At 41.8% G+C, this 121896-nt stretch overlaps 7 protein-coding genes across 11 annotated transcripts; 3 read left to right on the top strand and 4 right to left on the bottom strand.

Annotated features, from left to right (window-relative positions):
* Nucleotides 1-47064: 47064 nt before the first annotated feature.
* On the top strand, nucleotides 47065-53574 carry ccdc92 (coiled-coil domain containing 92). Its single transcript, XM_076104709.1, has 4 exons — nucleotides 47065-47188; nucleotides 49733-49905; nucleotides 50427-50468; nucleotides 51700-53574. The coding sequence occupies exons 2-4, from the start codon at nucleotides 49770-49772 to the stop codon at nucleotides 52506-52508; spliced, it is 987 nt and encodes a 328-aa protein (XP_075960824.1). The 5' UTR covers nucleotides 47065-47188; nucleotides 49733-49769; the 3' UTR covers nucleotides 52509-53574.
* A 1087-nt stretch (nucleotides 53575-54661) lies between these two features.
* On the bottom strand, nucleotides 54662-58053 carry chmp7 (charged multivesicular body protein 7). The gene is made up of 10 exons (XM_076104615.1): nucleotides 57508-58053; nucleotides 57247-57418; nucleotides 56763-56948; nucleotides 56500-56633; nucleotides 56331-56379; nucleotides 56106-56225; nucleotides 55910-56008; nucleotides 55748-55805; nucleotides 55436-55663; nucleotides 54662-55351 (listed from the first exon to the last, which is right to left on the bottom strand). The coding sequence occupies exons 1-10, from the start codon at nucleotides 57768-57770 to the stop codon at nucleotides 55296-55298; spliced, it is 1365 nt and encodes a 454-aa protein (XP_075960730.1). The 5' UTR covers nucleotides 57771-58053; the 3' UTR covers nucleotides 54662-55295.
* Nucleotides 58054-59565: 1512 nt separating this feature from the next.
* On the bottom strand, nucleotides 59566-65137 carry lgi3 (leucine-rich repeat LGI family, member 3). The gene is made up of 9 exons (XM_076104664.1): nucleotides 64935-65137; nucleotides 64013-64084; nucleotides 63275-63346; nucleotides 61939-62010; nucleotides 61667-61738; nucleotides 61028-61197; nucleotides 60772-60936; nucleotides 60585-60675; nucleotides 59566-60295 (listed from the first exon to the last, which is right to left on the bottom strand). Exons 1-9 carry the CDS (start codon nucleotides 65135-65137, stop codon nucleotides 59566-59568), a joined length of 1647 nt encoding a protein of 548 aa, XP_075960779.1.
* Nucleotides 65138-76022: 10885 nt separating this feature from the next.
* On the bottom strand, nucleotides 76023-96817 carry fgfr1a (fibroblast growth factor receptor 1a). Of its 4 annotated transcripts, none has more exons than XM_076104772.1 (17): nucleotides 96664-96817; nucleotides 91138-91383; nucleotides 90865-90954; nucleotides 89639-89811; nucleotides 87114-87237; nucleotides 85278-85468; nucleotides 84822-84972; nucleotides 80814-81004; nucleotides 80268-80413; nucleotides 79739-79860; nucleotides 79110-79220; nucleotides 78016-78206; nucleotides 77710-77832; nucleotides 77551-77621; nucleotides 77315-77452; nucleotides 76357-76462; nucleotides 76023-76266 (listed from the first exon to the last, which is right to left on the bottom strand). In XM_076104772.1, exons 1-17 carry the CDS (start codon nucleotides 96815-96817, stop codon nucleotides 76090-76092), a joined length of 2505 nt encoding a protein of 834 aa, XP_075960887.1. In that variant the 3' UTR covers nucleotides 76023-76089. The 4 variants fall into 4 exon arrangements, with proteins under 4 accessions (XP_075960887.1, XP_075960889.1, XP_075960888.1 ...); XM_076104774.1 differs by lacking the exon at nucleotides 84822-84972 and adding an exon at nucleotides 83940-84084 and having other exon boundaries at nucleotides 96664-96751; XM_076104773.1 differs by having other exon boundaries at nucleotides 91138-91386; nucleotides 96664-96751.
* Nucleotides 96818-111693: 14876 nt separating this feature from the next.
* Nucleotides 111694-114222, bottom strand: ankrd39 (ankyrin repeat domain 39). 2 transcript variants are annotated; one of them, XM_076104524.1, is made up of 4 exons: nucleotides 113968-114222; nucleotides 112897-113000; nucleotides 112614-112817; nucleotides 111694-112513 (listed from the first exon to the last, which is right to left on the bottom strand). In XM_076104524.1, the coding sequence occupies exons 1-4, from the start codon at nucleotides 114029-114031 to the stop codon at nucleotides 112367-112369; spliced, it is 519 nt and encodes a 172-aa protein (XP_075960639.1). In that variant the 5' UTR covers nucleotides 114032-114222; the 3' UTR covers nucleotides 111694-112366. The 2 variants fall into 2 exon arrangements, with proteins under 2 accessions (XP_075960639.1, XP_075960638.1); XM_076104523.1 differs by lacking the exon at nucleotides 113968-114222 and adding an exon at nucleotides 113185-113866.
* On the top strand, nucleotides 114008-118667 carry kctd9a (potassium channel tetramerization domain containing 9a). The gene is made up of 12 exons (XM_076104522.1): nucleotides 114008-114161; nucleotides 114354-114475; nucleotides 114554-114597; nucleotides 114702-114798; nucleotides 114934-114992; nucleotides 115078-115206; nucleotides 115311-115378; nucleotides 115465-115560; nucleotides 115649-115798; nucleotides 116203-116308; nucleotides 116395-116528; nucleotides 117087-118667. Exons 1-12 carry the CDS (start codon nucleotides 114114-114116, stop codon nucleotides 117201-117203), a joined length of 1170 nt encoding a protein of 389 aa, XP_075960637.1. The 5' UTR covers nucleotides 114008-114113; the 3' UTR covers nucleotides 117204-118667.
* Nucleotides 118668-118801: 134 nt separating this feature from the next.
* LOC142964367 (progonadoliberin-1-like) lies at nucleotides 118802-119605 on the top strand. Its single transcript, XM_076104662.1, has 4 exons — nucleotides 118802-118959; nucleotides 119040-119193; nucleotides 119308-119406; nucleotides 119521-119605. The coding sequence occupies exons 1-4, from the start codon at nucleotides 118868-118870 to the stop codon at nucleotides 119560-119562; spliced, it is 387 nt and encodes a 128-aa protein (XP_075960777.1). The 5' UTR covers nucleotides 118802-118867; the 3' UTR covers nucleotides 119563-119605.
* Nucleotides 119606-121896: the final 2291 nt, after the last annotated feature.

The raw sequence follows: 121896 nt of genomic DNA on the forward strand, positions 1-121896 counted from the left end.
ATTTATTGTCCAAACAAGGTGTACAGTGGTCACGGGGAGAACCAGGCTCAGCAGGGGAGCAAACAGCCATGTGAGCAAGTCGAGGAAGACAAGAAAGGTCACGGCAGGGGTAGAGGACTAAGAGATAAGAGCTGTTTATGTTTCTGGTCCCATTCATCTCCATTGAGAGGCATTCGTCTCTACACTTAGAGAGAGAAGGCCCTCCCCTTTGCCCTGCTCTCTGTGCCTTTAAAGCCTAAACAAGACCCACTCTCGGGTCCTGACAACAGCCCTGCCTGTTTGCTCAGCGTGTTTGCTCAGGACTGGGGTTTGGGTTTGAGTGTCAGCCTGTGCACAGGTAGTTCAAGGCACAAAGTCTAATGCAACAGTTTGAGATCAATGCCAAAATGACAGCAGCTCACCACAGTAACTTGATATATATTACCCTGCAATTAGACCAAAGTGATTCAGTTGTAGGAAGAAGAACAAACAAGCTGTGACTTCCTCTTCAGTGTCAGAGGGATTTATTCTTGACAATATTTTTTCACCATGGAGCTTCCTCTCTGCCCTGGGGCATACTTTAATCTCTCTCTGTTTGATACACCTATAGCTTCCATCTCCAAGTGATTTGTGCTTCACTCTAAATTCACAAATGTTGTCAGATTGAGAGCAGCTCTAATGCTCTGCCATCAGGGAAGGTTGTGTTTCCCATGGTGCTTTGTGTTTGCCTTCTTGCCTGCAGGGATATAATGACAAGCGTGGACCACCCATGTCTGCTTTGGCCTGAATGTTATTTGAGGAATTCCCCCAGTTTCTTTCTGTGTGTGTGTGTGTGTGTGTGTGTGTGTGTGTGTGTGTGTGTGTGTGTGTGTGTGTGTGTGAAAGCCCATAAGCCCTAGTTTTCATGCTTAAGCCAATGTGATGAACCCTTATTTTGAAAGGTTCACATAAAGACTTAAAGTGATTACACTGTAATAACTGATGACTGCCAATTTCCTTTTTCATTACACAAAAAGATGTGAACATTATTGTTAATATTATTGCTTCCGTATCCATTGACTGGGAGTGTTGATGACGAACAGTATTTGGGGCTTTTGTAAAAGTATTTTTAATCTTCTTAAAATATTTGATTAAATAAGCTGGGACTGTAATAGGTCCTTATTTGTGATTTTAATTACAGTAGAGTGTGTTGGAAATAATTAAAATGTCTATGCATCACTCATGCTAAGAGTTTGACCTGTTTATTCATTTGAGCATCTAAATAAAATATATAATCGCATAATTCAATTTTAGACTGTATATAAAAGCATGTATTAAGGGATAATACACATTTAAAAATAGTAAGACCATGTTGAGAGCTGTGTGGAGGCAATAGATGCTGCGTTGGAGAACCTTTACACATTTAGCTTTACAATCTGAGGATAATTTGTGATTTGTGATATTGGGCTCTAGAAATAAAATGTAATTGAAAAATTGGACTGAAATATCTTATATTGCCACTTGTAGCCACAGTGGAAGCTGTTCAGCAAAACACATAGTCTCTCTTTAACTGTTTAAACATACACAGGAGGAGTTATAGTTATGGATATTAAGAGACAGTCAAAATGCCCTTATACTGTATAATACATCATAGTGTGTTAAAACCCATGTATTGATTGTTTGTATACTACATACGAGTGCTAAATAAAGTAGGTTTATAAGAAAGCCGCTGCTGGCTTGAAATGGAATAACTAAAACAATATGATCTGTGTATTCAGAGTCTTGCCAAATTCTTCTCTCTACCTAGGTACAATGTTACATGCAGTATCGTAGATCTATAATCACTCTCAGTGCCTCTGTCAAAAGCAATCAACATTATTATGCCCCCTCATTCCATTCTCTCTTTCTGCAGAGTCTTGAAAGGTCATACTGAGCACCAGTCAGAGGAGGTGCTGAACAAGAGGCGGTGTCCAGGAGCTTCCCATTCCCCAGAGGTCAGAGGATCTGCCGTGGAGGACAGTCTGCACCCTGACGACGAAGCTCTTCCTGCCTCGGCTGCTTTCCAGAGGTACAAACTGCTGTCCATGTGTTTCTTTCTGCAGTGTCAACGCCCGCACATGTGTTTCCAACTTGCTGAGCATCCTGGGTGAGACGTTTAGAAAGCCTTTTGTGTGGGGAGGTTTACTCTTGATCTTGCATAAAAACTCAGGAGGCTGGATTTATGGGAAATGTGGTCTAAATAAAAACAAAAACATGCAACCAGAGAAAAACATGAGTAAATAGCCATGGTGCCAATAGGACTTTTGAATATCTACAAAAAATGAGAAGAATTTAAATTTCAGTTAGTCTTTCAGTCTATCTTAATGTTGAGTTGTCACAACACTGTTTTCCTACTTTCTCACACTTCTATCTCAGATTCTTTCTTCATCGTCATTAGTGAATCATTCACTTACTCACACACTTTCTGTCTGTCTCTGTCCACGCCAGCTCCACGCCCACACATATTTTTCCTTCAGTTTGACATTATCTTTAAAGTGTTTTTAGAAAAAAGCGTTTTTACTTTTACTTACTTAAATAGCGTACTATTTATCACAAGTATAGTGGCCTACTTTACTATATTTCAAGTGGCATCCGTTACAGAGTAAAAAAAACAAAAGTCAAATAAAAAAAGTCCTGATAAACTTTGTGTGAATGAACAGAAGACAGGAGATAAACAAGCAGCTGTAGAAGAGAAGAAGTTTGACGAGCTCACATCAAGCACAATCAAATTAAAGATCACATCGGGGGTGTAGTTATAATTAGTATGATTGCACCAAAGCATAATTAAAAAAATGTTGCATATTTCTTAATTAATGACTGATTTAATGAATCATCGGGCCTAGCACGCTCAGTGACACACCCACCATGTTTGGGGTCTGGCTAACATGCTAAATGCTAACATGCTCATGTGGATCCTCCAGCGGTGACTTCTGCGTTACAGAACTTTTACCTTCAGTGAGGTGTTTGAGGACCTTCTACTGTTTGAGAGTGTTCATCCCTGATGTGACGGTAGAGCCTCATTCAGCTCCAAACGTTTTGAATTTGAGGAGCGCAGTGGGACCAGCGAGGCCGAGTGAGGGGACTGGTTATACTGGGACACAGAGGCCGAGGCGACTGGTTTTTATTATGCCTTTAAGTTGAATCAGGAGCAGATTGCGGAGGACTTCACGATGCCGTTCAGAAAGGTGAGTGAAACAACACACTGCTGAACTCACCTGATGAGAACGTCAACAATGACTGTGTTGCCTAACAGTTTCAGGCGCCATTGTGTCCATAGCTCGTTTTATTTATTGTCGTTTATTGTTTAATTGTCTGATGTTTTGCTCTTTTCTGGTTCATTCTTGAGAGGCTACACTGGAAGGCAGTTGTGCGTTCATAATAATCAGTTGTATGCACATACTGCAGACTACAGACGTGTTGCTGATGTTGTTCCACTTGTGTATAAGTTGACTTTTGTAACACAGTAACATTTACTCACATCTTAACCTTCCTACTTTTTACATTTACTTAAAGTTACTGTGAGGAACTTTGAACTGGTTATGAAACAGCGTCAATACTGATTCCTCCATATGACCTATGACATAAGTAAACCAGACCATCAGCGAGAAGATTGGCTATTTGTATTTATTCTTAATGCTTGTCATTGCTACCAAAGGGTCAGATTCCGTGCAAAATCAGACAAACCATGCAGATTCACCAGAAACTCCTTCAGCTCAGACTCAAGCGGGGCCTCCTTCAGCGACCAGCCCACCGCTGACAGACACAGATCCGCCTTCGCTGCTGCCTTCACCCTGCAGTCGGAGCTCCGGCGGGAGGTGGAGAGCTCCGGGCTGCAGCGCCCAGTCATGACATGGGAAGTGGGGGCTATATAAGGTGATGGGCTTATGAGATAACACCGATGGGCATCTGACAGTGGGGCCGCAGGCACAGCTTTCAAAGCCCAGCTTTACAGTTGCACGTAAGACTGGAGGTGTCTGGAAAAGCCAAGTAACAACATGAAAGGAAAGCAAATTCCTCACATTTTTTCTCATTGTGATTTCATCTCAGGGATCCAAAGTACAAACCTCTTCACTCTGCCGGAGAGCTAAACGGTCGTCTTACCATCTCATCGAGAACCCCTTAATGTCGTTGATGGAAATCTTTTGAAAAGTCAAAGAGACAGAGTGTAACATGATTAGAGAATTGATCAGCGTTGAAAGTGCCTTAAAGCTCTTGCTGGTAGACGTGTGAATCAGACATGTCTGCTGTGACACACGCTGACAGAGGTTTTTGTTTTCTGCAGCCGCTGTCTGGCCTCAGGCCTTGAGGAGGATCCTCTCCGCAATACACTCATTCATGAGCACACACACACACACACACATCTCTGAGCTGTTGCCCAACACAGCTGTGGGTAAACAGGCTGTGTTTATATGTCTGTGTTTCAACTTGTACACACACACACACACCACACACACACATTAACACTAGGGATCATATTTAGAAAGGCAACGAACGAAGACAAATGGAGTGGGCGTATTTGCAGTGCCACACCAAATGTGCCTGCCACAACTTGTTGGACTGAATAAAATTGCACTCTTGCGCAACATAATAACCCGCACCTCTTTGCCACTGATCTCAGAGATGTACAGTAGCCTACTGTGGAAGTATGGCAAGCAATCGGTATTATACAATCTAATCAAAAAGACGCATATAGATTTTTTAAATATTCTTTATTAGAGGTGGAATATAAAGATTGGGAGTATTTATAGTGCCTCTCAGCGGCTCTCAATGTAGCGATGGCTGAGCCGGCGACTTTCAGCTAATGGCGCTAACAGCAATGATCGTGTAAACACAGACACAACAGAAAGTGCTGACAGAGCTAACTGTTTACCTGAGGGGCGGGTGCTATGCATCTGAAACGACACCATGGGTCAGGACGGCATTATCAGCTGCATTAGCTCAGTGCAGAGCAGGGGCCCATTAGCTTACCGGTGGCTATCTTTACATAGCAAATAGTTGTTTGCTGCTATATAAATGCTCTGAATGTCGTATATTAAACCTTTTAACGCTCACTGCTGAGAGATCTTTTATGATTTTAAATCATTTTATTTAAATTTTTGCCAAAAGAATCTTTGCTTGAATTTAGTTGACGATAGTGCAGGATGTTTCACAGTCAGCGCCCAGAACTACAGTACTTCTCATTACTCATATCAGTGTCTCATATCATGTTCTTTGAAAAAGGAACTATAGGCAATTCTTATAATTGCACACATCTGAATAAAAACAATTATGAGGAAAAGCAACGCAAACACCATCTTTGTGCAACTGTGTGTTTGTTGGAATTAAAGTGATATTACATTATGTCCATCTCTGACCTACACGGTTATTGCACCAAATAAATTACAACTGGTGTCGAGATTTTCAGTTGATACTGAAAAAAAAAAAGAAAAAAAAAAAGCTTTTTCTTTTTGGTAATTACAATTTTGACCAAATAAGTACCCACGTTAAAACAAGCACCATGGGTATACATGTGAACTTTCATCTGACTTTTGCATCATCCTGGTTTTGGTTGCTTAAGAACGGTAGGCGCGGCATTAGGGGAAGCCCCCCCCCCAAGCACCGTGGATGAAGAGATGAAAGTGGCACGGCTGGTGTTTTCCATGCGTTTTTTGACGCAACGTCTGAACGGCCCCTCAGCCTGGATGTATAACTCTGCAAAGATAAATGCACCTGTAGATCTATGCAGAGAAGGGTGTTATGGGTAATCGTAGCTCGCTAAGGGCATGCATAATACATTTGAATGTGTCGACATTCCCAGTGAAGCATGGTTCAGCCTTAAGACAGATCAATAAAAGTGTCTGTTTTCTTTGATGTCAGTAAAGGAGGGAGAGAAGTTGAGAGAGAGGGGAGTGGAAAGCACAGATGGATAGATGTGTTTAGAGTTCATAAAGTTTAGTTGGGAATCCATAATCCATGATATGTTGATTGTTTGTCCCACTAAACAACATAATCTCAACTCTCACAGAAACCACTTGGCACTGAATTATTCCTCACACTGAGTCACAGTTACTGAACATGGAGGTGTTGTGCTGCATGTAAAGGATATCTTGATGGTTAAAAGGGGCTGAGCTTTGTTGGGAGGAAGGACTGGATCTGGTGAAACTTATACAGCAGTTTGTCAGTGTGGCTGCTACGTTCCAGGATGTTATTTCTTAAAAGCACGTCAGTCATGTGCTGCCAGCCACAGCTACTGATTTTGACTGAGTAACCCATGTAGTCTGACTCACAGGGGAAACTACACATGTGTTGTCTTTAATCTGTTGGTGATACCAGATAGGTGGAGTTACGTCAGCAAGTATCAATACACAAAAATGTAAGTCATTGACGAGTATGCTAGATTGGCCCCTTTCTGCCACTTATTTCCAGTACACACACACACACACACACACAGTAGCAAAACATCTGGTACACAAATTTAAAAAAGCCAAGATTATTCTAGAAATATTCGTCAACCCTCATTGAAACTTGATCCTCTGATGTCCCGTCTAGACAAACCGCTGCAATTTGGTTTCCTTGAATGTATCCTGCAGTGATTGAGAGAGTAGGAGATGTTACTGTGGCCCTTTTTTTACACAGATTATGAGGGTTAAAACTTGAGCTTCAGTCTGGTTTTGGCAGCGAGTCTGTTCAGCTGTGTCGGGCTGGACGGAGATCACGTCCTAACCACTGTCCCTGACTGACCTGTGGGCGGCATTAACAGGCAGCCAACAGCAGCAGAACATACAGCAGCTGCCTCTTTATGCTGTCCGACGTGACCGGGTAGCTACAGCAGATCAGACAGCAGTTAGAAATCCGTTTCCTAATCAGCCCTTCACGGGGCATTTTCAACCACAATGGTAATATTTTCACATTGGCTGTAACCATTAGCCCTTGAGCATCCAAAGAGGAAAGTCATAATGAGATTTGTGCTTATGTAAGCCATGAAGAGCTTCAAATGTTGTGGCAAGTGCAGCTCCGCCGTTAAACCGGGGGCGCTATTTGAGCTGAAGAGGAGGGATTTGGAACGATGTGTTTCTATTTGCTGAGAGCCAAGTGATCCATTTTGCCCGATCCATTTTCACAGACTGCTTTTGTCCCTCACAAAGCCCAAAATACCGCAAAGAAAATGGGACGGGGTGGAGTTCAAACGAAGCTCAAGTTTTATGTTTAGTGGATTTATAAATGACTTTTTAAACGTCACTCTTTATGCGCTGCCCTGCTGTAAGAACTCGGTTAATGAATTTAATGTGCAGTTGTTGGCATTTTTCTTCTTTGACTGATAGTTGAAGTGATTTATGGCTGCAGTGGGAGCCTGGGTTGTTTTGTCACGTGGGTGTCTTATTATCATTTTAGTTCCCCTCATCTGTGTCATCACTGTATCAAACTGCATTTGCCATCTTGTTGAAATGTACTGTGCTCCTGATGAAATATTGCATTTCAGTTGTGTCTTGAAGATACTTCAACTCCAGCCCTCTAGGCTGCTGACTGACAGATTGAGAGTTATCATGGCACTTGAGGTCTGAGGTGATAGGTTTACGTAGTCAGCACATTCCCTTCTTCATGTTCATGTGACTATCCGGCATTTTTCTTGTGGAGAAATGTCTTTGTGTTTGAAATACTGACTTGAAGGCATTTCTGTGCACTATGCAGAGTATCATAAAGACAGAAAAGAGATAAAGTTTAGGGGACTGATTCAGACACACGATTTTTCGAATAGAATAGGAGTAGAACAGACATTCCCATTCAAATCAACGTAGGATGGTCAGAGCAGCTGGCATTTTTCTGTGTACTGGTGCAATTGCAACCATTGTAGCTAGCTAACTTCTGTATCTAAACCGTATTACGGCATGTCGCGGATTCACTGGCGTGAGGTTTTGCAGGAATGACTAAAACGAGAAGTGGAGTAGTAACGTTACAAAGCACAGTGTAAATGAGTAAAATTTGACAACCAAATGCTTCATCAACACTCTTGTTACAGCACAGAAAAGCACATTGCTATCTCCAGATGAGTGACAACTTTGTTCAGCTCATTTTCTGTATCCAGTGTAGCATTATAGCACGGTAGAATTAGCAAGTTAGCCAATTCCACCATGCTTTAATGCTGCACTGGTTACAGACAATTAACCGAACAGCGGGCTGGTGGCCAGCGGCAGCGCAGGGTCCAACTGTACATCTGCCTCACTCCCTCTCAGCTCTGGAGAAGGACAAGCTACCTGGCTCACTAAGACAGCCATCCATCTCCAGAGCGATGTCCACAGTCACCATTTTATTTTTTACTAATCAAACAACCACGGAAATCAGTTAAATGTCAGTTCTTCTCCTATTCTACGTCCATGGTCTGAGCTTTACTTTTGGTCCCTGTAAATCAACTTTTAAATTCTGAACCTGCAGGCTGCATTTAATCGCACTAAATCAGTAGTTCAGGCAACTGTAATATGCCGTGACAGTTATATTAACGCATATTTCACAGTATTTAGTCTGCCTGGTGTTTGTGCATAATACTTTTTAGAGCACTTCATTTGCATCCTCTGTGTAATTTGAAGTCCTTATAAACATTTTTGCAGACAGGAGTAAGGGAAATGGTGGCACTTACCTCCAGTGGTGGTCTCACCTCAGAGAACCTTATGTGTTGTTAGGTTTTAAACAACTGTGAACGTGTTGCGTGTCCCATTCACACTCTTATCTAAGCAACTTACCCATATAGTACTAATAATGAAAAATAAAATCCCGAATAATAAGGAATTTGCAATGCTAAATATTATGTCAAATCACTATTATTCATGGCAATGAGTCACTACAGTGTCTAAAACTGACATAGTATTCTACAGAAGGTTTTTTGTAGTATAAAAAATAAAGTTTAAAACCAGTAATTTGTGGTTTTATGTGTTATGTGCTGGGCTATAGAGAAGTGATTTTCCGGTAGTCTGGTTTAGACAGAGCCAGGCTAGCTCTTTCCAGTTTTTATGCTAAGCTAACCGTCTCCTGGCTTTTTTACCAAGCTTCAGAGACTGGCAAGGTTGTGTTTCGTTAGAGGTTAAATCACTTCTGCACAGCTCGGGTGTGGAGATGCATAAAGGTCAAAACTGTAAATTGGAGATAAAGGAACACAAAGCCATCAATGAGCCAAATGCTTCACAGGTATGTTCCCCTGCATTATTTAAAATCTAATTCACAGTTTGCATTTTAATTTGTTGGTATTTGCATTCAAAGGATGGACCGGCGAGACTTTTGCATTTTAGGCAGCACCCCCGCACACTAAAAAAGCCATGGCAGGAATCTGATGAGTCAAAAGATTTTTGATGGACGCATCCTTGCCCGTCTGCTCACTCATCACCGGGAGGCCATAAACATGATGAAGATTTACTACTGATGCTGCTGATGGATGTATTTAAAACCATCACTTTTCCACTGCCAAGTCACAACAAGCTCCTCCTTAATGTGGAGTTGAGTGAGGTGTATCTTGTCTGCAGTGATTTATCTGAACTGAGTTGAGAATGTGATAATTGACAAGGAGCCTAGCAGAGAGTAGAGATTGTCCTCTCGCTGTTTACATCTCTAAATTTAATTAATGATATTAAGCTGGCTCTCAAAACTAAATGTTCAAGATCAAGTCAGATTTTCTTTTGTTGAAGCCAAAACTGTAATCATAATTATCATATGATTCATATGAGCTGCGTAACTGTCGTGCAGTGTATAGAAACTGAGAACCTGTATTTCTTGACAGAGAGCAGTGCACTTCCTGGAGTCTTGTCGTCACTGTGAGGTTGCTGAGTCACTGCTCCAGCCAAGTCACCCAAATCATGCTCTGCAAATCCCCAACATGTCATTTTTACATTAAGCTATAGTTACGGATTTAACAAATGAGAGAAAATGTGTTATTTATTGAGCTTGAACAGAGGCAGGCTAGTTGTTTTCCCCTTTTTCCAGTCATTATGCTAAGCTAAGCTAACCAACTGCTGGATGTAGCTTCATATTTAGCATACAGACATAAGAGTGTATATCAACCTTCTCATCAAACTCTCATCATGAAAGCAAATAAGCGTGTTTCCCAAATGTCAAACTGGAAACATCATGGATTAGAAGTCAAAGTCCTGCTCAGGTAGAAAACAATTGCTGTAAAACATACTTTCATTTTTCGAGCAGCATTTAATTTCTTTTGCACTGACAAGAATGTTGCATCATATGGACATGTCATCTCTCATGTAGTTGGATTTTTGCATACATTTTGCAAAATGTATGCAAATGCATGTTTGTGTGTGTGTGCACTTACACATGCTAGCACAGGCATGCAGCAACTGGGAGTGTAGTGGCTGAGCAGGTCTATAATGTTTTTGGTGGGTGATCGACACACACACACACACACACACACCCCTGGCTGTGTTGGAAGGCATGCAGACTGTGACTCACATAACGAATGTGACACCTGTGCCATCCAGGCCGTCGCATGTCACTGAACCACACCCAGCTTGCGCAAAAACTCTGCTTCTGACTTCTCCTGTCTGCCCCTCGAGGCACAGAAACGCTTTTTAGGCTCACCAGGTTTTTTAGGAGCATTTAATGGCTGCAGCTGCGATGCCTACATTTCCATTGATTCATTTATCGATTTCCCCAGTCGTCGTGTTGAGCTAAATGGGGCCAGAGTTTTCAAGGCCGAATATTTCCTCAACATGTGTAGAAGTCCATTGATAGCATGTGGTTCCATTTAATGTAGACATATAAAACAACAAGCAGGAAGCATTAAAACCATGTGAGACTGGCTGTGCAGCTCTGCAAGGGACCCACTTCTCAATTCAGCCTGTGTACTCACAGCCCAATACAGGGACACAAACACACCACACACACACACACACACACACACACACACACACACACACACACACACACACATACCTGTTCAAGCAATTAGACACGCCTGTTCTCCATATTGGAATAATAAATACAGACCGAGGGGGACTGCAGCACTTTATCTAGTTAATGCTTCTCTTTCAGCCCTCTGTGCCTTATTAGAATAAACAGAAGTGGCTTGCAGGTTTTGGGAAAGTTGATGAGTGGCAAACGGACCTCATGTTCAAGCAGCATTCACATACATTTCTTCTGGTTTGTTTAAGCTTACAAGCAGCCCCAGTTTTTTGCCCTACAGAGTGGTGCAATCAGCGTGAGAACGCTTCGATAATAACCGAGGTGTGTATTTTAAGTAATGTGGTGCTCTTCTATGATTGACTAGACTCTATTTTAAATGTGCTGATACAATAAACCCCGCACATATGGTCCTCCGAGGTGGGGGAAACAAAAAAAGCTAATTTCAAATACTGTTTCACCCAGCTCTGCTAGTGTATATAATTCATTTGTGACACCTAATAGTGCAGAGCGCTCCATTGTAAACAGTCATAAAAAACCCAGGATTCAGTTGCAAAAGCACAAATAGCTGACTATTCATAGCACTAACAAGAGCAGCCAGGGACACCAGCATGTCTTGAAATGCACCGTCGCCACTCGTAGAGTTATGGCACGGCTTAGGCTAGAAATGATGGCTGGCTGAAGTGCTGGAGGTGTGAAGGAGTTCCCGTATAATTTCCCCTTTTCCTTATGTTTTGTCTCCTCCTCTCATTCAGCTATTTTCTTCTACAAAGAGGATCAGTCTTCTTTCTCTCTTTCCGTTCTCCCCTCACTTTGTAATCTACCCTCAGACCAACCTTTGCTCTGTTTATCTGTGCTGCAAACTCATGATGTTCCGGCAGGGAATTTGTATATCCAATTAATTCAGCTTGTGCCTGTTTGGTCAAATGATATGCCCTCACACAACCTTGTCACGTGAACCATGCTGCAGATTGGATTATGAAAGTGTCAAGTCTCTCCCTCATGGTCAAAAGCTATTTTCTAAGCAAGACATTAACTTGCCATTACCCCCCACAAACCAAAACGGAGGGGTGTGTAATTTAGCAGCGTACTGATTGATTGGTGTGTTTATTTTTTCGTTTGGCCTGACAGGAATTTCAGACTTCAACTTTCAAATTCCTTGCAGATGGCCAGCAGGCCCTTTGAAGCCCCACTGTAATTAACCTTTGGAGGAGAATAACAAACCGGTACATAGGGGCACTGTGGCCTGGCTAAGCTGCTTTGATGTGGTTCCTGTGTTTACTCTGCCATGCACTGGATGGGAGGTGAACTCCGCTGACATGTCCGGAGCTGCTGAGCGGCACGTCACACCCCGGGGGTCCGCCGACCTCCCGTCGCACCACCGGCAGCATGGAAGGAACTGTTATCGCCTTTCTGAAACATTGGCTACATCTACTTACACAGAGGAGCTTGGCCATCAGCCATAGTCTTAGTAGCGCATATCACTCTCGGCAATCGACTCCCCCTGTTGCCTCAACTGAACCAGTGGACATAATATTCCTGTTGAGCTTACATGACTGATGGAGTCAAAACATACAAACAGCTGCCAGCTTCACCTGTCTATTAAAATTCAGAAATATACTTGAGTACATGTATTATTACGAAAGTAAACCTGCATTCATTAAATTATTGGCCACTTAGGGACAAGCTGTAAAGACAACACTGACATACTATCACTTTATAAAGTTGATATCGAGAACACATTAGCAAACAGGTGCTTACTTACACAGCCAGCGGACACATAGCAACATTAGCAGTTATGTGGAGTTGTGTTTCTGGTACCCTGATGAATGTAAGTCGAGTATTGACTCTCTTTTAGCCACATGCTCACAAACATGCTTATAAATAACTTTGTCTGTCTGCCAAAGCAATGAGCTGAAAGACGCTAAAAAGCTGCAGGCAATTATTCTCTATGGGTTCAACCAACACACTTTTCACATTACATGTACATTACATTGTTTACTTAAAAATAAAGTTAAATGTGTTATTGCTGAACATATACTTAAGTTCTGTACAAAAAGAAGGAATACCCATTATATGGAATGTTTACAGGGTAATATTTACTTTTACTATTATCACTATGTATTGATCAAGGTGGAGCTAATTATAATTATTGTTTAGACTGATGGGAAGTTAAGTCCACATATCAAAGTATTATACTTAATAACATGATATTATGTCTTGCACTGTCACGATATCTCTGTTTATTGAGCAGCACTAGAATAAAGTAAAACAATACTTTAGGTGGCATGTTCACTGACTGAGTAATGTGCCTTAAAAAAAAATGTATTTGATACAGGTAACACCTTTTCAGCATCTGTCAGCATTCTCTTCATGCGGTACCTTCCCATGGGTTTCATTCATACGGCTACTGAGAGACAAACGTTTCTTTTCTTTCTGTTGCTAAGCACACAATGTGTCTCCTTACTTGATTGAAAACCCCAGAAGGCAGCCGTGTTTGACTCCATCAAACAGTTGGCTCTGGAGGCTATTTTGGCTCTTTCCTGCAGCACTGTGGTGGCTTTTAATTAGCTGGGGCTTTAGTGGGAGCTCCATCATCAACAGAGCGTGTCGAACGTATTGCTGTTTCTCTCCTCATTAGACCTGCAGTGCAGTTTTCCACTCGGCAGGCCCAATGGTGTAGCATATTGCAGACACTTTATACAAGGTCTTCATCCTTCGTACAGAGTGCCATTTTCTAACTGCTGTGGCATGAGACTAGTCAGTCATCTCTGTTCCCCTTGAAAATATGTCACACATTTGTGAGGAGTTAATGCTAAACAGACAGATATCTGGCTTTGCATTCTTTCCCCTATGCTGTTTTGCTTCTTGCACAACTCTGTGTGTTAAGTTGAGTAATATGTCAATGTCATTGAGCTGCTCACATTGTGCTCTCGTATTATCAAGTATTTACATTTCTTGTTGACTTACCTCCTACTACATTCTTTTTTTTTTATCACTTTTGGTTCACATAATGAATAATGTAAATAATGGGGGACATTTTTGTTCACCCACTTCTAAAGATCCTATTAGCCAGCAGCCTGAATTCTCACTCACAGTGCTACAGTAGGGTTTTTTCTTCCTTCAACATTGCTCCATGTGCATTTTAACAGGCCTGAGGAACAATGTTGGCCTTGTGAAGGCTTTCCATGCGTTTTCTGTTAAGCATGTGGCATTTCAGAGGAACAGATTCCTTTGAATGCTTCACAATGGCAATGGATTTTGTGTGTCAAAATGTGGGCAAAGTGGACTTGGGTTCATTTTCAGAAAAAAAATGAAGCAAACTCAATTCAAATTTACTTGTAGTCTGACATGTATGCACTTGGCTGCTTCCTTCTCCTCGCAGGAGTTATAAAGCTTGTGTGTGCATTGTGAGTGTGCAGTGGGAAGGTTTCCACTGGCCCTGAAGTGTTGGTGGTGGGTGGGAGGCGGTTCCAGAGCAGTGGTGTGGCTGGGAGCTGCGGAAAGATCGGTACTCCGTCCTATCTGCTGTGTATAGCTGAACATTCTGGCTCAATGGGCCATTTCAACACCTCGACACTCTATCCACACGGGACAGCAGAACTGTAGACCTCTCTCCTCTTTGTCACGCCATCTCTCTATACCTCTTTATCTCTGTCTAGACAGACAAATGTGCTTTTTGATTTCTTTCACACACTTCCTATTATACATTATTTTGAATAACCGCTAGATTATCCTTTATTCTATTTGGTCGGGAGTTTTTCTTTGCTCACATTCAATATTTATATCAACCGGTATATACTGTGTAATACCAGTGAGACACAAAGAGTATGAATGGGGTTTTTTAATGTGTTTTTAAAGGAAACCTGGTATCAAGACAAAGAAAATATATGATAATGAAGATGTGTTATGTAAATGCATATTACAGGCATAATATATGTATTTAAAATATTGTAAATTCTGCAAGAACTTGTCCAAGCTCAATATGCAACAGGTTCATTATCCAATGGTTTGTTAGTCTTGACTAAACAAAGCAGTCATAGCGACACTGCCACAAGGTCTCATTAACAGCTCAATTACAACAATCGACAAGAAAAGCAGCAATATTTAGGCTGCTATAATAAGTTTTACTTTAATGATGGATCAAATGACTAATGTACAGGGGTTTGATCATAGCGACAAACACACAGATGATTACCACCTGCCTGCAGTTTCCATTTTTTTTTTTTATGGCAATATGTCAGTGTTTGATTAACAGCTTGATGCACTACCGCCAGCCAAGAAGTCTGACACAATTCAGATTTGCTCAATTCAGGTCTGACCTCGTATACAGATAAAAAAATAATAATTCATGAGACCATAAGTATCTATTCAACCATGTTCATGAACATTACAGAAGGAGCAAAAGCAACTATAAAATGCTCAGGAAAGTCTTGCAGTGTGCAGTAAAAACGGTATATCAATGAGAGTCTCCATGAATACCAGGCTGCCTGGTCTATCATTTTTCTTTCAAGGTGATAATAATAATAATAAAAAAACATTAACTCACTCCCATTTTAATTTTTTAATTACTATGTGCTGAATACATAGCCTAAAGGAAAAGCAGCCACAGCCGTTAATCAAACTTCCTCAATATTGCTTGTTTTATTTTGGATGAATGCATCATTGGAGGGGTTTTCCATAATGTCAAAAAATACAATAGGACAATGTAATAAGTACCAAGCAATTACAATGCATTTATATAGTGTTTGTATGAGTCTTATCAGTGTACCTTTGCGCTGGGTGGGCGGCCATCTGCCCTGACCTTATAGGACGAAAGGGAGAGACATTTGCAAATAGCCTTTTCTGCCTCCTGTTTGAGTCTGGCACCTTCTTATTCTAGTCCACTATAATTGTTATCTCCACTATTTACTGCATTCCCTCCACTATCAGTAGGATTAGGAGCAGTGTGCTGTACCATATTCACAATATGATAAAGCAAATATCAAGTATTATCAGTTTTTTCTGAAACCTGAGTAAAAGGTGCACACGAGTACGAGCTGATGGAGGCCAAGAGAGAGAGAGGGGAAAGAAACAGAGAGGGAGTGCCCTTCTGCTTGCACTCCGCTCTTTTTATAACTCCCTGCGTGTTCACGGAGGCTGGCTCCAGCGTGACTGTCCAAAGCGTTCGGTTACCAAGAAGAATTTAATGTGTGCAAGCTTACATCAACGGCCACTGGCTGCAAGTAGTATATGACTTAGTGCAACCTGATGTGACAGCGTGTGTCACCTTTACTGGCAGCATGCTCGCAGAATTTACAGTTTTGGAGAACATACAGAAAAGCAGTTATGTAGGCTTCTGAAATGAGGTTTGAATCACTGTCAGTTATGTATGTATTTCTTCTTTGGTTACATGTGTATGATTGGAGTGTTTAGAGAGAAAGGAACACAGGTTTACAGTAGGCTGTACAGTTGGATACACTGCTACTCAACAGTGGTTCTTAAACCTTAAACACACTAAATAATGGCATGTAAAGTTGATAAGGCAAATGGGTTGGCAAACATCTACCGATTTACTCATCTAGCACGCAGCAACACTACCTTTTATTTTGAGTCATGTTTCCATGGTTCTTTTAGCTCTGTTTTTGTCTCCACCAAGCTTTTAAATGCTCACTATATTCACCAACTTTCTCTTTCTGCCGTTGGGTACTGAATATGTGACGTTCAGCCGGTTTATCTGAGCTTTATGACTGAAAACAGCCCGGTGTGGCTGGAAACTGAGCATTAAAGTTGTCGAGTTGAGTGATAATTATCCAGGATTTGTCATTAAAAGTGACACTTTTCACATTACACTTTATAAGTTGACTTATTTTTAGTATAATAAAATAGATTTATGCAACTTTAAGTGTACGTGGTCAAGAACAGTTTAAAGGGAAGATTCAAATAACAATAATAAAATGAAAATTCCAGTTTTAGTATTATTTTCATACTTTTGGCCATGTTACTTTTTGTAATAATCACTTTGTACTCACCAAGTTAATTCAGGACAGGTTTAAAATCAACCCTGAGTGTAAATTGTAAAATTATTACCTAACCTGTCCATTTTAAACTAAACTTTGACCTACCGTATTTAACTTAGTTGTGTGGGCCCACAGGTTTCCTGTGCAATCAGGGATTATTATTGGCATCTTAGATGTACAGAATTTCACTTTTGAATGCAAATAAAGTGGTTTCGATAATCTGATGATCTGACTTTTTGTGTTTCTCACCTGGTCAGACTTAGTTGTAGAAGTGCTGACTAGTTACTTCAGTTTTTATTTTTATAAGTACGGTTATATCATAGACTTAGAAACTGTCCCAAATCTCTTTTAATACCCAAGTTGTCAAAGAATTTTAGGGAAAGACGAGCGTGACCATCTGTGGCAGTATGACTCTGTTAAGGGCCACCATTTTGACTGGTGGAAGGCAGCGTAGGTGGTCTGAGCAGGGCTCAGGTTCTGTACTGCTACTGTCTTGCAAAGTCAGCAAACACCACTTTACCTACACACACCCACAATGACCATCAATCTCCTCATCTGAGGCTCCGACAACCAGGAAAAAAACCAACCAGTCGGCCCGTGTGCTGTCCTCGCTGCCACCTCATCCCTCTATTTACGCCTTTGTGCCTCTTCTTCTCCAGACTCCATTGCAACCATTCCTTTTCTCTCACTCACTGCTCCTCTAATTTGCCCCTGTGTGTATAACGGGAAACCATTCCATGGCTCCACTGAAACTGAATCCTCAGAATGGGAGTGAGAGAGCAAGCAGAGTGCTTGGGGGAGGTCACTCAGGTTTAATGGAGGTCACGCTGAAGCCCACCTAGCAATCCGGCCCCAACACTGATCAAACAGATGGAGATGTGCTTTGATCATGTGCCCTGAAGCGCTGCCCCATCCAATGTCCTCCAACAAGTTCTGAAGGTGCGTAAGCATCACAAGAGGGGGGTTGGGCCCGTTGCGAAAGCTTCGCCTTCGATCTTGACCTCCAGTCCCACCGCAGTCTTGTGACTGCAAGGCACGGGGATGGTGGTGGGCATTTGAGCCATGCCTGGAAGGTGACTCCTGGTGCCAGTGTTGGGTTTCAAACTCAACCTACAAAGTGAGAAGCAGAGGCCATGAACCGCCGCTGTCAGGGCAGTGAGTGAGATATAGGGGGGCGGGGGGGGGGGGGAAAGGAGGCGAGAGAGACGGTAAATGAGAGTGACAGAGAGAGATTGGAAAGAGAAGAGAGAGAGACTGAAAAACGCAAGCACCCCCGCCGCTTGCTATGCATGCTGGGCATGAATGTGTTTCACCACAGAGCTTGAGTCCTCACCACTACTGACAGCCCACAAACCCAAACACATTCATTGTTGGGACCATGGTGGTTTATGGCACTAAAACTTGAGATTTTATTTATTTCAATTTGGTACATAACTTGTAATTAAATATTGGCTCTGAGCAAACATGTTTACCGCACACGCTTGGGTTAGGCTGCTGTAGGCGTAAAGTCTTAATGCTTTGCACTTGGTTGTACAACTGGCACCTTTAACATCAGCAATTACACCATGCTACTTATGTTGGATAAAGTAGTTTCATTACAAAACTTTTGATAGAGGACAGACTCTGCTATAGTCGGGGGAACAGTGATGAAAACTATTTTTCTGTTGTTCTAGATTTATTGTCTACTTTACTGCAAAGCTGTGAGATCTGCTCTGTGTCATAAGAGATACTAGAGGTAATAGATCTGAGTCCTGACAGGTTGATGCAAACACTTGAGGTGAATCCACTCCCAGCCGCAAAGCAGGAATGATAGGAATGAACTTCTCACCCACATTCTCTATTGTCATCCTGGGAAGATGGCAGAGGAGCCATTTGTTTGAGAGAAAGGAAAACTTGTAGTTACAGACTTATGCTAATAGCTCTTTTTGTATAAAACCCTGTGTTGAATGAAGTGTGCTGAAATTAGAGTGTTTTGTTAGCATGCTAGCATGCTCACAATGACGATGCTAATATGCTGATGTTTAGCAAGTATAATGTGTACCTTGTTCACCATCTCAGCTTAGTGTGTTACCATGCTAACATTTGCTAATTTGCACTAATCACAAAGTACAGCTGAGGCTGATGGGAATGGCTTTAGTTTGGCAGATATTTGGTCATAAACAGAAAGGATCACCAGAGTTATTACAGTTCATCCTGAGGGCGGTATGAATGTGTGTACCACATTTCATGGCAATCCATCCGATATTTATTGAGACATTTCTCTCAAAATCACATTCACAGAAGTGTCATTCATTGTCTAGGAACCATAAACATTTGGATTGTGCCAAGTCATACCAGATATTCACCAAATATGGAAAAACTCTGACCTGCTTGGTGCTCTAGATGGAAAGTCAGGGAATCAACAAAGTTATTAGGATTCGTCCTCTGGGCATCAAACAAATGTCATGACAATCGATCTAATCGTTGTCAAGACATTTCACTAAATCCCCAAAAAGTCAAACTCATGGTAACACTAGTCAGCCAAAGTCAGTACCGTGAGTGTCTGTGCAACATTTCATGTCAATCCATCAGTCAACAGTTGTTTAGATACCAAAGTGGTGAATCGACCGACTGGTGTATGCGTGTGGCATCTGAATCATTTGTATTCTGCACGCTCTGTCTCACATTCAGACTAAGATACTATTTGAATTGTGTTTGCGCTAAACAGAAATTAACCACAGCTTCAGTGTCCACTTGCAGACACATTCTGCTCTAATGTGTCTAGACAGTGGAAAGTAGTAGATGTATTAGTCACATGTACCATTTATAAACAGCAAAGAGACAGAGACATGATAGCGTGATACAGCACTGTTGGGCTGTTGATGACAGATTATACGACAAGCCAATGTCTCTATGTCTCACATAGGGGCAATCCTGGCTCACCCTGTCACACTCCTCCCTTCATTCCCTTCTATATGTTTGTTGCTGGGCCTCCCCGGTAGTTGCCAGCCCAAGTGGGCTAAACTTAACTCCCAGCCTTCCATGAATTTTGGACATTTATTACCACACCCTTCCTTGCCAGTGCCGCCGCCTTCTTCTGTGTGTCTGTGCATGCCGCCAAACCAAAGCAGCAGTCAGCAGAGAGCCTGCTGGAAGGCACGAGAAGTACAAAAAATAGGAATGGAACATGTGCGTTGAATGTACAACACAAACATAATGCTAAGAGGGAGTCCATCTAAATATATCCTGGAACTGCACCGACTATAGGACCAGTGGCCCCGTCCAAAAATACATGTTATTGTTACGGGAGGAGACAGCAGGCTGCTGTGTGTGGGTGAGTGTTTGGGCGGGTGCGAGTGGGGATACAGTACGTGGTTTCTTCTAATCTATGAAAACAAGTTCAGCAGAGCCACCTGACTACCAAACTGTTTGCAATGAGAAAACAGGGAAACCTGCAGCTGACAGACCAGATAAATCACGGTGGATGAAATCTCTTGAAATATGAAACACTGTGTGATTATCCGTCCCTGTCTTTCAGTGTGTGTGCGTGTGTGCGTGTTAGAAAGACAAAGGCGAGAGTGGGAGTAAAAGTATGTTTACATATCCCAGAGTTCTTATCAACAGTGTCGACTGAGAGGGAAACTTAATCTCACCTTGACCTTGAACCTGCGTGGGACAGCCCTGTTGAAACACACACACCACCCTCCCTCAAAGTAGATTTGAAACATTGAATGTAAACATTGTTTATCTTTTTAAAAAGTTAAGAAAAAATGGAGGAGATTCCAATACAGTGCATACTTTGTTCACCAAATGTATCAAATCATTTCTGATGGGTCCAGATGACTATTTCACTATTCAACATTTTGATTTTTTTACATGATTTCAATGCACTTTGCATCAAACAAATTGCTCTCGTCTTAAAAACAAGGATCAAGATGTTGTAGTTATATGACTTGATTAGAGGGAGTTTGTATGAGTTTACTTTAAATTAAGATACATAGATCCTCTTTCATGCAGGAACTGGTGCGTCTTACATTTCTGGCAGCAGTATGTTTGCAATAAGTAGAACAATAAGAAGATGAAAGGAAAAGCACGACCTACAGAAACTCCAGCTTCATCAAGAGAACAAGAGTCTACAGCCATGCTTGTGGCTGTGAAGCAATCAACATGCTTTTATAGTTACGATGACAATGCTAATGTAGACGTTAAGCAGGCATATGCTAGTTAGCATTAAACAAAGGGCAGCTGAGGCTTTCGTTATTTGTGCAGGTACTTGGTCATACATCTTTATAGGACGGGGAAATTCTGATGCTATATGAAACATCAGGGGACCAACAAAGTTACGTTGAGCCAAGTGCATCTGATCCACAAACTGAAGCCTCCTCAACTAGCACACTATTACAATCTGCTTCTCCTAATGGAGCAGCACAGGCAGGTAATCAGACAGACGTCAGATGGCAGTTTTAGACCAAATTTGTCAGTGAAATATATTTTATTCCTTTACTAGAGAAAACATTGTTCCTCACATGTAGGCTACCACTCTACTATGAGGTGCATAAAACAGCTACATTGCTGTTAGAAGTGGGCAACAGTTTTACTCAAAGATATATTGCCTGAGTTGGTGGGCGCTATGAAATCAAGTGCCGATGACGGTCATGTAGGCAACCAAGACTTGGCGCTTTTCTGGGAATCTGAACCCTTTATTGAATTATGAGAAAAGCAACTGTGCTTCCAGTGAAGACGTCCTCATATTTCTCTGTCAACACCAGCTTGTCCGGTTTGACTGTGAGAGCGGATGTCCGGTGGGCCGGTCAGGCCGTGGTCATCCAGGGGCTCGGTTACTCGTCTTCCACTTCGAGCAGAAGCTGCGGTACCTGGGGGCTTCTGTAATGTTATTCTCTTGTAGTGGGAGAGTAAGTAATGGTCTGCAATACAGAGAAAGATTGAGAAAGCAGCAGCTGTGCAAACATGGATTCCAGCTTGTCTGGAGCAGATGGGTTGTGAGCGTTGGAGGTTCTGTGGAACAGGGAAACAGGCTTTCTCTTCGCTACCTGACGCTCCCTGGTCTTACGATGTGTTGCTCCAGACTTCACATCCGGATTTAATCTTGACTCTACGTTACGGTGAAAAGTAGACTTCCTCTTGCCATGGTCTGAGACCTGGTTGATGATTGTCTGGATGGGAAATCTCCAGGTTTTGCATGTTGTCCCATGTAACAGTTTCCTGTCTCATTTCTTCAAGAATGGCTGGTCATATCCACTGACCCAATTGGATCTGATTATTGCAGTATGAAGTAAGGAGACGGGAAAAGTTTGCATTGCGTTTTGATTTATTAAAACTACCTGTAATGTTTTTATATTGCTCAGGATGAGTCCAGGTGCAGTGAGAATCTTAAGAACCTCAAGGCTTTCGACGGCATCTTTTTACTCACTCTAATTGCCAGAATAACTGTGACCACCGTAGTGCACATTTTTCCTTTAATAATTTCCATGCGTCTTGCAGGAATTGAGAAAATTGCTGTCATAAGTGGTACACAGACATATGCTGTTCCCCCCATGTTAAAGTAAACAGAGGAAACTCACCCTCTTTTTGTTTACCCTGCTTTTCCAGCCGCCAAACAAATACAAAAAATGTGGTCTTAATCAAAACATTGTGAAAGTGCAAATGATTTTTGAACGCAGACTTCTTGTCTAACTTGAGAAGTCGTTTCATTTGAAACATGTGACAGTATAATGTATAGAATCTCTGTGTCCTTTAATTCCCCATCCCACAAAAACCTTTCTCTTTCTCTATTTTCCTTTCTCTCTCTGCCTCTCATCTGTGCAGCCTCTCATTTTCCTCCTGGGCCATGGCCATTAATTAGCACTCGCTTATAGGAAACAGATGACTTTTAATAAATTAGGGTCATGTTTTGAATTGCTTTAATACTTTCATTCCAGTTCCTTAGCAGCAACATGAAAGCATTCCTCTGCCAGTTCAACCCAACGGCCAGAATTCACAGAGATTTAAGAGTGACGGGACAGCTGTGGTAGAAGCTGTGGACACACACACGCACACACACACACAGACACACACACACACACACACACACACACACACACACACACACACACATACACACACAGGTCCCGAGTTATTCTTTGGGCCACCACAGCTCTCCATCTTTTAGTTTTTCCCAGGCGCAGTCCCTTGTTTTGATAGCCAGGCAGCCTGATTCATCAGCCACTACAGCCTCCATTTACAATAATCAGTGCCTCTATCTAGGGCAGTTCCTCATAACCGTTTCAGCACTCAAGATTAAGCCCAGCAGGCCGAGTTGCCGTATCTTACCTTACCTCAATTTCCCCTGGAGTCAACTCCTTCCAGACATTATGTGGTTTCATCTCAAGTTCTCCACTTCAGGGAGATTTTGCTGATTAGTGTCACAGAGCTCAGTGGATGAAATGGCAGAGAGTTCCAGGCCTTCAGCCCCCGTACAGCCATATCCTTATGGTCCTCCATCATTTACATCTATAGGATTTGTCATGCATGGCTTTCCCAGCTCTGGTCCTAACCAGGAGCTAAACAACTGCAACTCTAATCCTCCTTAAACCAGTCTCCCCCAATGTCCCACTGTGTGTTTGCTCACTTTCTTAAACCTTCATTAAACTGGAGTTGTGTGGCCTCCCCTGTGATTTTTTTTCTTTCTCTCTTTTGGCAAATTCAGAGGCACAAGCGTGAAACTCTGTGTAACATCTGAGTTGGACGACGGCCCAATCACCACTGATGGATTAATGTGCATAGATTTCCCCATTAATGCCAAAGAAAGACAAACAAACACAAATTAGTTCTCGAAAGAGACTGACCTGCAAACCACTGTTGCGTATTTTCAAACCACCTCATAAATCAACGTATTCCCTTCTCCTTTCCCACCTTATTCTCAACATTAATGGCAAATCTATTACTGCAACAACTGAGTCATTACCCCATTTATTTTATTTGCAATCCACTTGATTTTAGCAGGTCAAATTGCTCTATTAATGTCCAACTCTATTTTTGGCTGCTCACAGCGTAACTAGTCTGAGCATGGCTGGTGATCTGCTTCTGCACTATGTCGATTTCTGTCCTTTTGCATTTTTTTAAGAAGAAAAATTACCCTCATTTCAGAGAAACCAGGGGAGCTTGGTCCTCCGAGTGTTTCACCTCAAGTTTTTACTCCCCTTGGTCACTAACAACACCAACGGTTTTCTTCTCCTAATGAGACAGATCATTTCTTGGCTCATGCTGAATGTGGGTACTCTTTCTTACTGGCCACCTTTGGCTTCATGCTTTTGGCAATTTATAATACCAAGAACCAACTGCATATGCCATTGATATTTGACTTGGCTTACAAAGCATTATAGAAGTTGACAGTCTCTCCACAAAAAGGAGCTTTCACATGTTCCTGACTGAAAGTAGTGTATTTAATATTAATTTAAGGTTTATCTTAGATATTACCTCCTCTGCGGTGCAATTACACCAGTTGTTGCTGATGGCTTCAATGTTGTTTTTGGTGGATTCCATTGCCTGTTTAAGCTTCCATTGACAGAGTGGCCTTGTGGTAACAGAAAACTCACAGGTTAGATCCAACCAAGATACTCTGATTGTAAAATGTATCTTTATGCAGACGATACTGTTTTATACTGTGTTGCTGATTAGCCACAGAGAAACTACTACATGCTATTTCCAGATCCAGAGATCCAGATGACATTAATATGCACATATTTATACTCTTACTGGGTTTAAAGGTGCAGTGTGTAGGATTTGGCAGCATCTAGCATTGTGGTATCATCTGTTCTGTGCTACTGTATAAACATGGCGGCCGGCTTCGTCAAGAGGACTTGCTCCTGTTGTTAAGAAACACAACCAGCTTTCCTCTGATTGGATTTAATTTATTGACATGCAGCTGCTTCCGCTCTGATGGGCATTCATAAACAATGCCCATGTTTGTGAATTTCCTTCTTATATCTCATCCTTAGTGCTAGTTGCTGGTCTATAAACCATCACCAGTGATTTGTTGATTCTTTAGGACCTCCGAACCAGAAGTGATTCAGGAAAAGCTGCCTCAGGGAATAATCTGAAATACCACCTAAAAATGTAATGTGCCTGTTTGATTCTAAAGATGAATAAAACCATTTTGCTAATAAGAAGGCATTTAAATTGAGCTTAGATATGTTGACTCTGCCCTCCATTGCCGGTGGGAGCTGGCAGCTCCTCACTGCTTTCTCTATATCTGTAATAAGTATTTCTTGCTTCCCTCTGTGTGGACGAAGCACATTCCTGCAGCCTCCTGTTCCCTGCTGCTGTGGAGGAGAGGAACTTTAAATGCTCTGCATGGCATTTTACAAAGGAGGAACACACACTATTAGTCGTTAACTTCTCCTTTTATTGCTAAAGTAAAGTAGCCAGGAGAGAAAGGTGCCATGCAGGCTTTTTCACTGTCCGTGTCCGCCGACTATTTTACACATTTGGTAAAGCGCTTGAGAGAATTCAGGGCTGAACTTATACTTTTATGAGTATGATGGAGCAATGCTCACACAGTCACATACTTTATCTAATCAGGTCATTTCTATATTCTTTAGTTGAGGAAGTGAGTGATGGAAGAATAGATAACAAGGGCACAATTGGAGGAACGGGTGTAGCTCTGCACCAATCACACGATGCGGACTAACCCTCTCCTCACCCTAATGGTCATCCCCTTGCCTGTTGGCAGCCCCACACTCTACATTAAACAAATATACAACCCCGTCTGGTCCTGTTTTGCTTCCTCTCCCTCCCCTGCAACCTCCACCGGCCCGGATGCCCTTGACTTTGTTCCCAATGTCTTCGATGCTAATTCTGTGAGGTTAGGACAATAAACACCACACTGATGGGCCAAACCCAGAGGAGGCCACACTTCCTGTCTGCACGAGTTGGTCTCTGGGAGAAAGACCAGAGGATTGACACGAAAGAAGGTCAGGGAGACAGAAAGAGAAGTTAGATGAGGCAGAAAAATATGTGGAAAGAGAATGTGTGTGTGTGTGTGTGTGTGTGTGTGTGTGTGTGTGTGTGTGTGTGTGTGTGTGTGTGTGTGTGTGAGAGAGGAGAGGAATGCGATGCCTGACTGTGTATGTCTGTTGTCGGCGAGCACCTTTGTAAGGCTTTCTTATTTGCACCGGAACCGTCTGGTGAAGTTGCTATAAACAAACTTTCCCTTTTCATCTCTTTCAGTCTGCTGGACTTCCTAGAAACAACAACTGTTTCCATCCTTTTGCCTTGAACAGAGCCCAGGTCATTTTCAGCGTTTGTTATTGGTCAAACTGGGGCAGATTTGGCTACTGATGAATTTGTTGTTGCTCTTTCAGAGTACACAGCTAAATCCTATTACTGCCAGGAATTCTTACACAAATTCCCACGCATGAGACTTTTTATGCTTCATAAGTATCTTTAAATATTTTGAATTCAAGTGTGTACATGGGCTCCAGCTTATTTTTGGATGGATGCAGTTAACTTTGGTTTTTAAGACTTTGTGAGCTTGAGGAAAGCTCAAGCATGTTGCAGGCTGCAAGCTGCCTCTTTACTCTCCCTCTGTCTTTCTCACTGTCTTTGAGACATCTGGCTGCAAGCATCTTTAGGATTCCATCAATGCCACAGCAAGGGGGGAAACCCCACAGCTGAAAAAAGCAGCCTCAGCAGTTTGAGCCCGGGCCAGCTCATATCAACTCCAACAACCTCTCAGTCATTTTACAGAGCTCTCTGCGCTATAGATCTGGCCCTGCCAAGAGTAGGGAAGCCAAAGGAATGAGGGGTGAGGTGCAAGAGGGAGCTCATTTATGTCCTAGTATTAAAAACAGGGGGTCATTGCTATGTGGGAGAGGTTGTGTCTGTGTGTTTTGTGTCTTTGAATGGCAGCTAGGCAGTTCCAGCTGTTGTGCTTCATCTTGGCAATTAGCTGTAATCAACTCTCTGAGCTCTCTGGGTGTTCTAAGACGCTTTCACACGCTGGCACTCCACCGGATATCCCTCATCACCACATCCCAATCACACACACACACACACACACACACGCACACACACACACACACACACACACACACACACACATGCTCAAGCACACACACTGAGTTCTACCTGTAAACAAAAAGTAATAGTGCGAAGCTTCAACCCCCTGTAAAAGTGGAGAATGTACGAGAACATGGGTATTTGTGCACACGTGTGTGTGCGAGAGGGATGTGTGGTGGTTGTTTGTAGCCAGGTCTCCATGGGCCTCTCCAGCCCGTGGCTCTCAATCTGTTCAAGCCTCACCATGTGTTGCGCACATGTTCTCATCAGCCCTGTGAATCAGTCTTTGTGCAGAGCAGCATCCTTCACAGCAGTCACTGTATTTCCCCTCGTTATAAACACTGACCTGGTCCGCGAGTGAAAGGATCTTCTCCCCAATATGCTGGACAAAGCGGGTGCATATACCCATAGGGACCCCTATGCACATACACATTGTGGTGAAATGCCTGCATGCATACATGAAAATAATGTAAGTTCAGGCATTGACACAGAGAACAGGGGTTATCCTCTACCTTTTCTCGAACCACTGTGACCGATTCCTGTTAGCAACAGGGATTACCGGATCGTCCTGTGAGCTCACAGTGCCGCTTCTCATCCCCACAGTGTGTGGGCCAAGTTGGCCTGCAGAGGCACCGCAGGCAGGCAGGGCCGACTGCTGCTATGGGCAACAGCTGCCGGACAAAATGGAGTTGAAAATTCCACTCCCACTTCCCATAAACAGGACTGTGATATTATTTACATATTGTGATAAAAAAAAAAAATGCACCTTGTGTTTTCTATATGTATGCACAGAATGCCTTTACCTTCGTGATTGAACTTTAATTAACTCATAATTCATGCCATAAAAAACTCATGAGCGTGCATGTTGGTGGTCAGTAAACGTAATGAGACAAATAACTTGAAACATTCGTAATTCCAGAGATGGAACGATATAGGACTTTATCACGGATTGCAATAAAAAAAACTGAGAATGATTAAAAAATTTTCATGTAAGAAAAAACAGACACACAATGTTGCGATTTGTTTTTAATTATCCTTTATTTATGCAGAGGGACCTTGTGATTTATGATGACCTTTTTTAAGATTTTTTGTTTTTCTCTAAAAAGGATGTTCACTAAAAACAGATGTGTGTCCTTTCGGTGATGCAATAAAAACATTTGTGAAGGTAAAGTGATTCCATCATGTTTTAGTAAGAGTTTTTGATGATTATCTAGATAATATTGAGAACCGTAGTTATTTTCACTTGGATAATCATGTCATGGAATTTTAATATCGTCCCATACCTAAAGGATTCAGTTTGAGTTTTCCTCCACGTAAGCAGGTCAGAGGTCAGGGCTGGACACAAAGTATTTTTCTCAAAGACACCTCAGCAGGATGGGTACATGCTGACATAATTGCATGTACCTGGTCTCATTACTCATGCTGCTATGTAGTTACAGTAGCAGTTATAATGTTTTATTAAAATGTAACTGGCTGTATTGGTTACTGTTGGTCAGCGGTTGTCCTCCAACAACAAACGGCCTTCTTAACCTGAGCTCTTTGTCCCACGTCTCCAGCTGTCTCACTTTAAAACCCACTCACAGAGAGACAATCCCACAGATAGAGATCATATTCACACACTCGAATACTGCACACGCGGGAACACACACACACACGCACACACACAGACACACGTATACTTGACTCTCGACTTTGGCCAGCGTGAAGCTCAGCACATTCTTGTGGGGCATGTTGACACCCTGGCAGGATCTATGAGGAGGTTCTGGCATTAGGAGCATTTTGTTATTCCAACGTTTCTGCTCTTGAGGAGAGTAACTCCCCCATTTTCAAGCCACAGACCAAATAATAATGAAGCCAAGTATTTCAGTCGCACCACATGCAACATTAGTGGATTTTGGAACTGTTCTTGAATGGACGTATATCATTATTTTTCTGGCTCAGTCGAGTTTACTGCCTAATGTATTTTCATATATTTATGCTTATAGGTTTAACTGCAGTGCAGACTACTGAAGATGTTGAATATTCCCAGCATGAACTGGGCAAAAGGTAACATTTTGCACTCCTATATGACAACGCCTCATAATGGACAGTTTAAAAAGGATACAAATCAATGCAGCAGAACCAGAAATATCATCTTTTCTATTCTTGGTGAAAACCTGGTGCCTACTTTACTTACAATGTTTTGGTTTTCTACCCTCAACTTAGCGTTTTGGTTCACTCTCATCAGAGCAGTTTTCGACTGCAGCAGCAAAAAAGCTCTGATAAACAGACTCGACACTAACTGCTCAGCACCAAATGGCAGACAGACAAAGTTTGTGAAGCTGGTGAACATAGTGGAGCACAGACTCAGATATTTCCCTCAGGAGTTGGTAGAATTATATCTATTCTACGAGGATACTATATTAATAAATAAATAACATATTTGCTATTTCACTACCTCTACCATGAATGATTTAGCTTTTGTGCCTTTAAACTTTAAACCCATGTTTCCAGCAACCCAGTTTGACTCCTTTACAGTCTGTGTTTTTTCTCTTTTCCTGTGTTTCACTACATTTCCCGCTACGTGATGAACCTGACTAATTAGTGGCAGCTTGTTGTGACCCAGGTCTATAAATAGGATTCCTTGTGCCTCGAGCCTCCTTTTAGTCAGGCCCTCTTAGTGGTCTTAGAATGTCTTTACCAATGTGGGGCACAGGACGGCTAATGTCAAACACATGTGGAGAGGAAAAGGGTTTACAGCGAAGGCAAGCAAAGATGCTTCATCTTTTAAGTGATAATTACTTGATTCCTACTCTGCTTCTTTCAGCCTTAGCCTTTGATCTCCTGCAAGTCAGCCTGCAATACAAGCATAAAATTACAGGAGAGAGTAATGAGTTTAAAAGCCCCATACTTTACTGTTACATGTGTAATTAGGATACTCTCCCCCTCCCTTGTTCCCTGCTTTAGTCCTCCTTCTTTCCTCCTATTATCTGTCCTTTGACACTTTTTATTTCGCTCTCATTTGTTTGCTGCGTGTGTTTGTGTGTGCATGCATGCATGCCTCTTGACACATTTGCCACTGACTACGGCATGACTCAGATGCCAGTGGAACAGGGTGCGTCTCACAGTGCCAACTGCACATATTTTCGAAGTCAAGATTTGCAAGAGTCTTTCCCCCTCACTTGTAAACAGAACAAGGGTCTGTAGGAAGGAAACTGAACTCCACTTATGAGCATTGTAGAGCTATTAACAACATTGAATAGAGTATTGTACTTTATGAGTATCCTTGTGTCTTCCTTTAAATGCAGTAAGGCCAAAGCACAACATTTCTTTCCTAAATTAACGATCACCCTTATTTGTACTAGCTTTTTACGACGTTAACACAGTGTGCTCATCGAGTTCATGTTGAAATGTACTGAATTCAAGTCGGACCATTCACCGCTGCAGGGCTTAGTCTCTGGCCTTGTTTGCCTCCTCCCCCTGTCCTGCCTACCTCTCTCCATCCCCTGACCACTTCCTCCTGCCTTTGAAGCCAGGGCGCCCTTCTTTGCTGCTGCCAGACAGGATACCCCACATCCTGTGAGAGACAGGAAGGAGCCCTGTTCCTAGGCCCAGATACACAATCTGTGCTCCAGCAGCCTCAAGCAACCCCTTTACTTTGCTCACAGACTTGCAACAAAATGTTACTCTAGCTTGTTCAAATAGAAAAAACAGTGAACACATTCTTACCAAACTGAGGAAAAACTGCTTCATCCAAAGAAACATTAAAAGAAACAAAAAAAAAAAATTCTTGGAGGTGCACTTCAAATCTGTGAGGATCTCAACAGCTGACACCAATTTGCCTGAGCCTGTTTTGAACGAGCTCGCCCATGCTTCAGTGATCATTGGCCAGACCTCCATCTGATGCAGACCTAGTTGTGGTTTTAGTTGCTGCACTGATAAACCGCATACAGATCAGGAATTTGGTCACCAGTATTTTGAGAGCTTTCTTCGACTCATACAAATGCACAGTCAGGGTTTGTCAAAGGATCAGCTGGGATGAGGAGCGTCTGGCTGTTCAAATGTACTAATGGCGAGTGACGGCGCTCCATTCCAGCTGTTGGACTTGTGAAGTGAAAATTTGCATTTAACAAAAATGCATTATAGTGTATTTAGTACACCTCAAAGGTAGCTGTTAAAGGAGGGAAGAGTGTCGTTTTCCGTCCCACCACTGACCTCCCAGTAGGTTGACTCATGTCCCACGAAATGCAACGTCTGCTGTAAGTCAAAAAAAGGACCTGGGTTGTGTCAAGCTCAAGCTTTTATTTAAGGGAGACTTTATTTTTAATGTTGACATGTATTTAGATTTTTACTGCTAAATTTGATATACTGCAGCCTCACCCTTCACCACCGCCCAGTGTCGCAGGCACTCTGGGAAGTTGTCTGTTTAGTCCCCGATGTGGAACTGTGCCTGTTTTCCCATCCGCCTGCAGTATGAGGTCAAATGGACTTAGCCCGAGACCTAAGCCCCCACCAAACCTTCTCTAACGCTCATGTCACTGTTTTTTGGACAGGTATGTCAGCTTGTGAGAATATTCCCTTTCAGCGCCGTGAAAACAGGCGCACACCCAAAATGGTTGGCGTCATCCCAGAATGTAGAGAATCGCTTCACAGCTATTGCCGAAATGACTGTTCCCTGTCCAGCAGCCGCATGTTTAACTTCTGCCAGCAGCAATCCGCCTCCCTGCCCTGTCAGCTTTCAGGTGTGGCAACCCCTTCTTTGCCAGGCAGCCATCAAATGCAGTGCAGTAATTTAGACCATTAAGATGCAGTACGGAGGTCTGAGAGCTGCTGTACAGGAAGCTGCCAGGGAAACAGATTCGCACACCACTCCCAGCTTTAAATGGCCAAGATGGAGAGAGGAAATGGCAGTGAGGTGGACTGATGGGCTGGACTGGCCAACTCAACTTGATTCAGTTATCAGTACCTCAGGGGGTCACATCACATGCTTTGAATGCTTTTGTTTGCAAAGTATATCTACTTTTATATTTTTGGATGCTCTGTGCTCATCGTTCGGCCATGTTAGCCAATAGTGTCGGTCTTTGAGTGTCTTTTTTGCTGCCAGAAGTGGCTCTACGTGACTGAATGTGTGGCACAAGGCTCATACAGTTGACCCATGAGCTAAAGTTGTCTCTCTGCAGCAAACAGCAGTAAGATATGGACACAAATTCAAAAAGAAAGGAGAACAGCCAGAATATTTTATAGATTTATAGAGGGCTTTATATTTTTTTTATTTTTTGTTCTATGCTTGTTCATCCAACTTCTGCTTTTCTTTATGGGGTGCAGAACGCCTGTTGCACTGTGACACACACTTATTGATATGGTGATGACAACCTGTTTCAGAGTTGACTACATCTGTCATATCCATTCCCCACCTCATCTACTTAAATATATTTGCTGCACATGAAGACATATCTGCTGTCTTTGGCCGTATGGTGCAATGCTTGGCATGCAGTGATGCTAATGCGAGTCTGCTGTAATGGTGAGCTAGAGCCTGAATGTGTTTGTGAGCAGTGACAGGAGACATCTAGTGGCCTGTTTGGATTTTGGCACAGATAAATTAAGATTACTGTTTAATGTTGAAACAAACATATTCAAGCTGCAAATAAAATGTGCAATATTTGGAATTGGTTTTCTTTCTTTTCTCTTCTTGAATAAGCCAAAGATCCAGTAGGCAGGGAGGTTTAGTGTACACCTCACAGCAGAAGGTTTCTTCTCTCCAGCACCCTGCCAGGATATTACCATCTTGCCAATCAAAATCCATGTCCCTGCCCTGTTGACATTATAATATGTGAATGATAATGTTGCTGTTTTAAAATGTACCACTGTCTTCAGCCTCCTTGATGTTTGATAACTCCAACCGTAACTGTCAAGCTTGGAACAGAAAAGTGACATGCTATGGGAATGCTGCTTTGAAGAATGGGAGTCAGCGTGGGGACCACATGGGGACACGCTCGACTGTTGACGCTCCAGCTTTTAATGTGCTTGAATTGGCACACGAGTCAATGTAAGCCAACCCCGAAGTTCAGGATTAATTAAGCCCTTGCCAGACTATGGGCCCCACTCTCCTTTTCTCATCAGGCCCCCTCACCCTGATGGTTACCATGCGGATTGTTTCTGCCATCCATTACTCCGGCTGTGTTTTGACAAACTCCTTGCAGTTAAATGCTTGGTTAAAGGTGGTGGTGGGTCAGCAGCAGAGCCAAGGTGTTAATTATAATAGCATAGGACGCTTACAGTACAGGTCTTTCTGAAGTTTGTGTGCAAATTCCAAATGGTACATCCATATGTTAATACACAGGCTTTAGAAATCTATGAGTAGTTGTGTGATTTAGTTAATCAAAGAGCTCTTAAAGCCCTTAAATCTAAGTATGGCTTCTTCCGCGTTACAGAGGGCGGTTTGTTGCTCGGCCTCACGGTCTCTCAGCTCAGGACAGAGGCAGCAGTGCCGGCGTGGGTCAGTGCTCAGTCACACAGTGGCTGCAACACATACATCACGCGTGCACCTGTACAAACATACAGACGGAGGGAAAGCAGAGGAGAGCTTGAATGGCGTCAGCTTCCAAACATGAATTTTAACTCAAATAGTGGGCCACTTTTTATGCACGAAAAAGGATCTGTCTTTTGTGAGTTAGCTATGGATGCAAATTACACAAAGACGTATGCCATACACTACAAGTCAAGCCACTACAGGCTGACCTACTTATGAAATACATGACAGGATATGACTGCTATATGAGTAAAGCGTGTACATTTTGTAATTTGTTGGAGTTGAACTGCGGTAACTGCTGTCCTGTCCTGTCTGTCTCAGAACAAGGACCCTCGCCTGCACCAAAGCCAAGACCGTAGAGGCAATATATTTTACAGCCTTATTTTGCATCCAACAGTTTATGTTCTCAGCTATAGCTCTTTATAGTTCAGAGCCTATAGTTTTCTGTGACTCAGCATTCTTACGACTCGTATACAGATGAATGCAGACGAGCCGATGCCAAAGCCTGTGTGGTTTTGTGAGTGTATGTTTAGGCATGTCTGGAAGGAGCAGCGTGTTATTTTATGTCAATGGTCTCTGCGTTCTCGGATGCAGAACATATCTAAGAGCAGCAGACTTATATTACGGCTAATAAGAGATGGAAAGCTCTACTTCAATTTTATTCTAGCCAGAGAAAGAGTGGAGGAAAACTAATTATGGCAATTAAATACAAGTTCACTAAAAATAACCACTAACTTGCTTTGAAGTGATATCCACTTTTCTAAATCCTGTGTCCTAAATTATTACATAAGAATAAGAGTCAACAACCATGCTAGAGCCTCTGTAAGGCGCTGTTCTGGTACAGTGGTGCTCCAAGCTAAATGCTAACGTACTTACTAACATTTGCTAATTATCACTATTTACAAAGAGAATGTAATTACTTTTGCAAGTGTTTGATCATAAAACACAGAATATGGCACTGGATGAATAGTTATTACAATTCATCCTGAGGGGAACATGAATGTCTGAACCAAGTTTCATGGCAATCCATCCAATAGTTGTTGATGCATTTTACTCAAAACCACAAATGTCAACTTGCTGGAGGCAGAAGAGGAAAAGAAAGGGCATCACCAAAGTCGATGGCTTCATCTTAGGGACATCGTGAATGTCTGAGAAAACCTTTGTGGCAATACTTTGATCTGCTGGTGGCACAGACAGGTTTTCATGTCAATGTGGACCTTATTTTTCTTTGGCAAATAAGCACTTGTTTTGTCTATAAATTAGGGGTTCGAGTCTTCGTCTGTATCCTGTTTTTAAAGAGCCAATGTGGGAGGAAACCGAAGTCACTCTTTGGTAAGTCTAAGATTGTATGCCAGTGTCTTGATTGGCACTATTTAGTTGGGAATTTAACAACTTTACCTCAGTCTGTAAATGTTTTTACAAGTTCACTCACACTGTCTGAATGTTTGTGATCCCAAATATGAAAAGGTGGCTGCCTCACTGTCTCTCCCTCATGTCTGTTTTATTCTCACAGCATGGGCTGTCATGTATGACCTCAAGTAAACAACTTCTTCAAAGTTTTGCTATTTTAATGCATGACTAAATTGCTGCAGGCCTGTAAACTTTAACAGCTGTTTGGTTGCTCATTTGCACTTTCCTGTGTGGCTCATGTTTAGAGTGGAAAATGTCCCTGACAACTTGCCTGTTATGAATCTACTTGTTCCCATAAAACATTTTTTTTTCCAGTGCTTGAACGTATAGGCCAGTCTCGACATTTCCTCTCATTGAGGGAAACTTGTAAAGACAAATTCCTGTAAAGCGGTGGAGTAAAAGTGTTTACTGCTTGTTGATTAAGGAGCTTTTATTTAAAAAAAATAGAGATCATTATGTTGCATCAACAAATAAGACATGGGTTGCACCTATTAATACAGCACTAGTCCACTTTGCATGCTAATTAGGCAGCTCAAGCTGAGTGTGATATTCTTTGCAGGAGTTTTTAACTCTGAATCACAGCTTTTAAAGGATGAAAGTTCTATTATACAGTATTACCAGTTTACTCCTGAATAAGCAGAAAGAGTCTAAATTTGGGCTTATTCACCTGAGCAAACAGCTGCTGAATACACAGGTTGGTGTTGGATATTGGCTTCCCCTTCCTCAGTTTTAGAGTGAAAGGTAAATATTCCACTCTGGGATGTTGGCAGCACCTGAAACAGTCCAGAGCAGGCACCCTTCAGTCCTAGATCTGTTCACTGCAATGAGAAACTTACTAAATGTATACATCAAAATATACTGAAAGTGTCAGCTGCGCACACAAATCACATCACCCTCAAATCCACAGTTTATATAGATCTTAAATATGCTGTCATGTTGAAGCATTTATGCCTTCTTTATCAGTGTGTGTGTGTGTGTGTGTGTGTGTGTGTGTGTGTGTGTGTGTGTGTGTGTGTTTGTACATTTGTCCCCGTTGGCAGCCGCAGCCCTTCATTTTCAGTGCAGTAATAAGCGAGTGTACCTGCAGTATTCATCAGCACTGCGTCTGCACGGCTGCAGCAGATGTGTCCTCTCCGCCCATGGTGTTTCAGAGGAGACAGACTTACTGTGGGGAAGAGGGAAACTTGTCTGACGAGAAGAACATGAAGCCTCTCCTATTCAGAGACTTGAGAAGAGATACAGTCAACATAATACATCCGACATATATCCACTATTTAAAATCTAGTCGTGCTTGCCTGTGGAAAAGTACAACATATTGATGATACTGACATTTACAAGCTATTTTTATTAGACTGGTTGTTATATTAGACTTTTTTGTTTATGGATTTTGTTTATCACAGTCTACAAATGGAGTTTATATTAAAAGAGCAGATGTGTATTACAGTGGCATCACTGTGTGGAATTTTCTACTGAATGATTTATAAAGAGCTCTAGATATATTTTTCAGTTCAAGAAAATATATAAAGACAGAATAATTAGTGTCAGGTAATCTATTTTCTCAGTTGACAGTGAATTATTCTTTATGGCTCTTGATTCTTCTTGTCTCATGTTACTGTAAGTATTTGTTGTTAAGTAACAGACCATCTATTTCTACTGTTTGTATACTTTGTTTAGCGAGAGGCAGGCAAAAGAAGAGTCTTCTCCTCCATGGTCCTTTTTGGTCACGGTAAATAGAGTTGTGTTTTGATTGTGAATAGCTGCTTTTCTTTACACTTTTTTCTGGAATTCTGCATTACCATGAGAGGAACAAATAAAAAAGAAATAAAAGTACCGTAACATTTTGGTTCTTATCAATTCAGATCAGCCTTTGAAGCCTTCAGGGTTTTAAAAGCCTGTTTGTGCTACAGTTCAAAAGACTAGCCAGCCATTTTATTTTTCAGCATGGTCTGACCTGTCTCACTCACACACACACACACACACACACACACACACACACACGGAGGACAAAGTAGTAGGTAGATGTTCCAGACAAAGTTGTTTGCTTTATAGTCAAACTTGAGGCTTTGGACAGGTGTCTTGTCAGTTAAAGGAACAGTTTTATGAGAGGAGCCTCCATGAAGATGAATTAAACTAACAATATATCATATGTTAATTATTAAGCTTTCGAAGTGCTGGTAGCCTGGTCTTGTTATGTTTAGACTGAGCCAGACTAAATATTCTCCCTGCTTCCAGTCCCTTTGCTAAGCCAAGCTAACCATCTGCTTGCTCCAACCTCATAGATGATTGAAGGAGGCCTACATTAGATATTGGTTAAAGGTAACCAGTGAGAAGAAAGTGAAGGAAAAGTTTGATAGTTTTTAGAAATACACTTATTTGCATTCTTGCTGAGAGTTAAAAGAGGAGACTCTCATGTATGTTTCTGTTTGTTAAATATGAAACCAAAAGCCGGGCGACAATTAGCTTAGTGTAACTGCAGGGGACAACAGCTAATTAACACATAACAATTTGTTTAATCTGTACACAAAAAGAAATGCAAAAGTTTCATGCAGATTATTTTTTGTTGGCGAACTGCATGTATCAGCGGAGACCTATAGGTTTGGACAGAGCCAGGGTAGCTGTTTCCCATGGTTCCAGTCTTTATGCTAAGCTAAGCTATTTGCCTTCAGCTATTGGCATCAGCTCCATACTTAACACGCAGACATGAGAGTGGAAAGCGACAAGTATATTTGCCAAAATGTCAAATTATTCCTTTAGCATTGATTTCACACTATTGGCTGTTACTTCAGCTCTAATTAAGAGCCCTGTGAGGTTTGGTCTCTACATTGTGGGTGTGTAGTTTACACCTTCCCTGTCACGTCGTGGCCAGACTGTGGTTTCTGTTTATTATTGTATGAAAAACACAGGAATATATGTGGGCTGAATTAGAGAGGAGGAGGCCCTGCAGACCCACTCTGAGCCCACCGGCAAGAGAACCAACGGGGTCCACAGAAACCCTCCATTACACCACAGCTTTATTTTTAGCCAACATTCTTCAACTCAACAAAGAAGTCATTCAAGTTAATCCAGAGGCAAATATGTCATAGTGAGTTATAGACATTTACATTTATGCTACAATCTAACATTTGATGAAGACAGCGAATCCTCACGCAAACATTTGCTCATCGTCAGTGGGATTAGGAGGAGAGGGAGAGCACAGCCTCTTCATGAAGTATCAGCTGAAAGAAAAGAAACAATGACCCTGCTCATTGGATATGACCGCTCCACTACTTCAACGACATTCAAACATTCTTCAGTGGCATTAGAAAATATTTGGAGAGGGAGGGAGAAGGAGAGAAACCCAAGACATAAACATGTGGAGCTGGGAGAGCTAACAGGCTCAGGAGGACAACCTGCCAACGGGAGCTGTGGCTTCCAGGAATGTGCACAAACACACCGCCTCTCTGTTGCCCTCAGTGCCGAGTATCATCTGTGCTCCTATTTTCTCTTTCTGTCTGTCTCACCTGCAACTTGCAGACGTTTAAAAGTGGAAACTGATATTTAAGAAGCTATAAACTGCTGAATGCAAATATTTTGTGCCAGTATTTGCTACGGTTATTCTTTGCCACATTTTCTTGCCCAAAAAGTCTTAAAGGAATAGTTCAACATCTTGCGAAATATTCTGTATGTATTATGTAGAAAGTCATCTTGCAGTAACCTTCCTCAGGTCAAGGTTTTTAGAAGGGCTTGGGAAAAAATCATACATACTTTGACCAATATTCAAATGTTCAGATTTGAATACATAAGGAACGCCACTGAAGCTTCAGAATGATAGAAAATCCTACAATAATAATAAGCTAACCCACTGCTGACTGTAGCCTCATATATACTGGTCAGAGAAGAGCGTGTCATCTCATCTAACTCTCAACAAGAAAGTGAATGGTTTGAGTGTGTTTTTATCAAAATGTTGAGCTATTCCGTAAAGAAATCCTCTAGGATTGTATAGAGGGGTCTCTGACGTAGCATTTTGATCTACAGGAGATAATGCAACTCTCAAATAAACACCTTACAAATTATATTCTTTATAGATTCTCCTGAAATAAATATAATATATATCATAAAAGTACAAAATGTGCAAATCAAACTTTTGGTCTAGCCTTCCTCCCCTTGTCCATTTTATTAAGTACTTACCATTTCGGGGCAGAAGTGCGATGGCAGTATGTTGTTGTTCCTGCCTTGTTCACTTCACCTTGACAGCTCACCAGCTGCTCGCTCAGCAGTGAGTCAACAGCACAGACAGCAGCTCGTTTACACAACCCCCAATTCCAATTTTTCCCTCCATCAAGTTTGTGTAATTTATTTCATGCATGCCACTCTTGTCAGTATCATTTTCTTCATCACATGCCACAACATTAGACTCTTGGTCACAGTTAATGACAGATTTAGACGTTTGTGGAGTGATATATAGCCCTCTGCATAGTCCACAGTTGGTCTCACACTGCAGCTTCACACCATATGCCCTGTTGTCTTTGCACCATGTGTCTGCCTGACCTTTATGGAATTTCAATATGATACTGCACCAATGTCACCCAGGTAAATTATTGTGTTGCATTTGTTAAAGTACTGCAGGGTATTTAGAGGTGCAAGTCTGAACACTGTCTGATCATCTGATGTTGCTGTTATCAATGTGACTGTGGACGCTGCCAAGGACTTGATTCATTAAGAGCTTCGTTCCTCCAGGAGCAAAAACAAAACTGTCAAAAGAGATTTATGTCAAGGTTTGTTTATCAGAGATATTGCTCCAGGAACATTAAATGGTGTTTAAAAATTACAGCCTAGAAAAACAATAATGCATTTGTCACCAGATTTAAAATCACAGTGGTTTGATTGTTGAAAATGCACAAACAATTCTGAATGAAAAGGTTATGTTTTAATCCAGGTGGATACACACCCCATTCAAATTGTTGATTCTCTTTTGAGTAATGTAAACTCTAAGTGTTTCTGGCAAGGTGCCATTCAAGGAAATTCGTTTGAGTGAGTGGCAGATAAAGACTCTTTTCATTGCGTTCTCTGGGGCTCTGGAGCAGGCCTGTCATAGAGTTTCAAGGCAGAGCCCCTGCCTGAATGAAAATACAGCATGGAAAGAATTTCCTGAAATGAAACTCAATCACATTTGCCACTAAACAGCCGAATATGCACTGGAGGAATCATCAGCAAAGTCTTGGCTTGTCAAAGTAGTCCTTGAAAATTATAGAATAGTAGCCCAACAATCAAAGTTAGGAAAAAAAAAAATAGCTGCAGCTCCATGAAAGGGAAAGTTCAGTGGATGGAACAATAACAACATTATGTGTAATTCAAAAATTCAATGAATATTGGTTTTCCTCTACAATTAAATTTCTTCCATCAGAGACCTTTAAATGTTCTGACTTTGTCAGAGGAGTCTTTTCTCAGAGAAGGACGGACTGGCAGCCAAGGGCGACAGTGGCGTTACTGAAGATGGTGTGGCAGTGGAGGCCATAATCCGTGGCTTTCCTGTGCTGACTGGTCTCTCAGAGCCCAGCCGGTGTTGGGTTTCCATCCAAGCAGCTGGGCGAGGGTGTTTTGTGGTCCTCTTCAGTCCTCTTTGAAAGAGGATAGTCAAGTAGAGTCCCTCCATGAGGCCCTGAGGACCCTGCCACTGCAGCCACACTGAAGAGAGACGTTCCTGTTGCAGCCAGCATGAGCAGCTGGAAGGCTCTGGGAGACATTGGCAACAGGTGAACACAGCACCAGTGTGAAGGAGAATATCTGGCAAGAGAATTGGAAGGTCTTGAACCAATGTGGGAACTCAGGGTGTTGTCAATATGGGTGAAATGTGTTTTACTCAATTGGTGGGAAGAAATAAGAGAAAAAAAGCAAATGTTTTCAGTTCAGGGAGGTTCAGACAGGGCGGGGTGTGCGGAGCTTGTGAAACAGCTCTCCTGCTGGTAGAGATGCAAAGATAGGTGAAGCTTTTCACTTACACCCACAGAGGAAATGGACAACTTTAGGAAGGGCCTTGACAGTGTGTTGATTGGCCTTTTCGTCAATCTGACTGATCCAGTGTTTCTTAATTCAGGAAAGCCTCAGGGTTTAAATGGTTTCCTTGTATTTTGCCTGGCCACATAGATGGTGGAAAATAGCTCTGTAGTGGGTTTTTCTTGGCCCGGCAGCTCTGTTTTATTTGGAGTCCTGCACTAAAGGATGAGTCGCCCAGTTTGACTGGAGCGGGCCCAAGGCCTTTGGAGATCACACAGGCACTAAAATCCATATGCGAGATGTATAAACAGCGGCCAGTGTTTATTTACAGCATTTGAACCTTCAGCATTTACCCAATTCTTGCTAGCTCCACACTCTGGAAAGAAGAGCTGAAGTCTTACACACCTGTGTTTGGTAAGGGCATTGAGCACATACAGCAAACACAAACTGAAGTAGGTTTCAAAGGCATTTTTGTCAATGCAACTTAATTTTGGTATCCTGGTAAAAAATGTAATTCAGCAATATCTTCTTATTTTGCTGCAGATTTGGAGATTATATTTACTGGACAGATATGAGACTGGTATCACTCTTCTTATCTAACTTTCTGCAAGAAAGTGAATAAGTGCATGCCAAATTACTCTTGAGGTGTTTTGGGTGTTTAGTGGGTCCCTGGTGAGAATTTGGAGTGGGCAAGTTTAATCATGGGTGTTTTAGGGTTGCATTAGGCTCTGGTTTAGAGGCCTCCATCACTCACAGGGTTAAACTGCGGCTGCTCCGACCCCCAGCAGAAAACACTGCCAAATTCCATGACTCTCAGTTCACCTTCAAAGAGTTATGCAGCATATTCACACACACACACAACGGGATTCAATACATTACTCTGCGAAAGTTAAAGCGCCGTGTTTCACACGAGTCACAGACATATTGCACAGATCTCTTGTCTGTGTATAGATTCATCTTTGCAAGGACACAAGCAGCCACAAGGACATTTCAAGCAGACAAAGCATTAGCAAGTGTTTGAGAGCTTCTGTAACTTTTCATTGAACACCTTTATGTGAAAGTTAGGTAGTCTGCACAGACATTTTTTGACACTACTGGTGGCAAAACGTTTATGGATTATATTTCAGGAACATGCTGTCTCTGCTTTTGAACATCCAGTGCTCAACTATTCATTCTTTGAATACTCAACCAGTGGTTTGAAGATGGATACATATGGGCACATGAAATGTATAAGTCAGCAGAATTATCATCCTTATTGTGACTAGACACCAGGATGAAACTGAAAATTCTAGACTAGTCTCTTCTTTCTCTGGAAAAACAGAGATTGTTTGAGCTGTATCTCAGGGCAGTGATTATGGTCGCGCACTGTGGATGGCTGAGGTGGTCGAAATAGGAGCCTGGGGATTTTATGACTGCTCTGAATCCAGGAAAGGCATGTCTGCTTCTGCTTCTGCTTCTCTTGGTTGTCGACCAAACTGTGATAATCCAAGAAGAGAGTGTCCACCACAAACCACAAAAAGGCTTTACACATAACCTTACCACCCAAGTTAGCCCGAAGCATTAGTTTGTTCAGACTTACACTGTACTGAAGGTTATACAGAGGTATACTTCTGCTTCTACTCGAGGTACCTGAACATCCACCCAAACAGCTACCTTAACTAAAAGTGCAAATACAATCAAAGCTTGATCAAAAGATAAGTAGTTGGTGCTGTTTTTTTTTTAATTAGCAAAAAGTATATACAGTCAATCATGACACTGATTTCACAGCCTTTTAACATTTATTTCACACCTAAAGCATTTGCGTTTTATATTTATCTAACAGGACAAAGTATGTTAAAGGATAATGAGGCACCAGTGGGAGTACCTCAAGGATCTGTGTTAGGTCCCCTCCAATTAATTAGGCCTCTCACAACAGTGTCAAGGGATAGAGTTCCAAATGTATGCCAATGACACTGCTGTGTACACACAGATTAGAAACTTGTAGCAAAATGTAATGCAACCAAATTACTAAAAATGTTTTGATTGATTACAAGTCTTGCTTTTAATTTGTGCGTACATGCTGCGTGATGCATCCTGTTGGTTTAATGTGGTTCTGTCATTGTACAATTGTGATTGTGGTACAATACATCCAATGGAAACATTTATTACTACACTTAGTAACTGACATTAAACTCTAGTTGATATTATTTCTTTATTCTTGTGTTTTTCATTGTCACATGGCCAGACCAGGAAGTGGCTTTAAACAATCACCTCACAGACATTACATTAATTACCTTCTGAATTGAATAGAGTTTTATTTGACACTTGCATTTGCTTTACTTTAAATGCTCATGCATTCTCTAAACTATTATTTTAGATGGCAAAATAGCACAACTTTCAGAGAGAATACTTAAAGCCTATTCCCAAAATTGCTATCCTCTAAATATGTGCTCTGAACCTTCATGTTTTCTATTTCATCAGCTCATTTGAACTAAGTTATGTGTCTTTCACTATCCATCACAGCATGTCTTGTACCAGTGCGGGTGGAATGATTATACCATGATACACATTTTCTTCTGTGGCTGACTGTGCGGGCACCTTGAGTTACAGCCACTTCAAAGTCTGGTGTTAGTGGTCCATTAACCTCTAGTAATTAAAGTGTTACTTTAAATGGCAAGTAGCTCACTGCTCTCTCTCGACTGTGAACAAACTGTAAAAGAAATAAAAAGTAGCATAGAAAGCATGGTTTCCTGCAGTCCAGCCTCATTGCCAGAATAAAGGCAGAGATATTTTGGCAGTGGCATTGTAATGATTGGGCTTTTCCACGCCCTATGTAACATGTTGGCTGTAATTTCCACCCTGTGTTCACCTATGTTTTCTCAGCTCGTAAATTTGTCATGAATTAATTGGAAGGTACAAAACTGTGTCAGAGAAGCTGACTGCTGTTGTAATAACCTTTACTCTATGTGCTCATTTAACATATGCTGGCCCCCTTATTTTCAAATGGCCTCATATAAAGTCCATACTACAGATATGGAGTAAGGACTTGAAAGTACAAATACTTTCCATACCACACAAGCACGGAGCAAATCAAAATGGAAAAGTCTCTGGGTCCATTTACCATTTGACAAAGAGACGATTCAAATGTCTGTTAAAGACTCAACATCTCTCGAAAACATGAGGAGCAGCTTTACGAGAAAGACCGGACCCTTATGATTGTAAGTGGGGGTGATGAGGGTAGTATGTGCATGCATGTGCACCTACTGCCTGTACTATAAGGACACATGTGATGGCAAATTATCTAAAGAAATAATTCAGCCAAGTTTAAAATGTCACCCAATTGCATTTCACATTATGAAACTGTATATATTAAATCATAATCAGAAAGTTGAAATACATTAATGCCATCGCACTGTCAACAGCTTACTTTGAAGTTTTCCCATAAATGACAGTCGGTTCAACAGTCGGGCGATTATGACTTTCTTTGGACAGACAAATAAAAAAGGTCTTGGAAAATTAAATTAGCTTTTCAGAGTTTTAGAGGCATTATGCCTTGCCAACCACAATATAATAACCGTAAAACTATTACAACCTGAGAAGTGTTGGTATTGGCCGCTTGTCAGAGCAGGGGCAGTTAAACAGTGCCATTTGAGACTGGCTGCCATGTGCTTACATTTGTAATTCCATGAATTTGACAAGGACCTGCACTATCTGTTCACAATCCAACAACTATACCAATGAGACACATTCAAGAAAGGTATAAATTTGTTTTACTCTTACTGATGTATGACCGATGCCCAGAAGTTGTAACAAAAGCATAATAGTCCCCTCTTATTACTTTTCCAGCAGTATAACATATATGACGTTTTGGGCCCATGTCCAGCACCCTCGCCCCCGTCTGTATGGCATTACTTGGAACATTTTTGAGTGCATGGCTGTGTTTCAAAAGAATGTATTTCCTCACTTTCTTTATAAAAGACAGAATATCAAGCTACAGACATACTAAACTGTTGATTGATATTCTGTTTTTTATGAAGAAAGACAGGAAATACATTCACACTTGGCTGTAAATCTCAGACACATTAATGAGGCCTGCCAGATTGTCAGTCTTTACTTCTTATGCACATTACTATAGAACCTTTGCACTACCCTCATTTCCACCTCGCTTTTTTTTTGTATATCTCTTATTTCAAATATTTGGATTTTTCTTTATACATTTTCAGTGTGTGTAGCAGGGAGCAATCCTGTATTATATAATGACAGTAAAGCTGAACCTTGAGCCTTGTTAAAGGAAATGGACACCACAGGTGGGAGGGAGGATTTGGCCAGTTTGTATGAAGGACATTTCTCAGCTGGAGCCTTCCCAGCACCGGATCACCTATAGGCAAAGGCCAAAAAAACACAGCAGGTTTTATTCGGTTGGTTTCTAGGTTTCTCCTGTTGAGCTACTTTACAACCTGTTATGATATATGGAGATCTCTAGCAGTGTGAAAGTAAAACAAATCACCATAGGGGTCTCTGTTGGAGAATTATTTTTCACCTCACTTTTCTTGGGGCGAGGATAACTTACCTTCACCTCAACCAGGTGCTTTCTGCAGGCAGCTGGGAAGTGTGCCAGAAACACTAAAAATAAAGAAATGAGAAGAATTTAATCCCTATCACAAACATGCCTAAACCAGGGAGAGATTAAAGGCTGCTTCCGAAAAATAACATTTCTGGAGGTGGACAATAATTTCATTTATTCCATGAGATATTTTCTTTTTACACATGAGCCTCTTACTTAGGTTGAGAATGAAAACTGATGCTTTTGTTTTTGGTTTGTATCATTTTACTCAGTAGCTAGGTCACTGTGGAATGTCTCTTGCCAGAAATAATTTAAGGGGACATTATGAGTCGGTATGAAAAGGCTACTGTTTCCCAAATGTTCATACCTCAGACTGGGGAACTCAGAGTCAAGACTGCTGATATCACTTCAGATGAGTTAAAGTTAAATTATTCCTCCGGAAAAGTCCACGGTGAGCAGTAAATGGTACAATTTATTATTAATAAATTCTAACAAATTAAATTAAGTGTGTATACTGTAACAATCATACAGTACATACCATTTAAATACTGATATAAATTGATTATAGAAAACCTTTGTGTTAATTGATATAGTATTTGAATAGTAGTGCTGAAAAACATTCAAAAGAAAAGTTGTGATAACACACATTCATTCTCAAAAATATTATTATTTTTTTACATTTTACAGCCATAAGCCCACACAAACACTTGTTTGCAGTCTTGCATCTAACATAAACAATGCCGTTGCCAATTCTAATAGACACATACCAACTTGAATAGTCACATTGAGTGTGCATTATTTACCTGCCACCTAACCCCAAACTGCAGCAGAAGAATACCCGAAGGAGTCAAACAATTGTGTAGGCAAAAAGGCTTGAATGGCAAACTGCACCTTGAACTGATGGCTATTATTTAAATACAGACATTGATTTGTATGTTTTGCTCAATGTCTAATTGTTTTTACCAAAATAGCAAAGAATTATGTTAAGATCAGTCCCATGTTTGATATTCCTTAAAAATCTCTAATGACAAGAGACCTTTAAAGAATGGATAAGAATGCATTCATGAAGAATTAAAGTAATGAATACAATAAGACCAATCACTGTGAGATTTGCTAAAAATGAAATAGATGAAAAAAGGAGTAGCATGAGAGTGAGTGGTCACAGTGTGTTGTAGGATCCCTGATCTGCCATTGAAGGGCAACACTCCCCTCTGCTGTCCACCAGCTGTGCTCTGTCCAACTGCTTCACTTATTTTCATTAATTTACTTCATTCTGGCAGTTTGGCACAGGATGGACATTAAATCTGACACCTAAGTACAGCATAGTTAGCGTTACGACATCATCACGTATCTCACTAATTGCAGTGTTGCTATACTCCTGTTCTGCCACTAGGTGGCGTGAACGCATCACTGCTAACAGGTGACATATTCTGTTGCTATGGTGATGACGCCGGTGACTTAAAAACTGTAGCACGTCCCTGACAACAATTCATGTTATACAAGGTTAGTAACGTCTGTATTGCGGCTTATGTTTTACTTAAAAAAATAAATTAAAGTGTTAATTCTAACGGCTAATGTTGAATGACGTGATTAGAAATAACCGTGATTAAACGCCTTTGGGCCCTGGTTTTCTTTTCCCATGATGCATCGCTTTATTTTGTCTCGTAGCTCAGGGAGATGATTGACACCTCCTCCCCTCTCTCGCGACCAAAGGCGAGCCCCTGAAAGCATCACCGACATGCCCCACAAGGCAGGACGCTCTTAGCCGGTGAAGGCTGGTCCGTTCAACGACTATTTACAACCGTTTACATGATATTCGACGGCCGCGTATTTTCCAGCCATAAGGTATAAGCTCACTTTAATATATATTGTGTTGTTGTAGCTTCGTTAGCTGTCCAGCTAGGCTAGCATAATTAAAGCCCCACGCAACGTTACTTCCTCTGTGCGGGGAAATTGTTTAATTCAAAGACATTTTATTAGATTTCCTATATTTAATATCACGTAACCCAGTAGCATGTAGGATGTATTTATCAAATTGCCATTCCTCAAAGTAGGTTGACTTCATTGATATTGTAACCTATATAAAGGGTTAGTCAAGTCTGTTGTTATTCATCAGGGTGGCAGCTACTAATGTGTGCTCACTGTTACTAAATTACGGACTTTTATTGGAATTAAGTCCTGTTTTGGTGGATTCAACGTATGCCGAATTTTCCAGAACTCCACCACAATGCCATAACCAGTGTTTATACCCTTCGATTGGATCATTTCCTGTCGTGTATAGCAGGGTGTTACTTGGGTGACGGATTGTAAAAGGGAGTATGGTGCGTTCAATAGAGAATAGCACATATTGAGACTAGCTTGTTGTCGGTTCTGGAGACTGGACAGCTCCTCCCTGGACAGCTGCAGTACATAACATTATAGCTGCAAGGACAAGTCTTTGTCATGGCATCCTACAGTGCATCACTTCATAACACAACAAGGAAAGTGAAATGCGTTGCCAGTTTCCGGGTTTACGACCACCAACGTTTTGTTTGATACCGGTAAAGAAGGTTATATGCTGGATGACATCGCTGTCAGAAGCTCAAAAATAACATGTGTGTGTGTGTGTGTGTGAAGTAATGATCCTCTGGCAGCTACTGCCAGGACGAGCACCGCTCTGCTGTGAGATGTGGGTTTGGGGTGCTGTCCGCAATGCAGGTGCTGAAATTGAAAGTGCCTTGGATCGTAATCCCTGCCGGAAAACATGTCGCATAGGCTTTGTTTTTAATGGCTGAACTGGTTAAATTGTAGTTGTTTATCTGTTTTGCCATGTTTTATATTATTATTGAAGTGGCAGACGTTTAGATGTTAACGTTTTCTTAAACATAAACGTGTGCTAGGAGTAGGTTGATGTTAGTCTTAAATGCATTTACTTGCAAGAAAAATATTGAAGATATGCTAAGAAAAGCGATAGCTTCATGACAGGAAGACCAGTGACTGCTTAGCTCTTGTTTAGGCTAAAGATGGTAGCTAATGTTTCATGTTGCTGCAGTTCATTGATTATTTATGTTCTCTGTATAAGGAAATAAGTGGTTTGTGTATTAGGAAAAGAAAGACATGGGTCACACTGGTTTGACATTAATCTGTTAGATTTGCATTTACCCCCTTAATTGTTTCTGAACAAAGGGAAATCAACGTTATTGTCTGTGTCTAATTCACTAAAGTTGTATACTCCTTTGTACGCGTGTCACCTCCACGCTATGTCATGAGCCATTTGTGGTGAGGTCATGTCTGTGCAAATAGAAAGCTATCCAAGCTATTCTAGGAAAGAGCTGCGATGAGATAAATGCTTGCAGTGCAGGGTTTATCGGAAAGACGCCACATTGCTCATCAATAATAGATCATCTCTTCAGCTTTTAGGATGCATCATTGGTTCTATTTGTGATTACCAGTTTGTGTTTTGATTATCACATGCTTTCCTTTTCCTCTGTAAGCCATGAAAGAAAAATGCCACACAGAAGACTGTGAAGTGTGTCCAGCGAGGTGTCATGAGATATATTATTTATGTTAAGAGAGCTGATGATGTAAGAGTGAGAAGCTCTGGGATGTTTTATTGAAGCACACTTACGTATGCACGGAGAATGAGAAAAGGCTTTCTCCGCACTCAGAAGGGTTGTTGCAGGGATCAATGTGCTCTCAACTCTCCGCCCGGTACAGTTGTCTGGCAGATGATGAAGATGTTACTGAGTGATTGTATCTCTCACTCTGACTTGGCTCTGGAGACAAGGACATCGGGGGGGCGTGGAAGGTTGGGCCTCCTTGAGACTGTAAGCCTTCATGCCACACCCAGTGTCATTGTGTTCCACTTTGTTTTTGTTTTTGGTCTTTGTTGTTATTTTATACTGCTCACTCTCAGATCAATAGCTTCATGTCAGTGATTGGTTGATAATTACAGCACGCGAAAATGGAGTGCTCCTATTTCTGGATCAATTAGGATCAATTAGCCTTTTTCTGCTACAGTCTGAACGTAGCATCGACCCAGCTTTAGTAATGATGATAGCGTACACACCTTTTCTGCAAATTAACAAATGTGCATCCTCACCTTTTCCTCAGCATGTTTGCTAATTGCTCATTTTTACACTTGCTTGGTTAGTTGAAGTGCCAAATGGCCTCCATTGTGAATGTGTTTGATGGTATTATCCAATGGTAATGAAGTCGATATGTCATCTAAAGCAGATCTTGGCTGACAGAGCAAAGTGTGAGTACATCCCTAAACCCAGCTGTTGAAAGGCGAAAGGGTGAGAGCTACCGGCCTGTTTGCCAGATGGACTGACTTTACGTTTATCGTCTTCTCCTTCTCTCTCTTGTTCTCTGTCTCTCCTTGTTTTCTGTCCACCTGTGTGTCTGGAGGTCGCAAAGTCTGGTGTGTGTCTGAACACTATCAGCCATGGCATCAGCAAATGTTCCACTGGAAAATCAGCTGCACAGTGCACAGAAAAACCTGCTCTTCCTCCAGCAGGACCATGCCAGCACGTTGAAGGGGCTCCACACAGAGATTCGCAGATTACAACAGCAATGCACAGGTGAGCGCGACCACACGTAGCCACCTCTCTTCTCCTCATGCTGCGTAAAAACCAGCTCTTAGAACGTCTTAGAGGGAATATCTCAGCTGGGGCAGATCAGATGGAACACCTAAATGGATAGTTGAGATGCTGTGGGGCCACTATTAAACCTTTTAGAGAGAATATGATGACTTATGGGAAATGCACTCAAGCATCAGTGAGTACACTTTGCAATGCAAAAGCTGTATTGAGCATTATACCAGTAATAGATATACTCTTCCACAAAGGGAGGATATAAAGATGGACGCCTAGGTAAACAGCACACTGTATGCTTTGGCCCTGATTTCCCGTATCCTTGGCTAATCTGTCACTAAAGCTGACGTTGAACTCTCACTAATCTTGTTAAAGGAATACTTCGCCATAAGGAAACCACTGACACGTCTTCCCCAAACATGCAGTGGTGCTACTTAGTGTGTGTAATGTGAATGCTGTTTGATAGCTGTCCTTTTGCAACCTCATGTGACCCTCTCCTTTTTTCACAGATCTGACATATGAGCTCACTGTGAGAGGCTCTGATCCCTCAGGTAAGCCTCTATTGTCCTGTAAAGTACACACTCATCTGTTTTGCTACAGACGTTCAATGTCTTAGAAAGGCCTTAGAAAGTACTTGTAACAAGTCGTTTCCTCCTGGATTATTTATATCAAATCTATTTTTTGTTTCTTAACAAGTTATTTCAATTGTAAAAGTACAACAGCAGCAGCAGCAGACAAAACAGTCAAGGCTATGAATCTGTGTTTTCTGCTGACATAGAGGTCTGTGTCAGTGGACAGGTTTCCTGGTAACAAAGTCCCTCCCACGAAGCATTGCAGTGTGGGACTCCCTGCTGTTCATTAGAGCTCCCACTGCACAGTGACCCTCCCCCCACACGTTACCATGGCCATGTCATGGAGTCACAACACTGGTGCGATTCAGCCCCAGCTCCTCTGTCTGTATACTGACAGCAGAGTACAGTCAGGGAGGCCCCTGTTGGCTGCATGCAGCTTAATTTATTTACATGCCACTGATGACCCCACCGATGTGTGTAACTGAACAGGGAGCATGTTGCGTCTCACCAGGATCACTATGTTGCTTGCTTTTTAACATGGCTGGCCCAGATCTAAGCAATACCCTTAGGGCCTCCGGTTAGAGGCACTATCATGTTAGCGTGGGACATCTCAGAGATTGGAGTGCAGGAAATGAGATTATCTGTCACCGTGCTAATGCACAGCCTGCAACCTGCTTCGTGCAGCAGGCCTCAGCTGCTCCAACTGGGATGAAAAATGACCACCCCCCCCCCCCCTCCCTTAGAGGGATGGATAACATGTTTCTATGCATCCCTCTATTTGATAGGAGAATGGAATTAGGAAAATATAATGTAAACTAGACATCGAATACTGTACACACATTTACTGTATATACATAATGCACAGTTGTATTTTATTCCACGTTTTTTGCCCGTGTACAAACATGGCTGTATAGGCTGTTACTGGGTGGTCAGAGAAGAGCACTGCCATTGCCGTACACCAGAGTTGTAACGTGAGACTGGAGCTCCCTGCCCACTGCAGATTAGTCTCCATAGGATCAAACTCTGGTCTCTGTCAGCTGGCAGACTGTCTATAGGCAGTGTCTGCTCTTAATGTACTAATCATTGCTGCGGTCTGGGGAGATGAATGTCTCTGGCCTCTGTTTCTGTATTTCTTGTGTGCACACATGTGTACCTATGTTTGCTGTTTACTACACGTATGCATCTGTGTTTTTTTGTTGTGTGTGTTCAGACAGCAGTGAAGTCCGCTGCAGGGAGCTGCAAAGGAGATGTGAGGAGCTCGAGGCCCAGCTGAAGAAGAAGGAGGAGGAGAACACCGAGCTGCTCAGGGACCTTGAGCAGAAGAACGCCATGATCTCTGTCCTAGAAAACACCATTAAGGAGAGAGAGAAGAAGTACCTGGAGGAGCTCAAGATGAAGAGCCACAAGCTGGCTATTTTGTCCGGGGAGCTGGAGCAGAGAGCGAGCACTATTGCTTACCTAACTTCACAGCTTCACGCCACCAAGAAGAAGCTGTTAGCCGGCAGTTCGTCTGAGGCCAGCCCCAACGTTAGTCCGGTCACTTCATACAAGCCCACGCCTCCACCGGCCAAGGACAGGCAACCTGAAACCCCGCGGCGACGCATGAAGAAGAGTCTCTCCCAGCCTCTTCACCCAGAGTTGACTGAGGTGTATCGGCTTGGCCCGGACGGCCGGCGGTTGGTTCTGCGGGAGACGGTAGACGCCATGCCAGACCCCACGCCCTTCCTGCAGGCCGGGAGAGACTCTCCCGAACCGCAGGTAGTTCGAGAACGGCCTGCCGTCATCCCTCCTATTGCCTCCGAGCGCTCCCCTATCACTCCCCTGGGTGCTACGGCCAGCCCCCGACACAGCCCCGCTCGGGACCGTCAGTACAGGGCTCACGTGGGCGTGGCGCACCGCATCCCACATGGCACCCCTCCCGTGGCCCCACCGCAGGCAGAGCTGGAGACACTGGCAGTGGACCAGGTCAAGGAGGAGAAGGTTGTGCGGAAGCGCTCGGGAACCGACAGAACAGTTTAACACTGCAATGTTAACATGCACATACACACACACACGCACACGCACACACACACACATCTATTCTAAACACACTGCAAGAGCAGGAAGGAGCCTGATCCACTGTGTAGCCTGCTTTTTACGCAACACTGCAATATGAAAAAAGTAAAAGATTATAATTTTGTTCATGGTATTCCATAAAGACTTTTGTTTTTCTTAATATACATTAGAAAATGACTACTATAAAGCATGCCAAATGTTCCTTATTTTGCAACCAATGAGATCTTGTATAATACACATCTTGACTTTCGCTTCGACTTTCTCCTCATTCTGTCTCATGTGATGCATACAACCAATTCTCAGCCAAATATCTGCATCAGTGCCTGCTCGACCGGATCAACCACACACGAGCTGTGTCGTGTGTATTCATGGCTCATAGTTACCTTTACATATCTCTCTATCTGCTCCGTCTTCTCAACAACAGTCTGGACATATCAACAAACTGCTGCATAGGATAGAACTGAAATTATTAAACTAATACTCCCCGAATGTCTTTTATCTTCTTGTGATATCAGTATAATAACGTTACTGTATGTACGAGCTGCATAACGTGCAATTGAGAGATTTGCTGGTGAAGGGTGAACGAGCTGTAATTTCACCTTTCCTCTGTTGACTTGCAAAAACAGCAGTGGTGCACATGCAGTATGAACGGATGGTGACCGTATATTTGTGTGTGTGTGTGTGTATGAGCGAGAGAGTGTGTCTCTGAGAGAGACAATGAAGGCCATTGTGAGAATAAGTTTGGGCTTAAACAATATCCACTGATGCTATTTGTGATCCGAGGGCATTTTTTTGCAACACTGCTGTAATAGGATTTTGTGATATTATTAACTGTACTTTATAAAGGCTATACATTTGTAATGAATTGTTTTTTTTAATTTATTGTTTAATAGAGAGGACAAAAGCACCTCAGATGTTGACAGTAGTCACTGCACCACCAACATGACGGTAATTATAATCACTTAATAACCTGCTTTTCACATTAATATCACTTGTCCTTGAAGTATACGAATGAATCTATACAATAAAGCGATGCTTCTTTTTTTGCTTTGGTGACTTGGTTTCTGTTTGTACAGATATTTAAGGATAATACTGCTTTAAGTGTCTTAGTAAGGTGTTGGGGCCATTAAGAGCCTCCAGAACAATGTCACGTTCAAATATATTACAAGTCCACTGGAGAAATGAACACCATTCTTCCCTTTTATGTTTCGATGGTGGTTGCGGAAAGCACTTTCTAACATGTTTGTTCAAAATCAAGTTGTTGTAAATGTCATAGCATATGATTCACATCATGTTCATACTCGTTGAATCATTCAATGTCCTGTGAAACTGAAATTAGTTACTGGTACCAGGGTGTAAGTACAGGAACGATATATGTACAAGCCAAATCACTGAGCTGATGTCTTGTGAAAGCTGTATCTGTATAAAACAAAACCCATTCAGTATCATATTAAACATGACTGTCTGTCACAGCAACATCAGCTTAATGTCACTCTGACTCTGAAGTCTGCTGTTACTGAAAATGACACCAATCTCATTGGAAAAACCAGCCAGTCTGTTTCTACAAATGTGTTTGTACTTCAACTATTTGGCCACTAGGTGTCCTCCTTTATTCACAGTAAAAGCTTAGTGGAAAATAGGACACGCCATCAGTGGACACACCAACATTACAACACTTATTTTAGAGTGCTACGTTATTAAAACCTTTGGATTTAGTTTCCTGGACTGAAGATAAACTAGAAGCTGCTGATATTTCCATTGGTAATACATTTTTTTACCCTGACATTCAGGGTGCATCGTCTCCCAGTCGGCCTGGCTTTTTTTGTCCTATTTATGGGGTTTGTCATAATACGTCAGTTTAACCACTTTTGCAGTAAAATGTCTTATAGAAGAATCCATTTCATACGTTGTAGACCTTAGAGAAAATGAAAAACCTTGTGTTTTGTTGTACCTCCGTTAATAGTATAATAATATCTCAAGATAATAACTGCCTTCCCACTACAGTCCCTGGTGCTTGTACATCTATGTGAATCTCCACTGCATGTTGAAAATTGCATAGGCCCACAAGTCTCCTGAGGTGTAGTGCCACTCCTGGAATAAATACCACGACAGACAAGTGATTAAAATAAATTTTATTTTGGGAAACATATTTGGTTAAACTCACTTAAGGTAGGCGTCTCAGTCTTCACAGGTATGTTGCAGTGAGACCAAACAAACTTATTGATTAAATCATTTGGCATAATATTCACTTTACTTTCAAATTTACAGTTGAAAAGGCCACTTGATGCTCTTCAGAGGACAGTCAGTAAAGGACATTTAAAGACATCAATAAACACACACTACAAACAACAAATATACTTGTTCTCACACTTGGCAAAAATACAAGAAAAAATACAAATGCATTACTAGTCTCGCAGTTTAAGAGCATAATTTAAACCGTAAATATGTTCACTTTTGACTTGAGATCCTGACGGCAGAGCAGATCTTTCACGTTGAAAAGCATTTTAATTTAGAAAAGAAAAAAATATATTTTAAAAATCCTTTTTGGCATGCCTCCATGCTTATTTCTTATTAATGAAGGAAAGTGCCTTGTTTTTATTATAACATTGATTTTACATCTCTTACAATAATAAAGTAGCAATTGCTAATGTAATTCTTTAGTACTTTATTGTACTTCTATGAACTCTGGCTTGTTTGGATGTTTGAGAAACACAGTTTGATATGTTGATGTAGAGCTTTAAACCTGTGCCGTCACTGTGCAGGCTCTAATCTCTTGGCTGGCGATGTCATTTTCTTCTGTTGAAAGCCTGGACAGAGAGGTGACCATTTGTTACCAAAACATGTATATTACAGTCCAACAGAGGAAAAGTGAAAATCTAAAAAGTGCAAACCTGAATCTGTAAGGTGGTTTAACTCTTCCTCCAGCTGCTCATCGGTGATATCCAAGCGTCTGTAAGGCACCGCAGGCAGAGAACTGAGCAGGTCGGCACCTCGGAGGCTCGGCTCCCCGGGGATTCGCAAACCGTTTGTTGGAACTTCAGGATAACTTGAGATGGAATCCGGCTTTGACTCGTCCAACAAAGATTTCAGTTCCTCCTCCAGCTCATCCATGTCTTCATCTACAAAAACAAACACATGACAAACTTAGACCCTCCTTGATATTCATATACACAATGTATTTAAGACCCAACAGTACGTCATACCTGCGCTGGTCACGCCACTGGATATAGTTTGGTTCACCTCATCTTGAGTGTCACATAACTGGTTAAATCATAGGAAAGACACATTAAGATGTTTTAAGTGCAAGGTTTAATTAGAATGATAAAATATACAATTAACCATCTGTAAATATACATCTACTGTACCTCCTGTATTTGATCCACAAGACTCTCAGCACGTTCCACAGTCACGTCCTTCAGAGAGAGTCTCAGGGCGGACACTCCGGCCTGATATGCTTGCATAACCTACAAACATGATCAGCACACACTTACACTATTGACAACACACTCGGTTATAGATAACTACACAGAAAGAGAGCTCACGTTCACTCTGCCCTCTTACCGTCTTATCAGTCTGCGACTGGGCTATTCTGTCCAGGATTCCTCTGATGGACTCCAGGTTGGCAAACAAGCCGTCGGCTCTCTTTTCCACCCTCTTGCAGCCCCTTAAACACCTCAGCGCCTGTGGGATAGACAGTGAATATTACCACTGAAACCAGTGCTGTGAGGTTTGGTTTGCGCACAGTAAGATGTTTTTTTTTTGTTTCAGTTCAATGTTATTATGTACCTGTGATTTCTTCCCTTCCCGGAGAAGTGCCCTTGCTTCCTCTTTGCACCTGCAGATAATGCAAAGCGTCAGCAATAATCACATAAAAGTACCATCTTCTTTGACATCAACCGATCACTATCAATACTCATTCTGTTTCTACTTAAAGTTCATATTTGAGTTGATGTACTTGTCAGCATCAAGGCCCAGTTTCTCCACCCGCTCTCCCAGCAGCTTCTCACTGCGCTGCAGCTGGTAGATGCCCATATCCACATCGCTGACTGGGGAAAAATTATCTTGCCCAGCCTGACAAAACTTGACAATCTGTAAAGACACATTGAAGAGAGTTGAAAATGAAAACATTAAAACAGCAATCAGAGGATATCTCTTATCAGGCTTTGTCGTGAAAGATAACTGTCAAACGGTGCGTCTTTTGAATGAGAATGTGTTTACCTTCTCACCCTCGTGCAATGAAACCGTCACTTGCTTGTCCCTCTGTAGCTGCAGGAGCGCCATGCACAGGGTGCTCTCATCGGCACAGACGTCAGAGGAGAGAGTACAGAGCTCTGGAAATGACAGGATGGAGCGCCTTGCAGATCCACTGCTCCTGTACACCTTGAGTAATTCTGCTGCTTTCTCCTGGAAAACAAAGGAAAACCACAATAACGTTTAGTGTCAGCCCTGAACATCAGAGATTGGGAAAGAGAAACCATTCAGCACGGTTGCAAGTTGATCCGTCTTCAAAGTAACGTTATCTCTGGCGGTACGGTACTCCACACACTCGTTTGCATGTTGTACTGGACATTTGTTGTAAAAACTGAAGGGGGACGAATAAAGGTAATGCACAACATATTCCACCAATAAGTATAACACAACAAAACATGGTGTTTTACGTGATAATGTTGTATTGTAGAGCCTCATCAGGAGTTAAACAAACCTTCACTAGTTCAATGACAACGAAGGACTCCTCCAAAGGCACCTGGTTGCTTCCCAGAAGAGTTGAGAATGTCCATTTCAGAGGTTTTACCAGCAGCAGGCCGAGACCCCAGGACAGCCAGCCACAGTCCACATTGGCAGCAAACTCGGACTCCCTCTGGATCTTCCCACATCTGGCAGAAGTTAAAATACAAGACGATGTAACCAGACTGACCCACAGAGACAGTAACAGTCAGCGATGACATGACGCAGTAACAGTTACCTGGCCATGGACTGGATGACAGTCACCAAGCCCAGTGGTGACTTCTCTTTCCTTCTGAAGGTCTTGTTCAGCTCCTGCAGACTGACGTACACGGTGCCTCGGTCCCTGCAGCTTTTAATGACCAGAGCCGTCCAGAAGTCCATCTTACTGTCCCAGTCCGTCGTGTTTACATCTCGGTTCTCGTTGAAGTCCGAGAACATAAAATTCATCCGCTCGTCGTCCTCCCATTCAGCTGCCAACTTAATTTCTGTGGCGTTAGACATTTGAAATACCTAAACTTTAACTCAAGCTTTATCGACTTGCTTATGTTGTCAAGCAGACAGCTAACGCGTTAGCTAACGTTTAGCTTAGAGTCAAGTTAACGTTAGGTTAGCTAACAACAGCCACTAACTGCTCTCTTTCTGAGCAGAAACAAACACTTTAACGCTATGTGAGTTACAGTTTCCTCTGTTAAAGGAACACTTAGAGCATTAGCTCGCATACAGCTGCCAGCTATCGAAACCAACCCTCACTTCAACATGATGCATTGATATACGATATTCGGCTACATGTCAACAACGTATGGGCGCGCGCGTTTTATAATTCAGAACCGTGCGAAAAGGCGGTGATAACGTGTGCAAAGTAGACTATGGTATTACTCCACCCACGCAGACAGCCGGAGCAACAAAGCGAGCGCACTCATAACTCTGCTCACGAACATTCATTTTGCGCATTTTACGCGCATATCACGCGCATATCCCTGCAACGGGAGAGATATCTTCTTCCCAGGATATATGTGTGGTTTAAGTATTTTTAATTTGAGTTTGCAGTGAGTACAAAACTACTGAATGGCGTATTTTCATTATTTCTTTTATTTTCTACAGCCTGTAGTCTACAACTCAAAGGGCCTCATACGCCATTATCCAGATTTAACAGCTAACACAGTAGCTACCAATGTACTTTAAGACTCATTTGTAGGCCTACTGCAATACAAAATAAACTACTGATGGCTGCAGGAGTTGTGTTATGGGGTTATCACGGTTTTCGAGAAGCAAATTCTAACCACATAAGACAGGACAGAGAATCTTTTATGGGCTTCAAAACTGAATTTAATCATATAACCCCTTCCATGTGCAAATGTACACCTCGACAAATAAATACAGTTTGTAACTGTACATTAGAAAACAGGAAATTATTTGAAATTTTTCAGAACTTTAATATACATTCTCCAACATGTTGTACAACGCCATTGTTTATTTGTTAATCCCCACGTTTGCAATAGTGCCCCCAAATGTTCTCTCATTTCCTACGTCCCCCAAAAAAAATCCCAGTGTTGTGAACTGGGGAGACATTTTGGATAATAGCTTTAAAAACACTACATTCTAAAGAGCAATAGCAGGTCTTTCACATTTTCAGTTAATTCTTTGCGCCCCATGATTAGTTTGCTCATGCCTCAGACTGGCTCTGATCCTATGTTATTATTGCGGAATGAACATTAAATCCAAAACAAATTCAATGGTATCTCATATATAAAGATAGACATAATCAAGGATTTTTAAGTATTGAAATGGTAAGTATTGCTTGTTTTACATAGTTCTATCATATATATTGTACTGTGTCATGCAAAATGCTACACAGATAAACTACACTGTGTAATTTACAAAACCTTCATTGTTTTACAGTCAGTTACAATATCCAGTCTCATCCAGTGAATAATTCTGTCGATGCACATGCATATCATTTTCACATTGGTAAAATGCAGCATAGAATATAATAGTTTAGTCCTGCCAAACATTGCCTCGATTAATTTTTGGCAGAACAGAAGCAAATATGCGTCAGTGACACAACACTTACGTTGGCATGTTACTGATGCTGTGTATCATCACATTATTGCATTCAGATGTTAAGGGATAGTGCATAAAAATAGATTAATCATTTAATCAGTTGCCTTGCTTAAAACATTCAGGTGAAACAGCAGACCTTAAGTTACATGGCTTTAACATTTTGCAGTCTTTCCTTTATTTGGCACATGTTGATAAATGCTGAGAAACACCTCCTTTCGCTCTGGCTGTAGCATGTCTACTTGGCACTTAGATCCAGCAGCAGGTGCTGATAGGCCAGGGTGTTGCCTTTGAAGCTAGCAGCCAGCATTATGTCCTTGTTGTCTACAGATACCAAGCTGAACGCTCGCGGGGCTCTCATGTTGAGCTCCTGGAAGGGCTGAAAGCGTTGAGTGAGGTCATCCCACAGGTATACTCTGGAGAAGGAGAAATCACTTCCAAGAATTAGGTACTGGCGGAGGCCCACTGTGAAAGGATACACTGCCATTGAGCCTCGCGAAGGAAGAGTCTGGGTCTCTATGAACCGCTGTCCTTCCCAGCGGAGGATCTTGGAGTCACCTATGAAGCGTGTGAGGCAAAGGTAAAGAACTTTCCTCACCCAAAAGTGCTTAACCATCTGTACATCTGCTAGCTCTGTGATTTGGGAGAAGAAAGCAAACTGCTTCTGGCCTCGGTTCCACTGGTAAACCACCGGCGCCTGAGAGGCGCTGGAGAGGATGAGGTGAGGCTTTCCCCCAACATCAAGGAACTCCACATGTGTGTCCCGATGCCAGGGATGAAGGGACTGGTGAGAATAGAAACCATTGCTGTTCCAGCGATAAATGCTGGTGGAGCCTGCCTTGGAGCTGTCTGCTACTACAAAGTACCACTCCTCATCCAGCTGGAAGGTCTCCACAAAGTTGGGCTTCCTCACGCGAGTGGTGTCGATGTCTTGGATCTTTACAAAGCGCTGCGGGCCGTCTTCCCACCTGCGATAACAAAGGGGTTGTCATAGTATTCCTACAGCTTTTCACAGATAAAATAATCTTTTGGGAAACACACTTATTTGCTTTCTTGCCGAGAGTTAGATGAGAAGATTGATACCACTCTCGGCACACATTGAGGAATGTATTGCCTCAATTGACTACATTTACCATCAACACTGATTGGACATCTGCATAAAAGGTGGCGACTTTTCCCCCTTAAGGTTATGTTTTTCTATATGCTGGAGAAATTCAACAGGGCACTAGACCTGCAAGATTAGGTTGCAAGGCTTACTTGTAGATATGAGATCCACCAAAGAGTTGAGCGACAACCATGTAAAGACTGTTGTTTATCACCACTGGTTTGCAGTACACAGCAGAGCGAGCTGCATGAGAGATACACATGAGCAGAAAAGACGGTAGGATTATTTTTTTAAACATAGAATGGTACAATATTTGTGCTTTCATAGCTGGCAACTTACAAGTAATGTTATGAAACATCCTGAAGACCATCTCCACGTGATCCCATACATACAAGGTGCAGAACCCTGAGTCAGGCTGAGCAAAGGCCACAAACTGATCCTCATTGAACTCATAGGACTCCACCGACACAGAGTGGAAAGGGAAGGTTTCATAAACAGCAAAATCTATGGGAAGACAATGTGGAATTACAATACTTATAAAACAAGGAGTTATGCCATGACACCACCAGAATCTTTGTCAGAAAGAAGGTGAAACCTGCGCTGATGCAGTTGAAGTCTCGTGGTGTGAGGTCGTGGATTCGGCGTCCCTGGAATTCAAAAGGGCTGGCACAGTAGATGGCAGGAACAGAAGTGTTGGTCTTCTCCATCCAGTCGACCAGCCATTTGATCTTACAGTCGCAGCGGAAAGAGTTCCCCCGCAGGTCTCTGAGTAACAGGTAAGGAAGAGGGACAATAGCAGTTTATATCTTAAATGCTCAAATGTAAATCAGAATCAGCTTTATTGGCCAAATATGCACATACAAGGAATGTGAATCTGTTTTTTTCTTTTTCCATCTCTCTCGATGTACTAACACAGTGTTAATAACTATTAATAACAGCTAGGGACAAAGACAACAAAGCTGGACAGATAAAGGTAAAGAATAGACAGGACTGTTATGTACACAAGTACAGAAAAACATCTTCCTAACCTAACAGGAAGGAAACAACCGACAAAAGTGTTTTAGTGCACCAGCATGGTTTGACTCAGACAGAAACCACAAACTGGAGCCAGACAGTTTTACAGCCAATTGTGGTAGTCCACTAAACCCTCAGGGAACCCCAGCAAACCAGTGTTTTGTAGAGACAGATTGTAGGGTCAAAGCTCTTGGGTTGATTTCAGTGAAGGCACACTTACAAATCTGTGAGGATGTCTAGATGTTTGAATAGATCTCTTGGCAGCTGCTGCAGGTTGTTGTTTGAGAGCGATCTGAAAAATACCAGAAAACATAGCTGTCCTCATTGGTTGCATTGTATGTAATTGCCAAAGAAACGGTGTACCTGCTTTTCAAGTTTCTTTACAAATGTTCCGGTTTCTAAATATATTTTAGCTTCATCCGATCGTCTATTGTGCAAAGTGACAATTGGTAGACAGGGTTTCGTATCTTATTAGCTCAACACAATACTTACAGATGAGTCAGGGACTTGAGTCCTCTGAGGGTGTACTTTGAGAGAGCCTGGATGTCGTTATTCTCAATGAACCTGAGGAGAGAACAAACCACCCACATGTCACACAGTGATGAAAAACTCTGAAATTCAGCCTATATTATAGGATGTGATGCTTGTTTGGAAACAAGGTTGTGTTGTCAGTGCAGGATACAAGAGGCATTTGACTGTAAGCAGCAATTATGTCACTATGATTGATTTACTATCAAAAGGTAATGGCCTAAGGAGTAAGTCTGGGTTGAAAACATTTGACAATACAGATATATATTTTATTATTTATTATTTTCCATTTGATAGATCCTACTGACTAATACAATCAGTGTAGAAACTGCAAAGAAAAAACGTTAAAAAAAAGACTGTTGATGGCAAAAGCTAATTTCATGCCTTTGATTTAATGTGATAAAAATAAGTGCAGCCAGTGTTAAAAAGGTCTGCGTGTCAGCATCATTTGAATCCGTCCTGTGTACGTTTTGTCTATTGTTAGACGAGGACGTACAGCATGTGCAGAGGTGGCTGGATATGAAAGTGTGACTTTATTAGTATTCATAGCGGGTAGTGACGGTATTGGCAGTGATGCAGAGAGGCCTGATGGCTGGGCTGCAGCCAAAGCCACACACAGCAAGCAGCCGGAGGCAGGGCCACCACCGAGAGCTGCATGGTCCAAGCCATCAGCTAACTACTTTCTAAAGCACATCAATTCACAGAATGGCATATTCAGCTTTAGCACACTATAGGGGCAGTGTGCTCGCTTTCGTACGGGGATTTATTTTCAGTTTTACTTTTGGCATCCTTTGCAATACTGCAGTCCAATCCTGAAATCTTACAGTGCTGCATTAAGGTCAATGCTATTCACTTTGCAGGGAAATAAAGCTACCTAGACCTATTGTAATTAATCATTCACAAAAGTAAACAATGCATGACAGAAAGAAAAGAGTGCAATACTAAAAATCTGTTGAACGTGGGAGTCAAAGTCAGCAAGCTGACCCAGTAACAGTTACACAGCAGTATTTATTTTAAAGTGTGTGTATTGAGTATTGAACTGATCAAGGGTGTGTTTTACAGCTTGTGAATTTAACTTTCTATTTATGATAGAAAGTATGTCCTAGAGTATTTATTATTTCAAATGTTACATGGTTTCACCTTAAAACTGTTTCTTTAGCAAACATCTTTGTCAGTACACGCACAGTAATATAAGTACATTTTATTCAATATTTCTAAAAAATCGGATGCACCAAAACACAGCGAGTTAAAAAAACGGGTCAAAATGATTTTTGAGGAACCATTGAAGTGTGACACTTACAGGTACTGCAGGTGAGACAGGCCAGCAAAGGCATCATCAGCAACCATGGTGAATGTGTTGGAGTTCAAGAGCCTGCAAAAAGGAGACAATAATGATCAAGTCATGTAGACAGTGTGATACATGTTCAACTGAAGTGAGAGGGCTAAACAACCGACTGACACATTAATATATATAATTATTTATATTTGTCTCTGGGCTTATTCAGATGCTTTTTAAAGAAGAGAGTACAACGCATAAAAATAGTTATAGTCTCTATCACATAAAACAATCACAGTATATAAAGCTAATACAATATAAACACATAAATACTTTGGAATCACACAAACACACACAGACCAAGACAAAAACACACACACGGACGTGACCACACACTCATGATTGCATCTGAGTAGATAAACGGCCCTTTGTCCGGCAGAGCACAACTGAAGGGAGTCAGTGATTGGCAATGGCACTGATACAGAGCCACTTTACTCTTATTACTGCTATGTCACCACTGTTTTCAATAAGCATTCATTTCTAGTAGCTGAAGTCACTCCCATTGTCACTGCAAGACAAAAGCTGTCTGCGAGCGCTACACTATCGACTGTGTTAAAACACGTGTGTGACATTAAGTGTAGTGACTTTATTTTCAAACAGGGACAAGTGTGAAGCTCACTGGTATAGTAAAAGAGATATGAATTAAGAGTTTATGATGTTTAAAGGTTGTGAAAGTGCTCTGTTGTGGGTCGGAACACTCACAGGAACTGCAGTAGATGAAGGTGCGAGAAAGCTCCCTCTGGGACTGTAGTAAAGGCTGCGTTTACCATCGTCCTGTTTAGACAAACATCATCATCATCATCATCATCATCATCATCATCATCATCCTCCTCATCAGATGTGTAGAAGAGTCACTTCATGTGTTTCATCTTATTCCAACATAGACTGTGTATTTATTTATTTCTTCTCTCGGGACATGGCCTTCCTTGCAGTGTAAATATGAAGAAGGGCTAAATATATTTAAAAAGAAAACTAGGACACACAAGTTCCTTCTTCACGTCTTCTTCTCTATTGTAAAAGGAGGACACCTCCACCAGCCTGTGCTCTGGAATTCCCTTGACTCGTGTATTCAATCCTCTGGCGATGGGGGTCAGTGTCCCATGAAAAGGGACAACTTGTAACTTTAAGTAGAACATAAAATTCCCACATCAAGTGTTAAGCTTTCCAAATCGTTACATGTGCTCTGTTCATTGAGCGTATCTCTGAACTCTCTTCAAGATTAGACCTCTCAGAGGAGAAGCAGGTCTCCTGCAGAGAAATAGGGAATCTATTGTTAGTATTACTCTCTGGAGCTCGACCGCATTTTACAGCTGTGCTGCCCCAGCTAAGTTCAGAAATAAGTTACAGTAAAGGGACATTATTATTATCATTATTATTATTTAATGCTGTCTGGTATATATCTCTCTGTTAATGCAAAGACACATTGCATAAAGAAAACAGCAGCTGTATTCACTTTTAGTTTATTAAAAGACAAGTAGGGGTTCCCGCATCATTACATAACAGAGGGTGACATCAGTGATGTACCCATCTCTACCAGCCTGCATAATGCTCACACTTCATACAGGTTATGAAAATGTGCTTTTGAAGAGTGAAAACCACAGACACACACAGATGTTGGACTCACAGAGAGATGATTCCAGGTGGGAAGCTCTTGGGGATGGCCTTGGTATCCACGCAGAAGGCACTGTCTTTGGTGCAGGAGCACGTCGCAGGACATCTGGGAATCTTTGGGGCCCTCCTGGCGTTTGATTCCCTCGGCAGGCAGAGACACAGACACAGAAGCGACAAGCAGATCAGCCTCGTCCATATCTGTCCGAGCTCCAGCATGCTTGGGCAGGAGGAAAGGGGAAGCTGTGTGGATGAGCTTCTTGAAGTTTCTCCTCAGTGGCTTGTTGAGAGGCGCTACGCTACGATAATGCTCAGCACAGAGTTGAGCATGAGAGTGAGAGGATGGGTAAGAGAGAAAGGAAGGGAGGGAGGAGGGAAAGTAAGCATAGTCCTGTGTATCCTCAGTGGAAGGGGGGGGGGGGGGGGGGGGGGGGGTGGCTCGGTGTGCTCTGCAGCTTCCTTGGATCTGCGTAATCTTTCTCTCTCAGGAGCTGCTGCCAGAGTGCACACTGCAGGAATGACGAGCAAGGCTGCTTTCTCGGCACTAGGACCTGTAAGAAGTGTAGCTGACAATGAATTATTTACTACTGCACACGCAGAAAACCTTAGAACAACAGCAGCAGGGAGGGACAGAGAGGGTGAGGTTGGAAGGGAGGGAGAGCGGTGAGGAGGTTGGGTCAGTGCTGATGGCACATTAGACTACCATGTACTGTGAAGCTCTTATCAGGTGTGAAGTCGTGTGGAGCTGCTGCAGTCATGAGAGCAGACAAGGAGGCATCAAGGATGCAGGGGGAACTGTGTGTGCATGCATCCATGTGTCCGTGGCTGTGTGTGTGTGGGAGGGTGTTTGCATTCTGGCAGCTTTAAACAGCAACCAGTGGTGAGACTTTCTCAAAACATGAAGGTGCACACCAAGAAACACTTGATGCAGCCAATAATGCTGAACAAAATACTCCAGTGCTGTACCAGAAAAATAGCTAGGTTGGGGACTGTATCAACATTTGTATTTTAAAGCCACTACCTCTCAGATGACAGCGATGATGAACAACATCTTCAACCCTGTGACACCCAAATTAATCCTCTTCCTATTTCTAGCTGGCCTATTTTGATCTCTACTACTAATACTAATGGGACAAGAGGACCCACTGACTGTGTAAATGTGGTCTTTAAAAGAAAAACATTTACATATTTTTTTACACTTTAATAAAGTGATGATTTTTGCAACTGTGGGCCTCACAGGGTTGCTCCAGTGATGAAGTATTATCTAATATGTTGGGGGACTTGTGAGAGACAGCTCAAAAAAGGAGTGGTCTAATTCAAAGAAGCAGAAGCTGAGCTATCCTGACTTTTGGTTTGTACTATGGGTCGAGGTCCTACAAATCCCATAATGCAACTCAACAGCGTCTTGGCCCTCCCTGCCTGGTGCTCCCACATCTTTCAAACTTCTGCCTCCAGTTTGTAACATGAGCATCCTATTAAAAATGTGATTGTTTTCACAGGTTGAGTCATCGTGACATGTAAATCTTAAAGTGTAAAATCAGTGGAGTGCTGCTTTTTATATGGTTTTAGAAAAAAAACTCACATTTCTAGCTTTTGCTTTAATGCCATCAGAAACACAATGTGTGAAAATGATATCGTGCCTTCTTGTCTTGAATGAGTTCATGCACGAACAGCGGATAAGAAACAAATACTAGATACGACTACTTTCTGCCCTGTGACTCAGGCTCATGACACCAGAGGGCGCTGTTGACCACAACAAAAAGAGTCCAACCCAGGCAGGTGACCGTGCAGAGTGGCTGAATAGCCACTGGCAAGGCTGCAGCCTCAGTGCCAGGCATTACCAGCCTTCCCTCACAACGACTCTGTTGTCACAAGCAAAGAGAGCCTGCAACACCCTGTCTGTCCAGGTCTCAGCACATTGTTCCCAACCCAGACAAGCAGGAGGGATACAGCATGTGGTATTAAACATCTCATACAAAGCAGCAGTTTTTGTACTCATTTTAAAGCAGATAACTATTTCAGACAACATACAACCAAAATACAACCTGTTAATTAATTGATTTAGTTTTTCCTTTCATTTTTTTTAATTCATTTTTTTTATTTCAGTCAAAGCTCCATGTCCTTTAATCTATGCCTACTGTAAACAATGAAATTAAATAAAAAGCATTATCTTGAAGGATGAAAGAGGAAAAGCGCAGAATGTCTTCAGGGGATTTATTTGAAATCTGTCAGATATTTTATTTTCCTTTCGTGGGACAGTTTGATGGTTATCAGTAAAGATAATCTAGTGTCTTTGAACAGAAATCTCTTCATCCCTCAAGTGTGGGAAGCCTCACTGTACATAACAAACAACTCTACAGAGTGATTTCACATGTGAATGAATCAGTTAGAAAATTATGGGCTTCTCTTTCCGAATTAAGGAATGCCATTTCCTGTGCAGGAGCTATTGTTATGCTTTATTTTCTTTTGTGCTTTGGTGCAGTGTGTTTGCATGCATCTTAGTTTTTATGTGAGGCTCAGCGAGGAGCAGTTAATGCATGAGCTTACTCCTTGCTGAACTCCACCAAATCCAAACCTCCGGTGGGAACCAACATAATTGCATGGCATAGAGAACGGAGCATGAAACAGCAGCTGGGAACCCTAACACGTCCCGTGTGAGGCAGAGGAATCTGAAATGCTGCTGAGATTAAGCCACAAAATTCTCCCTTTACAATACTTAACTAAATCACAGGGTTCAGTCTAAAATGCTGTTTTGGAAAATGTGCTTTATGAAATAAATCAGCTATGATGTCTAAAAAATGCACGCTTTTGTCTTCAGAAACTATATTGTATTTGAATGACAGCCAACTTTGGAAGCAACTTTTAAAGGAATAGTTTGACATTTTGGGAAATATGCATATTTGAACCTGCAAAAACGTAAAACATTAAATCTTCCTTTAAGTTGATATGGCAAACTTTTTAGCAAACAGTTGTTATTTACAGAGCAACATTATTCATTTAGAGGATTTGGAGTTGTGCTTCTGGTGACCTGGTGAACACAAGTCTATACTCACTCTCTTTTAGCTCTGATTGTGGTCTCTACCAGCTCCTGAGGGACATATCTGACTGTTTAGCCGTTAAATGTTCCACAATGTTAGCCAGCTAATCGCTAACTGCTGCTTGATTGTTTGAGAGTGAACCAAAACAGTAAAATTGGGGGTTGGACAACTAAACAACAAGCTGAAACTTTTTTTTAAACTCCAAAAAAACTGAGGGGGGCTGCAGATTAGGAATATAATTCGCTGTAGTATCATCCCTATGAGGGAACCCTTTCATATTGTCACATTGTTTCCACATTATCATTTATAAATGATTTTTAAAATATCCATTATAAGTGCATTAGGCAAATAAATGCAGCAGTGAGGAAAAACTGTGAGGATTCAGCACATCTCTCAGTCAGTCAGGTAAAGCATTAGCAGCTGTGCCTCCTGAACCGCCTTGTTTCATATCAACGTTTCAAGCAATAAAAGAAGTTCAGCCAAGCTACCACTCACTCTGAGGGTTCAGCATTAGAAGGAACACTTGGCCATGCTGAGTTTGGGGAAAATGAGTCATCAAACATCACAAAGTGTTTCTTTCTCCTGTGCCAGACTCTCTCCATCTCATTATACCCTCGGCTGTCTGGCACGTATGTATTCTAAAATCAGAGCTTCTCCCCTCTTCATGGGCCAGCCCTGCTTCACAGGGAATCAACCCTGTTTGGACAACTTTAACTCCACGTCACAGCCACGTTTAACACTGACTTTGTTCACTTCAGCTTCAAACCCACATCCCACTCTGATTATGGGCCAAGGAGCCTGAAAAGAGCTCTCTGTCTGTATGTTTCCTTTTCAGTTTGGCTTTCATGGATTTAGCCTCCTGTCTGCACAGGAGGCAGAAAAAAAACTAAGTAGGAAGAAAGACGAAATGAGTTGCACCTCAATGCTTTTCGGGGAAACTCCCAGCCGCTCCAGGCAATGAGCTTCATGCAGGAGCCACAAAGGTGTTGAGACTTCAGTCAGACATGTACCTACACGTTATGGGGTTTCTATACTGTTGATAGTGTGCTGTTGGAGACATGAATGCAACATGTCGGCAGCTCCTCTGCATATCTTTACACAAAGTGATTAACAGAGGTGGACATGGGCACAAATAAACAGGCGATTCCGAGGTATTAAATCATTAACTTAATCTTCATGTGTCGTCATGAGGCCGCTAGCTGATAGATGCCAGTAATTGAGTTGGCCAAGTCTGGGGACAAGTTGACGTCAGATGTCCTCCTCTGTGAGTCAGGAGCAAATAATGCATTCACATGTGACCAAGAAATTCAATAAGGTAAGTGTTTGTCACTATAAGGCTTGCTGAGCGCAAATCTGTCATGTTTGATGAGTACGTCTTTAAAAAGCAATCGTCGGGCTGCCAACATGCCAATAAAATTCACAATTATTTAATATTAGACAATACAGGTTGGTGCTTTGGGCAAGTCTAGTAACGGCAATGAAATCTGTGAAATGAAACTGCAGGCTGCAGGATACCTTTAGGATTTTATCCCAAACTGTGCCAAGAAAACAACTGTCCCAAATTGCTTTTATTCCTCGCCTCGCTCTCTAAGTGCAGGCTCAGTCACTGGAAGGTATGTCAGCCAATCTCATCCCAGGATCAATTCAATTAAAGAGAGTACAAAGACATATGGCTCAGGGTCGCGTGATATGATTAGAGCTCTGTGCACAACGAGGCTGCTGCTTTGATTCATGCCCTCTCTTATCTGGCCACTCACAGTGACGGGCTGAAACAACTGAGCCAAGGAGGGCTCCCTCAGGTGCGCTGCTGTATCCTCAAGGGGCTATAAAAGGCATCCTGAGCTCCGACAATCATCGCGTCATACTGTCTTTGCAATGAAAACAGGCTGCAGTGACAAAACAGGCACAAACACAAAATCTGTTTTTTCTAAGACAGGGATTTCTTTTTTGTTGATCAGCATTCTGACATTTTAAGACTCATGGGATGAAGAAAATCCTCCAAACCAAAGGCCATGCTGCTTATCTTAGTTTTCCATCAGGACAATGCAGAGGAGCAACTGTACTCCAACCCCTCCCCCCTCATCTTCTAGCTGAGCTGCCATAAAAGACAGGTGATACGCCTCATGGGACAGGGATGTGTCGAAGGAATGCGTGTGCAGGTATCCTGCTGCCTGTGGGGACTGTGGAGAAAGGCCCAGCGCACCAGTTGATCCTGTTTGATAAAGGCCCTGACAGGCCCAGATTATATGTCTCAACCTGGAGGAGGTGTCCGTGTCTCATTCCTGCACTGAAGAAAGTCGATCTGGTGGGAAAGAGGCGGGGCCATGCCTGTAGGCGTCAGTTTTTGTATGGATGCCAACACACACCTTGTTGGGCAGACACCACTACCGCCACCACCCCCTCTCCACCACCTGCTAGCTCGACACCAAACAAACACCCTCATCCATCTCATTTACCTGACCACACCCGTGCCTCCAGACGCCATAAATACGCTTTCCACAAATCAGGACAGAGATACATTTTGAATTTTGCATTCTTGTGCATGAAGGTACCTTGAAACACTTACTGGGTATCTATCTGTAGTTACAAGAGGAAGCGGACAGGGGATATGGTAACAAATTTGTGTTTAAAAGGGAACCTTGGTTTGAATAACACTAACTTTGACTACTTTTTTTCTATCACCCGGTATGTAATACATAGTTACAGGATGCATACAAGGGGACAAAATGCTTATTCTTTAGTTCCTGTCACAATATCTTTTCACTTTTATGTTTTTCATAATTAATGCTAAATATTGCAGCGTCCACAGCCACTATTTACTTTAGAATTACAACCAAAATGGGTAAACAAAGAACATGCGTAAACAAGATTTATTTTACATACTATGTAATTGTAATAGTCCATGTTTAATGTTGAACCTGTCTTTTTTTGTTTTTAACTTTTTTAAGTTTGTTGGTTGCTTTGTGACAAACCAAACCAACTACACCACATAATTAAAGACAGTGAAATAGGAGTGAATAAGGGACCATACTCTGGGACACACTGTGATAAAGGCATTTTATTTAGATCGAAATAGATTTGTACTGATCGTAGTGTACAACAATTAAAAAGTAATGTCCATATAGGCTGAAATTCCTAATGCACGCTCTTAAAAAAAGGTAAAAGTAATAAATAATAAGAGCAAAACTATGTGATACTTTAATGAGCACCATGTCACGATATTATTTATGTTGTGTGTCCATATTTAATTGTTTTAAAAATGTAATTTCCAAGTAATTACACTGTAATTACACTGTAATTTGCAGATTCCAATCTAAAGCCTTATCCTATTTAAATCCAACTGATCTTTACATAATACTTGTCGTGTAGGGAACGGATACTTCCCCATGAACGTATTTGCTTATGGTTTTTGTGATGTGGAGAAAAGAAGGAAAAAGGCAGCGACTCAAAGACAATAGTGAGACACACAGTGAGTGACAGGCCGTGCCCCAGGCTCACCCCTTCTGTTACGTCTGTCCCACAGAGCAGCCGTGGCACCGGGGACCTGTCATATAGACAGCCATCTCACAAACAGGGGCCCAGGCCCTCTGTGGAGACAGAAACATCAACAACCAAAGAGCACAGACGAGGAGAGGACACCGACTGCCTTCGTCTGTCATCTTAGCTTCAGGAGGCCAACAGAGGGTTTAGCACTGAGACTTCCACATCCGGTGACAAAACATTTAAAAAATGTCATTAAAGCATTACATATTTTGTCCTCAAGCGTGAACTACACCCAAAACCACAGTGGCCGCATTTAGACACAAAAACAGTTGCTCATCATCTTAACTATTGTTAACGAGGGTGGCGTATCTGTCACAGTGAGCAAACAAAAGAAAATTTAAATTCCTCCTCTTTTGAAATCTTCAGTCTATGGTGGACCGCAGCCAAGCCTGTCTGCTGTGGTTACCCACACACTTCATTCATGTCTGAGGTTTTCTTTTTTATGTGCTTATCAAAAGGAGGAATGCAAGGACGAGAGACATGTCTCCTTCACCTTGCACGTGGACGCTGGCCAGAATGATATTCATGAGTTTTTATTGCACTGCTGTAACGCTCTGTCCCCTCATGTGCATTGACAGCTCCCCTCCACTAAACTCTCCTCACTCACTCCCATAAATAATCAGTTCATTTGTGAGGAGACAGAGGTGCACAACAGTGGGCTGATGTCACCGCTCCCTGCTTCCAGGAGGCTCAAATAAGCAGAAACACACACACACACACAACCACCACCACTGGCGTCACCCTCCCAGGATCCTCTCTCCTAACTGCGGCTGAGAAAGATACTCTGATTGACGACATGTCTTCTCCAAAGGGTGGCAGAGAGTTGAAGGGCAGGTCATCTGTCAACACTGACAGGAAACGCACAGGGTGGAGATTAATGGTGAGGCTCAGGCTTTTCTCTAGACCTGGAGATGATAATCCCAAACCGGAATAAATCAAACCGTCTCTGGTAAACAACACCACAAAGCAATTCATCTCACAAGCCACCAAGGAAACATTCATGGGTCTCATCTTGCTCAGATTACTGACTTTTGAAAAGATGCACAGTTTGCAGAGGATATGTTGATTTTTAGTCATTTATATCTTCAAGATGTGACGATGCCTTCATGTAGACAAAAGACAACCAATTAGTGTTATATGCAATTAGCTGAGATATTTAAATTAACAACTTCAATGAATTCATAAGATGAATTTACCTAAGAGGAGATGGCAGTGAAATGAAACAAGCGTGGCAGTCTGTTTAAAAATAGCAAAATATATTGTAAAATATATCATATTTACCTATTAAAGGGTTACTCCAGTCATCACACTTCAACATGTAAAGCTAGGGGACTCACAAGAAACAGATTTGAACCTTGAAATTTGAAGTCTATCTGCTCCCTGAGGCTGTACTTTGGCACATGTGCTTTGAGCTAAATGCTAGTGTTAGCATGCTAACAATGACAATGCTAACAAAGCAAATCTAATGTTCACAATGTTAGTTTAGTGTGTTAGCATGCTAACATTTGATATTTAGCATTTAATACAAAGTGCAGCTGATTGTCTAACGGAGGGCAATTCTTCCAATAGTTGAGACATTTAAAAAACACAAATATCAACCTCATAGTTACCTTTAGTAAAACAGGTGTCCCTTTATATTATGGCAAGTACACAGTAAATACCAAAATTCACTGCTCCAGCTTCAAGGTTCTGTAAAAAGAATTATGAATATATGACACATCTATAGGGAATTAATGTTAATCTTATTTGATGGGAGAATATGCCGAATACGGGCGAGCAGAAAAATTATACCAACATGTCATTAGTTCTTTGTCCCTTAAAAACAAATATGTCATGTTCCAATCTTTGCCCATTTAAGGTTGGTGATACTCTGCGGGTCTGAATAATAGTCATTTTTTTTCCTATTTAGAATTAAAGATAAATAGGATTCCTTGCTTAATCATGCAGATCTGTGTTTGTTAATGGTATGCCTATTTAGCTGTAAGATGTTTTGACTTCGTTTTTGTTGCATTCCCATAGAAATCTTAAGACTTTTTTTGAATTTCTCCAGACATCAGTCCACAAAATCTACTTTCACATCTACTTTCTAAATGTGCATCCTGAATGTACGTCGTCTTAAAAACAAGCTTGTATAATGAGACACATTATAGGCTGACCAGAATTGAGCAAGGGGTGTTGCTGGAGCTTAACATACCAATTACTGGGTAAAGCTTGGGTGACTGAAATTCTAGTATTACAAAATCAGTCATCAGATAGTCATTTAAAAACAAAAACAGGACATGGCAATCACTTCCATCTCAGTGTTTAGAAACCATTTAATTAGATGCTGTCACGTTCCCCAATCACAACTGTTGACAATAAACACCTTCCTGTGTGTGTCCCCATCACAGCAAAAATAATCACAACTGATTGAGTTCAGAAATTACAGCCATCAACAGTGCGCTATACTGGAGGATAGCTGATGAACTTTCCTCTCCCAAACTCTTCCTGTGCCATCTGTCAGAAGTGATAACGCGCTGCACCTAATGGCACCTGTGCTACTCACTCTGCACCATTAGCAGGCTATAAAGCGAGGCCTCTCCAGTCCTTTCTATTCTTAAACAGTGCTCTTCATCATCACCTCAACCACGGCACAGATGATGCGGTTTATTATTCCCCCCCCCCGTTTCCAGGAGTGGATGATATTTATCCCAAAAACAGTAACGTCAAATGTCTTTTTAAATGCTGAAGTGTGTGTGTAGAAATCTGGACGTGGCTGTACACATTAAGCCAGACGTGACCGTGTACCTTTGAAGGCCATGACATGTATTGTTGAGCAAACAGTATGTTGGTGTAAATTTACAAATCCCTGCAGCTTGGATTCATACAACTGTTGGAATAAAAGTAACACGGATCTGTTCCTCATTAACAAACTGTTCTACTCCTCCACAGAAGGCTAACTGCATTGACCCGAGCTGCAAGAGCTGGCTTTTAAAAAGGTCGAGAGCCCGTCGCGCTGTGTGGCTGATTTTAGCCTGTTGCGTGGAGACTGCAATCCAGGTGATGCATCAGCCAATGGCAGGAAGCCAGAGCCAGACACGGGCATCAAGGTTGGTGTGGCTGATGGATGGAAGTGTAGCACCAGCACTTGCCAAGCCTTTCCCACGGCCATAAATTACATGTTTACTGCCGGCTGTGGCTCTCTGCGCTCGCCAACATTTCGTCTGATGTCAGCAGCACATTATCATATCTAATCAGCCCCCAGCAACCCGTGTTAAATAGTTGGGGGATTTGAGTGGCCATCGTTCCATCTCTGTAAACATGATTTACATCACAAACATGAAAATCTCGATATTTATTGACCCGTTTATGGAGTCGAGTTCAAACTCTGAAAGCTTTGGCGGCTTGTTTTTCGATAGCATTTTATTTAATGTAATCCTTTTACGATGACATACGTGTTCTGAAACCCTTCATCAGAAGTGATATGGCAGCAAATGTAACTCCTGTTAAAGCATTTACAGCAGAAGATAAGTTCATCACATGGAAGGCATGCACAAGTGGAAGTGCATGATGTTGACTGAAGCAAATTACTCTGGATTTTAACAAGCATGGCATACAACCAGGAATATTTACAGTTGTGGCCAACCTTGAAATGAAGGAACATTGAATGAGACAAGATAACATTTTCCACATACATCCAGCATACAGACAGTCAGACACACAACACATATTTTCATAAATCTATCTCTTCTGATGGAGAGAAACCCCAAACACTGAGTTACACTGTATTGCAGGTTTGTGTCATGAAAAGCACTTACAGTTAAAAAATAGAAAACCCAATATATATTTTTTCATTGATGATTATGCAGTAAGTTTAGGGGAATTAAAGCCGTGATACAGCAAAAAGAAAGAAAAAAAAAAAAACTGGCCATGTAATCCTCAGCAATTTAAAGACATTCTTATGCAACAACCGCCCCTACAGACTATATTAAAAAATGGATCAAACAAAAGCATCCTTGTACAAAAGAAAATAAATCAATGATGGTAATAAAAATAAGAGTACAATGTAAATATATATTCATATTTATAATTTTCTAACTGTATTTACAAGAAGATAGTGAATGCTCCAGAGGACCACGGTGCTGCAGGTCCCTTGGTAGTATATTCTCTGGATTTGGTCTGAAAAGCAGAATATTGTCCTTCACTACTGATGAAACAACCATGAAGGGAAAAAAACAACAAAACAAACAAAAACCTGACATTATCATAGTCAGTCCTTTCAATTCTCCTGACCTGTGGAATGCCCAAAGTGGAGAGAAGAGTGCGAGTCTGCTCTTCTTCTTTTTTTTTGTTTTCTGACACTGTGCCAAACTGCCATGCCTGTTAATACAAAGTGCCCCATAAACATCGTCACCACCAAGAACCGTGGAACCGGCTGCACTCCTCAGTCCATGTGCTCCAACAAGTTCTACGAGGTGTCTCTCCAAGCTCCTTTCTCACAGAGCACGGAGTGTTTTTTTAGCTTCATCTCTGGGAATGTGGGGTAGAGTCCAACCCCATGAGGCAGGGAGCGGAGGAAATGTCAATGTTTTTCTGAATGGACATGAGGTATCAGCGTTTCTTAATGGCTGCCCCGTTGGAGTGGGGAGGGAACTTTGGCAGGCAGGGCTCCTCCGCTCCGGCATCGTGGGAGAAGACGGAGTCCTCGCCCGAGGAGCAGGTGGAGCTGCGGGTGTCCGGGTAGTTGGGGGAATATTGGTCCAGAGGCACAGACAGCTCCAAATACTCCTGTAGGCAACAAAGTGAGAAATTCTACATTTCACTTCCAAAACAGACATTTCTGCTGCATCATTGCATGATGAGGAGAGGAGGACTGACCTGGTTGGCTGTCATGGCCAGGCAGCGATCCAGGTCCTCCACCAGCTGTTTGAATGTGGGTCTGTGAGAAGGCACAGCATGCCAGCAGTCCCTCATCATCATATACCTGCAGAGATCAAGAGATTTTAAAATTGAGCAGTCAACATTACCTTATCTATTTATAAATTTAAAAAAAAATACCACATGTTAACGTTAAATTCTTGTGAGGAGTGGTTATAAATCTGACATCGAGCTGTAGCTGGAAGGTGACAATCTAACACCAATATGTTCCATTTGGAGCTCACTCGAGTGTGAGCCTCTCCTTTTATTGGCCGTCACAAACAATGGTAGGGATCATTATTATGTTGCTAAGCACCTGGAACAACATGGCAAATATAAATATTAACTCCAAACTGTTTTTGCCAAGCATGAGACACAGCGGATTGTCTGTCACCTTCAAAATGACTTTTTTTTTTTTAAAAAGCGATAAACTTGGCTTACACTCTGGTAAAATCGAAAAAAAAATATATATATATATTGTTTAAATCATAACCCACGTCATCCCCTCAATAGTTGAAGTATTATTAGTACTATTGAAGTAGGCAACATCTGGTTCAGAGAGTCTGGTTGTGACCAGGCAAGCTCAAAAACAGAAAACCTCTCAGCATTATATTTGCAACTCATTAACCATCACTTGCTAGAAAAACAATCCAGTGTGATTAAAACAGTGCAGCTGTCATAACTACAGGGTTGTTTTGATCATGTAGTGATCATATGCAGTACGTGCAGTGTCTAAGTGTGCTAAAAAATAAAAGATCTTTTTAAAAAGACAATTACAATGCATCTGGCCATGCCGTACCATTTAATATTCTCCCTATTAGTTTAACCTTACCAAATAAGGAAATGCAGGGAAATAGATATTAAGAGTTCTGTCTGTCTGAGGAACATGTTTGATTTTAGGTGCGTAGAGTTTCCTTACAGTTCATGAGTGCATGTTGAGGGCTTGTCCATACGGTGACCTTCCTTCAGCAGCTTGAACAGCTCCTCCACTGGGACTCCGGGATATGGAGAGCCCCCCAGGGTGAAGATCTCCCAAAGCAAAACCCCAAATGACCAGCTGCAGACAGAAACAGTCAGGAGCGTCTACATTATCTGCACGACTACACGTTTTCCTCACATTACATAAAGAAAAAAATAATGACATGCGATACTCACACATCACTTTGGTTTGTGTATATCCGGTCAAACAGAGCCTCGGGAGCCATCCACTTGACAGGTAAACGACCCTGTGGACAAAAGGTATGCATGTTACGGGCTACAGTGTTGAGGATTTTCCATGGGCCTGTGTGCTAAACAAATGGTAAGAATACTCACATTGGTGGTCTTCTTATAGTAATCAATGTGGTGGATATCTCTTGCCAGGCCGAAGTCCGCTATTTTCATCACGTTGTCCTCAGTTACCAAAACATTACGAGCGGCAAGATCTCTGTGGATGCACTGCAGAAACAACAACAGACATTACTAAGACTGAACCGGTGTCCTGAGAGTCAGTTTCTCAAATACAAGGCCCGATCCGCAGAGAATATTTAATATTCAAAGTCATGTACATTTTGCATAGAGACGCGTTTCTCTACCTTTCCACACCTAGGTTGAGAATGAATACTTGTACTTTGTCGTTACCTTTTTGGAGGACAAGTACTCCATGCCTCGGGCCACTTGATAAGCACAGGACACCAGGTCTTTGATGGACATGTTCTCCACGGAAACCTGGTCTGGGTTGTAGCAGTACTCCATGCCTGGTGGGCGCCGAGCTCGCAAGTACTCCCGCAAGTTGCCCTTGGATGCATACTCTACTATCACATACAGAGGACCTAAAAACAAAGACAAGAATAAATCACCTCTAAATCATCGCCATAGAATGAGACCATGTAACATACAATTTTGAATTGGGACATGGGCATTATTTAGTGTAATTGATGGCAGCACTGATAAAATTATCATAAGGGCACCAAAATAATCTTTGTGATGAGAGCGGGAGTATTCAGTGTGCACATGACCACATACATAAAAATGAAATCTATGACTGATGGTGTCACAAAAGTAAAGCTGTGCCTGAAGATGTTTTTGATTAATCCATCGAGCAATTCATCGATTACAATAAACATTATTTTTTAATTCCCGATTGATACAACAAATATATATATTACAAACTTGTCCGACTAATATTTCAATATCTTATTCAGTCATCGTCTCTTAAAAACAATCAAATGCAATAAGATGATTATGAAATAACATTTTTGTAATCGATGGCGTCGACAAAGCGTCCCAAACCTACTCACAAGGCCATTGAGATCAATTGGATCCCTTGCATTTGTGAGTGAGACTGTGTAAGATTGAATAATTAAAGGGAGATGTTGTAAATACTTTGAGATCAATAGACACGCGCAAATGAGTTACTCGAGATACAACTCAATGTCAAAACAGTTGGCAAAGAGCTTTGCGTTTCAGTGTGGAAGCAGCAGAGCGGTGTGCACTGCAGGGTCATTAGAGGTTAGTTTTCTTTAGCTTTTCGTCAGGGATGATTGGAGGGAAACGGCAGCAGCCGTGGTCGATTCAATCTGCGAGTTCGGAAGTTGGTGTCAGATTGGTTTACTCACGCTGTTCTACACATCTCTCACAGTAAGGTTCATGGTTGTCTGGACAACATAGTGTGTGTGTGTGTGTTGGCCGGAGCAGGGCAGGTCAGTAGCAGACCCCTGACTGTCTGGTCCTACCATCCTGTGTGCAGGCTCCCAGCAGATTAATGATGTTCTTGTGCTTCCCAATGATCTTCATCATCTCCATCTCTGAAATCAGGTCTGACAGGTCTTTCTCTGTGGCATCAGCTGTAGGGATTAATCATATTAGGGCAATTAGACAATGTTCTGCTGGTGAAAAAGGCCAAAAAGACCTTACAATAACCATCCTACAAAGTATATACACCAACATTGAAACTCTTGCGGCGTTAGGCTGGCGTTTGTCTTGGAGAACGTTCCCGGGGGAAAGGCACTTAAAGTAGGAGCCAATAAATGCTACTTTCCCTACATCCTCACTCCTCCGTGCAGTTTAATGAACACTGTTTTATATGAGATGTCAAGGGTTCTCATAAATTTGTACTCTGCTCTCCCATTTGCAAAGTGGCTGGGATCCAGTGGCAGATATCTCTTAGTATCCGTTCGTCACAGTTTCTGTGTTGGAATTTTTCTCGTCCCGGGAGCATTGACTTTAGGCTTCTTTAAGATCCATCACTATAAACTGAGGCGCTTTCCTCTCTGCCAAGCTTATTCCAACATATCTTATTCGTTTCAGTACCAATCAATCCAGGTCTACAGTTTACCCACAAGACTGAGAACAGCTAACTTACATTTCAACATTTTGACTGCAACCTTGGTCACACGGTTTTGCTTCTCTTTGTCAAGACCCAGCGCCTCTCCCATCACCACCAGACCGAAGCAGCCTTCACCCAGCGGCTTCCCAAGAACAAGTCTGAGGAGGAGAAGAAACATGAGACAGTCAGACAGTCATAAACAGTCAGGGGAGTTCAACTCCAAATCTGCATTATGCACGTGTGACGTTTGGCTTTTCATTTTGAAGCTTCAAAGTTGATTCCAAACTTAAAAGTTCAATTTTAGACACTTTGCTTTTCTTAGGTTTAGTTCAGTTTTACACAGACTGCTGCCCTGTACAACAATATTGTTCTGGTGCAGTTTCAGCCAACATCAGCTTTTTGAGGTGAGAATGAGTGAAAGAGAGAAACTCTCACTTTCCTTGTGCAGCTGGTTCCTGTTCCAGCAGACGGACTGTTTCAAACCAGTAACTTTACTTTCAGAAGGCCACTTGTCTAGTCTCAAAGATTTTCTCGCCCTGTCTGAAGGTTTTGACCATGGACATACCTGTCCCGGAGAAGCTCCCAGCGGGGATCCTGGGGCAGTTCATACTCAGACACCCCTGACAGCATTGGAGATCCGCTGGAAGAGAGGCGGGAGGGACGAACCAGCATCACCCCAGAGTGGATGGAGGAGCTAGAGTCCACAGACACCTGAGGAAAAGAAGACTGACATTACTCCTCTCGTAGTGGAACAGACACCAGCAGCAAGAGCTTATTAAGTTAACAGTGACAAAAAGAAAATTAAAACTAGAGTAGTTGATCAAATGTAGGACCATATAAAACCACCTAAACCAGTCAGGTACCATACGAATGGAGAAGAAATACTCCTCAAATACACATACTTACCTAATGTACAATACCTTAAGGAGCTACAATGAACCTGAAAGCCCTTTGAATAAATACTTTTAGTTTTCTGTTAGCAGCTGAGCAAAGGAGCTCAAAATACATTGTAAAGCATTGAATTTACAAATAACCTCAACAAATGGCATATGGAGAGAGAAAGAGATGAAAAGGTATAAATATTCCAAACCCCCTATCTACTTTCTGTTACCTGTCTGCGCAGCGGGATGCTTTTGGCCAGCTTGTGGACGGCCAGTTGACTGTTGAAGTCACTCTTCTTTGAGGAGGTGCGAATCTTCACTATAATTGCGATGGCAATCATAACCGCGATGAAAAAGAAGCCCACGCAGTAGATGACCACCTCCAGGTAGGTGTGGTTGGCTGGAGGATAGTGCGGGACCGCTAGATGGGGGAGGGGGGAATGCAAGGTGACAGGGGGCAGGGAGGGGTGGGGTCAGCTGTCATCCATGAAAATAAACTACCACAGAAAGTCTGACTTTATATACCCGATAATCACACCAATCATACCCATGCTTTCAAGTAAACTGCAACACACAAACCAAACTGACCATCCATACACACACACACACACACACACACAGCTGATCTGTTTAAAAACCAGAGCCTTTGACACAAAGTAAAGAAATTGGAGCCCAGGCCTTCACTGTACATATTTTGCCAATATGAGAATTAGTCAATGAATCACTGAGAAATAGTTGGAGAAAAGCCAAATGACCCCAATTCAACACATTGCTAGATACAGATTCATTTTCTTAAAAACACACGTATATAAATATTTTGATTGGGACCAAGTAATAGATATGTAAGAGTTTAACAGTGCGCAAAGGATCTGACTTTCATACAGAGTATTAACACTTCACACACACACACAATGTTTCAACACATAATTTCTACACCATCAAATGACCTAATTCACGTTTCATATCTACTTGTAGGTCTGAAAGCAGCACAACACAAAGCATGAGCTTTAACTGCTCGACTTGTTGAATAAAATATCCAATTCTGACTTCCATTTGAAAAGCTATTCTAAAACGAGTTTGTGTGTTGGTGCTGGTAATACAAACAAAATCTCTTTTAAGAAAACAACATATGTGTAAAAAAAAAAAAATTGCTAACACTTTGAAAATAAATTCTCCAATTCAGATCTTGTTTTTTTCCTCCCATTCAGTGAAAACACCGACATTTATTCATACCAACTCTAGGGGTGTAATGGGCTCCATTATTTCAGTGAAAAAGACGCATACCTTGGCTTGGGATGGCTTGGCGTTGGGCACAGGAGCTAGATCTCACTAATCAGTTAGAAAACGCAAAAAATAATAAGAAAAACGCATTACGGTCTACTCGTAAACTTACAACCTGTTGAGGTCATTAATGATGCAGTTAAACGAATTAAGCCTCTTCTTTATTCTTGAAAACTTTAAATTCATACAGCTGCTCATTCCCGTCTGGTGTATTGCTAAAAACACTTCCGAATGAATGAGCATAATGCCTGAACATGAACATCCTTTTCTCAATGCACAACTTTATTTATTTAACAGCTTTACTTGTTCAAGCGTAGATGTACATTCTGCTAAGAGTTGCTTTTTCAGAATATTACTAAATTGCTTGTTTTTGTAGTTAAAGTTTCCCTAATAATAATGAAAGCATTACTAATGAAAAATATTAGACATGGCATTGTGTTGCTTCCTGCTATTGGGAGATATATCACATGCAAGTCATTTGTGCTGGAAGCACTACATGTTCAACAATGCATCCCAAACCAAGGGTGCCAAACTGACCGAAGTGTACCGTTACACCCCTAACCAACACCAGCAACACAAGTGAGCTGCACTTGTGTGAAGAGGCTGACTGACAAGCAAGCTTGATAATTGGACAAATGCCCATTCCGACCCTCAGGAATGAGACACATCCACCGCAGCGGGCCAATTATCAGAGCATGCCGCTGTGTTCACAGCAGGAAATGACATCAGGGATACATGTCATTTGTAGCAGTTGTCAAAGAAATTCAGCTTTACGCCAAATCGAACGCAAACACCAGTTAAAGAGCAGAATGGGAGAGACAGTTCATGATCAGAGCTGCCAAACAACCCCTCAAATGGAAGATCTACATGGCAGACACCATTAAACCATTAGACCAAAGGAATATTAGGCTGTTCAAAAAAATAGCAGTGTCTGCATTTGTCTTTACAAACTCAAACATTTACTGTATAAACTGAAAAATGCTTTGAAGATCTAGCTTTCCTGCAAATCACTGAACAAATATTTAGTTGTATAACCACTGTTGCATGGAGTCAACCAACTTCTGCCACCTGTGAACAGGGGAATTGTGGAATGTAGTCCAATTGTCGTGGGCTGGAATACCAGAAGTTGGTTGACTCCATGCAACACAGATGTGAAGCAGTTCTCAGAAACAGTGGTTATACAACTAAATATTTGTGTTTGTTGAGTTTGTAAAGACAAATGCAGACACTGCTATTTTTTTGAACAGCCCAATATTCCTTTTTCTTCACTTTCTGTGAAGTAATACATTTCAGACATTTTTCTTCATGTTTTGATTTGGAATAGAATGTGCAGTGTTCCCATGGGAATAAAAGCTATTATAAGGATTTTGGGCTTTACTCTCTTTTTTTAAACACTGCTATTATTTTAAACACAACTGTACATAGCAACACGTTTTGTTTTTTTATGTATTGCGACTGTGGGGAGAATAGAAACGCATTGGTTTTATTAATAAAAATGATACTGTGTATTCAAAACACATTGGGTTTATTAGTATTATCACATACATTTTACATGTTTCATTTATGTTTGACTAGCGAATATACATCACATTAAGTTTATTAGTTTATTTATGTTAAAACTATGTAATCCAAATGGATGGAAATTTTATATGCAATTCAAATACATAAATCTTAATTATTAGGCCTAAATATTTCTGTGAGTGTATATCTCTATGTATGTGATCTTGTTTTTACAACACTACTGGCCTGTTTCTATATGTTGATTTGTTTTGTCATGGTGGATCAGGTTCAGAAGGCTCTTGGGTTGTTTGGCATTTGCTGATTCCATTGAAGAAACTGCAGAGCATGGCTCATACTCTCCCATCTAGAGAGCTTAGATGGAGCAGGAGCCATGCTGAGGACAGAGAGAGGGCGAGTTTTAGGACTCGTAACTCGCTCTGGCTTCCGCTCACATTTTTCGACAGAACTAGAGTCGAACAAGACCCTTTTCTGTCAAATGTGAAGGTGGACAGCCAGGCTGGAGTTGGAAAAAGGGAAATAGTGAAAAAATAGGAGAGAGACAGAACCACTGATACCTTCAAAAACGGTCAACCATGCAGAGTGATGAGAGAACCCGATAGAATTGCCCGCCAAGCAGGTGTACTCCCCAGCGTCATCATAAGACACATTTCTCAGTTGGAGGACTTCCATTTCCTTGTCCGTGGTGTTAAGGCCAGCGGTCTAGAAAATGACAAAGGAAGCAGACCCAACAAGAGGCCCAAGAGGGGAAAGGGAACCATGAGTAAAGGATTCTGAAAGAGAAAGGGGATGGAGGAGTGTTCTCCTCCTCGATTAAACACCATCTGCCCAAAAAAGTACCACCGGGAGCCCCAGCAGGGGACTCCAGTATCTGTTAGTGGAGGAGCAGGTTAGGTTGACTCTGCGCTTCTGAACCCCACATTGAGCCACCCCATCACCACATCAAATACCTCAGTCTCATCTCTACATGCAAGAGATGGGCAACATGGAAAACTCCACAGCAGAACAGGGCACACTCAAATTCACACTCATACTTCCGATAGGTACTCAGAGGAGGACAGCTGGAAAAAAACAAAAAGGGGAGAGAGCCTGCGAGCCGTGAAAGGAGGACTTTGAAGGGCAAGGGAGCGAGAGTAATAGAAGAAGATGGCAAGAGAGGCCCTTATTAGGAGGGCACAGCACAGGCATGGGGCAGGAATGAGAATGGGTCCAACATTAACCTGAGACTAAACACTTTCAACTGTTCTGCTGGGAATTTTCCATAGCGTCATTTACAGTCAGGCGCACTGAGGCAGGAGAGAGGGAGGGAGAAACAGAGGGAGGGAGGGAGGGAGGAGAGAAACAGCTGAGGTTGTCTCGAGTTATACGGCCCTAGTTTTTCCAGGTGGTCCTAGAAGCGCCTCCACTGTGTCGCCCCTGTACTGCTGCGTGGTGGTTACCTGTGGGCTCATATCTGGCGACAGTCAGCCAGGCCGACTGATTGGCCTCTCCTATATAATTGGACACTTTACATATATACTCTCCGCTCTCCTCCTCAGTCACATTGTAGAGGGTCAGCACCTGAGCGTCCGAGCTATTGACCCCAGAATGCTGGAAATAAAAACATGTCATGTGCAGCACAGAAAGAAAAAAGTAGCAAAACACAACATGAAATTAGAGTAGAGAATTCAGGAAAGACATTTCTATTTGTTTGGGTTGTGTTCAGAGTTACAATAGCAAGATAAAGTTAATTTATTGCATTGAATGCAATTTGGAAACCTTTTACATAACTGAACAAAAGAACTGACATAGCAATAGAGGACATATCTAATCCAAATTCCTCCCTTTTCCTAATTAGCATTACCACAGTTATCTATACTGGCTTGTTGCTGCAGGATCAATGAGAAAGCTCCTACCTTGAGGACACGGACATACGGTAAACCATCAGGACCAACTCGGCTTCCATTGAGCTCAATGTGCTTCAGCCACTGGATATGAGGCTGAGGGTCGCTGAACACCTTGCACTCAAACTCCACGTCGCTGCCCACCACTGCAGTGCGATTTGCTGGCAGGCCAGCCTGCAGGATTGGTCTGTGGGGAGAACGCTCTGCAACGCAATCAGAACATACACAAATGTTAGTTTAGAAGACGTTTGGCGAGCAGTAGTCTTGCATAGCAGGACCGTATCTCGATTTTAGCGCTTTGCCAGCGCTAAACAACGGTCTGGCTCACACATTATCATTCTGATAAACCAATCCCAATCATCTTGGGTAGTGATAAGCAGAGGATGCACCTACTGTGACCTTGCAAAAATAGATACAGACACGGATGACACAGGCTTATACGGGGTTCCCACCACACAGTTTCATGGACAAAATCTCCAAACTTTTCAAGGACTCACAATAAAATGTCCATGAACGATCACAACTCATAGGTACACAAACAGAACTGTATAGTCCAAATGTTATTATTGTATCAAAACTAAACAGCAACCATTTTAATCTGTAATAGTTAGTTATGTTCATATTCACTTAAAATACTTCATACTACAGGCACAGTCAATACATTTTAAAAATAGCTTTACAAACACCTTTATCAGTCTGGCACTGATATAAGGGGAAACAGAACTGATTGTGCCATCAGTGTATTCTTAATGCATTGGATTGGAAATCCTGAAAAAAACGAATGCAGCAACATAACGTTACGGCTACAGAAAATACATTTGCCTCTATGTGACATTAAGTGAAAGGTTCTCCACAGAAGATCTATGTAACAATTCATTTCATTACACAATAAAAATGACTTTTCCCAAAACCTTCAAGGATTTTAATAATTCCATGACTTTCCCAGGTTTTCCTGGTCAGTGGGAACCCTGTTTATACACAGTCTAGGCGAGCAGTGAAGCAACCACGCAATAACACACAGTACACACAGATGACTGATTTTCAAACACAAGCCAAATAAAACCTCCGTCACAGTGTTGTTACTGGAAATGCCGGGGTAGACGGCAAACAAGGTCACTTGTATCAATTATTGTGTAAATTACAGATTGGAATTTCTTATCTTGAGAACTAAAGTGGCAATTTTTTTTTTTTTTTTAGCTATGAGCTGTTTGTGTAATTATTAAGAGTTGGCCACAATAGCAACGTTGCGTTATCTGATCTGGACCGGTTACCGTGAAATGAAATGTTGCTGCTCCATTTTGATGACCGATAACTCCGAAGTAAATTTACAAGCCAAGAATCTGGAAGAATTTCAACTGGCCAGGCCAGCTCCACCGCCTGACCAAGACATTGGTGGCACTTAGCAAATGCTCGGTGACAAAACTCTCCCCTCGCTGAAGCAATATCAACGCTCACCAGGGTCTGGACCTCTACTGAGGTCAGGAGACGCCCAGGGGACCACAGTGACTGAGGGAGTGGGTCTGTGATTTATAAAACCAGCGGTGTAAGAGCGAGCAGTTCCTAGAGGAGTAATCGCTTCTCTCCTCAACATGGATCCATCACTCACGCCACAAGTACACAGGCTTTATTTAACAAATGGCTGACAAAGTGACCCAGCTCCCCCTACACAAGACCGTGCCCCTGTGCTGCTGTGATAACAATCACATTTGACTGGTTAATCAGATATTTGTGGAATTGTTCCAACATGACTCAAGAGCCTCATGAATATTCAACAGGCAATTAAAACACGATCGATAAAGCTTGATCCTAGGTTAACATACCAACAACATGATTACAGTGAACACTTACCCACTACATCGAGCTGGTAGGTGTGATTGATGCTGCCGTACTGGTTTTCTACCACACAGGTATAGTTTCCCTTGTCAGAGGGTACTACAGATTCCATGATGATGGTCCAGACATGGTCACGGACCTAAGAATTTGGGGGAAAAGCAAAGGTTATAGTGGCTGGCCTGGCATAAAGTCCAGATAGAACTTCTGTTCATAGTGAAATATGTTGCATTTGTTAGTCTGATGGTAAGAGACAGAGCAGGTAAAACCCCAGCTGGGTGCACAGATTCGTTAACTTGTTGGTCGCTACGGATTTCTCGACCGACACATTTTTTAAGTTTCCTTTCCACAACAGAAATGGTAAAAAGAAACACTTAATAGCTCCAGTCTGCATGTAGAAGTGTCTTTGGGCAAGATATTGCACCCCAAATTGCTCCTGAAGGCTGTGCAATCGTTGTGAGAATGATTAGATTAGAATGTGGCGCTGGTGGCACCTTTTATGTCAGCTTCTGCAGAATATGAACGTGTGTGTGAACAGGGTAAATGTTAGCATGTATTGTAAAGCACTTTGAGTGGTCGGAAGACTAGAGAGGTACCGTATAAATACAAGTCTATTCATCATCAAAGCTAAAATGTTTTCAATCAAATCTAACATAAATGAGGCCAGTAAGAAGCCAATCATTGCAACATGGAGCTAGACTGTAATTCCGTGTTTAACAGCTAAAATCTTAAAGAACATGTGCATTTTTCTCCTTCTGCTTTCTCCGAATATGAATTGTCGTAAATCATTTTTTTTTTTTCCATTTCAAAGCCTCGGCTAACAAGGTCAATGATGTGTGATGTGATGATAACAAGATAACACACTACTCCCTCTTCCTGTGACACCACCCAATGTTATAAACAGCGGATCTTTTGTCTAACCAAACAAAGAACACAGGAAAATATGGACATGTTTTATATACATCTGCCCCAACCAGTCCTATTAGCGCCAACTGATGTCTGGCTCGTTTTTTCCGAGACATGTTATAGTTTTTCTTCCATAAATCTGCCAAGACCGGCAGTGTGTGATTAACCAACGGACCTCTAAGGCAATGGCAACATCAAACATGCATATACACAGACTGAGCCATACGGTTTCCCTCATTTAGCTAAAAACGTGATGAGGGAGTCCAGCTGCCTGCTGCCAGATGTGTTGTGCTTGGCTTCATATACATGTGGTCTACATTATTCCCTCCCTCCTGCACGTCTCCATGCAGACGATATGAACAATAGAAGCCCGGCCATAAAAGCAAGAGTGTGGGAGAGATATGAGAGACGTCTCCGGCCGCTAACGCAGACCTTTGCACCTTAACTAAAATAATAATAATAATAAAAATAAAAAAAACAGCAGCCAGATGGTTAAGTGTGCTGCCTGGCTGGGGGGGGGGGGGGGGGGGGGGGGGGGCAGGCAGCTGAGAGGAAACTCCTAAATGTGTCCCAGCTGGGGAGGGAGATGGGCTAGGCCAGCATGAGACAAGGCTGGACTACACCTTGATGGGAAGAACAGATGCAGGGAAAGCTCTTTCTTAGTGCACAGACATCCCACACCTGCAAGTCAACTGCCACCGAATGAAACTATTCACAGAGAAGTCAATGGAAAAGGTACAAAAAGCACAATATTTATACAGCCCCCCAAAAAAATAATGGCCATATCATATGATGGTTGATTAGATTGTGGATTAATACAATGGCGTCCTTTTGCCCAACAGGAAATTTAATTGTGGTATAACAGACCTGGTCCACATCCGTCTTATCGGCCATTACAATCTCACATTTTATCAGCAGTTAGCATCACATTTGAATAAAGCTTGTCTGGAAATGGGAAGATGTTGAGAAATACAGTTATCACAGCACACGCTATATCACAGATACAGTATGAAATAAGTTATACCTTGCCAGTTAGTAAGTACACGTACATTTTGTCATCAGAGGGTGTACCCGTAGGCTCTGTGCGGATATCTGCGCACTGGCAAATTAGTTGTGACCGCCACTGTGAAACGCATCCTCCAAGCGGAAAGTATAAACTGAACTACGGTGCGTCCGTGATGTCAGCAGCAGTCTGTGTACGCGTCCGTTTGGGAGTTTAACCAAGGCTAAAGTATCATGATAGATTTACTGCTGCGTGGATGTAATTACAGAAAAGACGATGCACTGATACCCAGAACGAGGACAGCCAACGTTATCCTTCATCCAAACGCGAGGCTAAGATTGCCCACCTGGAGGTATAATCACTATGGCACAACGTTCCTTTTTGTGGCATAGGGTTTCATCTTGTATTGTTGTCAGGTGAAATGTGAAACTTGCCTCCGAGTTGCAATTGCAGGATGCGTTTCTTATTCCAGGGGAGGAGGTGGCGATCTAATGTGGAGATGAGATCGCCGACATCTCGACTAGTAGTGAATGAGCTTGGAGAGCTTCACTGAGACATGCTAAGGAAGGTGTAGTGTCACTAAGAAGAAGCTGAGGGGAACAAATGTAAGAAATGTATATTTTGAATTATTAACCTTGAAGCCTCCAATACGATGGTCTCTCTTGAACTCCCTGCCATTCTTGTACCATTTCAGGGTGGGAGTTGGGTTGCCGCTGGCTTGGCATCGAAACTTCACCGTCTTACTGGCTGGGACAGCGTGAAGCTTTTTCTCCATTTTCTCTGGATGAGCCCATTGTGGAGCCATTGCTAAATAATAAGACAGAAAAAAAAACAGATGAGTAACACATAAAGCTACGTGTGCATTTTCTTAAACTTGAGGACACATAACTCAGTTTAAGTACCCTAAACTTTAGGCTAGATTTTGTAGACCGCATTACATAATGACCCTCTGAGAATCACCACCTTATCTTGGTGGAGGAGTATGCTGCGTCCCTGGGAGCTGTGTTGTCTGGGGCAATAGCTCTTGGTAGGGTGGCCCAAGGCCAACTGGCCCCAGGGGAGGAGCCAAACCAAGAACGATTCACAGACTGGATATGCAGCACCTCGCCGCTGTGATAGTTTTCCTCTGACTTTGCGGTCATATCATCAGCCAGCTTCGGACACTTGAGTTGTGACCGAAAGAATGACATTTCTGATATAAGTGGCCAAAATAGGTTTCCTTCGTAGGGTGGCTGGGCTTACCCGTAGAGACTATTTCACTTAGCATGCTGCCACCGCAACCCAGCCTTGGTGGCAAAAAAGGATGGATTACATAATACATGTTCACCCAAAGATTTCTAAATTATAGTCACAAGGCTTGGCTGTACTGGATGGGGCAAGATATAGAGTTTTGAATAAAAAAGAAAAAACAAACTATTTAAATAAAAAAAATGCTGTGGCTTCAAAATGGCCGGGTGGGTCAGGGGGAGATAAAGCTCTGGGAGTCAGAGTACAAACTCATGCTTGCCATGCTTGGTAGCCGCTGGATTCTTTGTGGGCAGTAAGAGCCAGATGATAAAGCCCGAGTGACCTAATTATTACTCTATAGACAAATTGGATGACTTCTTAGGTTAACCACGATTAGTCACAGCAGAGACATTCCTCTTGTAACTGAGGTAGTGAAAGCCCTCCGATTCAGAGTGAAATCATTCACCTCAGTGTGACCAACACGCACATGGCAGACCCATAATTGAATAATAAAGCTTTCAAATAAGTGCCCAGTCGTGACAATTACTCATAACCCTGTGACTCTGGGCCAGCGAGTAATGACCACTTCTCGCAGTAGCATTAGTAACTTGAAGAGATCTGCGGCACACTTACGCAGCAGTTTTTGACTGCCCAACAGCTTGGCTTCCTCTGATGAAGACTCTTCATCTTCATCATCATCCTCAGATGAGGCCAGTGTATCAACTAGAGAAACACAAAGTGACAGTTCCATTCATACTGATCCACAGTGATGCATGTTTAAGAACAAAAAAGAAAACATAAAAGCATGGGCACAACCTTTGAGCATGTACATATACACTGAAGCCAGGGGTGAGTATGTGATGCACACTCTTTACTACAATCTAATTCATCTTTCCATTACTTTACCTGTGACGTTGAAGTAGACGCTGTGGTTGCCGAAGGTGGTGCATGTGTACAAACCAGAGTCCGTCAGCTCCACCGCCTCGATCTCCAGCTGGCCTCTGCGGATGCGCGTGTGTTCTCCATCCACCACCGCCGCCACGTGGTCCTTGGTCCAGTTGACAGCATGGGGGGAGTCTTTGGCAAAGCAACTCAGATCCAGACGATCCCCGAGATAGAGAGTGAAGAGCTCCACTTGCGTATCCACAGAGACTACTAAGGAAAACAGGAGGACATGGTTTTTAATGACAGCTCTGTAGTTATTTAAAACTCCTTATGTAGCCTAATTATAAAAAATAAAAAACGGCCCCACGAGCACATAAAAAGCTAAAAAGGCAGGCACAAACCAACTATATGATAAATGCAAGTCATTCACAATAAGATAAGTGCACACTATATGACTAAATAATAAATAGTAACTGTTCACAGAGCTCTCACACAACACACGGGTGTATCTTTACTGTAGAATCATCAAAAATAACTTCAATCAACAGGGTCCAAGAGGAGAAGAGCAGAAAAAGTCCTTCCATGATTTCCTGCCTGCCTAACCTCTCCCTCAAATTAAATCATATCCAAAATTAGTTAAGGCCCTATCGCCAGGCAGGCAAGGAGCTACTTGGGAAAGGAAGGTGAAATTCAATTAAGAGGATTGAAGAGAGGGAAGGTGTCATGGAGCGAGACACCTGAGCCCCCCTGTTCTAAATGACTACATAGTCCACGAGGGGGAGGGGGTAACACAATTACGCCGACACGTTGTCCATCACGATAGTGTTGTTTGTCTTGTTACAAAAGGTAGAAAACGTCACTTGCTAGACATTCTTGCTCTAGGATTACGCAGCCGTGCTAAAAGAAAAAAGGCACACATGGTGCACTGTTCCAATTAGCATCCTGATTTTATAGACAGTGGGGCTGCAACTACCCATCATTTTCAATATCGATTCATTGACAGATTATTTTCTTGTATTAATCATCTATAAAAGGACACGGAGCACAAGATGTCTTCAAATGTCTTGTTTCGTCCAAACAACACTCAAAGATATTTAGTAGACACAAGCAGCAAATCCTCCCAGTCGAGGAGCTGGAAACAAATAATACTTAAAGTTCTGCGCTTGAAAAATTCCTACAATGATCAAATGATTATTAAATGGCTGCAGATCGTGTCCGCTCTGGTTTACATAGTTGTTTTAGCCAGGTAGCGCCACTAAGTGATCCCCTGTGGCAGCACCATAATGTCAAATCTGAGTCATTTCGCTCGTCCTCCCTTCCTACATAGTCCCTTTGGTATTAGAGCAAGAAAAACAGAACTAGATAATCAAATAGCCATAGCGGTAAGCAATCCGTCAAGATGAGATTATTCTGAAATGTTCTCAAACTGCACTGTGTTTGTAAAAAGACGCACTTCCTCAGAACAGGAAGAACATCCATGCAGCATAAACTCAGCACAGCATCAGCAAACCTGACTAATCCCTCCCACCCTCACAACAAAGGTCTCCAAACAATAAAGGGGAAGAGGGAGCGAGTGAGCATGTGCACAGGAGCGAGCGAGCGAGGGCCTGCAGCGGCAGGTTCTAGTGCCAGTTGCTATGGTGACCCCACTTGGGCCTAGTAAAGGTATTTCCTGGATCACATATGTCTGACAGGCCCTTAATCCCAGCAGGAAAAAGGGGCCAGGGGGTAGGATCAACTTTCTCCTCAGAAACAAACCCAAACGGGGGGAAAAGCAGAAGAGGCATTTAGTGATAGACTACAGCGATCCAACTAGGACTACAGCCTTAAACGTAACGTGTCTCTCTGTCTGTGTGTGTGTGTGTGTGGGGTTATTATGCTTCTGTCCCTGCCCTCTAAATGGAGATGCCACTGATAAGTCTGTGTCAACATCCCAGCTGTTAATCTGGGCGCAGACATCATAAAGTGCCCATAAAAGCTGTAAAAGTTAGCTTGTTGCTTTATTGTAGACCACAGTCGGGACCATTTGTGCTTCGGCGACCATTTGTGCTTCTGCGACAACCTACTTAAAAGTGGAGTAAGATATAAACACAATGTAGTCAAATCAACAGACTACTGTCTAAAAAGAAAGACTTTTTCTGATGAATTAGATACTAAGAAGTAGCAGCACACTCAAAGTAAATATAGTTTCAACTCTTCACAATGAGGAAGGTGCCAGGTTTCCAGCATTTCTTTTGCATCAGAGGAGGTTTAATCCTCCTGCCGCTGTGATTGGATTAAGGACCATAATTTTAGAAAGCGACCGATCTGGAATGTGTTCTACCTTCCATTCGGAAAGATTGATTGACATCGTTTACAATCAGCCTAATGACGTAAATCATGAAAGGAGTAAGAAATCATTGAGAGGTTTTAAACTATAGGGAGGAACAAAGCTCACTATATTAAAGACCAAATAAAAAAAGAGAAGAGTTTGCACCAGTCTATGGAACCTACTCCGGCTACAGAATAGGAAGCAATATGCCGCGTGAATGACTTCTGGGATTTCCTGCTCTCACTGGAGTGATGGTTGAATGCAGTAAAGTCGGGCCGGTTGAGGCTCTGCGGTGGCACACAAGAGGAAAATTGCGATGGCAAGTTTCCTCTGCTGATTTGACCACACCAGAGTGAAAGGGTGGCGGACATGTAGAGGGGATTGATAATAGACAAAAGACAGGAAGCAAAAAATTCAAAAAAAAAGAAAAAAAAAGAAAAAAAAAAAAATTGGACAATGCCTATTAGCAAGCCAAAAAAATTAACACTTGGGAGCTACAAGAATTACTGTGTCATTCAAATGAGTTCAGCTACATTTAGCCTGACATTATGGCTTTAATGACTAACGCAGCAGAACCCGGGCTTCTTAAAAGAATGAAACTTCACGTTGATTTAGTTCGTTTACCACCGTTATGAGTACGGGGCGCTGCTCTGCTGCAGGTTTGTCTGAGGAGACACACGCTCACACAGTTTGAAAAATACCTTTAAAATGGTTTGCAGAGACATGTTGCGACACGGATTAAAGTAGTCAATTACACTCAAACAACACGTGCTTTTCCTTCAACAGTTTTTTACCATTGACCTAAGTTCACATGAATAACTGACAAAAAACATTGTATTGCTTCTAAGCTGTGCTAAAGAGAAAGACTGGAGTGAGGTTCTTCCAAACTTCGGCTCAAGCTTTACAAATTTAGTTTTGACATGTTCATGTGCACTCCTCGATACATAAACAGCTTTGGAGAAAATTTGCCTTCTCTCTTCCTTTAATTTAAAATCACACATGCTAACCAACACACCAGGAAATACAGAACGGACAAAAGGAAATTTGACATCTGAATGTTTAGATCCACAAAAGCATAATCATCATTAAAATCCATGATGAACAAAGTATCTCAGCTCCAATGTGTGCAGTAAATGCACAGATCCTTTGCGACAAAACAAACCTAGAGATTTTGTGCCATTTCTGAAATATGTGGAAGATTTGACAAATGATTGCTCCTCTATCATCAGCTGGATATGCATTATGTGATGATACTAATTGTATTGTTATAATACCTTTATCTTTGCATAAAATTGCTTGCCTACTGAATGGCTTTAACCATTTGTCTAAAGTAATGGTCTCTTTTTATCTTAAATTGTCGCTACCGTTTTGAAAGGCATAATGAAGTTCCATTTATCAAGCACCATTTTAAAACTCAAATTAAAGTAGCTTTGTGCATCGATGTTCAATTTTCCAACAGAAAAACAGCCTTCCTCTAAGAATTGTTTCCACCCCTACTTCTTATGTTTCCTGCTAACAATTGGTTCTGTGTCACCATCACCATAAAGACCAGTTGGTTATCCTTGAGTGGAAATAAATGCCGACAAGGAAAAAGTCAAATTGAATCTGGCGCTATCCTAAAGTCAGTTCACTTGTTTTGTCCACAGAGCCGCGCTCCTCTGGGCCGCCATCGCTGTCTAGATTTTAAGAGCCCTCCACTGAAAGGGTCAGCGGCTCATCTACTCTGACAGCAGAGCATCCAGTCAAATACATCCTCTGGGAACGCCGTATAAACAACTTTCTGACATTTCACTGTCACATCCAAAAAGACACATACAGACATTGAAATGATTATGACAAAACAACAAGTTGCTCTGAATTATTTAACCGAGAAGAACTTCAAGAAAGGGCTGTAATCGTTTGAATGGCTGAAATGAATTTGTTCAGAGGATATTCTTTTCTTATGGGAACAACACAAAACAAAGACAAACACAGAATCATGCATAAAACATGACCATTTCCATATAACTGTTGCGTTTCCCCAACCAAGACAAAAGGAATGCAACCAAATGCTTCTGCTGTGATTGTTTGTCGACAGCTGAAGCCATCCGTCACCCAGCAGGGAAGAGAGAGAGGGGGGGGAGTGAAGCATTCCCAGGCAAGAAGTCAGTGGGGGAGCAGGAGAAAAGGCACAGAGGCGCATAGATAGTACCTGGCCATTTGGTGATTAAGAACTGGGTGGAGTGTAAATGCATCAGACTTCCCCCACCCTCATGGAAATGTATGGCTCACCTAGAAGACAAACAGTCTCCTCAGAAACCTAATCCTCGGGGATAAGGGAGGGCTCAAAGTAGCATCTTCTTTCCTTTTCTTAAAAAAACAGGCTAATTTATAGTTTCCCTGACAGTTAACTCTTCTCTGTGACAACAAATACCTTTTCATTACAAAAGGAGGAGAGGAGCATGGACTGCTAGGTAGTGGGGCTGCCCTGAGGCTACAGATGGGAGTCATTTACTCCTCCCTGTCCCAGTGTTGGCTTAAACACAGCCGCACCAAGTTTATTTTAGGGCTTACAGCCCAAGAGAGACCCTCTTGCTTAATTACTCTAATTATAACGTTGAGCTTTTATCATATTCTTTTGCTGCTCCCCACTTCCGACTGCAAAGTGTAAACATCCAAACCCATCTACCCACAAGTCCGGGCAGCTATTACACCGCTGGACTGAATCCAAGAGACACATTTTTAAGGATTTGATTTCAGTGCCTCGTTCCCCTTTTTCAGAACTTATCGTGTGCAACAGGCAGACTGGGCTCAATTCTTTATAGGCAATCTAAAAAGATGCACGGTCCAGTTTAAGAACTAAATAAAAGCATTGGACCAAAACGTCAGTCTGAGAAGAAAACCGATTTCCCACAACTTGGTTTAGTTAGCCAGGAAAAACAGAAAAGGTGTTACAAATAGTCCGAAACACAGTTGTGCCACATCTGACACAGTAAAGAGCACTCAAACATCAGACTCAGGAGAACGGGGGTGGTGGAGGAAACACTGACGCTACAAAGGACAGACTTCACCAAGGCCTGGAGTGTGTTAGGATTACATTCCTTAACAAAGAACAAAGCTTTGATTATCAATGGACTGTTTCTCAAGGCAACAGTCTAGATAAGTCAGACTTAATAAGTTCAAACGGTTACATGATATTAAAAAAATACAGTGTACAAATGAAGTAGAAGAAGCTTTACGATATGGAGCCATCTTACCTTCGTCAGTGTTGGCAGGTCGGCCCTGGATCCTTAGAACTTGGGAGAATAAAACCAGACACAGAAGTAGACTTGGCCTCATCAGCATCCTGCTGAGGGAGCTACAACTGTTGGCTTTTCTGCGACTGGAACTCCATTCAGGCCGTTGGGGCATCAGCAGTGGGTCATTCACAGTGTTAAACTAAAAACAAACAAAGAGCAATAAAAAAACAAATGAATGCATGGCCACGTGAGCAAGCGTCATAAAAGTTTTGTTATGAGTAAGAAAAAGTGAAACATCTGTTCAGGGTCCAGGTTTGTCCTAAAGACAAAAGGAAACTATGTTAGGGGAAAATAAACATTGGTATACAAGAACGCTATCTCCGTTTTGTAGCTCTTCAAACTGAAACAATTAAAAAAAGAATGTACTTTTTTTTTTTTTTACAAATGGCAATCTATACTTCTGTTGACATGGAAATTCCTCACTCGCCTAAAAAGAAGAGAATATTCTGTATGTCTACACGGTTCAAGGTGGATACTTGAGCATTTAGACCTCCTTGTACAGGAACACTGATAAGAAGCTCGCTCTGATAGCTCGAGCAAACAAACACTGGATACATCTTGCTCAGCTCTTGGGAATTAAAACATTTTCAAGACTTCAAAGGAACTACTGAAGTATGAACTCGCAGAGACTGTCGTGACGCTAAGACAATGTTCACGTTTTTGCTGTTGGACCAATGTTGAAGGGGGTTGAAGAATGTTCGGTACCCTCCTAAATGGGGCACAGTGCTATTGGGTGACCCTCGCATGCACATCTGCTTGCATCATAACCTCTGCAGCATCTGGCCATACAGATTAACACTTGCCCAAAACCCCCCTTGAGGAATTTGTTTAAGACCAACAGAAAAACCACAGCCTGTTACGTGACACCCCTGTAGAGAGAGAACGCCGGGCCATCATTTCCACGCTGAGAGATCTATCACCCAACAGTTGGTTTTGGTCCCAGAGCCCAAATTGACCCCCCTGCAACCATTTGCTCCAACGAGTTGTCAGGAAAGGGTCAAACTAATGCTGGTTTATATCCTAGTCGAGCCTAAGAATACAGGCCTCATGAATGAAGATCCTACACATCAATGGAGTCCTTAATTAACCTAAAATATCATAGTCCACTATGTAAAACAGCAGCAGCATCACATCTGGGCCAAAGAAACCCCGACTGGATTTATGTCCTCGCACAAAGTCATGTTCAGATGCAGCTGTGAGGTAAACCCTCATGTGAGCGTTCCATCTCTGAAACATTGTGTTCTCTTCAAAAAACTAATTCAATTTCACTTTCTAAGAAAGCTCCAGTGTTCCAGCAGCTGAGCTGCGTCAGGGGGTCCGAGGGGGATAAAGGAGGGTGGTCATCGCGGCTCCGCGAGCGGTGACTCATCAGTGTTTGGGAACGCTCCAAGAAAAGTGCTTCTGCTGCCAGACAGAAGGAACCGAAGAGCGAGAAAGCGGCCACGTTCCCTCGTCACTAGGACAACCGGCAATAATTGAGAGAGGAGGAAGCAGCTTCTTTAAAAAAGTGTGACACAACACTTTGTCATCTTCCGCTGCTGCGGGGCCAAGCGCTAAACACACAGTGTGTCTTACTATCCACACACTGGGCACACTCACCGTGACCTCGTGAGTCATCGAGAAGAGGAACTGACCCGACACATTGGCTGATATTGTTGGCCGATATTGGCTCATCATAGATATTAGTAGCAAAATAAATAAAAGTATAGGCTCCATTTTTGTATGTATTCGACTCCCATTCTGTCCGATTCATATATTTCGTTTTTATTTATAGTTACCATCAGAGCTCAACCGAGCCAATATTATCTTACTGCTAGATAGATATATAGAATTGGTCGGCTGATAAGTTTTTCTAAAAATTTCAGGTAATTTAGAAACTGTGACCATTACATAGTTTGTTTTTCGGCTAAATGTCCTAATAAGCCCGTATATTGGTCACAATTCTTTAAAAAAACAAATCTAAAAAGGATCTGTCTCAAGATCGTTATTTGGCCTCAACAATCCAGCATCTGTTGGGCTGCAGAACTATATATAAATATATAATTATGTTTACTAATCAGAATGGTCTGTTATTTTGTGCCCACTGTTATTGCCTCACAGTATTGATCAAATATACTGCCTAAGGACATATTTTGCAGAATTCAATAACCAAATTCAAAGGATCCCATCCATATAATATTGAACAGCCCAAATCATTTTGGACACAGTCGGATTAACAGAAATGACACAGGGGTCAAAACGACGAACGCATCTCAGACCTGTGAGCTCTTAAACGGTCTATGTTAGCTTCACTTAACAGCAGTGTCGGGGGAGTCTAAACCAATTAGCAGCCAGTGGTACTCTCAAACTGAAAAACCAAGACCAGCATCTATCCATAGATCTGGTGTTACGTTGCTCTTTTTAGTGTGCAGCTAAAATCTAATCTAAAATCAGTCATCATTATTACTAATACCTGTTGGTATAATTGTTGGCGAGCCATTAAAAAAAAAAATACATTCTGAGTTTTGTTGCTCACATCTTTAGAAAGCAAGTTTGCATATAAATTGTATGAAACAAATTGGGATTTAAAAACTCAAAAGACGGCCCAAGTATGGATGGATCACGCCCAGAAGGGTCCGTGGTGAATGAACGGCGACCGGTCAGAAAATAAAAGCGGCATCAGAAAGGAAGAAGACATTTCTGCTGCATATGGAACCCCGTATAAGAGAGGGTAACACTTCACACAATAGTCTGGCAAATAAAAGGGGTTAAACTAAACAGATTAGAACACGCAAGACATCATTCAGCTTCTCTCATTATACAAAGACAAAGGTTACAGGCTTTACCCATAACATAGCCTGCACCGTAATTACTGAGCCCCCCAGTTATCTCTGCACTCCCAGCCAGCAACAGGCCAGTCTGCACACAGCTGCAGTTCAGCAGACATAAGAGCATCAGACCATCTCCCAGGCTACTGTTTTCACAAAAACAGAAACTTCGGTTTCTTTCTTTGCAGCCTCACAAACTGAAATCGGTGATTTGCCACCTGAGGGCCATGGAGGAGAGCTCAGGTGTCACGATGACGATTACCCTCAAACGTAAAGACAATCAATGTCAAGCCATCCGAGACGGAGCCATTTGGTTGACGCTTTAAAGTGCTTTAAGGTACACTCAGTCCTTTTCAGTATATGCATGAACTGTGTGTATGTTTTCCCAAAGGAAGGTTAAACCGGGACACACAACATGTATCTAAATGAAAATCAGCCTAAAACATCCTAAATGCACACAATCAAATTAAATCCTACACCTCTTGAGAACAACTGGCTAAAATCTACAGTCACTAAAGGTCGCAAAGAAACATTTAATTCAACGCCACATTTCTTTGTGGATTTAGTTATAATAATAATACAATCTCAAGTCGCAATAACTTGTGTGCAGAGGGGGGCAGCCTAGTAAATTAAAGGGCATGACTGCTCCTCACTTCCCATTATATGGTGGAGGAGAAACCTTTTTTCCCTCCTGGTGAACTCCCTGTGGACATGCTGCTTTTCTAAACCATCAATCTTCTCCCTCTCCCTTCATATCATAACATTTAGGGCTTTACACAACATCAGACTGCTCCCCCCAGACCTCATGACAGATGTAGTAATGATGGCTGTCCTAGGAGAATTTTAAAAAGAGGTTAAGTTCAGCAATTTGTCCCACGATTTGAAAGAAATATAGAAATGATGTGAAATGAAGTATTTGAGTTTGGTTTGGTTGTTTAGTTTGAGCCGGTGTCGTGAACCGTACAGGGCTGAAGACACGACTATAAGGACAAGGACCTGGGTCGTTTTTTGCAGAGATAAAAACACATTTGATAGCGACTGCAAACACATTTCACAAGACAAAAAAGAAGTTCAGAAAGGTCCTACGGATCCATGAAACCAACCTCAAATGTATATTTAAAAAAGGAATAGCGCCATCACGTGCCGTTTCAAACATTTGCGTTCTCTGTGTTACCCTTGATGTTATTTGGTCTTATTCGAGAGATCTAATCTGACCAAAGGCGGCTGCTTGTGACTTCACATAGAAAACCGAAGGAGTTTGTTTGCAGGACTGCAGCCAACATTTGGGCCTCGTGCGTAAACGTTTGTCCCCTCTTATTTCCAAGCATGGAGGAGACTGCGGTGCAACAGACACCGAGGTTTCTGGAGAAAGCGACACGCGTAAACAGACAGTTTCTCCATCGGTCTTAACTACAGAGCACAAATATATTTTCAAAAACAGGTGGTTGTATTTCAGAAATAAAATAACTCCAAAAGAATTTAAGAACCACAATTCTTGAAGTAGCTCCATATTAGGACAAGAGGTTCATCAATAAAGTAAAAATGACTACAATGGAGAACAATATCCAAACCCTTTGGCACGTAAACATAAAGTTAATCTAGATCAGAGTGGAGGAATGAATGGCTCACCTTACTGGCGGAGGGCTGAGAAACAGCCAGTGTTGGTCCGATAAGGAAGACTCCGGAGCAGAGATTTGGCTGCAGAAAAAACAACTTCCCGAATAACAGTATATCCAGACGGTACAGTGGTGTCCGTCAATGGAGCTCACTAACTCCAAACTACCAACGTTTGGCTAACAAGTTCGCGCATATTTTTTGCAAAACGTGTGCGTAAGAGGGAAAAAAGAAAAGAACGTGCGTCGCCCACTCCAAAAAAAAAAAAAAAAAAAAAAGTCAAATAATCAAAAGGTGCGGAAAGAAAACTTCTTAAATACTGTTCAAATATCGTTTCCCTGATTTACTTTGCGACGACCTCCTTTTATCTTACCTCGCTAACGTGAACCTCTACTACTACGTGAGAACAGCCTATGCGGTAGTTCTTCGTAGCGCTGGTCCCTTTATCCCAAAACGTTTCGCTCGCGATGAAATGAAGTCGCCTCACCTCCGTGTCCCAAAGTTGTTCAACTCACTCTAACAAGATATCTATCTGCAAACAAAATGTCGTTCGGTATTATGTGTCTACACACGAGCGGTGTTTAAAATGAATCCTAGAAAGTATTGTTGGACGATTCCTGGCGGAGAAATGCTGTTAAACAACGAGAGTCCGAGCTGCTCCAAACCTCCCCCCTTAAATCTGAGAATATGCGCATCCTCCGGACCATTGTCAAGACACACGGAGTAACAAGGACAGCTTCCGGTATATTAGCCTACTACAAAATAGAAGGAAACCTAGGCATCTAGAAATGAACTGGACTTAAGTATGCTAAATAAAGGACTAAAAAGGCTACATACTGATTGGTTTGAGTGGAGATGACTGGGGGATATTAACGTGGAGCGGATGCATTTATCAAAGATAAAACAGAAATCCACCATTACATCAAATTGAAGAGCAAACATTACTTTTATTTTGTTACCTGCTCCAGACCAACTGCTGTCACACAAATGTTTTGTTCATGTGTTACTTACTTTTACTTGAGTTTACCCTGGAATTAATTTGTTGTTCATCAAAGTTGTTCTACTGTGTGTTTCTATGAAAACAAGACAAAACAAAAACCCCACAAAAACAAATCACCTGGAAATATTGTGCTCCTGCCCCATATTGCAATGCAAATAATGTTTTACGAAATATTAGTCACATATTTAATGCATGTTGTGTTTGTTGTTTAGCGCCACACAAATGTTGTTGTTTTTTTCCCCTTGTGGCTTTTATTTTGAATATAAAACAGCCGGAATTAAAACATTCTTCAGGCGGTTACTTTCCAGCTTGACGCAGGTCTGCACGGGCTGGTAGAAACCTGGCTCCCCCTGCCACCCACGCCACCAGAGCTCCACCAACTCCCCACACCGAGCTCTTTGCATTGTGGGATTGGAGACTAAACGACACAAAGGCTGATACTGTGACTATAAATAATTATAGTGCTACTTTCAACTTCCATGGTGGATACAAACTACATAAACTCACCTTTCAATTTTACAACTCAGCCCCGATCACAACAAAAACATTTAAAGAAATATAAAACATAAGAAATATCCAAAGCATGTACAACCATAGAGTTCAACAAGATGGTCATTTAATTCGACAGATACACAATAAGGGCCATAGAAGACAAGACTCATTCTTACTGATCACCACTTTTACTCAGGACACTCAGGGATCACTGAGAAAAGTCCCATGTAGATATCAAACAACAACAATGTATATGTTTGTTGCATTTTACAGGAAGTTGAAACTATAACTACTTCCAAACTAAAAGCATGTTGTTCAACAGTTGCGTTAACACTAAGAGAGCACATGCTGATGGTAGACATGACAAGACAAAGAGTTATCAGTGAAAAGAGATTTGACTAAATGAGCAGGCAATACTAAGAGTGAGTTCACCTGAGGAGGGACATTAGTTTTCATGAGGACATTAAGAATTCAGATAACCAACATGAACACCAATGCACTGACAGAAAGTAAGCACTTTCAACAACTTCCCCTTCAAGGCAACGATAAAATATCTTTGTTGTGCTGGCGTAAAGATCATATGCATTGGCAGCATTTCAAACCGCATCAGAATTTCAAATGCAAATGTCAAATCAGCACAAACACAAGTGTGCAGTCTCTGATCAAACACATAGTTCAGCTCATATGGTCTTTGATTTCATGTGACAATTGACAAATGATTGACGACTGCAGAGACACACGCGAACCAGCTTGGTAGTTAGATTAAAGAATGGGATGACAAAGAAACAGATTTGTGTTTCAACATGTGTTGGCCTTTCATCTTCCATGCAATGTCAACCTTGTGTGATGTTAAAGACATCTACAAAATGAGTTGACTTTAGTTTGAGCTTCATAGAAAGGTACTTCTGCTTTGCATTTGTAGATTCTGCGATACTCTATAACCCGTCCTTTATTGAGAAAGAAAACACCATCTTATTGCTCTTATATCGGTTGTAACACAAGCCCCAAACTGACTTTCTATCAGCAAACACTGGAGGATATTGGCATGACGTTACAGGTTGTATGACTAAGTGTTGATACTGTAATCGATCCACCTATAAATCTAATTTTAGATTATAAAGTGTAAATGCAACATGAGCTGAAAACAGAACAACATACCGTATAAATCAAGATACAAACATTGTCTTTGAGTCCAGCACAGTAGAGATTTAGGGGCTAGATAGGTGAAGATAATTTAAATACTAAATGTTGTGATACTGTGAATTTATCTAAAATGATCCTTTTGATAACAGCAGCTTTGTCATGCTCAAGCCCTCAGTATGCAGATGCAACTTTACATTACATTACATTACAGTCATTTAGCAGAGCAATTTGGGGTTAAGTGTCTTGCTCAAGGACACATTGACAAGCGACTAGTGGAGCCGGAGCCGGGGATCGATTGCAGGACGGCCCTGCTGTCCACTTAGCCACAGTCACCCACCAACTTGTGGATGTTACATATACCTGTACTGATAACTTTGTCACATCAATATAAAACCACAGTTCTGTTCAGTAACCTTTCTTAACTCAATTGATTTTACACATCAAAGTCTGTTTACAGGACTTTGGGAGTAGTAGCCTTCTATTGCACATGTGAAATAGTTCTATACTTCTTTTGTGGCTCCAGAGGGTGCTGTGTGAAGTCTAAAAAACTTGCATCACTTGATGCAATGTATCAGACTTCATCATCAGTTGGTGCTGAAATAAAATCAGGTAGTTAGAAAGAAATGAGGTGACCAGACCTCTGCAGCCCTCTTCTCATAGAGTATTATTATAGGAATAAGTCCTAAAACCTGGAAATGTGTTAGCATTTTAGCACTCCCGGTTCCTCATCTTGAAATCGATGTTGTTTTTTTGAATGGGTTTTTGGTTAGATGCCCGAAATAATGTGGTTAATACAAGCCAAGAGATTGTAAGGTTTTGTTCCACTATATAAATCCTCTTGTTCATTTTGAACGCCATCTATGTCTGAAAAAAGCAGTTGCTAACAAGTGGCCAAATTAAACTACAAAACGTCATCACGACATCTAGTCCGCCTTCACAGCCGTGTTGTGTATAGTCGCGCTCACGCGATGGTGGTTGTTCGTTTATAGCATTAAAAAATCGTAAAAGTTGTGTTCATTTGTGAAGATTATCTTACTGAACAAAAAGTGTAAGTATCATAAACTTTTGTAATGATCCAAAATCGAATGAAAAGATCTCATTGGCTTTTTGTCGAGGGAACCGGTGGAATGCTAACTTTCGAGTTGGCCAACATAAATAATTTATCCTTGCACCACTCTATTGCAGCTTTGGGCTAGCAGCCCAGAGGTGGAGTACTCGTTTAAAGCAATAGCTCAACATTTTGGATAAGAACGCTTATTAGTTTTCTTGCCGAGAGTTAGATGAGAAGATTTATAGACCTCTAAATTAACTGTGCACGCTACCCCCTGCAGCAGGTTAGCTTAGCTTAGCACAAAGAGTGTTTTTACAGTTTTTTTTTTTTTTTTTTTGGTTGGGAGCATTGACGAGGCAAATGGTAGCCCGGCACATAACACAACGATGTGTTGCTTTTACATGTTGTTTTTTTAATAAGCGTTAGAGGTGCTGGTAGTCAGATTTTGTCGCCTTTAGACAGAGCTAACCTAGCTGTTTTTCTGTTGACAGCGTTTATGCTAAGCTAAGCTAACCGTTTGCAGGTTGTGGCTACCATATTTCACGCAGCCAAACATAAGAGTGGTATCAATCTTCTCAACAAACCCTTGGCAATAAAGCAAAAATGCAATATTTTCCAAAATGTCCACCTTTCCTTAAAGTTATAGTAACTAACTGAAGCCAAAGGACATACTGTCTTTATGTTACACGTTTAGATTGGTGTATCTCAGTCTGACACTCTTTTTTTGTCAAATGCACTTTGAGCTCAAATTAACTTGCAGCTTCAAAGAGAGCTGCTGACTATGTAGCAGATGAACTGTGAATCTGACAACCGCATACATACCAGAGAAAAACCAAGCATGTTTATTACGGTATCTAATAGTGAGAATTAAACGGGCATGTGCTGCCATGAGCCACATCTTAGGACTTCAGAGCATCAAAACACAACTGAGAAGATCTTTGATGCCACGGCGGTTTAAAAAAACAGATCTTTTATAGACATGTCTTATTGTGTCACTGATAAAGAGTTCCCTCGGGATGTGCAACAAGCTGTTAATGATTTAAAACCGTTTTACAGCAGACAAGAAAGCCTTGGCAGAAGTCATGTCATATGGAGATTGTTTATTCATTCTGTTGCTTATTGTTTTCCTTTGATGATAGAAGGTGACTGATATATCTAAAACTCTGGAAATCTTCATCTCAGCCTGAACAGCGACAGTTTGGGTGGTAAAATGTGTGCAAAACAGATGAGTTGGTTGTTTATAGCAGCACAGGGGCGACACACTGTCTATATTTCTGATTCACTTGCACACATGAGAGTGAAAGCAGAACTTGTATTGGGGCTGATTTGAAAAAGCTCCAGTCATTATTCATTAACCTGTCCCTGTGATGTGTACATACCATCGTAGCTCAAGAAACATATAGGCGCGCTGACCGACAGGGCTTTAACTGAAAGGCTATAAAATGAAGGCACAACGTTTATGATTTTAATTAATAATTACACAGTGCAGTTGCTTTTCATCTGTGAGGAAAATGCTAAAAATGTCACATGTTGTCTGCAAAGGATGAAATCCAGTAAATAGGACCAGGAGTACGTAGGCTTTAAAGTCAGTTGAACTTTCGTTGAGATGCCTCTGACAAAAGCTAAGCCTAAATACAGTCGGCTTTAAGATGAGGTGGGGCATTTCTGGTCACTCCTCAGTTCCTTTCAGCGTAAGGAAATGTGCCGGACACTGTTAAAGCCAGGAATACCTTATGCAAAAGCAAACTGAAGGCAGGCTAAGCCACACATCAGCATGAGAACAAACAGAGAGTCATGCAATCCTCAGATTGAACAATATCTGGCCCAGGGATGCTTTGCATGATGATTTCCCTAGCAGCTTCTTCATTGCCACCAAAGTGGTGTTTTATTGTCCTCACTTTTCGTGTTTGCATTCCATTGTCACTGGGCAAGTACAAATATCCTCCTTTATGCAGAAAAACCTCAGACAGGCCTTCCACGACGTTGTTTGAGCCCAGCCCTCATCCATCCATCAGCAGTGCCCCGGTACTACGCAGGGGCCCCCCAAACTCTGCTCACCACCCCCAGTCTGCTCCTTGACATAACACTGTTGTGGCTTTCCGGGCTTTTATGCTGGCTGTTGTCTGAGGCAGATTGAAGACCCTTTGTGTGCGTCAGCCCCTGTCCTGAGTGGCCGGGAGGAACCTGCTGGGCTGCGAGTGGAGAGACAGGAATGTGCATATGAATGGGCCAGTGTGTGCCGGGCACCTGCTGACAGAGGGACGCCGTGCCTCTATGAGTCTTAGTTCATCAGCGTAACCATCTTGTTCAATTACACATGCAGCGCGGTGTTGCGTTCCCTGGTCATTCACACTGAATGGGAGTATTGTCACTTCAGTCGTGAATATTTTGCTGTTTGGTGTCGTAGGGGAGATCTTAACAAATGTGGTGTCAGATGCATTGTTTTAGGTGTGAATAATCACCAAATGCAGCATTTTACTTCTGCTCTTCTATTGTACTCCAACTACATTTGCCTTCATGTCTGAATGCATTGAAGAATCTGATTTATCTGATCCGATACACAAAATGAGGGCTTGCAGGATCTTGTCTTTACATGAAGTCTGCCTTTAATGCTTCACTTCTGACGATGAATGATGAAAAGGTGACCCTGTTCATCAAAGATGACAGTTTTAGATATGACTCTTATCCATTTCCCCAAAGTCTTTGTCTGACCATTTAACAATTTTTTGAAAAAATACTCAATTTCAGGTTCTGCATTTCAAATGTTTAAGTAAAAGTAAGGTATTATGAGCGAAATGTACTTAAAGTATTCATAGAAGTAATGCCCAAAATGCCCCCCATTCTACAACATATTAATACATTGGATTACTATCACTAACACATCGATATTTAAGTAGCATTTTAATGTTTAAATTAGATGAGGTGGGACTCATTTTAATTTCGTCATATACTCTTGGATATTTTATTGTATAACAATGCATCCTTTTATAAGTTCATCATATATGTTGTGTGTAAAAACAGTAAAGTAACTATAGCTATCAGATAAATATCTGACTCTTTAGCTGCTGCTAAATGCTCTAAAACAGTAAAGTTGTTGGCTTGAAAACAAAAATTTGCCAAAAGAAGCCATTAGGCTGAGAAGAAGTGGAGAGACGGGTGATAGTGATAGTGAGCAGACTCTTTATGGTTGTAGTTTATAGGATGAGTTTGGGTAACCTTTCCAGTTTTACAACAGTCTTCATGTAAAAACCAACCTTACTGACAGTTTCATCAGAGAGTATACGGGACTGTGAGATATATTGTCTAAAACATGTCTGTACAACAACAGCAGTCTTTAGGTGAAACTTGATGAATTATCAATCCTTAGAAGGAAAAACAAACATGTAAAATATACATGCGAGTTAAAACTCAACATAGAATGGACGACAAGCAAACCTGTGCAAATGAACAATAACCTAGAAAAGCTCAACAAGGGGCATGCACAGTAGATAGCTCTCTGCAGATTTGGCCGATGAGAAATATTACTCTGTCTGGTACGATGGGACCTAGATATATGATCCCAAAAGCTTCATTAATTGTCCTCTGACTCATATGGTACAGCTTATGGGTTGTTTGTCTGGCCCTGCTTTTGAGAAGATTACATCTCCATAATCAATAAAAAGAAACCATCCACCAGTCTGAAAATAAAAAAATAAAAAAACATCTGGGAAAATAAAGTTCCCGTCTCAAATATATCCACAATAACAGAGAAATGACAGCATGTTCACTGAGCACAATTTACTGGGGAAACTTTTTCATGATGATGGTCACCAGTAGAGACGTTGTGACATTGTCCAGATGTGTCGGTTGAATTTTAGTCCACGTGTGGCTGCAGGAACCCAAATCCTGCTGACATGGCTTCCACATCCAATATTTAAATTTCTGGGAGATCTATAATGTGGTTGAAAAGTCAGATCCAAACCTAAAGCTACCGAGTATGTTGATTAAATCTACAAAAAAAACATGTATCACATGGTCTCAATTTGTGTTTGGCTGGATCACCTGATAAACCGGACATTTCCCACAGTCACTGCGCTGATTGCCTGGAAGACCTGAGCTGCAGCCTCTGGACTCATGGCTCTCATCACCCGCTGACCAGGAAAATGGGAGCGTAAGATCTGCTACATCACTTGAACCAGCAGACAACATGCTGCTTTGAAGTGGGAGTGGGCCTAAATTGGATTATGCAGCATCTCCAAGGAGCAGCTCCCGTAGATTTGATTACACACGCCCCACTCGTCCAGCTCCCACACTCCCACTTTCCCCGATGCAGATGAGACGAAGTGGGGCGGTCCTCCATGCCAGAGTCTGGTACTCCACTACTTAATGTGTGCCCATCTGCCAGCCATTTACCTGATTACTTCGGGATAATTCAGACAGCTCAGGCTCTGCCAGGGCAGCTGGGAGGCAAGAGCGGGGCATTAGTTTTGTACAGGTGGACACAGGAAAGATAAGGACCGGATGACCCTTTTATCTATGAAAACAAGCATCCGGATATCACCAAAATGGAAATAACTGACATCTGGCACACTTGAATAAAATGGTGAATTATATATATTTTTAGTATTGAACTACACAATTATTTTCAACCACAAAAACTACTAATTTTAAAGCTTATAAATCTTATCAAACTGGAGAAATACACACAAAGGACAAGCTGTTCTCATCATCCACTCTGAGGTGAAAGTGCAGTTTAAAATAAGGTCCCAAGCACTGACTTTAAATCCTCCATGCAAGCATGGCACACAGACCACCTTCTATTTCTGAGGAAAATAACATCCAGTCCTGGTTTAACTTGGGCTCATTATGGTGGAAGTGGGTTCCAGGGCCAGGAAGTTTCATTGCTTTCCAAATAAATCTCACTAAACAGAGTTGTAATCCAAATTCCTCATCCTGTAGAGTCCTCCCATTACGAAAAAGCTCTCAAAAGCTAGGCTTCAAAATCCCACCTTATCCGTCACTTGTTGTAACATTTGCACCAACAATACTGATTTAAGCAGATTTAATTAATTTAAATTAACTTTTTTTTTTTTTTTTTAAACACAAAGCTGCTTATTTTCACCCATCAGATGCCAGTCTGGTTGTTTCCACATAAAAGGGCAAAGCAGCTCTCACATTCAAACCAGCTCATGAAAAATGATCAAGAAAAGAATGAGGCTGTTTAATATTCCTCCAGTTTTACCGAGTGACACAGAGGGTTTCCATTACCTCGCTCTCTGCTAGCAAATCTCAGACATCAACTTTGATTATGTTACATAAAACCTGGCAAGGGAACAATCAGAAGGTGCTGTGGGCAGAGATTACTTCTCTGATTCAAACAACACAATGTACTTTGTTCTTCCTGCTGTTGCAAAAACAAACATATCTTCTAAACAATCTCCTCATTGAGCAGTGAAGTGAGGCTGAGCAAACTGCTGCTATTACCGACATGTGGCACTCAAAATGGGTGATCCTTGTCCCTTGTCCCTAACAGCTCCTCAGTTGTGTGGAAGGAGGAACTTGTCACTGAGCGTAAACAGCTCCCTTGGCTTAGTTCTGCGAGCAAAAATACCCCCATCCCACTCCATCTACCCCCCCGACACCCCATCTCCTTGTGCTGTGTGGCGTCAACTGCAATGAGCTCCAGATGTGGCCCGGCACCCCTCCAGTCACGGCACTGGATGTGGTTTGAAGGTAGTTTTGAAACACCGCCCACCAGCAGACCCAATGAAAGTTCCTCAGAATTCAGCAAGAGGTTTTCTTCCGCAGGGTCGTGCATGTGCGGACTGAATGAGCGCCGAAGAAGTGTCGTACGAACAGTGCACATCTGTGGACGGCTGAGGGGGATCTGCCCCTCGTATGCGCACATGTTCGTTATTGAACATGCTTTGAATAAGTAAGTATATGAGACAATAGCTGAAAGTATTATGGAAATATCAACATCCTTCATTCACCCCTAGGCTTCCATTCTTTGTTCCCTTTGCTTATAAATACTGCTTTTTATAAAAGCACTCAATGTGTTTTGACTTAACTAAAGATAGTTCGAGCTATCTCAGTGAGAGTGACAAGACAAACGCTAATAACTGCTAATCATAACAATAAAATAAAAAGTTCCAGCACAGCAGTTTTTTTTTTTTTTTTTAATAAATGCACATAAACATTGTGTGATGGTGAAGCTACCATTTCCTTTTTCTTAATCTGCCATTAGAGGTCACTATGATACACAAGGAGGTATCAATAACCGCGGGGATTACAAACTAGCAACCGGACAGTTGTGAGGCTGAGGTCATTACTTCACCAAAAATCTGCTACGCATTTTCTCACTGTAGAAGAGTGTGACTAATTTACACTCGAAGCAGCAGATCCCAAATATTTGCTGAGCTACTCAGGGACATAAAAGTAGTACGGTCGAAGCAGCTGAGACACGCTGCTCGCAACGGGTCACGAGCAAAATATGTGTTCCTAAAGACCATGTCAAATTTTAAAAACATGTCATGTGTAAAGATGCCAATGTGTGAAAATGACCTGGAATCATCAATAGTTTAGACAAAAACAATATCTGTTCATCAGTAAATAACCCATGGTGACATACACATAATTAAACAGCTTGTGTTGATCCATGATGTCTCACGCTCAGCTGCAACAGTTACACTGATGCTTTTCTCTCTTTCTAACAGTTACCCCGTTTAGTTTTCCAACAGAGTGCTGGAAGGATCGGATGAGGTCACTGTGTGTGAGCTGCCAGCTAATTCACATGGTGTACTGGAAAAAAACACATGCTGCTGTTAAGACAATAGCTCCCCCTGCTGCCACACAAAAAGACCAGCAAGGATCCCTTCACACAAATGTACCAGACAAAAAAACAATGTTGGCCTCCAGTTTTAATACAAACTCCTTTGTCCAACATGTCAAAGAAAACAATCATTAATGCTGCAGTGGGTGCAAACGTAGGGCACAGCTCAAATACATTTTAAATGCTTCACATTGAAAGAAGAAATGTCAGCACTCATAACAAGACTTTGTTCCTTTTAAACTGGACTGTTGTTTCTCTCTGGCCTGCCAGTAGCTACCTTGTACTCCTGCTCTGCTCTTGTATTGAACATAGAAATATGTATGTAAGGCTAATTCCACAGTGAAATAACCCACATTAAAGATCAGTGCACCGCATCATATGGTGAGCTGGGAGTATTGATTCTTCCTGCCTCATCATCACTCAGTGCTCAAACTTTAACTAAGTACCTCAGCTGTAACTTGCTCCTCATAACACGAAGGCTGATGTGCGCAAACAGATTTATTATGAATTTGACAACTACCTGAAGGAGAGTGAAGCAGCAACGAGAGTCGGGACACTGGTGTTATGTACATGGTATGAAGCTGGAAAGTGATGTTGTGTCCCCCCCAGGTTCGTTCAGTGGTTCTGAAGCCAAATGTAATGAATCCAGGTCAAGATGAGACTTCAGCGGACCTCACCTAGTATGTTTTGAGCTCATATCAATTGTGTGACCTCAGCATGGCCCAGACGCAGTGTGTCCGTGGTCACCGAGGAGGTTTTAACAGCTCCTGCAGATCTTGCTGCGTTGCCAGCTGGAAGGGAAGCTGGAGCCTCTTGTTCACCCGGCTGCAGAGTGCTGGACTGTGCTTCAGAAGCAGCTCACACACCTCTTCGTGACCCTGCTCTGCAGCCTGCTCGAGCATTTAACAGAGCAACATATACAAGCGGCGGTTAATCGATCATCAAACTGTCTCTCCGGAATGCTTTTTATTACGTTTCGCAGTTCTGTACCTTGTGTAGAGGGGATGCACCATCGTCATCACAGATCAGTGGATCTGCTCCGTGGTGCAGCAGGAGTCTGACCACATCGAGACGGCCGCAGTAAGCTGATCGATGGAGTGGCGTGGCACCGCCTGATGTCTGGGGAGATGCACAAGCACCGATCTCAAGAAGAAACTTGCATACAGGGTGATGACCACTGCGACTTGCATAGTGCTGAAATAAAATACACAAAATGCAGGAGTTTAGATACATGAGGCCACTTAGAGCCAAAACATCCTCCCAGAAAACTCACCAGAGCTGTGTATCCAGCCGAGTCTCTCAGGTTTGGGTCAGTGCCCTTCTGGACCAAGAGCTTGACCCTATCCAAGTCCCCGTCCATTGCAGCAGACCAGATACCTGCATAGAGGGATGACACACAACAAAGCACTCTACTTCATAGACTGATCAGTCAAATAGTTGTGAGCCAAGCCATTTAATCAAAAGGTGAAAACAGTCAATGTAATATGTGTCGTATATACTTGAACTCTATCAGAACCGTGGTTTAACTCAGCCACCACATGCCTGACAGTTGAATGCAAACCTCGTTCAAAATCCATTTCAGTCAACGTCTGGTAAACACTGGCAGAGGAGACTGGATGGGAGCAACACGAACAATGGTGTCTATCAGACGCCATTGTATTAATTGCCACATACAGGATACAACTAAGTCCACACTGATTCAACCCTGAAGCTGTTTGAGGTACAGGCTTAGGTTACAGGCATCATGCTGTCAGACAGTTCCGCGTTTTTCCTTCAGCTATCGTAATAGTGGACAACTTTGTGTTGCATTACCACCAGGCATATCTTCAAAACACACAATCCCCCAAAATAATGTAAATAAATGAATGTTCAACCGAATAAAAACAATGCTATAAGTCAGAAACGAGTTGAAACAACGCAAATGGCTGTTATTTCTGCTATACAAAGTGAATAAAATCATCAGGAGGCTGCCATAGCTGGCTCCACGTGTGAATACTCTGACCAATGGCAGAGCTGCAGTCAGAAGGCCCCCTTAAGGTACTCTATGATCCGGTCGTTTTATCGAGGTCTTGTCCCGGTTTGCGTCCCAGAGGGTCGGTACATAGCCTTACTTTGTACTGTGGCAGCATAGTAATAACGAAAAGCGAATTATTACACTGGTGCGATCATTTAAATTGTTTATATATCACCAAAAAGATACTCATCAATTTGTTCGTAATTGTTCCCTGTGATGCCCTAGTACACATTAAGGTATGTGATACGCTGTTAATAAATACTTACTTGAAAACTGTATCTGTAAATACGACTGAGAGGGTGAGACATTAAAATTCAAGCCATAACCTACACGAACCGAACTTGGGAGAATTGTACGTAGCGTGTCCTGTTTTTCCGACAACTTCTGAAGGCATCTTCTGTCTCGTGTTGTTGTCTGATGCAGCTAGCTAACGTTAGCCAGGTTGAATCGGCAAACGTGACCAAAGCGCCTAAAGAATGAGAAGAGTTACCCTGTTTGTTAACGGGACGTCTAAAAATGGCAAGGTTGGTATCAACTCTGTAAACTGTTTACGTTGGTGCTCGGGCCGCAGAATGACTGAACATACGTGTGTCATCCCAGCTCGTGACTAACGCTAATCTCACACTGTGACCTACCTGCTACGTATCAACACTGAGTGACCCATTTCGCTTTAGACCCCTTAACAACCCTCTGATTTTTAAACATTTCTCTTCTAGGTTGTAGCAGTATACGGGACCTTGTCCGACTTACTATCCGTAGCAAGCAGCAAGTTAGGAATCAAAGCTGCCTCTGTATACAATGGAAAGGGTGGTCTCATAGATGACATTGCCCTTATAAGGTGAGCTCATCGTGATTAAAATGCAACTTCAGTGCATTGTGAGCATACCAACTTAATCTGTGTCTGTTTCTATAACAGAGATGACGACGTGCTTTACGTGTCAGAAGGAGATCCATTTGTTGGTGAGTGCTGTGACATGTCTGCTGCAGGAGTCTCATCCGCTGTCAAGTTGAATATGGCCTCAGACACTCGGTGTCTTCTTCTTCTTCTCTTTTGTATATCGCAGACCCTCAAAATGAACCCAGGGTCACATCTGATCAGCATGGAGCACACACTGACTGGCTGACCCTTAATATTGGTGGTCGTCCCTTCACCACCACCAGGTATCTTTGTTGTTTATGCTGTTTTTACTATTAATAAACACACTTCTGATTGCTATACTACAGTGTGCATTTACATTTGTTTCTTTTTTGTTCCAGTAGCATTTTCATTGTTGAATGTGTCTGTTTTGTGTTCAGGAGCACCTTGGTCAGCAAGGAGCCAGAGAGTATGCTTGCTCATATGTTTGGAGAGAAAAGTAAGTTATGGCTAATCAGCCGGCATCTCCTTTTTGTTGAATACGAGGCATCCTCTCAAACGTGTTCCGTCTGTGTTTGCTCCAGATTTGTGGGGGAACACGCAAGACGAGCATGGGGCTTACCTGATCGACCGCAGCCCCGAGTACTTTGAGCCCATTCTCAACTACTTGAGACACGGTCAGCTCATTATCAATGAAGGCATAAATATACGAGGTAAGCTTTCCGACGAACCCTAAATGACGGAGTCTAGCGAAATCAATCTGAGGAGGGTTATTAAATTCAATTTCCTGATAATATTTGTGCTGAATGTCTTCCAGGTGTCCTCGAGGAGGCTCGCTTCTTTGGAATTGAGCAGCTTGCTGAACAGCTGGAAGTAGCAATCAAGGTAATATGAAGTGTGGAAGGTAAATAGTTGTAATTTGGAAAAGCGATCACTCCCTTGAATGCATCGTGACTTCCTTTTTCAAACAGAACACACAGCCACCAGGGGACCACTCTCCCATTTCCCGCAAGGAGTTTGTTCGCTTTCTTCTGGCAACCCCCACCAAGTCAGAGCTTCGCTGTCAGGTACAGTAAAGTCAAAACATTTTCATTCACCCCATCATTTCGCCGTCTCAAGTCAACATTTGACGCCGTCGCTCTCACTGTTTTTTAGGGTCTTAATTTCAGTGGTGCGGATCTGTCCCGACTGGATTTGCGCTACATCAATTTCAAGATGGCTAATCTCAGCCGCTGCAACCTGACGCATGCAAACCTGTGCTGTTCCAATCTGGAGCGGGCCGATCTGTCTGGAGCCAACCTGGATGTAAGTCTGAAAGCTCTTTTTCTTGGCAGCACTAAATGACCCATGTGCACATACAGCATCAGCACACTAAGTGCAGAATGTGTGGAAGCGAACTTTTTCTTTTTCTTTGGAAGTTGTGTGTCATTTTCGTGATATTTTATATTTGTTGGCCTTCCTGCTGGTGAACGGTGGACTCGAGTTTTTTTTGGTTTTAGCAACATCTTGCCTACTGCCCCCTCAGTTGTATGGAGGAAGGGCCCTTCTGTTCTTAAACACCTACTCTCACATTCACCTCATTAAAAGAACAATAAGCAGACTGTTTTTTCCTCACTCTGGTAACTTAACATACATTACTTCGAAGGCGTAACTCAATATGAACTTCCAATAACATTATGAACGCTTTGGATCTGTGTTGTCTTTTGAAGGGGGCTAACTTACAAGGAGTGAAGATGCTCTGTTCCAATGCAGAGGGAGCTTCTCTCAAAGGATGCAATTTTGAAGATCCATCTGGACTGAAGGCCAACCTGGAAGGTAATCCATCACAACTCGTAAACAAAGTGCGGAACAGTTCAACATATATATGTAGTCATGTTTTAACCAAATGTTTTTATAATCAGGTGCTAACCTGAAAGGAGTTGAGATGGAAGGAAGCCAAATGACCGGCATCAACCTGCGTGTGGCCACTCTGAAAAATGCAAAGCTGAAGAACTGCAACCTGCGGGGAGCCACTTTAGCAGGGACCGATCTCGAGGTGAGTTCGGCCGTCAGACGGGATTATCTCTGAAAACACTCACGTTGACTCAGCTGGTAATCTTATTTACAGCAACTTTCTAGGACCAAAAAGGAAAATAAACAAGCAGTTAATTCAATGGGTACAATTCATTAAATCTTAAGTCTTTTTTTCTGCATTAGGTTTTTATGTTTTAGGCTGATTTTGCAAGTAAATTAAAGTGTTGTAGATATCAGATTGATTTGCTTTTTCAACCTGAAGTCAGCATGTGATAATCAATTTATATATTATATACTTTTCCCTGTGGGATAACATAACATGTTGACTATAAATAATGAGAGTTTACACAAGCCTTTTTGAGGAGCAGAACAGCTTTGGTTCTTAGGCTGTTGGTTGAACAAAACAAGCAATCTAAATATGTGAATGTACCCTTTGGGAAATATGTATATTTTGGGATATACACTAAATAATCGTCACTCAAGGCTCCTGTAAAACATTTATAATACATATACAGTTCTCCAGTTACATTGCAGGTTTGTCAGATCCATTTAATCCTCCTGTTTTACTGCCTTTTTGCAGAACTGTGACCTGTCCGGCTGCGATCTACAAGAAGCCAACCTGAGAGGGTCCAATGTAAAAGGAGCCATTTTTGAAGAGATGCTGACCCCTCTGCACATGTCACAGAGTGTTAGATAACTCAGCACTCTCTCACACACACACACACACACACACACACACCGGTGTCCAGTGTGAGGCCACAGCTGGCTTCTTTATTGCTCTTTCCTCCAACCTCTCCTCTAGTATATTCCCCTCCTCTCACTCTTTACCTGCAGCACAGGTAGTTATATGCACATCCCTAGCATTCCTCCTATATTATGTTAGCTTTAAATATCTTGCACTAGAATTTATTCAGGGTTGTCTATATATATGTTTGTACGGTAGGATGTTTTTAAATGTTCAGCTGCATATATCACCAAAACAAAAATGATGTTCCTCGTGTATTTAGATGTGTCTGGATGCAATCCAACGACTCTACTCATTTAATGTTCAACGTCATTTATATTCACTTCATATTACTTGACGTGTTAATGGGAGTCAAAATCACATTATCTGTGTGCAGTCGAGTTCAGAGCGCTGAGCTTCACTGAATGCTGCTGTAGCAGAAATAGAAGGTGTCACTTACCAATAACTGTGTCGTAATATATTCTGTATGTACCCTGATTTTGCTGGATTCAACGTATTACAAAGGAAGCAATGCAAGCCAAAGCCATAACAATAGCACAGTCTAAAAGACTAAGAGTGCTGTTGGTGCACCGTGAAGCTATGCGTCAGGCTAGTTCTTAAACACAGCTTGGGTATGCAATACATTATTTACAGCTGTGAGGTTTCTGCTTTCCTACTCTTAAATATTGTTTCTTAAAAAGCTTTCCCTGGTCTTGCGTTCTGTGAATCTACCTCTTTTTTAAATCCGGTGTGCGAGTGATCGACCATTGCATGCATTTGACTGCTTATTGTAATGTTTATGTATGACACTCGTTATCCTTCAGTTTCCCATTCGGAGAAAACTCGGTGTGCTTTAACAGAATGCCGTGTTCTCATGTCGATGTTGTCAAAGTGGGTTCGCCTGGAAACATGCTCCATGTATCGATTTGTATCACTTAATCATGCTTTGAACTTATTTGCACAAGTGTATGTTAACTTGTATACATGTTATACCTTTTCACCAAAAAATGTTTGGTGCTTGTAATCTTAATATAAATCCAAACTTCCAAAAAAATGCATATTATTCGAGTAGGCTGTCGAGGATGTCACTTTGCATGTGTGAAGAGCTAAGCTTGTCTTTGACTGGGGACGTTTCTCTCGCTGTAGCTCAAAGCTGCTCTGATGCAATACTATTCACTCAATTCAATAGGAGGTACTCGGCCTGTAAGAATGAATGATGAAGGCAATCATATCGTGTATTTCACCTTGAGCGTGAAAATCTACGGAAGAGCTGTGGTTATTTATTTGAATACATCTCACTGAATGCAATGGTTGGCTTGTGTTTAAGACAGAGAGTGGTGTAGGTCTCGCTGTCTGTGATTATTGCACTCGACCGTGGAAATATATTTCCATCAATGACTGTTATAAATAAACTGCTATGAAGAAGAAGAAAAAAAACTGTCCTCTGATTATTAATCATTTATTGTCTCAGTTTTGGATGAGCTCGTGTTTTGTACGTTCAAAATGTGTCATAAAAGGGCCAGACAGGAAATAGCTGAAAATGGTCGGTCCCATGTAGCTCTGGAAGTCGACAATAAGTGTTACTTAATCCCACTTTGTGACCCCCTGTAGTGAGGTTACGGGCTGAAAGGAAAGGAATGGGCGTATATAAACCTTGGAATGAAGTGTGCAGCAGGATTCACAAAGGACAGCAGAGACAAGAGGAGCCTGCCTGCCTCACGAACAGAAGGTAAGAAAACGATGACAGTGTTTGGGGGTTAAACTAAAAGTATATGTTAAAAACACAATATGCTTATACAATATGTGCAGTCTTTCCCCCATCAGAATGGCTCCAAAAACCTTGGCCTTGTGTCTGCTACTAGTGGGGGCAATACTGCCACAGGGCGGCTGTCAGCACTGGTCGTATGGACTGAACCCCGGAGGGAAGAGGGATCTGGACAGCCTTTCAGACACACTGAACTATGTGAGGGTTATATAGTTATTATGTTATTATGTAGTCTCATGGCTACTCGCACGTTTCCTCAACGTTTTTTATCCCTTTGCACATGTTCATTGTGATGTTTTCTTTCTTCAACAGCTAGTTGAGGCGTTGCCACACGTGGACACACCCTGCAGTGTTTTGGGTTGTGCAGAGGAATCGCATATTGCCAAAATCTACAGATCGAAACGATTTCTTGTAAGTTTTGCTCATTTGTAATTCTGTTTATTTCATCAATCACTATCTATCACCTTCTGTTTCTGATAAAGTTTGAATTTATTCTCACAGGATTAATCTCTTGTTCTCTTTTAGGGCAGTGCCAACGACAGGGAAAATGGACACATAACGTACTAAAAATTGTGATTTGTTTGATTCTACAATAAATATTATATAAGCATATCACCATTGTTGTGGGTGTTGCTCAACATTATATATTTCCAAATCAACAACTTACTTAAAAAGTATATATATACAGATTCACCGCAATGTCTTGGATGATTTAATTCCTAACACAATTCTGATTTATTTTCCCAGAAGTTTCAAATTTCATGATGAATGGTTTTAATAAAAATAAACATAATACAGTAGCTTGCAGGTGATGATGTGTGCAAATATAAATTAATTTGGTGTTAAATTCAGGATGTTGGACGGCCTTATGCACAGCATGTTTTTGTCAATATAACTGCTCGTAAGCAGGAATACCAGAGAGCATTTTAATGCCTTTTGAAGATTATTTAGGGTGACGGCATTAGTTTTGTGTTTCTATTAAGAATATAGTCTTTTGTCAGTTTTCTCAAATGACAAGATTGTTGTACGGGTGACATGTTTTTTATATCACAAACCAGTTTAAAACTTGGGCTGCTGGACCGTTGCGTTTAAAGAAGTGAAGGTGAGGCTTTGGGGTTTGTGAAGGCGTAGTGTGAAAAATATACAAATATACAGAAGTCATTTTTCATGCATGGTTGAAGAGCTTGTGAATACACCAGGTGTAACATCAAGTTATGGGTGAGAGACCTTTGTGCAATCCCCCACGGTGACTTTAAACCACTGTGCCGTGAGAGGTCGTCAGGTGTGCCGTGGGGAAAATGTCCAATTTCACTTAATTGGTCCAAAAAAACATTGTTTAGTTGCCGCAAACAATTTGCCATTGTTGAGCGTCTGAGCCTGCAAAGTGGCTGCATAAGTAATTAAATACCCTTTCATGCCAGTGGGTGGCAGTAGGTAGCTATTACACATTAATCATCTCACGACCCCTCAGATTTATCTCGTGACCCTTTTGAGAGGGCCTGACCCTTAGGTTAGGAACCACTGGACTAAAATAAGCAGCTTCACCTCGACGACGAACTACAAGAGTAAAATGCGGCTTACACGTTGATGTGATATCAATCAAGGGGCCAATTTTCTGCAGAATGAGTACTTTTTCTTTGATACTTTAAGTTCATTTTGCTAACAATACTTCTGTACTTTACTTAACCTAAATATGATTTTGAATACATTACTTTTACTTTTATAGTATTTTTCCATTAATGTAACAATACTTTTACTTAGGTTAAGGATCAGAATACTTCTTCCACCACTGGTCATGTGCAACACCGACCCAACAGGTGTGAATGTGTTTACTTACAGATTTAGGAGAGGTGGAGGGAAAAACATTTACGCGCAACAGAGGACATTTTTCACAGCAGACATTTTGGCTTGCAGAAAAAGCACGGGGGAAACAAAATTCCGTTAACGATGGCTCATCATCATGGCTCATTGCTGCCCCAGCGAGCCATGCCAGTGAGCCAGTGATTCTGTCATTTACGTCAAAATGTCTGCTATTTTTAAATATTGGGTCAAATTGACCTGGTCAACAGACAAAGATACTAAAAGTTCTTTTTGCAAAAATTTAAACTGGGTCATTTTGACACCAAACAGCACATTTAGGTGCACTGATCAGGTCAAAGACTCAGTGTTCAGCCACCAGATGGCACCAGAAAACAACAGGAGACTGCATCCTTGAACGTTTCTACTTGTTCATTACTGCAGTGTTTTATTGTCTGATTCATAAAATAATGTACCATTAAAAATCCAAATCTACACAATCTCTCCAACTGCTGCTGACACTTTATCTACTGTATTTTCCATAAGGCTGGATCAGATCCTTCCAATACTTATTGTAATTTACTGCACTTTATTGTGTTTGTTCACTACGAGGTCATGCGTCTGAAGCCAATTTATTGTAGTGTAATAGCTCATTGCCTGCTTGGCTTGTTTCACGCACACACCACAATCTCCTTTGGATTATAAAAGTGCTTATTCACAGTTGGATAAGCAACATGAAAATGATTTGACCTGGCGACACGTGTGTGTGGGTGTTTGCCAATAGCGTATGGAATCTAAACAAACAAACTGAGAAATCGAAGTTCATTCATCATGGAGATTTGACGATGATACAACAGCCTTTAATATCCTGCTGACAAGCGTATGGCGAGGTCACGCTCTTATCTCCAATGGAAAGTGTTTTTTTCAAAGTAGTTCAATCTGTTTGTCACTCTGCTGTTACTCAGCAGACACACACACGCACACACACACACACACAACAGAAAATTACTTCCGTGGGTTTTAGCTACTTTTGTTAAACATACACCTGACACCATATGGGTCAAGTATTGTCCTTTATTGAAAGTGAATTGATAAGGGATTAAT

The sequence above is a fragment of the Anarhichas minor genome, unplaced genomic scaffold, assembly GCF_050575085.1.
Source record: "Anarhichas minor isolate MPS153535 unplaced genomic scaffold, ASM5057508v1 ptg000030l, whole genome shotgun sequence".
NCBI classification, from domain to species: Eukaryota; Metazoa; Chordata; class Actinopteri; order Perciformes; family Anarhichadidae; genus Anarhichas; species Anarhichas minor.

Coding starts and splice junctions, on each gene's coding strand:
- ccdc92 (XM_076104709.1), top strand. CDS start 49,770: ATGGCATCAGCAAATGTTCCACTGGAAAATCAGCTGCACAGTGCACAG. Junction 49,906..50,426: donor ATTACAACAGCAATGCACAG/GTGAGCGCGACC, acceptor CTTTTTTCACAG/ATCTGACATATGAGCTCACT. Junction 50,469..51,699: donor GAGAGGCTCTGATCCCTCAG/GTAAGCCTCTAT, acceptor GTGTGTGTTCAG/ACAGCAGTGAAGTCCGCTGC.
- chmp7 (XM_076104615.1), bottom strand. CDS start 57,770: ATGTCTAACGCCACAGAAATTAAGTTGGCAGCTGAATGGGAGGACGAC. Junction 56,634..56,762: donor CATTGCACGAGGGTGAGAAG/GTAAACACATTC, acceptor GTGTCTTTACAG/ATTGTCAAGTTTTGTCAGGC. Junction 56,009..56,105: donor AGTCGCAGACTGATAAGACG/GTAAGAGGGCAG, acceptor TCATGTTTGTAG/GTTATGCAAGCATATCAGGC.
- lgi3 (XM_076104664.1), bottom strand. CDS start 65,137: ATGCTGGAGCTCGGACAGATATGGACGAGGCTGATCTGCTTGTCGCTT. Junction 64,085..64,934: donor CCACCTGGAATCATCTCTCT/GTGAGTCCAACA, acceptor TTGTCTAAACAG/GACGATGGTAAACGCAGCCT. Junction 60,296..60,584: donor GGTGGATCTCATATCTACAA/GTAAGCCTTGCA, acceptor TTGTTATCGCAG/GTGGGAAGACGGCCCGCAGC.
- fgfr1a (XM_076104772.1), bottom strand. CDS start 96,817: ATGCCCCAACGGCCTGAATGGAGTTCCAGTCGCAGAAAAGCCAACAGT. Junction 85,469..87,113: donor CTACCAGCTCGATGTAGTGG/GTAAGTGTTCAC, acceptor ATTGCGTTGCAG/AGCGTTCTCCCCACAGACCA. Junction 76,463..77,314: donor TCAACATGCACTCATGAACT/GTAAGGAAACTC, acceptor TGATCTCTGCAG/GTATATGATGATGAGGGACT.
- ankrd39 (XM_076104523.1), bottom strand. CDS start 113,278: ATGGCGTCTGATAGACACCATTGTTCGTGTTGCTCCCATCCAGTCTCC. Junction 113,001..113,184: donor TGAAATGGATTTTGAACGAG/GTTTGCATTCAA, acceptor CCCTCTATGCAG/GTATCTGGTCTGCTGCAATG. Junction 112,514..112,613: donor GTGCATCCCCTCTACACAAG/GTACAGAACTGC, acceptor ATGCTCGAGCAG/GCTGCAGAGCAGGGTCACGA.
- kctd9a (XM_076104522.1), top strand. CDS start 114,114: ATGAGAAGAGTTACCCTGTTTGTTAACGGGACGTCTAAAAATGGCAAG. Junction 115,561..115,648: donor AGTCAGAGCTTCGCTGTCAG/GTACAGTAAAGT, acceptor ACTGTTTTTTAG/GGTCTTAATTTCAGTGGTGC. Junction 115,799..116,202: donor TGTCTGGAGCCAACCTGGAT/GTAAGTCTGAAA, acceptor TGTCTTTTGAAG/GGGGCTAACTTACAAGGAGT.
- LOC142964367 (XM_076104662.1), top strand. CDS start 118,868: ATGGGCGTATATAAACCTTGGAATGAAGTGTGCAGCAGGATTCACAAA. Junction 119,194..119,307: donor TTTCAGACACACTGAACTAT/GTGAGGGTTATA, acceptor TTTCTTCAACAG/CTAGTTGAGGCGTTGCCACA. Junction 119,407..119,520: donor ACAGATCGAAACGATTTCTT/GTAAGTTTTGCT, acceptor GTTCTCTTTTAG/GGCAGTGCCAACGACAGGGA.